This window comes from Cyprinus carpio, chromosome A6, assembly GCF_018340385.1.
Source record: "Cyprinus carpio isolate SPL01 chromosome A6, ASM1834038v1, whole genome shotgun sequence".
Lineage (NCBI taxonomy): Eukaryota > Metazoa > Chordata > Actinopteri > Cypriniformes > Cyprinidae > Cyprinus > Cyprinus carpio.
Genome location: NC_056577.1, coordinates 11,848,971 through 11,972,592, shown reverse-complemented (window position 1 = coordinate 11,972,592; position 123,622 = coordinate 11,848,971). Strand labels below are relative to the sequence as shown.

Genomic DNA, 123,622 nt, shown 5'->3' with positions numbered 1-123,622 from the left:
GGTAGAAAATGCATGTAACCACATGGCGATTATAGTATACTCTTTAAGTAGTCAAATGTGTTTGAACAGCAGTAAAGGAGTTCCTACTCACTTGTCAGTTAATCACAGCGCTAAAACAAGGGCTTAAACTTTGCTGGTTATGTAAATTTTTACCTGTTCAGTTGAAGTAACTTGAGAAGTGTGCAGCCTACATTTACACACATGAGTTAACAGACATATTGAATTAGTTGTGTGATCAACATGCATTGACAATTCATGTAAAGCACATCTAAAGTTGAATAGTTTGAAAACCAGTCTTGCCATTTGCAGTTGAAGATGTAAAGGAATGTAATTTAAGACTCATTATTGAACTAAAATATAAAAGCTTATACAAGTATTATGGTTTGTGACATCTAGAAGGAACTGGTACAAAGCCGAAGGGATACACTCAGAACAAGTTCGTAATGACACCAAGGAGTCAAGGGCCTGTCCCCGTCACTTGCGGTCTTTGCACTTGACCACTTTTGGCCCAGATGTTTAATTGGGAATGAAGACTGCAATTGTGTGGAAAACATTGGATTACCTCATGAAACACTTACAGCAGTGTTTTGTAAAGATTCAAACTTTTTACAGGACTTTTGATTCTCAATACTTTGCACTTTAATATAAACTTGTGATAAAACAGTTGCAAATGTTGTACAAAATGCACATACTCATCACTGCACCAATAAAATGCACAACACTGTTTTACTACCAAATGAAATGTAATATCTAATTAATTTAGTTTTCCTTGGAATCTTAAAATATCAGGAGATGTGAGTTTCTGAACATGCGCATCACAGCTAAGGGATGGGTTACGCTTAGCCTGGAATTCCACTCTTATGAGTTATGTATAATAATGTGGATTTAGTGTGTGTTAAGGTCACTGAGCTTTGGCATTATTCCTACCTTGGACAGTCTTGCATACTTAGCTGTGATGCGCATGCACTCTCAAGTGGCAAAGACCGCAAATGTACTGTATGTATTGGGTCAGGCCCAAGGTTTGTGTGGTTATCATGGGTTGCATCTGAAATAGCATAATTTCCTACCTTACAGTAGGTGAAAAACAGTAAGTGAAAATAGTATTTCCAAATTCACAGTATTTTTTAAACAGCAGGTGAAAAGTATTTATGGAAATTACTTCATTTTTCCAGTGAGATTCTTAAGTGCGCATTTTATGGACACTTTACTATCTCATGAGGTCCTGGCAGAGGATTTGTGAAAGGCAGTGAAGTGACCCAACTGACATTGGTAAGTCACATGACACACATGGCACAGCCAGATTATATTCATACCACACATTTATTCTATCTAAAGCACACTTTTCTTAACAGTCACAAAGTAATTACTTTAACTAGGTACCTACTCAGACCTCTTTAATCTATTAATATTGCTAAGCAGTGTTCTAATCAATATTTAGTAAATGTATACATCTATATCAGATTACACTTTTATATAGGGGGAGTTCAGGGCTAGTTGTTACACTGGAAAGTTTTTAAAAAGTACTAACTCTCAGTAATGGCCCAGTCGTGAAGGTTCACAGTTTACAGTGAACATCAGAAAAACACACCCTTCCTGTAAGAATCTGTGGCACAGCTACCAGTTGTGGCCAGAATTTAATTTAAGGTTTTGATGCTGGCTTTCAGGACTACCACTGGAATGGCTCCTTCCTTACTACTTCATATGTATATACGCTCACTTCCATCAGCCCAGGTCATTCAAAGAGCAATGCCTGGTTGATACTTCACAACGAGGAAGTCACTCTCCAAAATATTTACCTTCTCTTTTCCTCTGTGGTGAAATGAGCTGCCAATCTTCACCCGAACTGCTGAGACCATCACAACTTTCAAAAAGCAGCTGAAGACACATTTCTTCTGCAAGCACTTCTACAACTTAACCACCCCTCTTCCTCTTTTGTAAGTCACTTTGGATAGAGGCATCTGCTAAATGCACAAGTGTAAATTTCAATAACTATTGACAGTGGTTTGTGTTCAAAATGGTCTTCAAGTCAAGTAAAAAAAAGCCATGATTCTTGAAAGTCATGTATTCTGATGATTTTTATATCACAGATACTTCATTATAATATAGATGTAATATAACATGTTTTTCCTGTTACCGATTCTTCTTTAAAGCCTGAAACTGACATATTTCCCTGTCTGTCATTACAACTTAACATAGTCACTAATAAAGAGCTTGTTACTTTGTTTGAACATTGTTGTGGTTCATTGAAATGTAACAAGAAAAATAACAGAAATATGTTGCATGCAGATGTGTCAAATTTAATGCATTTGGAAGATTAACATTACATATCCAGTTACTCTCAGGATATTTCAAGTAAATAGCAATGGGAAAAATAACAACCCTTTATGTTGGTATAGAATCCTTTTTTACAGGTTCCATAAAGAACAATGCTTTGAAAATGCTATTTACCGGATGAACTCTGCTATTATTTGAAATTGAAATTAATTTCCAGAATTATTTTTTTTTTTTACATATTTCACATAATTTATAACACTTTGTTTTATGAGATTAGTTAGCAGATTTTAGAAAAAAATCTGAATGTTAAAATAGTGGTTTCATTTTGGGTTATATTTCATGAAATTCATTAACATTTTTGTTCATAGCTTCGTGAGATCCATACAATTTGCAAGTCATGTTAAAATGAAATATTTATGCATGACAAATTAAAAATAGCAATAAAAGTAAACGTATATCAATACAAGGTGTACTGGAACACAACGTATCTTTTTGTAACCCAACATCCCATTTTTGGATTTCTGGTGAAGCCAACTTGTAATTACTCCCAGGGTGGAGGTGTTTCTCTCTATAGCACAGCTTGCTGCACCTGGCAGTAGCAAAGATGCCGTTTAATGCCTGCTGATGTGTTGGCACCTACTGTATTCTGGCCATGGCCCATCCTGTTTGTGTTGGGCAGTGCCCAGCCTTTCTCTTTCATCGTCCCTCGCTCCTTTTGATCTTGCTCTTCATTCTCCTGGTGCTGTTAATCAGCACAACAGGAAGTGGCTTTCTGCCGACAATTGCCAGACTGGACACACAGACATTTTTTTTTTCATAATAGTTATGTAATTTGCAAGCAGGCTTCCAGCATATTTTTCTTACTCAGATACAGCTAAATATAGCACACAAACACACACTCAAATTCATATTGAATCAAAACAAGTAGTTAAATGTTTAAATGGGATGTACATTTTTATTTTCTCCAGATGACCATTTTACCCACATAATATTTTTGGGAAGTTGTATGTTAGATATTAGGTGGTAATTTGTTCAGCCATGAATTACAGATAAGGATATTTATTAAAAAAAAATGAAATTATCAGAAACACTGATCAAGAATATTTCCAGTTTCCTTTTTTTTTTTTTTTTTTTTGCTAAAAGAATGCATATCATGCTTGTCTGCTTTGCCAAAAAAACGAAACTTTTTTCTTTTGTATACCTGATTAAAATTTGTACATTCCCCCAAAATAAACCAATAACATGTTACTCTGTTTTTTTTTTTTTGTTTTTTTTTTAAATATATTTTAAACAACACCAACAATGTTTCAGTGATGGTGATGATGTCAGTTATGTTGCACTCCCCTATGACTTGCAGAAATATTTTTATACATTTTTGTTTAATTTAGAGATTACAGCATTCCAGAAAGATCAGAGGGGGAAAACATTTACAACTAGAGCAAAAAGCAATAATCTTCAAAAGAAAGGCATTAAACACGTGAAGCACAAGAAAAGACAATGTGAACTTCAGAAATCAACCTTGTCATATCTTGCCACAGTAGTCTTGTTCTTTAATTTTGGCACATTTTATTATTTTATTATATTTTATTATATATATATATATATATATATATATATATATATATATATATATATATATATATATATATAAATGGTAGATCAATAAAAAGTGATGCAAGACAGAAGAGAAAGTAAAAACTAAAAATAAATGAAACACTAAGCCTTCAGTAACATGGGCCTATCAAAGCTTGTTTTTTAAATTGAAATGTTAATGACTGGATGTTGGATGACAATGTTGTTTCACATGAGATTAACTGAATAGATGTTGTGTGGTAATGAAGATGGCTATGACCAACACGTAAATATCAAATTAGTTTTACACTATGATCAGAATACTGGCAGTCCAGTACATTTCTCTCAAAAGTTTCTTTCTACATCTACACTGTGTCAGGATGAAAATGTTGCATAAATCAGTTAATTTGTAAACAGCTGGGCATCGGTAATGGTAATGTTTGATGAATTTTAACAACCCATTATATATAGTGCAGAGTGGATGGTCTGGGATTTCAACATATGTACTGTTTGTGTGTGTATGTGAATCTATGCTTTGTGTTTTTCATGTCAAATAAAGATTGACCAGCACAGTGAACCAAGGTTGAAATGACCATTAAATAATTTTTTGTATGTTGTTTTACTGGGCTATGAGTTTCTTTAAGTGTATCATGTACTGTACAGTATGAAATATGAATAAGGAATTATGGATACAGAAATACACTACAATGTTTGGCAAAACCAAGACATTTTTATGTTTTTGAAAGAAATTCATCCTTCTGTTTACCAATTTAATAAATCAAAACAAAATGTTATTAAACCATGATATTGTAGATTATTATTATTACTATTATTATTTGGTTTGAAAAATGAACCACACATTACTGTCTTAGAAGAAAGTAAACTGGATCTATCTATCACATGGAGAGAAGTGGACAGCCGAGATGCACAACTCATCTCTGGTTTGAGAAACAAACACCTTACTGCTGCTCAGCTAGAAGCTTCAATTAATGGTATACATTAAAGTCCAGCTTCCACAGTGAGGAAAAGATGCTGTTGGCCTTTATGCAGAGTTTCAAAAATGAATCTGGCAGAAGAAAGTGCTCAAGAGAAAATAAAGAATAGATTGTAAATTATTAATGTGATTATTATTGTTATTATTAAAAAGGTATTACAGATGGATGAATTTAAGTTTCAAGTGTTGAGCTGAGGTTCATGGGAAGTGCTGCAGAAAGAAGAAGAATGCATCAATAAGCTGCTTGAATACATGCTGCACATGTAAGACTCTTTGATGAACAGAGTTTGAATAACGCAGCATTTATACAGCTGTATATAATACATCATTTATAACTGCAATGTACAGCATTGTAAATGGCTTTACATAACTTAATTTCTGATCAATTTAATGCATCCTAGGTGAATAAAAGTCTCAAGTTCTTTAAAACAAACAAACAAACAAAAAAATGCCTTAGCATTTCCTAAACTTTTAAGGGTTGTGTAGATGAATGATGGGATGCTGGGAGTTCATGGAGAAGCTGTATTTTAAGATTATGGAATAGAAACCCATTAGTCTCAAAGTCCAATGCAGTCTGTTCTTCCTGCTCCTCATACCCCCACTCTCCGTCTGATCTAGCATCCATCTCTAGCTTGTCTCCCAGTGGAGTATATCAAGAAAATAGAGTAGGAGGGGTTCAAGGCTGAGGTAGATGGGGAGCAGCAAAGCAGTCTTTATCTAAGGGTGAGGAGGGTTTAAGCACCATGGAGTACATCACATCTTATTTTCAGCTCTGAGTCCTTCTCATGTCACCTCCAAAATCCACCACTCAAGGGGCCGCAGACTAGGGGCCAGACCTACCCCCAACAGGGCTTTCCTCTTGAGATGATACTAACTGGTGTTGTCCGGTACATCTTGCAGGACTGTGTTATTTCTCACCACTTAGCAGAAATCATGCCATTACAAGATTGTTTAACACAAAGTGGAGGGAGATGTTGATAAAAACACATTTGTAACAAAGTAAAACCTTCGACCAATATTGATTTTGCACACAAATTTCCGATTTTGTTGGTGCACCATGGTGGATGCAGGTACAGTATTTAAGAAAACTTTAACATTTGTCTTATTTGTAATTGGTACTGTTGATATCATTATGAGAATTGGTTGTTGCATTTTGCATTTGTGAACATTTAAGTCACATCAGTCCATTGAATGTATGGTGAGTTTATGCTTAGAAACTGTGTGAATCATTGTGCTACACATCTTGCCTTGGAAACACAGAGGTCGTCATTTTCATGACTGTAAGTCTCAGTAGTCACCTTGATGTGTTCCGGTTAACTTTGTGCTGTACCACTGTGCTCTAATGTGGGAGATGGCAGATACGAACATGTTGGGCCTGAGTAAAATGCAGCATGCAGGGCTTTTTCTCAAGACAAATGATTAATGAAAACAACAAAACTAAACCTTGGTCTAATGACCACAAAAATCTGCAGAAAATGATTAATTATGAAATAAATGTAAAAGAATATCCAAAGAATATTCATGTGCTAATCACTACTGATAAATGCATCTCATTCTCTCTAAAAGGTTCAATGAAAAAGGAAATATCAAGAGAGGACGTGTCTGTAAAAAAGAATTGTAAGAAGAGATTTTCATGCCAAATTAGATGTCTGTGGGACAGTTGTGTATTTAACTGTTGTTAGCCTTTTCTGCTGCACAGTTGTAGAATGATTACTGGTACCTTCATGTGAACTGAGAGATAAATCCACTCCAGTTTGTAGAAGGAATATGATGTGGGTGAATAAATGCTTAATGGCTGTACCCTGTATCCATATAAATATAGAATTTACAAATTAACTATTTAATTCATCAATTAACTCTGATTGCTGACCACTTGTACAAAGAGGGGAATTCAAAATTTGTCAGAAAAAGATGGTCTTCAAAATTACATCTTGTGTTGTACAAAATGTTGTTTTTTTTTGTCTTTTTTTATTTAAATTTTTGGCTTGATGTTTTTCCTTTTCATCTGCGTGTCCAGAGTAGCACCCAATCTCTTGTACATATATGCATTGATTCATTATATTTTCTTAAAGCTAAAAATATGTTCCCCATTTTAGATAAAATATGAAAGTCTAAACATAATATCACTGTTGCAAGCATAATCATGACTATCATCATAATTGTCATCAAAGCATTATTAAATAACAGTAGTAATATGTGTAACTTGTTACTTTCCCAGAGTTGTTGGTTTATGTAAAGCTGATCTTTTCTTCTTTTTATTGGTTTTAAATTCTCATGGTTTTTAAATAGGAGTTGAATATGTTCTCTTCTTGAAGTGTATTCCAGTCTTTTTCTATATTACAAAGAGCTGAACAAGCAGCATCCTGACTGAGTTTAGAGACACAGGCCTGAGGAAAAGGAGAGAGGGATGGAGGAGAAGATAAAGGAGGGAGGATGCTGTCTCCTCACGGAAACTGCTGGACAGCGAATCGAGGGTCTTTAGCCCGGATCTCAATCTGAAATAGACAATAAAAAGAGAGGGGGGAAAAAACAGGAAAATTATACAAAGAACAGTACAGACCTTAAAGATCAGAATTGACTGATTTAAAGGGATAATTTACCAAAACGGAAAATTATGTCATCATGTACTTAACCTGATGTAATTCAAAGACTGTATGACTTTTCCGTGGAGCATAAGGAAAAGCTCTGAGAAATGTCTCAGTGTTTCAGTCCGCACAATGAAAGTCCATGCATGGTCACGAAACGGTTTGGTTACCAACATTCTTCAAAATATCTTCTTTTGAGTTTTATGAAAGAAAGTCATACAGGTTTGAAACGGTGTGAGAGTGAGTAAATGATGACATAATTGTCGTTTTTCTGTGATCTCGTTAATTACTTAAATAATATTTTTGGATTTTTCAAGTCAGACAAACCTACATATAAACGTTAAGAGAATTCATCAAATTAATTTTGGGTGAACTTATGTCATATCCCTTTAAGCTCCAGAAGAAAGAAAAAAAACAAAAACAAATCAAATGCTTGTTACTTACATGTATGCATAATTCAACAAACATTACTTTGGTAAAGATCACAACTCAACATAAAAATTCAAACCTTTGGAATTACTACAGCATAAAATTATTTACCTAATAAGCAGCAATCAGTCAGTACTACAGTAATCAATAGGCATTTTTGTTTTTCGTCATATTAATTTTTAGTTTTTCAGCTATTTGGGGACATTCAAGCAAAAGAGGAATCAGGGGAGAGAGGACAGGAGTAGTATATCATATCCTGGATCAGCACAGACTGACAAAGGAAGGGAAAGGTTTCATTCAGACAAATAACACATCCTCCTACCTCCTTACACACTTTGGTCCCTGTATGGCGTATGTATTTTGAAGAACGTGAAAACCATCAAACTATAACCAAAGAGAGACTCAATTGTTTTGAATAAACAATGCATCTATGGTTTATAGATATATAATGTCTGTGAATGTGGTAAAATTACAGTCTATGTTACTTAAGAGCTACTAAAGTATCCTATTTAGTTTCATGAGAAATATTTGACCATACACACACACACATATATATATATATATATATATATACTATATATAGATATAGTGACGGGACGAGCCAACGACAGACACAGTGGGCGTGGCGTCAGGCCTCGGAGAGGTTTTTATTTAACAGAAAAAAACAAAAAGAGAGGGAATAAAGTGTCCAAAAGGGGAACAGTGTCCAAAACAACAGGGAATCTGGTGTCCTCGTCGTGCTGCGGGGTTCGTGGGGGTCTGGCAGTGTTCATGGAGGAAGGGTCCAGGTAAGGGGGCGGAGTCCGGCGGCCGCACGCGCTCCCCTCTTCGGTCCGGGGCGCGAGGGGCGGCGGCTTCTTCTAGCGGCTTCATCCTCCTCGCTGGCCGCGGCGCTTGCAGGGGATGGACGGCCCGGCATCCTGGCCCGACGGCCGTGTAGACGGGTGCGGTTCTCAACCGGACCGCGGGTCCGGCAGCTCACGTCTCTGGTGGCGCGGGAGTCCCTCAACGCACCCTTCCTGGACCCACAAGGACACCAGTGTGCATGCACGGGGGGAAAGAGACCGGTCTCTCGAGGAGAGGCGCGTTGGGCTTTTAAACAGCGGCGGTGATGAGGCTCCATTTCCTTCAGGTGTGCCCCATCACACGCCGCCAGCCCTGACTCGTCCAGCGCCCCTCCTCTCTCCCACACCCACTCCTATCGGGAGCCTGGTGAAGGGCGGCGATTTAGGACGGGGTGCCGGTGATTATCAGGGAGGAGGCAGCTGACTCGCCACATTCCCCCCCCCCCAAGCGACATCCCCGTCCTCAGGGCGCAGCCCACACGGGAGTGCTACCTTACTCAACCAGGCCCCAAACGGTCGGAGTGGGCGGGGCGGGGATTCCTCTCCGGGCAGTCCTCCCTCTCGCAGCGCGCCGGAACAGGGACAGAGGAAACGGGATTTAGTCGACAGCCTCAACCAACCACAGGGTAAAATGACCGTAAAAGAGAAGTCACTTACCCCTTTGTGTGGTTGGGAGGCCGTCTCCTCCGTTTCTCCGTCCCAGTCCGGGTACGCGCACTTTTGCAAACGAGAGGGAGTGACGTCATCAGGTGTTTCCCAACTGCGCTGTCTAGGCTCCGCCTTGCCCGCATTCTCCACCACTGTGACGGGACGAGCCAACGACAGACACAGTGGGCGTGGCGTCAGGCCTCGGAGAGGTTTTTATTTAACAGAAAAAAACAAAAACAAGGGGAATAAAGTGTCCAAAAGGGGAACAGTGTCCAAAACAACAGGGAATCTGGTGTCCTCGTCGTGCTGCGGGGTTCGTGGGGGTCTGGCAGTGTTCATGGAGGAAGGGTCCAGGTAAGGGGCGGAGTCCGGCGGCCGCACGCGCTCCCCTCTTCGGTCCGGGGGCGCGAGGGGCGGCGGCTTCTTCTAGCGGCTTCATCCTCCTCGCTGGCCGCGGCGCTTGCAGGGGGATGGACGGCCCGGCATCCTGGCCCGACGGCCGTGTAGACGGGTGCGGTTCTCGACCGGACCGCGGGTCCGGCAGCTCACGTCTCTGGTGGCGCGGGAGTCCCTCAACGCACCCTTCCTGGACCCACGAGGACACCAGTGTGCATGCACGGGGAAAGAGACCGGTCTCCCGAGGAGAGGCGCGTTGGGCTTTTAAACAGCGGCGGTGATGAGGCTCCATTTCCTTCAGGTGTGCCCCATCACACGCCGCCAGCCCTGACTCGTCCAGCGCCCCTCCTCTCTCCCACACCCACTCCTATCGGGAGCCTGGTGAAGGGCGGCGATTTAGGACGGGGTGCCGGTGATTATCAGGGAGGAGGCAGCTGACTCGCCACAATATATATATATATATTTTTACTGCAGGTAGAAATCATTGCAGGTTCAAGCTGAACTGACCACTAGTGGCCACTAAAAGCTCTGTGACTTCCAATTCCATTATGACAAATGAAGATTAGAGAGAGATTTCGGTAAATAGCAGTTTATGGCATTCATCTCACAAATCTGTCACAAAGCCTAATAACCCCCTGGAAAATATAATGCACATATTATATGAAAATGAGCAGCCTAAGGAGAAAATATTTTGTTGTAGACTACATTTTAGAGCTATATTTTTGTTGTGCCTCTAATTGTGTAGCATGGCACTATCAATGACTCCCAGGGTACATGCAAAATAACAGAATGATAGAATAAACCTTATATAAAACAATATATCAAAATCTTTCAAATTCAACTAAAATCTTGGTTTGGTTAGAATGAGGGTAAACAAGCATGTGCATATAACGGACAGTGGCATTACTAGGATACCCTCCTGGGGTGAGAATTTGTATATGTGGGATAAGGAGATATTTTTGCTTGCGAGTGCAAGGAGTCTCTGCTTTGAATCCGGGATCATATCAAGATTTGTTTCTTTAATAAATCAAAATGGCTGCTGTATGCCAGTGCATGTATACTGTATGCATTACTGCTCTGTAATAGGATTTGCTGCTGAGTAATGGTATGTTTGAATGAGCAATCCACTAGCAGATGGATGGTCACAGTATTTAATGAAATGACATCATACAGATAAAGGCAAAAAGAACATCCAATAGAGGAGAGCTGGAGAGCACTCCAAACCTGGATCTTGTTGTCCCACAAAAAAAGAAAGGCCAAACCAAATGCTTGGGGAGGATGACAGAAGGAAAGGGATGCAGTAAGAATAGGAGAAATGGAAGCAAACAGAACATTGTACGCCTTGTCTGATGGTAGTTCAAACATTTGACTGCTTGGATGTATTCTAGGTTTTTGTAGTTGATTCACATCGGCAAAGAAACCTCTGATCATCATAATTCTTCCAAAGTCAACTTAACAGCCAACAGTTCATTATTTCCAATGTCATAGTTTCTCTATCCTATAAACAGATAGCAGGATTCACTTTGCTGTACTTGGGTACAGTGTTGAAAGAGGACTGCTTGCAATGAACTGGACATCAGTATCTGGGAAAGTGAATCAGTAAATTTTAAGGTCACCGAATGCCCTCTGAGCAGAGCTACTCCAGACAACTAAGGGGGTGGGGGCATCTGACTATAATTATGGACAAACCTTGTTAAGAACATGGCAAACCCAAGTATTGGTTGTTTTGTTGTTAATCAGGAGTTGAAAACCACTGTTAGATAAAGGTGAAGTCCTGCAACACATTTTTGACTAGTCCCTGGAAGACAACTGAGGCATTAGTCAAACTAAAGGGCATCACCAAGTACTCAATCTTGAATACCGACCAGGTAATATGTATTCCGACCATCCATCTTTGTAAAGATGATGGCTCCTTGCAGTCCCAGAGCAGAAGACATGAGCACATTGTAGTCAATACATGGTTACAGAGAGACATCCTTCTTGACAATGAAGAAGAAACCAGGCTCCACGGCCATAAAGAGGGACAGATTAGGCCTAGGCAACCACTCCAGGGAATGCTCTCCTTTGAAAACCCCTGGCCTAGGAGATTTAAGACAGGCACTGAGGGCACGGGCACTCAAAGGGGAGCTTAACTCAGTAACAGGTAGCCCATCCTTGTCTGCCAGTGCCATGCAAAGAAAGTTCTCATTAGCCCCATAGTTGATGCAAACCAACAGCTGGGGACTTTGGACACTTCATTTCAGTGTAGCTGGGAGAAGAATGCAGAGAATGTGGGAGTTAGAAAGCAGTGTTGCACACAGCAGCAAAACGTAGATACTGACAAGCATCTGCATTTACTGTACATAAAGCTGTATAATGACTCAGCTTGCCACAACATAAACAAACTTAATTACAGTGTTGGATCTCATCCTTTATTTCCAACAACAGTCCATGCAGACTCAATGGTATAGTCTGATATTCAGCTCCCCTGGTGAAGGTAAAGGAGTAAATGTGCTTCCCTGCCATAGAGTGAACAATAATACTTCTTCATCTCCCTGGGAAAATCAGCAAAAGGAGAGAGGGTTTCCCACACAGCCACTCCCCAGCAGTAAGCTGCATAATGATGTTAGTGTTCTTTGCCTTCCTGAATGTAACACTGGAACATAGACAGAGCTGGCAATGGGTACAGATACCCAGCAAGGCAGCAAGCCAAGCAAACAAAATTTAACTCACCAAAAACAAACAAACAAACAAACAAACCCCGTCAAAGAAAAGGTTAAGAATTCAGGGGCAGATGAAACATGAAAATAAAGCACTCAACAGGTAACTGAATGGGAATGCCAAGACAGGTGAAACAAGACAGGGATGGGCGATTCCATAGATGACAAATTGTCTGAAAGGCTGGGAGTCCATGTGGAAAAACAAATGCATATGACAATAATCCACCACCCACTCCTGACCATTATACTAAGACTCCTTAATGCAGTGGTTTTCAACTCTAGTCTTAGGGATTCACTGCTCTGCACATGTTGTATGTCTTCCTAATCTAACACACCTGATTCACATCAACGGCTCATTAGGAGAGAGCTCCATTAACTGAAATGAGTGTGTCAGATAAAAGACATAGAAAATGTACAGAGTGGTGGCACACAGGGTCCTCATTTATAAAATGTTGTGTAGAAACGGTCCTACATTTGATCTTACAATAATTTCTCAAATCTGCATAGATGTGATTCAGAGAACGAACGAACGCACAAAAAAACGTGTGTACGCCTCTCTTTCAGATGTGACATTTATAAATTACAAATGATCTTGAATGGCAGCTGAATGGTTTCAGATTTCTGCTTTGTAAATGCCACCTAATTAATGTCAAATTAACATATGATAGAGTACCAGTCAATGTCCAAATCCTTCACTTGAGAATGGTGAGCAACAAAAATTGCTTAAATTTCCAAATACAGGTGCTGGTCATATAATTAGAATATCATCAAAAAGTTGATTTATTTCACTAATTCCATTCAAAAAGTGGAACTTGTATATTATATTTATTCATTACACACAGACTGATATATTTCAAATGTTTATTTCTTTTAATTTTGATGTTTATAACTGACAACTAAGGAAAATCCCAAATTCAGTATCTCAGAAAATTAGAATATTGTGAAAAGGTTCGATATTGAAGACACCTGGTGCCACACTCTAATCAGTTAACTCAAAACACCTGCAAAACCTTTAAATGGTCTCTCAGTCTAGTTCTGTAGGTTACACAATCATGGGGAAGACTGCTGACTTGGCATTTGTCCAAAAGATGACCATTGACACCTTGCACAAGGAGGGCAAGACACAAAAGGTCATTGCAAAAGAGTCTGGCTGTTCACAGAGCTCTGTGTCCAAGCACATTAACAGAGAGGCGAAGGGAAGGAAAAGATGTGATAGAAAAAAATGTACAAGCAATAGGGATAACCGCACCCTGGAGAGGATTGTGAAACAGAACCCATTCAAAAATGTGGGGGAGATTCACAAAGAGTGGACTGCAGCTGGAGTCAGTGCTTCAAGAACCACTACACAAAGACATATGCAAGACATGGGTTTCAGCTGTCGCATTCCTTGTGTCAAGCCACTCTTGAACAACAGACAGCGTCAGAAGCGTCTTGCTTCAAAAAGGACTGGACTGCTACTGAGTAGTCCAAAGTTATGTGCTCTGATGAAAGTAAATTTTGCATTTCCTTTGGATATCAGGGTCCCAGAGTCTGGAGGAAGAGAGGGGAGGCACACAATCCACGTTTCTTGAGGTCCAGTGTAAAGTTTCCACAGTCAGTGATGGTTTGGTGTGCCATGTCATCTGCTGGTGTTGGTCCACTGTGTTTTCTGAGGTCCAAGGTCAACACAGTCGTATACCAGGAAGTTTTAGAGCACTTCATGCTTCCTGCTGCTGACCATGGAGATGCAGATTTCATTTTCCAACAGGGCTTGGCCCCAGCACACAGTGCCAAAGCTTCCAGTACCTGGTTTAAGGACCATGGTTTCCCTGTTCTTAATTGGCCAGCAAACTCGCCTGACCTTAACCCCATAGAAAATCTATGGGGTATTGGGAAGAGGAAGATGCGATATGCCAGACCCAACAATGCAGAAGAGCTGAAGGCCACTATCAGAGTAACCTGGGCTCTCATAACACCTGAGCAGTGCCACAGACTGATCGACTCCATGCCACGCCGCATTGCTGCAGTAATTCAGGCAAAAGGACCCCCAACTAAGTATTGAGTGCTGTACATGCTCATACTTTTCATTTTTATACTTTTTAGTTGGCCAAGATTTCTAAAAATCATTTCTTAGTATTGGTCTTAATTTATATTCTAATTTTCTGAGATACTGAATTTGGGATTTTCCTTGGTTGTCAGTTATAATCATAAAAATTAAAAGAAATAAACATTTGAAATATATCAGTCTGTGTGTAATGAATGAATATAATATACAAGTTTCACTTTTTGAATGAAATTAATGAAATAAATCAACTTTTTGATGATATTCTAATTATATGACCAGCAACTGTACATGCAGTACTCAGACATCAAAAAGTGTGTACGTCTGCTTAGACCTTGAAGTGATGCTAAGCACTTATCATGGGTTTCACACATTTACACCATGAAAATGTTCCAAAACCATGTTTCATGTGTGTTTCATACGTTTTTCACGTGTTTTAGATATTGCACATGTGAAGTTGTTTTTTTTGTTTCTCTCTAAGGTTTGGATTTTAGTGAACTCACATTCTAAGATCAAATCTGTGCTTACACACATACCCCAGAACTGGATTTGAATACCACTTCCCTGATGAATGCTACTTCCTTTTTTTTCTATTCTGAAAGAACTGTCAAGTTGTTGTTGTTTTTAGCGAATGACAAATATTTTATGACTACATCAAAGTATCCCACAAACATACACAGACATTTATTGGGCCGTGCCTCTATGGAAGTTCACTTTTTTCTTTGCTGTTTTAATAATAGCACTTTCTGATGACTCATGTTGAAGCATAAGCCAATTTTACACAAATGAGATTACACACGAGTCATAATAAATCATTGTGGGTTTGGGGAATGAATGCAATTTACAGTAATGTAAAGATGGATTACACAAACAATAATTTGCCATATACAAGGAACAATTTTTGATAAAACCACTAATAATCTGCATATGACACTTTTAACTCTGTGGCAATGTGTTAAACTTACACCACCTAATTATAACCCCCTTTCTTAAATGTAGCATAACTAGGATTACCAGAGATAAACTAAAAATGTTGTTCAGGATCAGTTTCTAATCAGTACTCTTACCTGAGAAGTCAGGCGTAGATACTAGACTCTTTCTTTAAGATGCCTTTATTATGAAAGTGGGCCACATCATCTCAACTTTGTAACAAAAGTTACAAAAACATTTAGAGATGGAATTCTTAATAAACATATATTCATATCTTATTATATGATATATTATACTGTTTCTAGGGGTGTAATGGTTTTTCTAGGCATGTCATAACATTGTCCATTTTAGAGATTATTAAATTGATTAATAGTTTGTCTTAGTCTGTTATATCATCCAAATGATCCCACTGTTTTCCATTCTCTAAGGCATACTTTCTAGAAGTTCTTAAGTATTTTATGATTTGGTGAACTGGTTGCAAATACGTATGAATGTATTGTCATTCATGTTTTTGTACAATCTGCTCCCTGATAGTTAGGTTTAAGGGGGAACACTCATGTTGACATTTTCCCTACAAAATCAAGCTCATACGAATTCATGTAAAATTGCACTCTTACAAAGCTTTAGATTAGTACAGTAGTCAAAACCATTTTTTTTTTTTCATCTCAAGAGTCTTAGCTAACGTGAAACCATTTCTTTCTTTTAAGGACTTTGAAAGGGTCATTCATGCTTTTATTTCAATGAGGCTCGATTACTGTAATTCCCGTTATATGGGTATTAATCAAGCATCTCTTCATCAACTTCAAATTGTACAAAATACTGCTACTAGGCTCCTTACTGGTGCGCGTAAATGAGAGCATATTACTCCAGTATTAATATCTTTGCATTGGCTCCCAATTCGTTATAGAATTGATTTTAAAATACTGCTGCTGGTTTTTAAACTCCTGTATATCTGTCTGATTTATTATCTGCTCACAAACCTGGTAGGTCTCTTAGGTCTTCCAACCAGAGACTATTAAATGTTCCTCAGGCTAAATTGATATCAAGAGGTGACTGAGCCTTTGCTGTTGCTGCTCTGAAACTCTGGAACAGCCTATTAGAACTGCCTCTACACTGAATGAGTTTACAGGCAAACTCAAAACCCATCTTTTTCTCACGAGTTGGGGCTGACTGTACAAAAAACAGAAACTGCACTTATTTAAATATCAAGCATGTCTCAATCTGTAAATGGCATGGTACAACTATGGTTAGACAAAACATAAATATTCAGTGGAATTTGTATGCACCGTACAGTGCTTGCTTTTTTCTTTTCTTTTTTCTTTTCTTTTCACAAAGAAAATTCTGTAAAAGTACCATTTTAATTTTAGTGTATAATTGTAAGCTGTGAATGTAAAACAATGTAAAAGGGCCTGATTGTTGTGGGCCCAACTCTGACTACTCCACCTGAACTGCAAATAGTTATGCCACTGCCAAGGAAATTGCACAAAATATGACACAATAAGGGAGTGTTAAACATCATTATTTCATCAGCATTATGGCTGAAAGTATCAGACAATATTCCAAGTGTAAAGCTCTGTGGTAATATTAGATTAAAGCTACATGCTATTATTGCATGCATAGTTTTTTTAGGGAGTGGACCAATTGATAAAAAAAAACAGTAAAGTTAAACTGTACTGAAGTTAAGCTTACTCCATCCACTCGAAGAGAAGACCCTACAGGTAGAGGTTGCTGTGGAGGAAAACGGCTGTTAATAAAATTTTGATAACACTGTAATTGTTCATACACATTTTAATGTATACATGAAATACCAACAATCAGATGTACCAAATATGCCAAATGTAGAGTTGTTAACACTGCACATAAAATATGTTTTCAATGCCTCTTTCTACTCATTTATTGTATAGAAACATCCAACATAGCTTTTGACACATGCACTTTTCATGCAGTATTTTACCTGCATTGAACAATAAATGTATTTTTATTCTTTGTGTTTTTAATGTCTACCCATGAATGACATTCATAAATAAGTATATTTCTGCAAAAATTGGGATTTTATAAAGTAAGCTAATTGCTAACCATGACAACGGAAAGTACATATAGTCAGGGAGATACTACAAGACTAATATTTGTACCACAACAACTTTACATGACCACACAAGCACAAAAGTCACAGCAGCAGAACGACTTACCCTGGATACTGCCAAATCTGTGAAGACAGAATAGAAGTGATTGTTTAGTAAGGTGTGTGTTGTGTATTTACCAGTTTTAATACTGGATCCCCCCCACCCCCAAAGCCTTTAAAAGAAGAATGCAAAGACAATGGAACTCTATAAGTATTCATTGATGTATCATTGCTTGTAGCTATTTTTGTCTAAGACTGGGTTCTGTGTTCTTGATTTTGCTGTCCTGCTTCTCATGCTAACTGTGCCAACAACCAACCTGTTTATTCATTAAATAATGTGCAGTCCAAGTATCTGTTATTGTCCTTTGTATTGACTGGATGTTTTATTGCTTAGTTTTATGCAAGTGCTGGTGGTTTTGTTCAGTGTTAGGATTTTGACCCAAAGATTATGGTATAGATTATTTAAAGGCCCATTCAAACTAAGGATATTAGCTATATACAGTTTTAATAACTATTCTAATTCTATGAGAATGACACAGAGGAATAATATCATTGGAATGATTTTCAGAAAGATTCTTTGCAGCTGATGAATGCTAAAATCAATGATAGCCAATCAGAGTCCTCCCAACTTTAAAGAGCTTGAGAATTTAAAGCAGCAGATGACACAACTAGTAGCACATGCCTGTTACAAACAGAATGTTATTGTCTGCATATATAGTTATTGTTGGAGTTATCTTTATGCTTATTGTTTCTGTTGTGAACAGTACTTACAACCAGACCTATAAAATGAGCAGAGAATATTATTAATTTGTGTACCCACACAAATAGAGCATACCCCACCCCAGAGGTTCTCAACTTTGGCCCTCGAGGTCCACTGCAGAGTTTAGCGCTAACCTTGATCAAACACACCTGCCTGTAACTTTCTAGTAAATTAGCTTGTGCAGGTGTGTTTGATTAGTTAAACGGCAGGAAAGTGGACAATGGCTATATTTACATGCACAATTTTTGGGTCAATCGGACTGAATTCATTCCGACTGATGAATCTGAATGTAGTGTTTACATGAACGCTAAATAAAGTGATCGGGTTGATGTGCATGGTTATATGGCACAAGCTTCAAATCGGAATCAATTTTTTTTTTTTTTTTTTTTTACATGCGCACACTGCACAAATATAGAGTTTTCTCACTGTTTGCACATAATAACCACTCTCCCACATGGTTTCTTTTTTTTGTTTTTAACAACAGAATTAGTATTTATCCATTTATAGATAAATAGTCTACATACGTCATTACGCTATTTCTGAGTCATTGCACATGAGCAGCCCTTTCAGTTTCGGGGTTCAATCCGATCGAGTGTTTACATGCACTCTCAGTTGTATTAGAAAAGGAATAAACCACCCCCTTCAATCTCATCGAAATTTAATTTTGGATCGATTAAGGTGTTTACATGAAGGCTTCTCAGTCCGATTGAGCCGTCAATCCGATTACAAATGGATTATTTGTTTGCATGTAAACATAGCCACTGAGGCCCAGAGTTTAGAACCCCTGCTCGAGTCTCGCCTTTAGTAAACCAGCAATCAAATCAGATCTACATTGATTAAATTGAGCAAAAACAATATAGGATTGAGTTCCACCACTTTTGATTCAAAGCCAAACAAATGGAAGTATTGCATTCTGGCTCCATATAGCAAGCATACTCACTCAAAATGCCTTATAGATCATTATAAGTATTATCCTCAAATGGTCAGTGGTGGACAACCATAGGCTACATATGTATTCAAGTAACACAGCTCTTAGTCCTCATCTCTATCATATATCTATGGTCTGGTCTCCATTGTGAAAACAAAATAAAAATAAATATGCCAATCCTGCATATACTGTAAATCCAATGACATACAGTTACTTGCTTTGAAAGCTGTAGGCTAACATTTGTAACATCCAATTGTACATACAGTGATAATCTCATTTACACAGGCTATACTGGGTAATGTTAAGACTCTGTGTCCTGCACCATGTTCATGCCTTACTCTTGTCATGATGTTAATGGTATGTTCATGGGTGGATCTCACTTTAATACACCGTATAGAAGTGTGAATAGTCTTAAAGCGCAGGGAGAGTTTTTCTACATTAGACCTACAGAATGCATATAGTGGAACATGTCAAAGAATTACTTTAATGAATGAGATTTAATGAAAGATTTAACCATTTTATTTTGGGGTTCAAATATGATGGTGGTGTACAGTAGTGTGGATTTCAGGCAGAGATAACACAAGGAAGGTGAGGGAGGTTTGGCAACCTACCAAAAGGTTTGTATCGATTTTTCAGAACCTATGCACAAGATTTCACAGATGCTGTGCACACAAACTTAAACATTTTTCTTCTTTCTGTCATCATCACTTATGTGCCTTATTTCCAAATTAATTAGCAGAGAGCAAGGGTGATAGAGAACATGTATGTGCCATGACAGATAAGGAGTATGAAGTTGCTGGGTAGAGAGCAGCAGATCCTGTTATCTTGCTGGAATCTGACATGTAATCATGACAACTTTCCCTGTTGATTCTTCATGCTATAAAGGAATTGGGGGTGTTTTTTCTTCAGATTTTCTCTTTTTTTCTGCCAGTTACTTATTGTTGTAAAAGCATTCACAGGATGAGGAAAATACAGAAGCTGTCAAAAAGTCTGATTTAAGATTTCAAATATTTATAAACATACTGTATACCTCTGCATGCAGTCATCAGAGTGGTATTTACACCTGGCCACTTCATGCATTTTTGATTGTTTGGAATGCTATCCAATTGAGCTTGTTCTATTAATGTTTGCCTACATAAATGTGTGTCCGCAAAACAAACATAAATTTGTTATACCCTTCCTGTGCTAATGTAGCTAAAAAGTAGTTCACTCCATTGTAATAATACCACTCTATTCTGTCCATATGGCAATTAATGTTTGAGTTTTGCGGTTGCTGCATGCGTCTCACCCTTCATTGCTTACTCATGTGTGGATTAGAGGGCTACCGATCTTCCATATGCTGACATACTCCCAGTTGGAAGGAGTAAAGCTTGCATATGTTGCATGAACAAGCAAATGCTTTTACATTTGAAAGATTTGCATCTGAAATAATCCTAAATCAACTCCTGAAGATTGTAATGCAATGCTTCTGGAATGTGCCTCGGAAGGCACTTACACTTGGTCTGGTCATGACATGGCACCTTGAAGCTGTCCCAAAAAATCCACAGCAAAACTGTGACTGTTTTGCCACATCAAACAATAACCAGTTTATTAGTTGATTAAAAATCTGTAGGCCACCTCTCACCTTTATTTTCAGCCTTGATTTCATCGTGTATAAAGTCCCTCTGGCGGTTTCCGAGGACAAATGCAAGAAAGGACAGGATGAGAGCATCTAGGATGCCGATGATGGCCAGTATGTAAGTCCAGCGCACTGAACAGTTGCCCAGTGTGTACTTTCCTGTCTCCTCTCCGCACATATCTCGGATGACCTCTGCATCCCAGCCATCTGGGAAAATCAAACAGCCCAGCACCAGGCACACAGCTGCCAAGAGAGAAAGGTTGAGAGACTGAGACAAAGGATTGTATCACAAAAATTTTAATAAAAGCGTAAATAAATTTAAAAAAGAAACAGTGGTCAGAGTAGAAGTGTAAAATATATGTACACTAGTTACACATACCCAGGTGAAAAAGAAGTACTCTTAAATGTATTAAAAATGTACTTAAATTCAAATTCAGATGGTACGCTTTAAAGAAATAAGCTAAAACACAAGCATACTTTTGTGACATTTTTGTGTATTTACTATTTACAGAAAACATACTTATTTTACACATACTTAAAGTATATTTTATGTTTACTTTTCATAATGTAGTAAAATGATACAGCTTTTAGTGGGTTTAAATTATGTATCTTATTTATAACTATATGTAGACATACTGTTATATATTTTAACTATTTATGTAATGAACATGTGGTTTAGCCTACTTTTCAAAAGGTAGATATCTTCAAAAACATTTCTAACATTTTAATATATTAATTCACTCACACATAAATACATTATGGGGCGGTTTCCCAGACAGAGATTAAGCCTAGTCCTAGACTAAAATGGCCCTTTAAAACAGATTAACAGAAATCTGCTTTTTCTGTCATGGCTTTAAATAGTCTTAGACTTAGTCTAGTCCAGAATTTAATAGGCTGATTTTCTGGAGGAAGACTAGAGCTACTTCAAACTAAACTGAGGCTTAAATTAAACCTACCAGGAAACATCAACATTAACTTTAATGTTGTGTTTCCGGTCTTTATATATCAAAATCATTGGCACCCTTGGCAGATATGAACAAAGAAGCATGTGAAACTAAATCTGTACTGTTAATAATTTTTATATTTTATAAAATAAATAAATAAATAAATAAATCACAAACCCTAACCTTTCATTGAAGTAAAATGGAAGTAAAATCTCATTGTGAAAGAAACGTTTTTCTCTAATACACATTGCAACCTCCTTTTGCCAATTTAACAGCTATAAGTCTCTCATATAATTCCTGATATAATGAGTTTGGAGAACACCTGACAAGAGATCAAAAACCATTACTTCATATAGAATCACTCCAGACCCTTCAGATTCCCATTTCCATTTTGATAATTTCTCCTCTTCAGTTATCTATAGGGTTCAGGTCAGGGAACTGGGATGCCCATGGCAGAACCTTCTTTTTGTGCACAGTGACCCATTTCTGTGTTTATTTTGATGGTGCTTTTGGATCATTGTTCTGTTGGACGATCCAACCACGGCCCATTATAATGCTTTCTGACCCCAAGACTCAACTATTTTCTGCAATTATCCAACTGTGATCCTTGGAGAGTCTTTGGCCTTCCTCATGTTGCATTAAGACTGTACAGACACAGACAATATACTGGCAGATTTGTAACATTTCCTGTTGACTGGAACTCCTTAATTATTGTCCTAATGGTGGAAATGGAAATGTTCAATATTTTAGTTCTTTTGCTACATTTTTTGACATTTTTCTATTTTTTTTTTTTGATTGCAGTCTATTTTCAGCTGCTATTGTTTTCTTTGGATTTGCTTCTTCTTTATATTAATCTAGTTCATTTTAGTTCAGGACTCCATAGTCGAGGAGTTAGTAATCTGACGTCTGAGGCTGAGACTGCGCACACAGAAACGTTCAGGAGTAGGCCAATATAAACTTGTTGTCAACGTAACTGATGAAAATATTGTGCAGCAAAGAGCAATACTAGTTTTAACTTGTCTATAACTTGGCAAATGACCATGAAATAAGCAGGAATAATCAACGGCTTGCCGTACATTAAATTTTTTTAGAAAAAACTCAACACCACCATCTAGCGGACTGTAAGTAAATGTTATTATTCTACCAAATTGTATAATAAAAGATTGATACTTTGTGTCCGTGTATCGATACAGTATTGGCGCAGAAAATATCGCTATACTATGCTGTATCGATTTGTAGATCCCTAGAGGCACAATTCATTCTCTGCTATAGGAGAGGAACAGTTGTATGAACTTGTCAAATAATCAGAACCTACAACAGGTATGTTAGACCCTATTTCATCTAAGCTACTAAAAGAGGTGCTTCCAGAGGTCATAGATCCTATGCTGAATATTATTAATTTGTCATTGTCATTAGGATATGTCCCAAAATCCTTAAAACTGGTTATTAAGCCTCTCATTAAAAAACACAACTTGATCCTAGAGAATTAGTTAATACAGACTGATCTCAAATATCCCTTTTCTGTCTAAAATACTAGACAAGGCAGTATCCTTTTAGCTATGTTCCTTCTTAGTAGGGGTGTGATCCAAATCCAATTTAGTGTGTAAACTATTCTGTGTTATTATTAAGCCCCACAAAAGCCACATGAACATTAGAAAGCACAATAACGTTTTCGTGCACTATATTTCAAGTGTTCTGAAGCTGTTTCATAGTTTAATGTGAGGTACAGATGAATATTCAAGTCAAGTTCACTTAAACTCTTCTCTCCACTGCGGCTGTCTGTCATCCTCCATTGAGCACTCAAACTGTATGTCGCGTTCGGTTACGACAGTCAAGACACTAAAACTGTCTCCAAGATGATTTTTTCCCCCGTCACTTTATTTAGATTTTCTCCATATGAATAGAATACGGCATACAATTCAAATACCACTTCTCTCCAAGATGATTAAATGATGTAAATAAAGATAAATGGTTTTGCATAAAAGGAATTTATCTTGCTGGAGTTTTGTGCGGTTTCTAAATCGTGTAAATTTCTACCGGATATCTGGTTAGATCACAAGACTGGAGTAGAGAGCACTATGAATTGTTTGTTACGAGAACAGTAACTGAAATGTAAAACTGTTAAAAGAAAAGGCTCAATAAACTAACACACAAATTTAATACACTATGCATCAATATCTCTTCACTTTGTGCTTTCAACTTCTCTATGCGGAGTGCTGCGCCCTGTGACATGTTGCTTCAAGCGCATCATTCTGCGCACGGGATGTGCATACGTGCTTTGTGCCGCTCTGTATTTGGAGCCTTTAGTATTATAATACTTTTGTGCAATTAAAGATTATTAATAGCCTTTCTTGTTCGTCTTATCTATCATATGTTGCTGCCTCATTTCTCTGCTATGCATTTAAAATAAATGTCTTTTAATTTATACAGTAGACAACATTTGAAGTTGATCAAAAAAGTTAATCAAAGTTGTCCTAGGACAAGAATGGGTATTGTTCTGGTTTTAGAACAACTTTGATTAAAGGTTTCGATCCACTTCAAATGTTGACTACTATAGTATATATTTATATATAAATATATTACTTGTGTTTCATTAATGTATTTTACAACAATACAAAGAGCAATGTGTAGGCCCACCAGATTTAGTCCTACACTTATTCACTTTTATTTGTAACCCACTAAAAAATGTAATCTTTTTTCTTTTTTACATTTACATTAGATTTACATTTATGCATTTAGCAGATGCTTTTATCCAAAGCAACTTACTGTGCATTGAGACTATATTATTATTATTTTTTTTTTTACCAGTATGTAGGGTATGTATTTTTCAATAACAGTTTAGAATTTTATAAAATTATTGTGCACTCATGAATTTTCTAGAGTAACCTTTGCTACTGAATTATCCATTAACCTAGTTTCTAATAGTATTTTTGTCAGATTACGATTATATATATTTTTTGTTTGTTATTTTCCTTTATAACAAAGCTGTCTATATTTAGTAGGTTGTATTTAACATACAAAAGAGTGATGATTGACCTATACATTGAGGTATAGAAGTTCCACACTTAGACTTACATTTAAAAAGAAACGTGCTGGTATCGGATGGATATCGGAATCGGCAGATACTCAATTTTTGGTATGGAATCGGTATCAGCTCTGAAAAAGTGGTATCAAGCCAGCCCAACTTCTTAGAGATAAATGGTTTCTGTGAAGATTTCCAGTCAGGATTTAGACCGTATCATAGTACTGAGACTGCTCTCATTAGAGTTACAAATGACCTGCTCTTATCATCCAATCATGGTTGTATCTCTCTATTAGTGCTACTGGATCTTAGCACTGAGTTTGACACTATCGACCACAACATTTTTTTGATTAGACAACAAAATCATGTTAGCATTAGTGGAATTGCATTGGCATGGGTCAAATCTTACTTATCTGACCGTCATCAATTTGTAGAAGTGAATGAGGAGGTATCAGAGATGGGAAGTAACGAAGTACAAATACTGATAGAGTTTTTTCTGGTATCAGTACTTTATTTCACTTTTTACTTTCACTCCTTACATTTTTACACAAATTCGTACTTTCTACTTATTATATTTTCAAAAAAGGCTAGTTACTTTAGTTTGAATCTGTATTTTCGCCATAATAAATCTCTAATAAATGATGAATTGGTTAACCAATGCTCTGATTCTCTCGCACACTCTAAGCCTCTGCCAAAAGGTTTTGATCAGAGTAATCACTGAGCAGAGAGGCAAAACTACCTGTGACCTGGGGTGCGTTTCCCAAAAGCATCGTTAGCCAACTATGGTCGCAAGTTCCGTCATTACCAACATAGTCCAATGATTCGGTGTTTCCTGAAACCATAGTTCAAACGAACATTCGCAAACAGCGTCGCAAACTTACGTGGTTGGAACTGATCACATTTGATTGCTGTTTGAAGCATAGTTTCTTGTTAGCAAGGGAAATGGGCTTAAATAAATATGGTCTTTGGTTTATTAAGCAAGCTAACATGCAGTACAATCTATATATTCCATTATATCTAAATATAAATGCATTTTAATCGATGTATTTTTGCTCGTCCTCTTAAAGCGCCGTTTTTGAAGAGTGCACATGTACATAAATCCCTAAAGGAAACCCCGGAGTATGACGTAAGAGGTAACCCACGATGAATTAAACATCAAATAAAGCAAAATGACATCTCCGTTGTTTGAACAACATTACTTTAACAACATAGGGCCATTGTTAATGACGTCACATACATGTGGTGGAGGAATAACTTCTGCTATTTAACCGATTAGACATCTCTAAGATGCTGCTGTATTGAACATGGCCCTTGATGACTATTTTTTGTTCTCTGTCATTTTGCTTTATTTAAAATTTGATTAATCATGGGTTCCCTCTAACGTCATACTCCGGGATTCCCTTAGGTATTTATGCACATGCGCACTCTTCAAAAACTGATTTAGTGTTTGTCGTGTGTTAACTGGACGCAACGCTCTGTGAGCGCGTTGAGAAGTGCTAAGGGGAAGAGACTCGTTTTCTTGTTGTGTTCTTTGTATTTTGCTTTGTGTATATCGTATTGTATTTTTATTTTGTTTATTTGGTTATTGACAGTGGTATAATGTAAAGTCTTTATGGTGCAATGGCACGGGGCAATGTGCAGTCGTTCCCTTTAATGTCTAGCACAGAAGTGTGCCGATTGCAGTGTATCACGCGAATGTGATTGATTGATTTGTGGTGTGATTTCCTGCTTGTGTATTGGAGTGTAGTGTGTATTGTGTTTTATATTCAAAGGGTTTACGACTTGCCTTGAACATGTACATTGGAGAGTTGTTATTTACTTGCTCTGCTACGAATTAAACATTTTAATATTGTAAAAGTAACAAAGAAAAAAGTTATATATTTTTGTACACCAGCACCTGCCTTTGTCCTTTAATTGGGATATATCTATTACCTGCCCACATATTGCTCTGTCTACTGGTAAATTAATAGGGCATTGGTCTGTTTCTGGGCGTGGTAAGGCACACATAGGCCACTAACAAGAAACTAACCACAGGTCGAGAGCTGTAGTTCCAACCACCTAACTTTGTGACGCACCCCTGTTCAGGACTTCAAGTGCAGGTCAGTTTCATTTGTAAATAGGCTACTATAGTTTTATATTTATTTACTTAGCTAAGCAGGGCCTGAATTTCGGAACAAGAGTGCACATAATTCTACACATTCCTGCAGGTTTCGCGTTTATAATGTGGGAAATTCAAGGAAAGATTTCTGCACTATAGCATGTACAGCAGATTGAATCCAAACAGATTATAAGAGCAGTTCAGTCATTTTAAAACTTTCTGTGAGACATAATTTCTCAAACAGTGTAAGTGGTTCAGCAATACAGTGCCCTTTCGACTGCAGGTGGCAGATCCTTTTCCTATTTAGCGCCCAAACTCTGGAACAATCTACCTAGTGTTGTTCGGGAAACAGACACAATCTGTCAGTTTAAATCTAAATTACAGAACCTTCTTTTTAACCTGGAATACACATAACACACTATCACATTTCTATAACTCAAGGATTTTTAGGCTGTATTATGTCAACCGGAACCAGGAACACTTACCATAAAACCCAATGTACTCATTACATCTTAAGAAGAATGGCAACTAGGCTAATATTAGTCTGTTTCATTCTTATTCTGAGGTCACCATAGCCACCCAGATCCAGTCTGTTTTCAGAACAGATGGTCACCGTAGCCACCCAGATTCAGTCCATATCCAGACCAGATGGTGAATCGGCACCTAGAGATGGCCTCTTCTGCCCTGAATGTCAGCGGAGACCATGTCAACTAGATGGGCCCTAGAGACACATGCCCTGCCAAGACCGCGTCAACTAGACGGCCATCAGGACAAGACCACAGGAACCAGACAAGTCCTCTGAACAATCTGACCTGTGTTGCAACCTGGAATTAAACCACATAATGCTGGTTTTGTCTGGCAAGAAAAGAACTGCCCAAACTTTGTTTCTCCCAAGGTTTTTTCTCTATTTCTGTCACTGATGGAGTTTTGATTCCTTTCCACTGTCACCTTTGGCTTGCTTAGTTGTTGGCACTTAATTTAAGGCAAGATTCTTGGCTTTATGGTCACTGCAGTCACCCAGATCCAATACGTATCTAGCCCACATGGTGGATCAGCACCTAGAGATGACCTTGACAGCCCTGAATGTCAGTGGAGACCAGGACAACTAGATGAACCCCAGAGACAGATCCCCAGTGAAGACCTTGTCTCCTAGATGGCCATCGGGACAAGACTACAGGAATCAGATAATTCCTCTGCACAATGTGACTTTGCTGCAGCCTGGAATTGGACTGCTGGTTTCGTTTGGCCAGAGGAGAACTGGACCCCTGAATGAGCTGGTTTCTCCCAAGGTTTTTTTCTCCATTCTGTCAAAGATGGAGTTTTGGTTCCTTGCTGCTGTCACCTCTGGTTTGCTTAGTTTGGGACACTTGATATCCAGCGATATCATCGACTTGATTGCACAGATACTATTTAAACTGAACTGAGCTGGATGATGACATCATTGAATTCAATGATGAACTGCCTTTAACTAAAAATTAAGTGTTTACTATGGTCATTTTGCATTATTGACACACTATTTTCCTATTTAATACTGTAAAGTGCTTTGACACAACCTGTATTGTCAAAAGCACTATATAAATAAAGGTGACTTGACTTGACTTTATTGCACAGACACTATTGCAAGAGAGTTGAACTGGATGATGACATCAATGAATCATCAATGAACTGAATTTAACTGAAAAATTGACTGTTATTGTCCTCTTACATTACTGAAAAACGGTTTTCCTGTTTTACACTGTAAAGCTGCTTTGACATAATCTGTATTGTATAAAGCGCTAACTAAATAAAGGTAATGCCCTAATCTGACAAGCACAACAATGTTTGAGTTTGGTCAGAGAAATGTCAAGTTCCCATCCTGCATAAGTGAATCAGGCAGTAGAATCCACACACTTATAGTGGTATGTTGATGGGGTTTTACAATGCAGTGATTATTTAGTGAAACCCTTTGGCATTTAATAAAATGGCAAACTCTACTACAAATGTAACCTACAGTCAGTAGTCACCAGAGGTGGTGTCCAAAAACTGTACTCAAGTAAAAGTACAAGTATTTATAGAAATATTTACTCAAGTAAGAGTAAAAGTAAAAATCCTAATAGTTTCTTGAGTAAGAGTAAAAAAGTATCCAATCAAAAAATTACTCTAGTTATTTACTAGTTACTCTGGACTACAGACATATCAGTGTCAGAAATTAACTTTTCTATTAAAGGGAAATATTTGCCCGATTTCCAGGGGCATTTTTAATTAAGGTCCATTTTAAAACTACCTTATTAAATGTATCTGTTTTTTTATGTCATATGTCACCAGTTACTTCAATCAATCATAATACCATAGACCAGTGGTTTTCAATCCTGTTCCTCGGGACCCACCACTCTGAACATTTTGCATGTCTCCCTTATCTGACACACTCATTTGAATTCATGGAGCTCTTTCCTAATGAGCTGATGATCTGAATCAGGTGTGTAAATTAGGGAGACATGCAAGTTACTCTGGGTGAAGGAACAAATTTGAAAACCACTGCCATAGACTGTTACCAATCTCTTTGTTTTCAACATCAACAAAAGGCATCTGCAAAGGTGTAACAGAAGCTGCATCTGGCATGGCATTTATGTTAGTTTACTCAGACTGTTTAATGCTGCTCATGTACATGTATTTACACATAAAATGCATAGTGATTATTGCTCTTGATATTGTAATAATGGTCATTAATGTCAATTGGGCCTAATAGAAAGGGGAAAAGCATGAACAGTTTATGCATTGCTTTTTACAGATTAGAAGATCAAGACTTCACATTGGTTGTTTCAGTAACATGGAAAACAAAATGGTTATTCAAACTGGGAATAGATTATGTAAAGAAAGCAAGCAAAGTGAGCGTCTGTCTGATGCACTTTTGCAAAAACTCCCGTTATAATCACTGAAGCTGTCTACACTGCACAGTCAATCTCTTTTCTGCAGTTTATGTTGATGAGAGAATTTACAAATGCAATCAGTCAATGCGTACATGCGTACAGCTCGGAAGTTCTGCACGGTGACAAAACAAAATGCCTCTGATTGGATATTGCAGTCATAAGCTCAACAGAAATGTGTGTGATTGGTTATAATACTGAACACTGTAAACCATGCTAAAAAAGAAATCTGATGCAACGTAATTAAGCAAATCTGCTATAAATGAAATGCCGTAATCAACACTTTTCATTCATTTCTCATTTCACTTTAATCATGACAGTTGTAAAAGATCTAGCTTACCACAACTACAAAGTATTACCTACATGAAATGAAATCAAATGTATACCTGTGGTATCGTTCACAGACTGCACAGGCAAACAGTAGAATTTGCACATTTGAAGCACGTTTCCACAGCAGAAACTTTCTCCAGGAACTAGGGGCTTTGGGGTGGTACTCTGTGTGTTTCCACAGCAGGAACCAGGATCTAAACAAAGTTCAGGGTAAAAATTTGCCCCTCAGAAAGTCCCTGCTCACAAGGTAGTACTTTTACAAAGGTCCAGAACTTTTGGGGGTGGGTCTTGAGTGGTGAACATGCTAATTGGTTGAGTAACTAAGTAAAAGTACAGTTGAGTAACTAAGTAAAAGTACAGTTTTTTGTTAGAAATGTACTGGAGTTAAAGTGAAAGTACACATCTTTAAATGTACTCTTAAAAGTAAAAATTTTCCAAACAATTGCTAAAGTCAATGAAACACAGTAAATGTACTTCATTACTACCCACCTCTGGTGGTCACACTCTTTGGCTGGGGCACGCTCTAAGGGGCAAAGAGCTGCCCAAAGAATTTCACTATTGGCGCTTTTCCACTGCGTGATACAACTCGGCTCGGCACGGCTCAGTATGGTGCGGCACGGCACGGCTCGGCACGGTTTGTGTTTCCACTGCAGTTTTGTATCGCTTTAGAGTGGGCGGGATTATTCAAATGTCATTCTAGTTGCGCCGCCTCTACTGCCATGACTGCCTACTGTCATGTCATTCCGCGTCACCCCATCAAGCTCTCGCTGTATCCGCTCCTCTGCTATCAACAAGAGGAACGTCTGTACTTCCACAACAGACAACGAAACCTTTTGGTTGAAAAGGTGCGCTCATTCGGTTGCGTTTGATCATTGGCCGGTTGTGCTGATTTAAATCTAGTGGTTCTTTTGTGTTTGTGTCACAAGTTCAGTGACACAGGTAGCGACGACTCTCTCCAGCCAATCCGTGATCAGCAGAGCTTACACATCACGTTTTGGTAATGGTACAGTTCACTTGGAACCTCAACCGAGATGGTACTAAAAAAAGTACCAGGTACCAAGTACTGTACCCAGTGGAAAACCCCCCCTCAAGAGTGAACCGTACCGAGCCATACCGTGCCGTACCATGCAGTGGAAAAGCATCAATATGACACCAGTAGTCACTCATTTACAACACCCAAAGAGCCCTAGTGGTAACTTACCACAGATATTCAACTAAATATGATGATTTTGGAGGCTATAATTCATATGTTGAAACAGAAGAGGAGAAGAGCTGAGAGCTTAGTGAGAGAAAGATGTTAGAATTACTGCATGTCTTCGACAGGCAATGCAAGATTCCCCCAACTAGATAGTTCATGTAACAATCGGAAAGAAGGTTCATGCTTTTGCATGAAACCCATGAACAAGGGTGCAAAATTGTTTGTGTGGGGCTGAGCAAGGTTGGAGCATGACAACAGGTCCACCACCACATTGTCCTTACCAGGTGCAAACTGCAATAGAAAATGATACTGCTGCAGCCTGTCTGCCCATTGCTAGAGGCATAGACGTCAATGGTCCATGCCTGTGGAACACATTAATGAGGTTGTCCATGCTGGAGTGAAAGTAGGGCCATATAGGAAAATATAGCATTATTTCTAAGCCCACGTGCATGCCAATGCTTTGCTCTCTGTAACTAAATTCTTTGCTGATGGAACTTTTTTTGTGACAAGTGCTCTGATGTGAATGCCACAGTCTTCTCCATGCCATTATGCAGTTTTGAGAGGAAAGCAACCACAGGTATGGCAGAGGCATCACACATTGTCCAGTTTCTTGGCATGTCTTTTTGAACTTCAATGGAGGATCTGTGGTGGCAAAATAATGAAAGCAGAATGTAATATGCCACCATGCCTTAAAAAGACGAAAGCCTTAATGCTGGTTGTCACCCGTCATAAAACAGAAGCCGAAACAATGCACGACTACTACTCTAGTGTGGTCTGATATGACACAGTATGCAGGACTTGCATACTGTCTGTCATAGCACAAAAGGGAGCAATACCACCACTCGCCACTCACTCACCTCCACCTCTGTTATCTTGAAATACCTCCAACCAGTTCACCCATCTCCACCCCGTTGCAGATTTGGCCACTGTACAAAGAGTAAGTTGCAATTATTTTGTTAACCTTGAAATGGGAAATGGGAAATTATGCCTTTCTATGTTTAATTATAATTACATTCCTCTGGGCTTTTAGTCAAAAAATGTGCTCTTTCAGATAAAAAGTTACAGATTATCGTTTATTTACTTATCGTTAAATATCTTTCTTTTTTCTTTTTATCTTTTTTCTTTTTTTACTCATAATAGAGCGTTAAACTCTCACATGTAATTTGTTTCATTTATCTCAAAGCATGATGACACCCTTACAGAGACTCACAGGAGTAATACAATTTAAAAGATTCCAGGAAATACCTAATATGGGTGAAAACATCCAGCTATAGCTGTAGTTGAACAAAATACAGACAGAAACATTTTGACTTTTTTTCTAGATACTTTTAACACACTACTCCAATCTATTGACCTGACAAAATACTACAATGGTAAATAAATAAACCAAGCAGGCAAAACTAGATAAAACGCATGATATTAATATTATAATACTATAGCATATTAATACTATATTAAGAAAAAATGGAAAGTCAAGAACTGAGAAATAATTTTAAAATCATGTCAGGTAAGAAATATTATCAAAGAACAGTAAACTGCTCTTTATCCTTAGTTTCTTTATCTTTAGTTCTTTATGATATCATACTGTTTCATTTTAAGATAGTATGCAGCAAATTAACTCAGAAGGGAAATGTAAATAAATAATTACAATTCATTATAATATAGCAGCTGCCAGTAGTAACTGTAGCAGAATTAATATTACCATCAACTAAACTGTTTATCCAGCGAACATTCAGTGTAATTTCATATCAAATCTAAGAAATTATATTTTTGTGGCCACAGAAAAACTTTCTTACAGTACTAGTGCATTAGAGCATGTAACAATATCAGGAATCAATAAAGGGACATTATCCACAAGCAGTGACAGAATCAGAAACTCATGTAATTTGTGCACAAAGGTTTTATTAACTAAACACTAACACAGAACTAGTCTAACAAACATACACTCACACTTATACATGCATGGAAAGGGGAGTTAAAGTGGATGAATGAAACCAGAGAATGCAGCTGTGGAAAATGAGTCAGTTAACCACCTGAGCAGAAACAATCAATACCATTTTACAACAGGGTCTATAGCTTATACAAAACCTCTGTTTCGTTTAGTTAAATGTACGATACTTGCATTGCCTTGGCAATTGAACGAGTGTCCAAATGCAGTCTCAGATGAAAGTCTTGATGGTTTGAAGGTTTGGTGGTGTTGGAATTGCGATCACGTTCTTCCGGGTTTGAAGAGTGATGAGCACGAGTTTTCATAAAATCACAACATATAATTTAAAATTAACCTTCTGTGAACGATTGTGTAAATGACGTCCCTTTCATGATGCATGCTGTATTGTAAATATTATGCAATTAACTAATCTCACAGTAAATGTTTGCAGTTGTTTGATCATCCCACTAAATGCGTTAATCAATTTCTCGATGAAAAATGTGAAACACTAGTGTGGCTTTTAAGTACATGTCAGCTATCATTCCAAATGCTCACTGACCTGTCGCATCAACTCTACTCGCATCTCAATCTCCAATTTATATTTTTGTCTGTACACACATGTAAGCTTTCATCTAAGACTCCCCAGGCCTCTTATCAAAAAAAACATGTCTCCTTCAGCATTCTGTCTTCATCTACATCAGCCAACACCATGATAAGTATTTTATGCACTTGTGGCAATTGTGGTTTGGTGTAGAATTTATTCTTTGCAAGTTTATTCACTAGTGATGGTGAAACGAAGCTTTGTGAAGCTGGTACAGTGCTGCACTGTGAGATGCTTTGTTTCTTTTTGATACAAGCTTCGAAGCTTCTGTGCCGAACGTCATATCACTACTAGGCTATTCACTCACAGTGTTTAAGACACAGTGCACGGTCATATTAAGTGAGCAATAGTGGTGTGATTCATGTATGAGGTTAATCTAGCGGAATAGCGCTGCATGATTAACCCAGATTGATCCTAGGTTGCACCTTGGCTCAGTGCGATTGTGAAATAACAAAGTTTTAATTACTTGATCAGCACATTATTGGTTAACTATATTACTTATTACTTATTAACTGAGAACAGAATGTATTGACTGGTTTGCATAATGCTGCAATATCTTAGCAAGCTCAGCTGTCACCTTTAACGTACATTTAATAGAAACATGACCCTAATATATTTTTCAAACTTTGATGTGAAGCATTTACTACTTTTCTTTCAAAAAATGATAATACTTAATGACATGTTTTTACTCAGAATCATTCAATAACATCCAGTGTTTGAAATAACTTCCTTTTGTTATCTGATGTGGTTTCATATAATGACACTTAATTATTATAGGCTATATAATAGTTTCCAATGATAAAGTCTATGTCGTTTGCATTATACTTTCTCGTTGAGCCATTGGTTGTCATAATAGTATGTTTTGTCTTTATGTTCCTTCGTTCATGTATCCTTTACTGCATGAGTGTCCTCGGGCTGTCACACTGCACTTTTTGTTCCACTGACTTCCATTCATATGCATGCTAATTCATCAGACCAGAAACGCCAGCTTGGTGAACTCTGACATGCGAATTTGTGTCATGTGCATGGGCATAGAATAAGCGGGGGACGTTTAAATTCAAAGAGAAAAGAGAATGACATGACATAGCATTTTGTTCGGATCCAAAATGAGAAGGTGTGTTTGTGAACATTGCTCAGCATTAAACACTGTCATGCTGTATTTCATTAATACTCTAATCCAGTGGCCACTCTCGTGCCGAAACCCCAAAACAAATTCATAGAAGTAATAACCTGTGATGTGCCAGGAAATCCCTAATATGGACAAAAGCATCCAGCTATTGCTGTATCTAAGCTGAATAAAATTTAGACTTCTGTGCCCTGTGGATTATTAATGTTCTGGTCAGTTGCATGCCTATTTGTGATGTACTGCTATACTGTTGTGCTAAATTTATTCTTGTGCAAGGGTTTTTATTAAACAATGCTTTTGCACGGTTCAATAGCTAGCTAATAATCAATTAGCTAGTAAGATGTTGTTGTCAAGTGCTCTTATCCTTCTACAAGGGCACCACAAGATTATTTATCAATCTTCAATTAGGTTAGTGAAATGGGTAGTATTTTAAAGTCTAACAGAAAACTCAGAAAAAGCGTAAATACCGGTATTAAAATAAGTATAAATATTTTTGGGCTTGAAATCTGCAACTGCTTGATAGAACTCCATCTAACTGTTGGAACCCGACGAGTTAACCCCCAAAAGAAAATAAACCAGAACGCATAACATATAAGTTAAATAAATACTAAGAATGCTCAGCAGGCACCTTTAAGTTAAAAACAAGGCATGTTTATCTCTGCAGATACTGGTGGTAGTTTCATTCTGTTTCACCATATCTATTGGCTTCAGTCTTATCAGATGGCCTTTCGTGACCTTCACCTTACAAGGCCTAACGTGGACCTCTTTTCATAGACTAAGTGGCCTTTCTCATACCATGGCCTATCGTAGTAATCTTCATGGCCTACACGGCCTTCCTCTCTCCCCGGCCTAATGTGGCAGCCTTTCAAGGCCTTTCTCATAACAATTTAGGCAAAACAACCTTATGATTCCCTCTGTTTAATGATTTTAACACCTATGTCAATGACTGTATTATTTTATTAAAGAAGTAGTTTCAATTTCAGAAGGAAAATTCTGTCATCATTTACTCCCCCTCCACTTGTTCCAAACCTGTATGAGTTTCTTTCTTCTGTTGAATACAAAAAATATTTAAAAAAAAAAAAATAGTATCCGAACAGTTAATGGGTACCATTAAAAACAGAGGTATGTCCATTGGTTGACTCTGAAAATAACATTTTAGAGAGGTAGTTAATTAAAGATTTAATGCCATGTAAAGCAATTCTCATGGAAAAAGCTGTTATATAAAGTTGATTTTAAAACAATGATGCTTATTAAAATAGTACATTAAAAATATTCAAGATGTTTTAATTGTACAAATGATAAAAATTCAAAAACTTTTCCTGTTTAGATCTTAGTCCTTTAACAAAGTCCATTAAAGGAGTCCCTTGTTAGTTTTGAATGTCCTTAACAACATTGGAATACACCACTTGATCAAATCTCATTTTGAAACGGAAGTAGGTATGTAGGAATTCAGACATTTTGTTCCCAAACTGCCTTCCGTTGCAGCAGTATCAACTTGTTTATTTACAAATAGACAAATATGATCCAAAATCATTGACATGTGCACAGCCTGAAGCCCCGCAGTCAGTAAAGAAAAATCCCAGTGTCCTGCTGACTGATTTGACCGCTTCTCCATTACTTTGATTTATTTATTTTGATTTATTATTACTTTATATTATTGCCTGCCTGATGGATACAAGTTATTCCTAAGTTTGGCTTTCAGTTGTGACCAGTGGATTGGAAAAATAAACATGATAGCTTGATAAAAATGAAATCGATAGTCTAATAAATCATGGATCCACTAATATCGTCTGCTCTGCAATGCTATTTACCTCATCTCTGGCGAAGGGATTCTGCACACACACAAAAAAGCCTTGCCTTGCATGAACACGCACTGTAATGAAACAAGTGGCTTTTCCTGTCCATAACAAGGCATCTTTGTCCATAACATGGTTTTGGAAATAGCTGTAAGCCAAAACTGGTGCTGAAAGTAATGCATTTTAGCTCTAGTTTAGCTTACTTTTAGTTTCACACTGTACAGTCCAAAAAGAGTCTTGTGTCTCAGTACACATTTTTTCTTTTATCTGACATAGACATTATGTACTGTTGGGAGGCGTAGCAACGCAGTAGTGGATCCAAGTGCAGACTTTTATTAGAATTGTGGTCAAAACAGGCAGGGTCAAACAACAGCAAACAGGTATAATTCAGGGTGAGACAAAAGAGTAATCCACAAAACAGGTGAAGGTCAGGGAAGTCAGCAAACATTAATAAATCAGAAACAGTCCAGGGTCAAAAACAAGGCAAGGCAACAAGGAACCAGGAAAACATAGGAAGTTGGGAATGCTACAGGCTAGACAATACTGAGCAATTAATGAATGGATAACTACGCTATAAATACGTTGAGACTGATGAAGGAAACAAGACACAGGTGAATGCAATAAGTGATGATGAGTCTGGCAAAGGATTATGGGAAATGTAGTCTGTGAGAGTAGCAAGAGTCAGGGGTGGAGTTCGTGGGCACTCCAGCTGGAGATCGTGACAGACATTTACCATAAGCTTAAAAAAAGCGAGAAAGCCCATTAACCCACTTTGGCAGAATCCCTGTTCAAAATCTAATAGTAACTAAAAACTTAATTTGTTCCTGTGAGGGTACTTAATTAGACATAACTTGGAAAAAAAAGAATTACTTCTGGCTACACAATCTCTGAATTAACAATGGCCTCCCAAGAGTTCATTTCCATCCTGGTGTCAACTGTTGCATGGTAGGAAAATTAAATGGGCTAGACCCATGCTGTTGAAACAACTTATAGTAAAGCTTTTCAATAATATTTCCTTTTTCTTACACCAATATATTCTAAAGTGGCAAATTCTACCCCATTTCCTGCTCTGATATCTAATCTTGACTTAACAGAGGAACAAAAGTGTATACAAACCTTTGGCTGTCACTTCAGTATTTTTTTTTTTCCCTGAAAAGAGAAATTGACAGATGGTGATCCAGTAAGGCAATTAAACAAGCTAGACCCAGAGTTTGGTAAGCAAATAAACATAGACAGCCAAGCATTGTAAATACAAGTGTAGTCCATGGTTAGCTAGTGAAACATTCTGTTTTCAACTGTAATTTAGGTGGGAAGAAGAAACAAAATTTAATGAGATCATTAAGATGGCAATTGCAACTTTTAATTAAATTCAGGACTCCACTTTAGTCACTAACTGAGTTACTGCCAAAGGCACAAAATAAAAAGGAATGTATTTTCTGGTAGGAGACAATGAAGAAGGTCTACATATGGGTGAAATTAAACTAATTTTAACCCATTACAATAATGCTGTCTAATTCTTATTTTCAGGAAGCAGTAGTTATTTGGAGATGATTAATATGGATATTCACTGTTCAACAGAGAATAGTCTCAAAATTCAGACTACATTTGTATTAAATAAGAGGACCTCGTTGATTTTTATCCATTAATAGTGTACAAGATCAATGGTCTTGCATTAATTTTCATGCATCCCTCTATCCTTAATTTGTAGAGACATGTCAGTATTAGGGGAGGAGATATGCAATGATGCACAAACACATATGTTGCAATCTGGTCTAACAAAGGACAAATTGCAGTCTTTCCTGAACAAACCTGCAATTCATCAAAAAAGGAAGATCTCCTGAATTTGCTGTTTAAAGTGAGATGTCACAGAATTTGTTAATAAGTCCTAAAGATGCTATGTGAAAGTTTGAAAAAGAAAATAGTGGTTTTCATCTTGCCACTTGCCACTATGAAGAGTGTGGTTCCAAAATGCAATAAATCCATTTAAATTAATTTGAGTAAAAATGTGTTTTCTTTACCAAGAAAGTGGCAAGATGAAAACCACTATTTTCTGTTTCAAACTTTCACATAGCATCTTTAGGTTATGATAACATTAAAAATTAAAATCCAGGTTTTGGTTTTCAAAGATTTATTATAAAATTGTATTATTTGTTTCCCAAAATGCAATAAATCCATGATACTTTTTTTCCCCTCAAAATACAATAAATCTATTGAATCAATATGAAAGTTATTTTTCATATTGAAACTGATGAAAACACACAACATAGTAAGTTGATCCACATATGACAGCCTCTGAACTTGGTCAACACTAATTATAAATTATAATCATAATCAATACTTACATGCAGGCATAAAAATACATCCATCAGTCATCGCTTCAGAAATGAATTCAACGGGTCATCTTGTTAATGCTATGAATTAATTACAGCAATAAAAGAAAATTTCATCATGAACGAGAACATGAACAACAATATCACATTAGAACACAGAAATTCCAAAATGACATTTCCCTTACATTCACCTTCCAAAAGTGCATTCATCTTTGCCATGTTACATTCATTTAGTTGATTAGTGGTATGTGCTGTATTAACAAAAACATAAATGGCATTAATAAAAACACTAACACTGACAAGCTACGCAATATCACATTCATAATCGAATGTGATTCATCTAATGAATGCGATACAAGGCAGCTTGTCAGTGATCTGTGGCTCTGTGTATTAAATGTCGCTCCATCTAAAAGCACGTGATGGAGATTTATCGGTACTATTAATCACAGAACCGGCTTTACTGGCAAGATGCGGATGACAATCACATGCGATTTATTGTGCAGCCCTTGTTTGTTGATCACAAAGTACAAAGTAGAGGAGTAAAACTAAGATGAATACATGACCTAATAACTCTGCGAATATTGCAAAGTTATTTTGAATATTTTGGCGTTTATCGCATTTTGGAACCAAACTCTTCATATATATGTAAAGCGCTTTATACAATTCAGATTGTGCCAACCCAGCTTTACATTGTAAAACAGGAAAATAGTGTTTCAATGCAAGTGACTAAATGGGACTACAGAGGTTTTTGGGGGCATTCGGTGAACAGGAATCCTAATATACTATTATCATATACTACTAAAATTAATTGTTGTGTTTATACTTTTGCCCTTGCAAATTATTCTATTCAACTATTCTGGAAAACTAACATTTTCCAACTCGTAGATTATAAATAAAGTTTAAAAGATTTGTCAGAAGCTTAGTGGTGGCGATGTTCTAGTTGTGCAACCGTGGTGTAGTTCATTTATAGCCTAATTTCAGCTTTTTACTTCTGATTGTATTTAGGCTTAAAAACTCACAAAAATTTGATTGCTTTGTGAAAAATCTCTTGATGAACAATATGTGTAACCATCACAAAATTTTGTTGGTCACAGAGCTTATTTTCTGCAAAAATCCACAAGCCAATGGAAAAATCCTATTAGCTTTTTGTCATGGAAACCAGGGTAATGCTTACTTCAGGGTTGGCCTACAAAATCCTTGTAGCACTCCTAGACTATGTGCTTTCCTTGCTCAAATTCATGAGTTGAGGGTCTATCCATATAAACCCTCCTCACCTATCTGATAAAGTGGAATGTACTTCCAAAATTGCTGCTTAAGGAAGTTTTCGAGTATATACTGTATGCATAAAGTGAAGTGAAACAGAGCCATGTAGTCTCTGGTAATGAGCTGATGAGTTGAATGAGGTGTGTTTTATTAGGGAGACATACAAATGTGCAGTGTTGGGGGTACTTAGTACTGGTAAACACTCATTTTGATGGCATTACTGTTTTTAAAGGGGTCATATGATGCGATTTAATTTTTGTTCTTTCTCTTTGGAGAGATATTCTTTATAAAAGTTAAGAGTCAACCATGCTTTCCTAAAACGGATTATTCTAACACGCCCCCACATGTCTATGTCACGATGTGGGAAGATTTGCATAATGCCGCCCAAATGTTCACGCAAAGAAGAAGGCAAACTTTTATTCTCGCTGTTGCCGCCTCTGCCATGTTGTGGAGTCGCTGTGTGTTTCGTTGTGAAAGCGAAACTACTTTGTTTGGCCTTCCAAAAGAGGACACAACTAGAAATCAGTGGTTAAGTTGTATTTACAACACTGTTCCGGAACAGTTCAAGACAAATATTCAAATGTGTGCTCCGCATTTTATGGAGGATGAGGACTGTTTCCTGAACCTGCAGACTAGCCTACAATGTGTCTGTGGCACAAAGGCTGTTTCTATAAAGTGGGGCACAGTTCCAACTTCGCAAGGACAGCCTAGCTCTTCTGACTCACAGCCTGTAAGTACGTTTTTTATATTTAAATAATTTGCCAATGACCATTCAAATGCAAATTTTGAGCAGTGTAGAGTAGCGCTTGTTGTTGGTTGTTTCTCAGATCACAAATGCAGACACGGTTTTACGTTTATGCAGCGCGATATTCAACACAACACGTAAAAAGACAGTACAGTAAAGGCAGTAAGTCATTATAATCAGTAATTATGTACCCACTGGATGCAACAAATGCCTCATTTGTAACGGGTTTTATTGGTTTTGTCTTGTCTAGTGATGTCTGGATCACGAATGAATCATTCTATTTAACCGGATCTTCTTAGTGAACCGATCGAACCAGTTAACCAAATTGAACTGAATCGTTTGAAACGGTTTGCGTCTCCAGTACACACTATTCCACAAATTAATTAAGTTATTCAGTTTATAAACGTGCTTGACCTCCCTCTGACGTGAAATAAACCAATTTCCCGAGTTATTCAGTTACTCCTAACAGTACATTGACTGAACTGCTAAAAGAGAACCGATGATGGAATGTGCATGAGCAGAGCAGCTGGACTGAGTCTGGTCCTGCTGGGAATCGGTATCACAGTATGATAAGGGGTGTAACATTTCTGTCACACAATGCACTGGATAGCTGGCCAATCAGAGCACACCTCGCTTTTTTAGAACATTGGGCTTTTTAAAAATGTATGCGTTCAGAAAGGCGGGGCATAGAGGAGAAACAATAATGTACATTATATGGAAAATAATGTGTTTTTTAACCTTAAACGGCATAAACACATTGCATTACACCAAATACACACAATAATGTTCTTTTTAGCAATGTATTATGACCCCTTTAAGGCATTTGAGTTAATTTAATTTGTTGTAATGTTCAGTGTTTATTATCAGTAATGTTATTATCTTAATTTAGCACAATCACAATAGTAAGCTTGTAATAATGTTTTCTAATTTGAGTGGTTCAGGTCGTTTATCTTTGCATCATGTCACGTTTGTATACATAAAGAAGGAGTCCAGGCTAGTAGGCTATATGAATGCTGCAGGTGACAAATCATTTGTAGACTCTTCTTTCAGCAGCTGGAATAATTTAAACGGTGCATGATGGTAATGAAATACATGTAAGTGACTGAAATTAGATTAAAGTATAGTTTTAAATGTGCATCTGATTAAAGATACATGGTATTACACTATACTTACAAAAGATGTTTATATCAAAGAGAATGAGCTCTAAGGAACACTAAATTGCTTTTCGAGATTAAAATAAAAAATTTTTTTATGACATTTGAATGGTATGACAATTAGAGATCACGCTGTACAGATAATGCTAATACACACTAAATACATGTAGTGTATCTCTCATTGTGTGAGGTTCCTCTCTAGCAATACAGTGTTTGGTTTTCATCAAACATAACCAGGCCAATGTCAAACAAATAGTGGCACTTTTCATTAATTTGTTCACATTGTTCCAGAATTCTTGAGGATCATTCTGTTGCTAATTAGCAAACATGCGAGACAAGCTTTTATTATTTTCTTTGTGAACAATGGTTTCCATCATGAATCCCATTTTAGCCCAGTGTATTTCTGATGATAGGGTCATGTATACTGATCTTTACCAAGGCAAGAAAGGTCTTTGAATGTTGCTCTAGGGTTCTAGAGAGTTCCTGGATAATTCTGCATCAAACGATTTTGTCAGTTTAAAAAGCTACACTACCACACACAAATAAATATGTGTACAAAATGAGGGACAAAGAAGTTTTCACAGCACTGCAGGCACAAGAAACAACAGCTCCCATGGCTTTTTAGGCTGTCTGACCCTGTCTGAATAACAGATTGTATAGAAGCCATACAAAAGGGGGTAGGGGAACATGTAGGAGTAGAAAAACAAACATCACAACTATTCTTTTCCAAAGTTTAAATATGTCAGCATCATTGATGTAAACAGACACTACAGTCAAAAAAACAACAACAACAAAAAAAACTTCAGTGTTTACAATCATCCAAAAACCTTTTTATAAACTTCATATACAGCACTGCTAATGTTAGTAACTGTAGTATGTTGTTATCATTAAGGCTTTCATTCACTAAAATCCAAATTTTAATTCTGCCTAAACCAAATAATAATCATTAATTAATTAATATGAATTAAAGATATCAAAATTTGGACTTGCAATATGTCTGTTAAACTTCTGCTGAACTGTGAGATTTCAAATTAATCAATATCACAGTAAAGAGCCTAATCAAAATCAGTAACACAGTAAATCATTTAAATAATTTGATAATTAATACTTGACTAGTATTAGACATTATGTAACTAAATAATATATATTTATAGACATATTTATGTATGTGCCTGCCAAAAGGATGGGCTCACCCTGTTTTTGCTTCCATTCAAGATTTTTTCTATCTAGACATCACGGTTCTTTCTTTCTTTCTTTCTTTCTTTCTTTCTTTCTTTCCTTGTTGTTGATTTCTTTACTTTTTAAAATAACATAACACCACATAACAATATCTGACAACCACAGAAAGTTAAATTACCCCATTACAGGAAAAAGTAAACAGTAAGATTAGCTTACTTGTTTTCTATAGGAAAACAGACCACTGTCATACTGTATGGAAATGTACAATATTAAATACTGCAAACATAAAAAGAGATTCATTAAGTCCACAGAAAACACAAAAATGCTTTATTGATTTAGACCCTTACCTGTTTTTTTCTGTATAAAAATGTGAGAAATAGCCTACTTTACACTGTGCAGTATTACCGAAAATGCATTTTTACAAATGTATTAAAAAAAAAATTCTGTGCGCTAACAAGGCAATGAAGGCATGATCACTGACAAACAGCTGAACATTACTGAGCCCACTGAAATCACACGCACACACAATGAGCTCCATTCAAATAAACAAGCATCAGGCATCAGTTCTTACACCAACGTGTATTTTGTTGAAAAGAGAGATACATCTAGACTAAACGTAAATTATGCCGTGTTCTAGATGTATCTTTTTCCCACAAAACCCTTAAAAAGAAAAAAGAAAATACTCACCGCAAAGCAGCTGCATCCAAGCGCAGGTTTTGTAGACGGTGGCGGTGTTGCAGAAGAAGAAGAGCGCCATACAGGCGATGCAGCTCAAAATGAGTACCATGGACAGCAGCACGAAGAAAGAGGCCGCCTTAAACGCGCCGGACGGGATGGAACTGAAGTCGGAAAATGTTCCCTGGCAAATCAGCTCCCGGTTCGAGTTACCGTCGCCCACGCAGTAATGGAACAACCCGAAGTAACCGGCATGTGGTGTACTCACGCTGTCCCCGATCCAGTAAGGCTGGATGAAGACTACCACGTTGATGGTGGCGAAGCAGATGGTGAAGATGGCCCACAGGACACCGATGGTTCGAGAGTTACGCATATAGTTGTCATGGTAAATCTTTGAGGCTTCTTGCGAAGGTAGCATTTTTCTCGCTTGCTCCCAGCCGTCTACTCTCCTGTGATTTGTTTCTGCTATTTCCGGCGTCTCTATCTCCCCCTATCTACCCCACCGGTACCCTCAGAAATGCGCTTCTGCCGCGAGTCCACTGACTGGAGATAAATTAAGATTTGATCTAATTTTAAGTAGTAAAGAGGTGTCCGTCCTTGATTTGATCTGCCAGATAGAATAAATCTTTTTGTCACACCAGAATTGCTCATGAATGAATCAAATAAATGATGTTTGTTATGATAATGCATTCGGTGAAAAAAAAATCCCGTTCTGTTCCTTTCACCTCCGTTCTAGAAAACAGGTGAGAGGACTGAGATTACATTGCAAAACAAATATCTATGGCAAAATCGACAATACGCATTATTGCTGCTCTTTGTGTCTGAGTATAAATAGTATATCCGGTGCACCTCTCATCGGCTGTAATGCTGTCAAGATCTCAATGATGGATCTTCCGCAAAGAAACGAGAGCAGATTTAACGAAATCTGGAACATCAGAGAGAGGCGTCGCACATTGTCGTAATAACCTGTATGTGTCCGTCGACAAAAACATCTGAATCTCATTCAGAATGGCACTCCGTTACGCAGTTTAGGTTTTTTTCTTTCTTTTTCCAAGCCACCGCGTCAACGCTGTCCTGTTAGGCTTTTTCTTCTTTGCGCGCACACGCTCATGGTGATGTTCAGAGCTGTCGGTGAATGCGCGTACACGATTTGGGATATTGCAGAAATTTCTGTAAGTACACACCTCTTTAACACGCGTCAATACAAAGTAGTAACTGTAATTGTTTTCATGCGCGTTATATGTTTACATAATTGTATAGCTCTTTTTATTTTAGTGTAACGTACACTAGCAGACTGGAACTAATGCTATCAATGATACGTAGCGAAAGCCAAAAATATGAGATAGGATACAAAAGTAATCTGTCACATTAAATGACTATTTTCATGTCACAGATTCAGTTCTCTTATTGTCTGCTGACACAATTTGATTTGGTATGCGGACTCTAGTTTATTCTTGATCAATTTATCAAAATTTTTAACCAACACACCAAAGAAAATGATCAAGTCAATAGACTGATAGTCTATTCAAGCTTTTCCAGATACTATTATTTTTTTTATACTTTAGGACATTTTGCCTTTAATTTGACATGACAGTGTGAGGAGAGCCAGGACTTATGACTTTCTTCTTTAAAGGGATACCCCAAAATGAAAATTTTGTTATTTTGTTATTGTTATTGTTTTTTGTCATTAATCACTAACCCACATGTCGTTCCAAAACCGTAAAAGCTTCGTTTTGTCTTCGGAACACAATTTAAGATATTTTGGATGAATACCGGGAGGCCTGTGACTGTCCCATAGACTGCCAAGTAAGTCACCCTGTCAAGGTCCAGAAAAGTATGAAAGACATCGTCAGAATAGTCCATCTGCCACCAGTGGTTCAACCGTAATGCTATGAAGAGACGAGAATACTTTTTGTAAGCTAAGAAAACAAATATCACAACTTTATTCAACAATTCATTTGTCAACAGTCAGAGACACAGAGGAGACTGTTGATAAAGGAATTGTTGAATAAAGTTGTTATTTTTGTTTAAGTCGAATCCAGTCAGAGTTATATTAAAAATTGTCTTGGCTATTCCAAGCTCTGTCATTGCAGTCAGCGGGTGTTGCAGTTGAGGTTGCTCATTCGTATTGAAACATCCCGCAGACAGCTCTGGGGGTTGAATATAGGCCCCCTGTAGCAAATCCATGAGTTTTTGTAAGAAAAATATCCAAAAATTCAAACGTAAACACTTTTCTCTCACTTCAGCTGACTGTCATACACTGAAGTAGTTCCGGCGGATGACATAAGACGCACGGCATTGTATGGTTAGTAACGAATGTGGAGCGAGAACTAAACAAGATGCCCGTCACAAATTAGAAGTACAAAGGATTTGTAAAGAAAAATGTAGGAGGATTTCGATATGAACCAAGAGGAGACTGGTTTCCCTTTGCTTCCTTTGCTCCTATAATTAAACTTGCGAGACTAGCATATCTCAGAGGCGCACACACTGCACATACACTGCTGCGTCTTCCGCCTGGAACAGCTTCAGTGTACGACAGTCAGCGGAAGTGATAGAAAAGTGTTTATTAGGTTTAAAATATGGCCTGTATCCGCCAGGAGCCATCTGTAGCAAGCTTTATTATGGAAACGCAAGCTTTATTTGACGACTTGTGGACTGTTCAACTGCAACACCCGCTGACTGCAATGATAGAGCTTGGAATAGCCAGGACCATTTTTAATATAACTCTGACTGGATTCGTCTGAAAGAAAAAAGTCATATACACCTAGGATGCTTCGAGGGTAAGTAAAACGCAGTCTAATTTTCATTTTTTGGTTAGATGGTAATTTAATGGTTTTTGGTTGTTTGAATTATTTAATTGTTATTTTTTTTCAATTTCTATTGTAAACCTAAACTTCATTCAATTCTCTGTTTGCGATCAGATCTTTTTAAACTGATAAACTCCAGGAAAGTTTTCAGTCCAATGATCCAGTAAGGAGTAAGCAAATACATTCAAGCTATTAGTCCAAAACAGCGCTGGCTGATTACGTCAGAGATGGCAGAGAGAATAGACTCATGTTGCGTTTTCAGTTATTAAAACAAAGTAAGAGTTAATCATTCCACATTTATATGCTTGCTTATTTTTATTTATTTTGTTTGTATGTTAGGTTTTTCCCCACTTTCCTAATTCTGTAACAATTTAATACTTGTATTTTCCCTTGAGATGCTTATGTGCTTTTTTTCAATAATGAGAAGAAGAAGAAGAAGAAGAAGAAGAAGAAGAATTCCAGAGTTTTTTGCTTTAAAACATGAGCTCTGTCATTTCTGTATTCAATAAATGTAATTGCACAAACTATGTAGGCTAATTTTATTTTTTTATTGAGACATAACTCAAACATATATGTTTTTTTCTGTCCTCTGATAGGCATTGTTCAGGGCTGCCATTCCCAAAAGCTTTAATGCTTTCTTATGATACTTTTGGGAAATGCAGCCCTGTTTGAATGCACTGTCAGAAGTGATTGAACACTGTGATGAATTGGTTCTGTCTTGCAACAGTTGTGTGTGTTCAGATGAGCAGGAAAATAGTTCCATCCCACACAGTTATTTAGTAACATAGGTTATTCGTCCAATTCAATGCATTATTTTTTAAAATAAACAAAATCACTGGTAAATAAAACACACCTTAGTATCGATATTTTTTGTTTGAGTATCAATACTTTCGATACTCGCATCAGTACTGATATATCGATACTTCGGATCGATACGCCCATCTCTAATAACCAGTGTCTCGCTACCAAAGTTTTAATAGATGAGGATTGCAAGCAAGGCGAAGACGACAACATTTATCTTGAAATAAGCTTGCAGAAAATACAGTTCCCTTTCGAAAGGGAACTCCACGCTGCGTCCTCTAGAGGGCGCTATGGGAACGCTGTCAGCGTTGCCAGTGCCTGAAGCATGAATGAAAAAACGACAATGAACTTGACATTGGCAGGCGGAAGCCTATGACGTAAGCTAATGAGCGACTGCGGATATAAAAGGGCACTTGTAGAACGCATCACCCTCTTTTTTGTCTTCAAGCCTTGTGTACTAAGCATGTGCGTTTGACTCACGAGGGAGTAGGATGCGCTCACTGTTGAATTCGCGGAACAACTAGAGCAGAGGTCTGTACTCGAGTTTTTGCCAGCGTTTGCACGAGCGCGTTCGCCTCTCGGTGGAGTTGAACAAGCTTAATGCGATGCATTCGCGGCGGTTTCTGTTCTCGCCTGATTCTTGAGGGAATTAATGTGTTTGATCAGAATGTACGGCTCTCAGGTGAGATAGCCATGCTGCGAGAGGTGATTGCATTGAGAATGCCTGATTCTTTTGAAAATTTAGCGCCTCTCCCCCGCGTTTCGGGTCTCGCGGCTGCCGAGGCAGTTAATCAGGCCGATCACGGGTATTGTAGGCGGGGCATAGAAGGAATCTGACGTGGAATGCTTTTTTTCTTCCAGAATTCCTTTTGTATAGATTTTTAGAATAGGAACGGTGTATAATGTGGGTTATCTACATTTTTGGTGAAGGAGGTTCCTGACTTAAAAAAAAAAAAAAAAAAAAAAGGCTAGTTTTTTTTTTGAGTGGTTAGGCTCTTGTTTGAGCCTCCTCTGAGCCTCCTCATCTTCTCCGCCCAGGTGTGAGGCTCTCTGTGAGCCTCCCTGATCAGCGGTTCTTGAGGGGGCTAGGCTGAGATCACAGTTCCTGGTTCTATCAACGGAGCTCTGTGGAGCCGCTTAGACAGAACTGGTATGTAGGCTCTATGTGAGCCTCACTAACTGCGTCTAGCATTGAGTAGTCAGGTCCTCTGTCATTTAGAGAAACGTTACGTTGAGACCTCCACTCTTAAGAGCTCCTCAACTAGGTGGGTGTTGGTAGGCTTCCTCTCGTTTAAGAGTGTTATCCTGCTGAAGCCTCCGCTCTCCATAGCTCCGCTTAGAAAGCACTATTGGTTTGTAGGCTCCTTTTTTGTGAGCCTCACTAACTATCTTTAGCTCTGAGTGTTGTCAGGCCTCCTCTTGCTCCTGAGGGTCGTCATGCTGAGGCCTCCACTCTTAAGAGCTTCTCTAAGAGGGTTGAGTGCTTGGCTTCCTCTCGTTTTAGAGTGTCATCCTGCTGAAGCTTTCACTCTTAAGAGCTCCGTCATGGGCAGTGATTGAGTTTGTAGGCTCTTTCTTTGAACCTCGCTTACTGCCTCCGGCGCTGAGTGTAGCCAGGTCTCCTCTCGCTTTAGAGAGTCATTATGCTGAGACCTCTACTCTTAAGAGCTCCCCTGCCAGGGTTGAGCGTTGTTAGATTTCCTCTCATTTAGAGAGTCATTCTGCTGAATCCTCCGCTCCCCAGAGCTCCGCGTAGGCAGTATAGGGGTGTAGGCTCTTCTACTGAGCCTTACTAACTGCCTTTGATGCTGAGGTGGCTAGGTCTCCTCTCATTTTAGAGAGTCGTTACGCTGAGGCCTCCACTCTTAAGAGCTCAAACTAGGATTGAGTGTGTAGGTTTCCTCTCATTTAAGAGAGTCATTCTGCTGAAGCCTCCACTCTCCATAGCTCCGCTTGGACAGTACAGTTTTTGTAGGTAGGCTCCTCTTCTTTGGGGAGCCTTGCTAACTGTCTCTAGCGCTGAGTGTAGTCAGGTCTCCTCTCGTTCTAGAGAGTCGTCATGCTGAGGCCTCCACTCTTAAGAGCTTCTCTAGGAGGGTTGAGTGTTAGGCTTCCTCTCGTTTAAGAGAGTCATCCTGCTGAAGCCTTCACTCTTTAGAGCTCCGTTAGGGGCAGTGATATGAGTTTGTAGGCTCTTCTACTGAGCCTCACTAACTGCCTTTGACGCTGAGTGTGGCTAGGTCTCCTTTCGTTTTAGAGAGTCGTTATGCTGAGGCCTCCACTCTTAAGAGCTCAAACCAGGATTGAGAGTGTAGGTTTCGTCTCATTTAAGAGACTCATTCTGCTGAAGCCTCCACTCTCCATAGCTCCGCTTGGACAGTACTTTTTTTGTAGGTAGGCTCCTCTTCTTTGGGGAGCCTCACTAACTGTCTTTAGCGCTGAGTGTAGTCAGGTCGCCTCTCGTTCTAGAGAGTCGTCATGCTGAGGCCTCCACTCTTAAGAGCTTCTCTAGGAGGGGTGAGTGCTAGGCTTTCTCTCGTTTAAGAGAGTCGTCCTGCTGAAGCCTTCGATCTTTAGAGCTCCGTCAGGGGCAGTGATATGAGTTTGTAGGCTCTTTTTTGAGCCTCGCTTACTGCCTCTGGCGCTGAGTGTAGCCAGGTCTCCTCTCACTTTAGAGAGTCGTTATGCTGAGGCCTCTACTCTTAAGAGCTCCCCTGCCAGGGTTGAGCGTTGTAGGTTTCCTCTTGTTTTAGAGAGTCATTCTGCGGAAGCCTCCGCTCCCCAGAGCTCCGCCTAGGCAGTATAGGGGTGTAGGCTCTTCTACTGAGCCTCACTAACTGCCTTTGACGCTGAATGTGGCTAGGTCTCCTCTCGTTTTAGAGAGTCGCTATGCTGAGGCCTCCACTCTTAAGAGCTCAAACTAGGATTGAGTGTGTAGGTTTCCTCTCATTTAAGAGAGTCATTCTGCTGAAGCCTCCACTCTCCATAGCTCCGCTTGGACAGTAATATTGGTTGGTAGGCTCCTCTTCTTTGGGGAGCCTCGCTAACTGTCTCTAGCGCTGAGTGTAGTCAGGTCTCCTCTCGTTTTAGAGAGTTGTCATGCTGAGGCCTCCACTCTTAAGAGCTTCTCTAAGAGGGTTGAGTGTTAGGCTTCTTCTCGTTTAAGAGAGTCATCCTGCTGAAGCCTTCGCTCTTTAGAGCTCCATCAGGGGCAGTGATATGAGTTTGTAGGCTCTTTTTGAGCCTCGCTTACTGCCTCTGGCGCTGAGTGTAGCCAGGTCTCCTCTCGCTTTAGAGAGTCGTTATGCTGAGGCCTCCACTCTTAAGAGCTCCCCTGCCAGGGTTGAGCGTTGTAGGTTTCCTCTCGTTTTAGAGAGTCATTTTGCTGAAGCCTCTGCTCCCCAGAGCTCCGCCTAGGCAGTATAGCGGTGTAGGCTCTTCTACTGAGCCTCACTAACTGCCTTGACGCTGAGTGTGGCTAGGTCTCCTCTCGTTTAGAGAGTCGTTATGCTGAGGCCTTCACTATTAAGAGCTCAAACTAGGATTGAGTTTGTAGGTTTCCTCTCATTTAAGAGAGTCATTCTGCTGAAGCCTCCACTCTCCATAGCGCCGCTTGGACAGTAATATTGGTTGGTAGGCTCCTCTTCTTTGGGGAGCCTCGCTAACTGTCTCTAGTGCTGAGTGTAGTCAGGTCTCCTCTCGTTTTAGAGAGTCGTCATGCTGAGGCCTCCACTCTTAAGAGCTTCTCTAAGATGGTTGAGTGTTAGGCTTCCTCTCTTTTAAGAGAGTCATCCTGCTGAAGCCTTCGCTCTTTGGAGCTCCGTCAGGGGCAGTGATATGAGTTTGTAGGCTCTTTTTTGAGCCTCGCTTACTGCCTCTGGCGCTGAGTGTAGCCAGGTCTCCTCTCGCTTTAGAGAGTTGTTATGTTGAGGCCTCCACTCTTAAGGGCTCCCCTGCCAGGGTTGAGCGTTATGGGTTTCCTCTCGTTTTAGAGAGTCATTCTGCTGAATCCTCCGCTCCCCAGAGCTCAGCCTAGACAGTAGAGGGGTGTAGGCTCTTCTACTGAGCCTCACTAACTGCCTTGACGCTGAGTGTGGCTAGGTCTCCTCTAGCTTTAGAGAGTCATCATGCTGAGGCCTCCACTCTTAAGAGCTTCTCTGAGAGGGTTGAGCGTTAGGCTTCCTCTCGTTTAAGAGAGTCATCCTGCTGAAGCCTTCGCTCTTCAGAGCTCCGCCTAGGCAGTAGAGACCTCACTACTGCCTTTGATGTTGAGTGTGGCTAGGCTGAGGCTTCCACTCTTAAGAGCTCCCCTACCAGGATTGAGCATGCTAGGTTTCCTCTCATGTAGAGAGTCATTCTGCTGGAGTCTACGCTCTCCTTAGCTCCGCTCGGACTGTAATATTGGTAGGTAGGCTCTTCTTTTGTGAGCCTCGCCAACTGTCTTTAGCGTTGAGTGTTGTCAGGCCGCCTCTCACTCTAGAGAGTTGTCATGCTCAGGCCTCTACTCTTAAGAGCTTCTCTAAGAGGGTTGAGCATGGTAGGCTTCCTCTCATTTTGAGAGTCATTCTGCTGGAGCCGCCGCTCCCCAGAGCTCTGCTATAAAACAGTACTATTGGTATGTAGGCTCCTTTTTCTGTGTGCCTCGCTGACTGTCTTTAGCACTGAGTGTTGTCAGGCTGTTATGCTGAGGCCTCCACTCTTAAGAGCTCCCCTGCAGGGTTGAGCGTCGTAGCTTTCCTCTCGTTTTAGAGAGGGAGAGAGAGGCCTCATCTTGCTGAAGCCTCCGCTCCCCAGAGCTCCGCCTAGGCAGTAGTCACAACCTGCCGCTGGCGTGGAGTGTAGCTGGGTCTCCTCTCGCTTTAGAGATTCGTAAATACTGAGACCTCCACTCTTAGAGCTCCAGACTTGGATGGTGAGTTAGTCTATGATGATTGAGCGTGAGCCTGCACGTAAAGCCTAGCGTTTCGCTAGTAGGGATGCTGTTCCTAAAGTCCTGACTTGGGGAAATGGTTACCTAGGCACTTTTCCCTCAGCATGGCGGTGTTGGTATACCGTTCCCATAGCGCCCTCTAGGGGATGCAGCGTGGAGTTCCCTTTCGAAAGGGAACGTCTCAGGTTACGCATGTAACCATGGTTCCCTGAGAAGAGGGAACGAGACGCTGCGTCTCTGTGCCATGCTTCGGAATCATGCCGTGTCTCCTCAGACAAAAAAGAGGGTGATGCGTTCTACAAGTGCCCTTTTATATCCGCAGTCGCTCATTAGCTTACGTCATAGGCTTCCGCCTGCCAATGTCAAGTTCATTGTTGGTTTTTTCATTCATGCTTCAGGCACTGGCAACGCTGACAGCGTTCCCATAGCGCCCTCTAGAGGACGCAGCGTCTCGTTCCCTATTCTCAGGGAACCATGGTTACATGCGTAACCTGAGACGTTTTGTGAGAATCACCCTTCAGCCTTTTGGTTTACTTCACTGGATATAGCAAATCATGACAAATTGAACATGTTTAACAAGATAAATGGTATATACTTAATTTCATGGGTGTGGTTAATCAAATTAAACATTTGAATCTATTGACAGTAATTTAAGTAAAATACAAAAAAAAAAGAAAAAGTGAAAAAAAAAATCATGCATTTTCTCTAACAATTTTAGGCTTTTAGCAGATACCTTTTTCTGGCGCTATAAGCGTAACATAGTAAACTATTTTGCTAGATTTTTACAAACAATCATTTGAAAAAGTGTAGAGAAAATGAACATTGTCATTATAGTAGCCTAAGATAAATAGTATAGGAGAAAAATAACTGCTTTCCCTTCCTTAATTTAACATATTCTCCTTCATGCACACTACAATCCTTTCAAAACAGTTGCAGTGCAGTTATCACAACAAATTTCTCAAAAAACACAGTCTTCACTGTATGAATTATAATTTTGTTTCATTTACAAGGTGCCATAGATTGTAAAAATCACTTTTATAAGGTGTTTGAACACAGTTGTGTGGTCGCAGTGTGTGAAAACAAGCAGCTTATAATAGTAAAAATTCACCCACTCATTGTTTTATAATCCAAATAAATCATAAACAGCCTCTCCACACTAGCAGTTCCAGATTTCCCACTACTATGACGTCATATATGTGGGTAAAGTCCCACCCATCCCTGCCCTATTAGCATTTATGCAGCCCTGAGCGAGAAGCAGCAGTCCGCCATTACTGTTTTCTTGCTATAGCTGCTGGAGGTACAATGTCAGTGCCAAAGAGCCATTAAAAGTGTTGTGTGTTGGGATGCAACAAAGAACATGAGTCTCCATAGATCGCTAAGGACAAGGTGGTTAAAATTCATTTTCAAAGGAAATGTCCCGGAAAAACAGAAAAGTCCTATACATTTGTGCTAACATTTTATGCTGGACTGCCTCACAAACGAGGGTCAGTTCAGAGCTGGAGCTGTGCAATAGATTGCTTCTGAAAGAGAGATTGATACCAACACTTTGTGCACAAATGTCCAGCTCTCTGTATGGCTAATGTTGCTAAAACTACCATTGTCTTTGCCTGTTTTCACTAATGCTGCCTTCATGTGCTACCAGAATGATCATAAATAGGAATGTTTTAGTTAAAAATTTTATTTGGAAGCAATGTGAGGTCAGTAACACGGTCACCACCAGTTAAACCGTAACACTGGTATGCCCACGAGCATGAGCTCTTGAAGCTTGCACTCTTCTGAAAAGGGAGGCGGGAGCACCAGCTCATTTTCATTTAATGGGGACAAACACAAAAAACAGTGCATTTTGGCTCATGCCCTAAAAGTGGCAATTTCAACAAGCTATACAAAATTATCTGTGGGGTATTTTGAGATAAAACTTCACATACACACTCTGGGGACATCAGAGAACAATTTAAAATATTGTATCAATGCATTCTATGGCACCTTTAAAGCTAAAAAAGTTATTCAGTATTCAGTCAACAGCAGTGAGTAATTTTCTCTTTACTGACAAATAAAACATTTCTGTTACTTTAAAGGGATTAAAGATTACCCAAAAATAAAAATTCTCTTATCATTTTACCCTCTTGTTGTTCCAAAGCCATGAAACATTTGTTAATCTTCGAAACCTAAATTAATACTATCTGTAATCATTTTTATCCATCTATTGAAAGTCCAATCAACCAAATTTCTAAATTCAAACACATAGCAAAAGTAGTCTATGAATTGAGTGGTATAACCCAAGTATTCTTAAAGGGGTCATATGATGTTACTAAAAAAGAACATTATTTTGTGTATTTGGTGTAATGAAATTTGTTTATGCGGTTTAAGGTAAAAAAAAAAAAACATTATTTTCCACATACTGTACATTATTGTTTCTCTTCTATGCCCCGACTTTCTGAAACGCATCATTTTTTACAAAGCTCATAGGTCTGAAAAGCGAGGTGTGCTCTGATTGACCAGCTATCCAGTGCGTTGTGATTGGCCGAATGCCTCAAGCATGTGATGGAAATGTTATACCCCTTGCCATACTGTGATGCGTGTCCCTGTCAGAACACCAGTGTGACAAGACAATAACAATAAAACCCATTACAAGCGAGGCATTTGTTGCATCCAGTGGGGACATAATTACGGATTATAATGACTAAATACTGTTTTTTTACGTATTGCATCGCACTGCATAAACATAAAACCATGTCTGCATTTTTGATCGGAGAAACAACAAACAACAAGCACTACTCTACACCAGAGGTTCTCAATTCCAGTCCTAGCGTCCCCCAGCTCTGCATATTTTGCATGTCTCTCTTTGTTAACACACCTAATTCAGATAATCAGCTTGTTAGAAGTGAGCTCGTTGTGTGTTTTGTGTTCCCATTGACATGGTCCCTACACAGTGTTCATTGCTCCCTACTCCCTGAGCAGGGGAAATCTGTTGAAGTTTACCTCACTTAGGGAACATTCATTCACGGATTTGCGCTATGTAACCTCTTCAAACACAGACAAGTGTGACATCATATACCTCTGTAACTAAATACAATTTCACAAGTTCACACTTACATATAATTAACTGAAGTTTATATAATGTATATTTGGCGTGCTGTCCGGAGGGAGGGCTCCGAGTTCGGCCCGAACCCAGAGTACTCCCCCCTATATAGGGGTGTAAAATGAACTCTAAGTGGAGGAGATGGGGTGGAGGGGGAATGCTGATAAACCATCTAACTGTAATCATGGCGGAATATATTCTGTGATGTCCACTTCGCAGGGCACTTACATTCGAATAGAACAAACGTCTGAAGCCATAAGAGAAACATATAAAATGTGCAGAGCAGGGGGGTGTGAGGACTGGAATTAAGAAATGCTACTCTACACTAATCAAAACTCGCGTTTGAATCATCAGTGGCAAATCCTTAACATATGTAAAGGTACTTACAGACTGTAATTTAGAAGAGCTGGCATTGTAGTCTTCTCTCCCAGGATCAGGAAACAGTCCTCCATAAAATGCTGCACACATCTGAATATTTGGGTTAAAATGTTCTGGAACAGTGTTGTAAATACAACTTAACCACATATTTCTAGTTATGTCCTCTTTTGGAAGGACAAACAAAGTATTTTCACTTTCACAGTGAAACAGTGTCTCCACGACATGGGGCCGGCAGCAACAGCGAGAATTTAAGGTTACGCCTTCTTTCTTTGTGTGAACATTTGGGCGGCGTTAGGCAAATCTTCCCACATCGTGGGGGCGTGTTTAAACGAAATGAATTAAGAGGGCGTGGACGAGTCTTAACTTTTATAAAGAATATCTATTTGGGTTTGAGACCTTAGTCTTTGCAACTTTACAGATATTCTTTATGCACCAAGAGCTTGTAACACTCCAAAGAGAAAGGAAAACTTGAAATCGCATCATATGACCCCTTTAAGAGTTGTGATCAGTTTATCTGAACAGCTTTAATTTAGGCTTTTATTCACACTATGTTAAGACTATTTTCTAATACAAATTATATTCACAAGTAATCTAAATATATATCTTACATTTAATTAAAATGCTGCCCATCTGATGTCATGAGCGACAACCTGGGTCTGCCAGGGGATCTCTAACAAGATGACCTTGAACCTCCTGTACCATCTGCTGGAGATCAGCTTCCTGGGAACAACTCCACAGTGAAGAAACGGGCAGGTAACATCATCAAAGACCCCTCTCACCCCGGACACAACCTGTTTGCACTTCTCCCCTCAGGCAGAAGTTACAGATCTCTGTGAACTAGAACATCTAGGCATAAAAACAGTTCCCCCCCATGCCATTTCTTTAGCTTAAACAGCAAACATTTGAATCATTACCTGTGTTCTGTAATTCATTTCCGTAATTCATTTTACATCTTTAATTATTGCCTTTCTCAAGTATTATTTAAATACATATGCATATCTCTTTATTTATACAGTTCTATATAGAGTAAAAATGCACAAATCTGTACAAAAATCAATCTACTGTTCCAGATACATACACATTATTTATTAAGTCTTACTATTTAAATGTTTTTTTTCTGTTCTCATGTCAGATGTGTATGTATGTATGTATGCATGTATGTATGTACCAGGAGCACCTTAAAAAAACCACAGCAAATTCCTTGTTTGCGCACACCTGGTGAATAAAGCTAATTCTGATTCTGATAATGTTTTCAATATATATATATATATATATATATATATATATATATATATATATATATATATATATATATATATATATATATATATATATATAATATATATAAATTCTGGTAGCTTATGATGCTCATTCATGTAGTGTATGATGAACAGTTTTGCTGTGAGTTTAGTGTAGGATGCCATGTAGTGTATTCCAGCCTTAGGGTATACACATTTACTGGTGTTTTGCTTGTGTACAAAATTGATTCGGTGTAATCACATCTCAATAAATATAGGTTAAACCAGTTCTTTCCCACTGAAGTTTCTTTAAATCACTTTCCCGAAACTGCCTAATGCTCAAATGTGTGATCAAAATGGGCAGTTAACAAGTGACTTTCAGCCAAATTATGAGCTTGAAGTCTCTCACAAAAACAGCTGACATAATCCAACACAGACATCGGGCTTGGATTTACAGAAAGCAGATGTTCCTGCAGCAGTTTATGAGGACCCCTCACAGTATCTAGTTCTACTGGACTAAACCCTACTGACTACTGTTTTGTTTCTCTGATGGCAAGCGTCAACAAGGGTAAACCTTCAACCCATTCTTTTCCAGACTAAAAACAATATGCACGCAACATCAATTTAAGAGTCCGGTGAAAGCGTTCCACAGCACCTCGACTCTCTGGGTGATATGTGCTAGACAGCACCTGACTGACTTCTAACTCTTTAAATACCTCCCCAAACAACTTTGAAGTTAGTCCCTTGGTCAGTCTGGATGACGTTTGGTAACCCGAAAGTAGAAAGGAACTTGATCAGTTCTTTGACTATAGTTTTAGCTTTTAGAGAGCGCAAATGAATAGTTATAATTCTGCACCCCAACTGGCAGCTTAATATCCACATCAGCAGCTTCAATGCAGTGCTTAAGGGTTGGGTCTGACTGTTGCATAGCAACAAGTTGCTCCCTACCAGTCTTCAGGGATGGCGGCTCCGTGGCAGGCATGTCAGCAGTACTAGGAGTATCTAGCTTAGTTTCAATCTTAAGCTTACATTCTGCAGGTTCAGTTGATGGTGCAATGAAGGATTCAGAGAGGTCAATAACATCAGGAAATTTCCTGGCGTGTTGATTTTTACAAAGCTCATCGAGGTGTGCTCTGATTGGCCAGCTATCCAGTGCATTGTGATCGGCCGAATACCTCAAGCATGTGACGGAAATGGTATGCTCCTTAACATACTGTGATGCTTGGTGCCGGTGTTCTAACAAATAATGCTACCTGTCACATTCTGCTACCAACACTGTATTTATCTTACTGTCAGGGTAGGTTTAAGGTTGGGTTAGGTGTACATGTTAATAAAGGATTTTGCTTCCGAAATTATGCTACCATGTTTTTTAATAGGAGGTACCAAAATCTGATGGTATCACAAATCGTTAGAACACCAGTGCGACGAGACAAAACCAATAAAACCCATGATAAAAGAGGCATTTGTTGCATCCAGTGGGGACATAATTATGGATTATAATGCCTTATACTGTCTTTTTACGTGTTGCATTGCATCGTGCAGCGTAACCATAAAACCATGTCTGCATTTGTTATCAGATAAATGACAAACAACAAGCACTACTCTCTACACTGCTCTAAACTTGCTTTTGAATCATCAGTGGCAAATCCTTTAAATTTGAAAACATACTTACAGTCTGTTAGTCAGAACAGCCAGCATTGTAGTCTATTCTCCCAGGATCAGGAAACAGTTCTGTTCTGTTCTGTTCTGTTCTGTTCTGTTCTGAAACAGTGTTGTAAATACAATTTAACCACTGATTTCTAGTCATGTCCTCTTTTGGAAGACCAAACAAAGTATTTTCACTTTCGCAACAAAACACACAGCCTCTTGACAACATGGCGGCAGCAGTGGCAGCAACAATAAAGTTACGCCTTCTTTCTTTGCATGAACATGACGTAGAGGTTGCGGGGTGTGTTTAAACGAAGCACTTTAGGAGGACGTGGACGAATGGTATCTTTTATAAAGAATCTCTCTTTGGGTTTGAGACTTTAGTCTTTGCAACTTTAGGGATCTTATCTATTCACGAACAGCTTGAAACACTCCAAAGATAAAGCAAAACTTGAAATCGCATCATATGATCCCTTTAACAGGTCTTGAAACTATCTCAGAGGTAAGACAGATAGCATGTAGTGGTACCTTTACACAACCTAGTTCGACACCTCAAACTAAAGCCACTTTTCCACTATCGGGCCAAATGGTTCTATTTGCTTAACTGTTCCATTCCGTGCCGATCCGGGCCAGTCAGCATGGATACAGTTTCATTTTCAAATGTGGTGCTGATAACGGAGCTCTTTGGAATATAATACAAATTCGTCGGTCATTGCCTTGGTAACGCAAGTGTAATATAAACAGCGATAAGGATGATGATCAGATATTTCTGTTTTTGGGACTCCTTTTTTATCTGATATTTACTTTGTTCAATAAAAGAAAAAACTCTTGATGTGAAAAATAAAATAACAGAAGGCGACGACGGGTATATAATCATGGTATTTCAAATCATAGCAGTCATGGTAGTGACATAAATTATGTGTTTTGCAAAGTTTGCTGCCTCAGTATTTGTAGATTATTTTCCCACATTTCTATGGTATACTGAAAAACAATTATAAGAACACAAGTTTTAAAGGCTTTTATTGGTAAAAATTTAATGAATCAATATTTAGTGTTGACACTTTTTCTTCATAACCTCTGCAATGCACTCTGGCATGCTGGATATTAGCTTCTGGGCCAAATCCTGACTGATGGCGATCCATTCTTGCCTTATTAGTTCTAGGAGTTGATCACAATTTGTGGACTTCGGCTTGTCCACTCGCCTTTTGAGGAATGACCACAGGTTCTCTATGGGATTGAGATCCAGGGAGTTCCCGGAGCACGGATCCAAAATTTCAGTGTAATGATCTTCAAGCCTCTTCTTTATCACTCTTGTTTTGTGCCATGGTGCTCCATCATGCTGGAAAATGCACAGATCATCACCAAATTGCTCATGGATCATTGGAAGAAGTCGCTCTTGCAGGACGTTTTGATACCATTCTGTATTCATGGCAGTGTTTTTGGGCAGAATTACGAGAGAGCCCCCTCCCTTGGTTGAAAAGCAACCCCACACATGGATGGTCTCAGGATGCTTCACTGCACAACACAGGACTCATGGTAGCGTTCACCTTTTGGTCTCCAAACAATCGATTTTCCAGATGTCCCAATCAGTCAGAAGTGAGCTTCAGAGAAAATAACTTTGCACCAGTCTAACTTTGTCCAATCCTTGTACTTGCTGCAGAATTTCATTCTGTCCTTGACTTTTTTCTTGGAGAGAAGTTGCTTCTTTGCTGCCTTTCTTGACACCAGGCATTGTCCAAAAGTCTTGGCCTCACTGTGCGTGCAGATGCTCTCACACCAACCTTCTGCCATTCCTGAGCAAGCTCTGCACTGGTGGTGACATGATTCCATAGCTAACTCCTCAGGATTTTTCTTTTTTTTTTTTTTTGTGAAAAGTTCATTTTTTGTTCATCTACACAATAATCTAGAAACAATTTCAATGAACACCACAACAGCTTAAGCAGCAAACTTTGTCACTTTTTGTGCAAAACAAAATTTATGTCACTGCCAAAACTTTTGGCCACAGACCAAACTGTCTGAACTGTCTCATGTCCTGTCTCATTTTTTCTTTTTTATATTGCATGCAGCGTAGCTGTTTACTTGGCTGTTTGATCAAATAGCATGCTTTCGCTTAGCCAGCTATGGAGAAACTGGTAGCCAGGCAACAGAGTGGCGACATCACGCACTATAACAGCATGGCTCAGCATGGTTGTCTAACCATGCTGAGAATTCTGGGCCAAGAACGGTTTGTAATCGTGCCGTGCCATACCAGGCTCAAGTGGAAATACATTCTTAGAACCGTTCGGCCTGATAGTGGAAGAGCGGCTTAAGACGCTCATTCCTGTGTAAGACTCAGGTGAAAAAGGCAGTACAGTACGCTATCCAGTATCAGGGACTGACAATCCCTAGTGTCACATATAATCAAGACCGGGTAAGCGTGGGAATCGGGGCGAGTGAAATGGTTCCACTTAACATAAAAGGTTCATAACCAGAGACGTTTGATAGCGTAGAATTCTCAACACCAGCAGCGGACTGAATGAAAGTGACACTTTTAGCCTTTGTGCCAATTTTCTGCTTCCACACCCTAAACTCAGCTATCCTGTGGCCAGGGTCGAGACAATGAAAACATACACGTTTGTCCCCAGTGTGATTCGAGACTGTTTTATGACTTTTTTCCAGTTTATTTCCTTGAAATTTTTCCTTGAAATTTTTTGCACCACTCTCAGTTATGGGAGGCTGACTCTGAATCATACAGCTCACCGGAAAAACATTTTTGTGGGTGAGCACAAATTTGTCAGCAATTACAGCTGCTTCGGAGAGTGTTATGACCTTCTGGTCATTCAAATGAACAACTACACTCTCTGTCAAACATTTTCTTACAATATTCCAATAAAAATTCGTTCCTGAAGCTGTTCAAGACTTGAAATTTTACTGGCGCAGCACCACTTTTCAAAGAGATTTTTCTTTTCTTGAGCAAATTCAGTGTTAGTTTGATTAACTAATTTTGTTAATTTTCTATAACACTTTCGATAAGCTTCGGGCACTAGCTCATGAGCTTTGAGAACAGCCGCCTTGACCACATCAGTCCAAACACTGCTCAACTGACAGGGCAGGGCACATTTTCTGTGACTTGCCAGTTAAGTTATACTGGAGTTACAACCCCCACATATCTCTCTATTTTTCTATGTATGTGGGGATACATAGAGGTGTATCCCCACATTGTTACAGACACGCCAGGTTCCACCTCCATTCAATCACAGCGCACGCCCTCACCTGAGTACTGAGCACTTCTACCTGACCCTCATCAACATTCAATCACCTCTGCACTACAAATACCACACACATGCACTCAGTCAGCGTCCGGTCTTGTTCGCAACAAGGTCTTACCTTTATGCTAACTCTAAGGACTAACTCTATCTCTACTTACCTCTCTCCAGCGATCTCCAGAGGTTCGCAGCCATCTCCGTGTGTATGTGGTACACCTACCTCCTTTGACGTCTCTACCCCTCTACTACGGATCCATTCATCACTGCCAGTCTCCACATCACTTTTCCCAGCACTACCCGCTCCTCTGCTTGTGCCTGAATAAAACTGTCTTTCTGTTATCCTCAGCCTCCTGGGTATTCCGTAACACGCATACACCTCTATTTTTTTTTTAAACGGTGGCACAAGCTTTATGTGCTTTGTCACATCAAAAGTAGTAAGTGGTTCATACACTAGCAGGGGAAGAAGGAAGCCTAGCACGCAGTGCCGGGACAAGTTTTGCCATAAAGACTCAGCCTCTATATCCAGGGAACGCACCTTAATATCTCTGTCAGCCTGCACCTCTACCTTGCGAAGATATACTAGCCAAAGCTCTTATTCCTGCTTCTTCAAGGCAAGATCTAATTCTTTAAATTTGAGTGCGAGTACAGGGTCAAAACTCAGAGTGGCAGGATCAATACTGGGAGGCAAAACAGCTACAGAGCCTTCATCTGCAATCCCAATATTTCCCTCCAATATGTCTACCGAATCGGCTGGCAGAATTCCAGCAGTAACTAGCTCTGTGTAAAGCTTGTCTTTAATTACCCGTTTAGTGGCTTCTCTTGAAACATTGATGCTAAAAAAGTCTGCTATTAATAGCAAAACAAACAAACACACACACACACACACACACACAAGAGTTTATTTGCAAAGTGGTCTTTGTACACCAGTTAAGAATAAGGTAAACAGTAATGATAACTAAAGAAGAAAAGATAAGAAGCTTCTAGCTTCAGGAGGGTGTTAATGCCATAACAAACAAAAGGGTGTAGGCTACCTTGGATTAAGGGAGTCTGACTAACCTATCAAACAAGAAGTCAAATAAACAACATTTCATTCCTGAATACCCTACTATCCCAACAAAACAGGAGGAAATCAAGTACAAGTACAAGTGTATGGGGCAATCATACACTGTCACTACAGCAGGTACAACAGGCTTTACCAAGGAAGCATTAAGGCTCAGAGCACACAATTGAATTAACAAAAGTTATTTTGGTATCTGTTATTTTTTATCAAAGTAATTATTATGCCCATTAACTATAACTAAACCACTGTTGACAGAGGGGCTGTGTTTTATGTTTACAAAGGTGCTTAGCGTCATAGATCTTTGAGTAGAGAAAAGTCAGTTGTTAGCATAGTCAGACTGCTTTGCGCAACAGGGGTGGGCAAGCTGCAGGTAGGGATGGCACTGGCAATGAGGGAACAACTTCTTGAACTTACCTTCTAGTCCTGTCCAGTGGATCCGGTCAGGGTGCACCATTTCATGGTGTTCTTTGCTCCCAAGGAGGCCCAACATGAAACGAAAATGCGTCAGTGTGATATTTGCCTGCATCTTTGTTTGTGGTAACACCAACAGCAGTTTATACCCCAGGCCAGTCTCATCTCAGCAGAAGTGCCACTGGAAGAACTTAAAGCTACCTTACCTTCATTGTCCAGTTACAAGGTTCTGTAAGGGCTTTGGCAAAGAACATACCTGATATTTCTGTAAACGCAGGTCACAGGGATCAAGGCTTTCCCAAGTCTCTTTAGAATTAGAAGTGATGGCTGGGAGAGAATGATGACACTACTGAAGTCTAACATGTTGGGCAAAGTGGAACGATGGATACTCTGCTAGATAGATATGGATATTGGTCAGGTTGTCTGCTATAGCCTTTCAAAGTGTACACCATTTGACCATGTACACAAACACAGGTGGTCAATGCATGAGCAACTATAGCTATGCTTATTTAAAGCCCATGTTGCAGGTTAACCACCACTGTCGATTAATGGGTACATAAATCACTCAAGATATGTATATCATTTTTAAAATGTCTCAAAAATGGCCTTAAAGGCCAGTTTTTTAAGTTTTTGGTATTTACGTTTTTTTTTTACGCAATTCGGTGATGACGTCACATTGGGGAGAAGTGGAGAAAAGGTAGCCTCAGCCTAGTATGATGCGCGTTCCAGTCAATCCTTAACCCGTGTTTTTCCAACCTTAAACCCGTGAAAGTGCACTGGAACGGCAGTCAAACCTGTGACTTCCCACCCGTGAACTTGTACTAGATCGATGTACTCCGAGTTCCGACGTCACACAGGACGCGAAACAACAATGACAGCCCCTACGGATACTGCCTACGGACGCAGTGTTTCTGCAAGTGGTACATGTTGAAAAACCGATTTTAGGACAATGTAACGTTACGATAAACACTGGGATGAGGAAGAGGTGGCAAGAGCCAACATGTATGATGGACCGCAGCCGTATAATTTTGAACCAGCCAGACGAGAGAGAGCAAATGAGGAATTGCCAAGAACTGATGGCCGTCAAAGCCAATTAAATGCATGGTCCGAGGAGAATGGGTGGAGAGTTGGTGAAGTGTCCTGGTGAGTTGCTATCATTTAGCAATGCAGCAATGAGCACTGGAGCTAGTCTACGAGCAGCAGTGCACAATAACGACACACACACATATATATATATATATATATATATATATATATTTTACTGTCATTGGATAGCACCGAGTGAAAAATAAACGTTTTCTTTATATCTAGTGGCAGTGATCATGACGTTAGTTCATATAAGTACCAGTAACCTTTGTCATAGTGTCGTACCGGTAAACTTTGTCTTTGTCATCTAGAAATAGAAGGCATCATGCTAGCTATATGGGCGTTTCTAAGCGTTTATCTCTTCCTCCGGTGAAAATGTTGTTGCAAACGTAGCCGCGTGTCTGTCGCTATGTTTGGCTGGTGCTTGTGTGTTGATACTGCGTTGGAAAGCTGGTGCTGTAGGGAAGTGAGTGCGTTTGGTTTGCTATTGGTCGATATCTATCTATCGATCTATCTGTCTGTCTATCTATCTATATCTATGTATTTATCTATAATCTGCGCTATCTGAATACTCTCGTCTACTACTCGTCTCTCTAGTCGCTCTCAATGATCTCAAGGCGGGCTTTGGTAAATTCTCTCCCCAATGTGACGTAATGCAATGCATTGTGGGGGTGGGGAGAATCATTGCAAACCGCTGTAAGATAGTACCTACTTTTTCGTACTTTTTCAATTTTGTGATACCCAACAACATAAAATACAATGGATAACAGTTTAAATGTTCATTACCAACAAGCAAATTGCACAAATTCGTTGAAAAATTAACCATGCAACACGGCCTTTAATTTCCAGGCTCAATGGTTCCAGACGCATCTGGGCTCTATGCATACAGAGCATGCAGGGTTAGAAAAGCTGAACTGTGCATGCACTAGTGTATGCAAAGTTTAGTTCTTGACACTGCCTTCTAGTCCTGTCCAGTGGATCCTGTCAGGGTGCACCATTTCATGGTGTTCTTTTCTCCCAAGGAGGCCCAACATGGAATGAGAAAGCCACAGGATGATAATTGCCTGCATCTTTGTTTGTGGTAACACCAACAGCAGCTTATACCTCAGGCCAGTCTTATCTCAGCAGAAGTTCCACTGAAAGAACTTGAAGCTACCTTATCTTCATTGTCAAGTTACAAGGTTCGGCAGAGAAGGGCTTTGGCAAAGAACATACCTGATATTTCTGTGAACGCAGGTCACAGGGATCAAGGCTTCCCAAGTCTCTTTAGAATTAGAAGTGATGGCTGGGAGAGAATGATGACACTACTGAAGTCTAACACGTCAGACAAAGTGGAATGATGGATACTTTGATAGCCAGACATGGATATTGGTCAGGTTGTATGCTATAGCCTTTCAAAGTGTACACCATTTGACCATGTACACAAACACAGGTGGTCAATGCATGAGCAACTATAACTATGCTTATTTAATTTTCAGGCTCAGTGGTTCCAGTCGCATCTGGGCTCTATGCATACAGAGCATGCAAGGTTAGAAAAGCTGAACTGTGCATACACTAGTGTATGCAAAGTTTAGTTGGGCTTTACCCTTTCACTCAACTATATCTGCCTGCATTCTCCACCAAATATGGCAAGAGAAATGAGGCATTAAGAGTGAATGAGGTTGTGGGAAGTGGGGATCACAATGTTTAAATCTAAGAATTGGCTTGGAGAGATCAGACTGGCAATTTAGTTTTCAGAGGTCATTTATTTCTTTATGTGAACATTACAGACAGTGCAGAGTTCATGGAGACAATGCTCATTCATTTCTTGGTCAATCCAGTGCTTCAAAATTCAATTTACTGGTCATGCTTTATCTCTCCATCATTCTACCACTCACACTATCAGCTCATCACTACATTGATCACCATTTATCCATCAATGACTCTATCAGTCACACTAGGAGAAAATATGATGTACCTTTTATCATAAGATTTATTATCCCTCTCCCCACTCCTACTGCACACTCTGGTTATGTCCATGTTGTTCCAAATAAGTCCACCATGTGGATTATTATGGATTACAGTTTTAGTATTTGACATTTTTCAGCATCCATTCAGCAATAATCAAACATAACGGGTAAGTCTAAACATTTGATCTAGATGTTTCCTTAATTTTGTTATATTTGCTCCAGTCTATTCTTATGGCTTACCCTGAAGCTGAAGTGTATAATATCTGTGGCACCAGTGGCACCAAAGAAAACTCCACAAATAAAGCAACAACCTTAAAAAAACATTTGATTACAACACTTATAGCCCTCTCACACCCCTCTCATCACTCCCCAAACTCAAACTATGCCCTAGTAAAAAAGTAACATTTAAAATATATTTATTTCATATTAAGTATAGATAAAATCTATTAACATTTATATATGACATATAGCTTGAGACTTACTGATATTAAAATTTGTAACATTTTATAATAACTTTCGTTTATAAATCATTAACAAACATTATATAATGCTTAAAGGGATACTCCACCCCAAAGTGAAAACTTTGTCATTAACCTCTTACCCCCATGTCATTCCAAACATGTAAAAGCTTTGTTTGTCTTCAGAACACAATTTAAGATATTTTGGATGAAAACCGGGAGGGTTGTGACTGTCCCATTAACTGCCAAGTAAATTACACTGTCAAGGTCCAGAAAAGTGTGAAAGACATTGTCAGAATAGTCCATCTGCCATCAGTGGTTCAACCATAACATTATGAAGCGACGAGAATACTTTTTGTACTTGAAGAAAACAATGTCTTTATTCAACAATTTGTCTCCTCTGTATCTCTCCGCATCACCATAGCACCATTTTGGAGAATATCCACTGAGCGCAAGCAGCTTACGCTCTTCTGTGTCAACATTCTGTTTTCATTCAAATCAAAGCGCAAATACACATAGAAAACTTATCTTTGTGTCACGGCTGACACAGAATAGCGTAAATGGTAATGCAGAGAGATACAGAGGAGACTAATTGTTGAATAAAGTCATTATTTTTGTTTTCTTCACGTTCAAAAAGTATTCTCGTCGCTTCATAACGTTACAGTTGAACCACTGATGGCAGATGGACTACTCTGACGATGTCTTTCTTACTTTTCTGGACCTTGACAGTGTAATTTACTTGGCAGTTAATGAGACAGTCACAAGCCTCCTGATTTTCATCCAAAATATCTTAAATTGTGTTCCGAAGAGGAACAAAGCTTTTACGGGTTTGGAATGAAATTTTCATTTTGGGGTGGAGTATCCCTTTAACAGATCATTAGTTAATATATATTCACATAGCTAGAAATATGAGAATGTTCTTGTTAATGTTTACTAATGAACTTACCAAATATTACCTAATGATTAACATATGAATGTTTTATGTAAATTTAAATGCTTACAAATGTCAGTAAACCTTCAGTTCATATGATCTTTATTTGTTGGTCTTTGTTTGTTGTGTAGACCTCTATTTACACATCTTAAAGGATAAGTGATTTCTGGTAGCCAATGTTGATATTTCAAATTACCAAAACAAACATGCCCCACCCCAAAAGGGTATTGCCCCTATTTTGATAGCTCCGCCCCACACATACGTAAGCAACCCAGGCAACAATTATGGTGGAATCTGCTGTATTAAACATTATCTTACTGTCACGGTTCATGGGTTCACTGACTCATTCTCACTCTGTGTGTATGTGTGTGTGAGTGGGTGTGTCGGTGACTGCTGCTGATTGGTTGATCAGCGCCAGCTGTAGCTCATCAGCTCAGCTATTTAATTCCTGTGCTATCCGTCATGTGTTGTCATATTGTTTTCTGTTTTCCCGCTGTGTTCAAGTTCTCTGTTCCTGTTATTTGTCTCACTGGATTTCGATTCCAGTTTCTCCTATGGATTGTATGTTTCCAGGATATCCAAGGCTGCCCATTTGCGTCCCCGCGCTACCAAGAGTGACTAATATCCTGGACATGCTTTATTTGACTCTTGCCTTTTGTCTTGTTGGGACTATTCCTAATAAATTGTTATATTTCACATTCGCTACTGAATCCTCTTTTGTATACATAACAGAAAGATCTGACCAACCTATGGATTCAGCAAATGCATCGTATCTATGGGACTTTTTGTCAAACAACAATGCATGCATGGATCATCAGGAGGAACAGATGTTAGCAACGGGTCAAGCTGTGCAAGCCTTGGTAATGCAGGTGTCTGAGCTCACAACCCAATTTCATTGCGCCACCAACAGTTCTCCCCACTTCTAGAAGCACTGGAGATCAACACAAGCCACTTCTACCCACACCAGAAGCATATACTGGTGAGCCCAATCAATGTTCTTTTCTCCGCAACCCTCTGATTTTTCTGCCGAACAGTCTAAAGTTGCTTTATTGTTGACATTGCAGTTGGGACCAGCAGTTCTTTGGGGAACGGCGGTGTGGGAGAACAAACATCCTTGCTGCTCTTCATTCCACAAACTCTCGGAGGAGATGAAACGGGTGTCTGATAGCGCGGTAGAAGGTCGCGAGGTGGTACGCATGTTAGCCGATCTACAGCAGGAGAACAGACCCATCTCGGATTATTCCATCGAGTTCCAGACATTGGCAGCTGAGTGCAAGTGGAACGAGGAGGCGCAGTGAGGACATGTTCCTGCATGGGTTGGCTGACCAGATTCAGAGGGAGATTTTCACGATGGAATTACCCACTGATCTTGATGGACTCATCGAATTAGCTCTTCAGATAGAAGCACGTCTACAGCAACACTGTAGTACTGCGGCGCTGCAGGCAGAGAAATGTGTGTTCCATGCACAGTCAGTTCCATTTTTGGGATACATCATATCGTCCGAGGGAATGCACATGGATCCCAATAAGGTTAAGGCTGTGGTGGATTGGCCAACCCCAGATTCCTGTAAGGCCCTGCAGAGGTTCTGGTGTTCGCCAATTTCTACCGGCATTTTATTCACAATTTCAGCCAACTAGCCACTCCTCTGACTGCCTTGACCTCCAGTAGAATGACGTTCAGATGGTCTAGTGCAGCTGAAACTGCATTTGCCAACCTCAAGAGCCCCTTTGTTTCAGCTCTTATTCTCATAGCCCCTGATCCTACACATCAGTTTGTGGTGGAGGTCGATGAGTCAGAGGCGGGGGTAGACGCGTTTTTTTTTCCAGTGCTCTTCCTCGGATGCACCCTTGTGCATTTTTTTCTCATCGTTTGTCGTCCAATGAACATAATTATAACATTGGTAACAGAGTTGCTGGTAGTCAAGTTAGTTTGGAGGAATCGGGGGTACCCTGGGCCAATCATAAGAACCTCGAATATATTAGATCCGCTAAACGTCTTAATTCCAGGCAGGCTCAGTGGGCACTTTTCAGTCAAGTCAAGTCACCTTCATTTATATAGCTGTTTTAACAATACAGATTGTCAAAGCAACTGTACAGCATTAATTAGGAAAATAGTATGTCAATAATGCAAAATGACAATAGTAAAGACAAATTTTTCAGTTAAAGGCAGTTCATCATTGAATTCAGTGATGTCATCATCCAGCTCAGTTCAGTTTAAATAGTATCTGTGCAATCAAGTCAACGATATCGCTGGATATTAAGTGTCCCCAACTAAGCAAGCCAGAGGCGACAGCGGCAAGAACCCAAGACTCCATCGGTGACAGAATGGAGAAAAAAACCTTGGGAGAAACCAGGCTCAGTCGGGGGGCCAGTTCTCCTCTTGCCAGACAAAACCAGCAGTTTACTTCCAGGCTGCAGCAAAGTCACAGCTCAACTCAACTGGTTACTGTGGTCTTGTCCCGGTGGCTGTCTGAGACAAGGTCTTTACTGGGTATCTGGGGCTCATCTAGTTGTCCTGGTCTCCGCTGACTTTCAGGGCTGTAGAGGTCCTCTCTAGGTGCTGATCCACCATCTGGTCTGGATACTTACTGGATCTGGTGGTTACGGTGACCTTGGAATAAGAGAGAAACAGACTGATATTAGCATAGATGCCATTCTTCTAATGTTGTAGCAAGTACATTGGGTGTTATAGGAAGTGTTCCCGGTTCTGGATGACCTAGTTAATGCAGCCTAAAAATCTTTAATCTAGATTTTAAACTGACAGAGGGTGTCTGCCTCCCGAACTATGTTAGGTAGGTTATTCCAGAGTTTGGGCGCTAAATAGGTAAAGGATCTGCTGTTCGCGGTTGATTTTGATGATTTTGAGTTTTGAGAACGCGGCAGACATGGAGGACTATAATGTAATAGGAGCTCGTTCAAATACTTAGGTGGTAAACCATTTAGGGCTTTATAAGTAATTAACAAGATTTTAAAATCTATATGACGTTTAATAGGTAGCCAGTGCAGTGTTGACAGAACCGGGCTAATATGGTCATACATCCTGGTTCTAGGAAGAACTAGTTCTAGCTGCTGCATTTTGGACAGCTGGAGTTTGTTTATTAAGCGTATAGAACAGCCACCCAATAAAGCATTACAATAATTTAACATTGATGTCATAAACACATGGATTAACATTTTTGCATTTGACATTGAGAGCATAGGACGTAATTTAGATATATTTTTGAGATGGAAAAATGCAGTTTTACAAATGCTAGAAACATGGCTTTCTAAGGAAAGATTGGTATCAAATAGCACACATAGGTTCCTAACTGATGTTGAAGAGTTGATAGAGCAGCCATCAAGTCTTAGACAGTGTTCTAGGTTATTGCATGCAGAGTTTTTAGGTCCTATAATTAACACCTGTTTTTTTCAGAATTTAGCAGTAAGAAATTACTCGTCATCCAGTTTTTTATATCGACTATGGATTCCCTTAGTTTTTAAAGTTGCCATGTTTCACCGGGTTGCAAAGAAATATATAGAGCTGAGTATCATCAGCATAACAGTGAAAGCTAACACAGTGTTTCTTGATGATATCTCCCAAGGGTAACATGTAAAGTGTGAAGAGTAATGGCCCTAGTACTGAGCCTTGAGGTACTCCATACTGCACTTGTGATCGATATGATACCTCTTCATTCACTGCTATGAATTGATAAGTACGATTTGAATCATGCTAATGCACTTCCATTAATCCCAACAAAGTTTTCTAGTCTATTCAAAAGAATGTTGTAGTTAATAATTTTGAACGCAGCACTAAGATCCTATAGCACTAATAGAGAGATACAACCACAATCAGATGATAAGAGCAGGTCATTTATAACTCTAATTAGAGCAGTCTCAGTGCTATGATACGGTCTAAATCCTGACAGTAAATTCTAACAAATACCATTTTTCTCAAAGAAGGAATATAATTGTGAGGATACTATCTTTTCAAGTATCTTGGACAGAAAAGGGAGATTCAAGATCGGTCTGTAATTTACTAGTTCTTTGTGGTCAAAGAACCATGATGATTTAACAAGTTTATACAATTCTTCCACTCCTATAGTAGAGAATGAGTGGAATTGTTCCTCAGGCGATCTATAGCACACTATCTGATGCGATACTGTAGCTGGCGGCTGCCTGGTTTAAATTTTATCTCTAATAGTATCGTTCTTGGAAGTAAAGTAGCTCATAAAGTCATTACTGCTGTTGGGAAATGTCAACACCTGTCGATGCTTTATTTTTCGTTAATTTAGCCACTGTATTAAATAAATACCTGGGGTTATGTTTGTTTACTTCTAAAAGAGATGAAAAGTAATCAGATCTAGCAGTTTTTAATGCTTTTCTGTAGGATAGGTTACTTTCCCGCCAAGCAATACGAAATACCTCTAGTTTTATTTTCCTCCAGCTGTGCTCCATTTTCCGGGCTGCTCTCTTTAGGTTGCAAGTGTTCTCATTATTCCACTGTGTCAAACTGTTTTCCTTAATTTTCCGTAAGCGTACTAAGCAACTTTATCTAAAATGCTAGAAAAGAGAGAGTCCATAGTTTCTGTTACATCATCAAGTTGTTCTGAGGTTACTTACAAAGCAGTCTGTAACGATAAAAACTTCATAATCACAGGAAGAAGGAGGCGGGAACCGGCGGACACTCAAATAAAACTTTAATAACCAAATAAAGATAAAACAGAGCGACAGCCCCTCACGGACGACTGCCGCACACAAACAAAAACCAAACACAAAATAAAACCCAGGCCTGGTCCTCTCTCATCCTTCACTGTCGTCACTCCCCTTTTGTATCCTCCCAATCTCCTCCATGGGACTCGAGACCGGTGAGTGGAGCAGGTGTCGCTCATTTACCAATCACTCCACCAGCCTCGTTCCGTTCCCACAGCTCTCGGCCCTGCCCCACTCGTCCCACAGTCTTTTGTGGTAGAAGTGATGGTTCTACCATACTTGTACCAAGGAGTAGAATTTACAGTTTTAGCTATATGAAGTTTGCACAAGACTAAATAATGATCTGAGATATCATCGCTTGGCTGCATAACATCTCTACCCCTGGACTGCATTAATTAAGGGATTAATATTGATTTGGTGCTTACGCTTCCAACTGTTCATGTGACTGTTTTTAAGCACGGACTCCACAGCTGACATTTGCTGTGCACTATGGTTTTTGGCACCTCATGGTACCAAACACTTGTCTGCCCGGCTAATAATTATTATTCTTTCAGCTTTACTGCTGTTTTGAGCTGGAACAAATAGTGGACTTTGTGCTATGAGTCAACACTCACTTCACATGGCTGCTACATTATGTGACTACAGCATACATTATTGTGGACTAGAGATGTTGGGTGCTTCATGCTACCAAGCAGTGGTTTGTATGACTAATTCCTCTGTTCTTTTCAGCTCCGCTGTTGCATTAAGCTTGAACTGTGTATGAATGAGGGCAACCTACAAGTGTGTTTGCCTCTCTATCAGCTGTTCTGCTGATTTTGACTGTTCTCCACACTTTAGCTTTGGAGATTGAGAGGATAGCCCTAAAGCCATTGGTGCAGGATCTATGTTGACATCTAAGTCCCCACTCTGTGGTTGGTGCTGGCATGCCTGATTTTAGTATCCGTTCCTGTTTCAGAGGTTTTTCACGCAACTCAGGTGTTTCGGGGCCTCATGTGGAAGGATCAGGCTGTCGTATGGTTACACCATCCAGCTTCTATGGGTTGATTGGATTTGCGTCACCTAACCTGGTGCTTGGAGTAAGAAATTTCAAGATGCTGACGCAGAAGTTCATCTGTCTATATCTGAACCGGAAATTGATTTGTGACCATTGATCTAAGGATGCGTACTTCTGCATCCAGATCATCAAGAGACACAGGAAGTTCCTCAGGTTTGCTTTTGGAATAAAGCTTGCCAATATTGTTTTCTTCCATTGAACTGGCCTTGAACGCATGGCAAATGGATGCGTCTCTGGCCCTGCTGTTGCAGAATGTCTGAATTTTTAGTTAACTTGACGACTGGCTGATATTAGCTCAATCACACAAACTGATTGGAGCGGCTTTCTTGCACTCAAATGGTTCTTACCCAATTGAGTGGTTGTCATATTAGGTCTAGGACTGACAACACGGCTGTGGTCTCATACATGGATTGTCTGTCAGATAACTTTGAAACCTTAAGCAGTTTTTTGGTAATCTTATCCTCTCTTAGAGGACTAAGGATCTGCAGGCTCTGTCAGCCCCTTTTGTATGGACTTTGCCCCGAGGCTGGTTAAAGTCTTATTGCTTCCTAGGCCTAGTTAATCCTAAGGCTGCTTCGACTCAGCAAGTGGTTGAAGGCTTTCTCCACTGCTATGCGGGGTCAGATAGTGACTATTTCTCTAGCCTATGATGCGCGTGATGTGACTTCACCTCTAAAGTTGCGTGCTCTTTCTGCAAGAGCAATGGCTTCTTCTTAAGCTCTCTTTAATGGGCCTTTGATGGGAGATGTCTGTGCTGTGGCAGGTTAGTCCTCTCCTAGCACTTTCATCAAGTTCTACTTGTCTGGATGTGAGGATGGCTCTTGGCTCCCCGGTCCCTTCTGCTTGAGCAGAATCTTTCCTCGGTCTTCCAGCTATCTAAGGTACGTCAGGCGTGATGGTATAATGTTCCCATAGCGATGACGTCATAGCAGCATTGAAGTGAACCTATGAGAGGGAAGATCTCAGTTAGGTATGTAACCTTAGTTTCCTGAATAAGAAATGAGATGCTGCGATGCTGGCCATTCCGTACCTTCGATAGCGCTTCCTTCGTCATAGTGTAAAATCTGATGAAATAGCGCACAGCACACATATATGAGCATAAGTGACTTAGGCTCGGGGCAGTGCTAAGCACTATTGGCCAATAAATTGGCGTGATGATATAAGGGTTTCAGACATTCGTCATACCGGCGGTGTTCTCATAGCGATGACGTCATCACAGCATCTCATTCCCTATTCAGGTAACCACGGTTACATACGTAACTGAGTTGATTTACTACACCAATATAACAACAAACAGTGGAGACGCATCATATACAACATAAAATCGTCACTTCCCTACAGGTACTGTTTACTAACAAGGTGACAGCACCAACTACTGGCCTGGCATGCGTAATACTGTGTTTTTGGTTGTTTTTGCAGATATGTGTAAATGCAAATCGTTTTGAAAACGTTGTGTATACGTGAAACTTTTTAAAAATGCAAGGGAAAAACTTTTCAGTTTTTAGCCTAATATATTTACTTAAAGTACCCCTGAGATTTTAAAATAAATATTTAATAATTATCACATTTGCATGTTCATGGTTCTCTGATGTTGCTTAATGTTATTTTAAAATTATTTATTCTATTTTTTATTTTAATTTATGTTGTTAATTTCAATGAATGGAATATATTTTCTTCATTTTTGTATTTTTATATCAGTATGGTACAAGATTATCCTATTTAAATCAATGTGATAAGTAAGGTCAAAAGTAATCTATCTGATTATATTACCTGAAATGTATAATGTAATGGATTATGTTACAAACTAAAATTTTTGTCATGTAATTTGGAATCAGTAACAGATTACAATTGTCAAGTAATTTACCCTGCTCTGGAGGTAAATCCGGCCCTCCTCTACCTTTGCTCTGGCGTTTCATGTCTTTTGCAGTGTCTCGAGCATGACACAGCATTCTAATTTTTTTTTTAAAAGTGTTAAAAAGAGACCTTAAGTTGTTTTTCCCCAAAATTCCTCTGCCGCTTCTTGCATTTTTCAAAGCAAAAACACATTCTGTGTGATTTGTGAATGCCTTTTAGAATGTCCTGTGATGGGGCCCCCATGGCACCACAGGGGTGCCCAGTACGCCACTGATTATCACCGTTTCAGCTGAGGAAGCTCTTGCTTTTCACCATGTGAGAAAATTAAGGTGTGGCGTGAGTCATGCTGAATGCGTGAGAGTTGGCAGTCCTGCCATTGTGTAACATTTACTACTGAAGTTAACCGAGTGAAAGTGAAACAGGTAGTCCAAGCTGGTGCGATTAAGTGTAGGTGGGGACTAATTTGTATACTTTTTTTGTATACTATTTTTTAAATACGTCATTTTGATTATCAGTGATGAAATTTAAACTAAATTAGTGACTGCAAGGGGAACTTATTCTTTTTAACACACAAACAACAATTGCATACCATAACAGCCAAGGGTTTAAAAATAAAAATTATAATAACAAAATTATAAAAAACTAAATACTGTCATGTTCATACAGTCAAAAAAAAAAAAAAAAAAAAAAAAAAAATTATTAAATAAATATATAAACCTGCAAAACGATTCGTTAATTAAGAAAGAGGATAGCCAGCTGACAAAATGCTTGTTCCTTGAACTTCTTTCTAATTTAATAAAGTGAAAGAATGCCTGAGCAACAATATAAACATCTCTTTCAAAATAAAACATATGGTACCTTGAATTAATTTCACAGAGCTACTTCCATCATTAAGAGTTTTCATGGCATCTATAAATAAATAAATAAATATAAATAAATACATTTGTATATATATATGTGTGTGTGTGTGTGTGTGTGTGTGTGTGTGTGTAAGAATAGGCAATAAGATTAAAAAAAAAAAAGATATAATATAATTAAATACATACCTGTTTCTAATGAACCTAATACTAATTTAAACCTTTGGGCAAATACAAGAGCTAACGCTCTGGGCTGAGATGGCAAAAAACCCAGAGACAGCTTGACTGCGTTCCACTCCACTTGTTTAATTTATCCCCACCTCAAACAATTCTATAATTTATACCTTTTTTTTTTTTACATAAATGTCTATATATATAATTTCTATAGAATGCTGGACCAAACATATTCGTAAGGGGGCGGTATGCAATAATTTCAAGTTGCAAATGCCAGATAAAAGGAGAAGAAGAAAAAATTCGTAAGGGTTAAAAATTGTCTTGTTCAAATACATACACTTGCGGTCTTGGCCACTTGAGAGTACGTGCGCAAGACTGTCCAGATCTTAAAAACGCCAAAGCGCAGTGCCCTTAACGCAAACTAAATCCTGACTATCTCGAATACTACGGTATTCAAGGCTTAAGTGAGTCCCATCATTTATCATGTTGTGGAAATAAATCGCGAGCCTTTTTGGCAAGATCGCAAGAGGTCACGGAAACCTTTCCAATGTAATTTAAATATTATTAATAATAAGATATTACATATAATTTGGTAGTAAAACAAAGTGCTACACGTTTTATTGGTGCAAAGGTGAGTAGCCTATATTTATTTTGTACATCATTTGCAACTGTTTTTTTTATCACTTCATTAGAAGCACCAAAAATTAAAGTGTGTCCCATCAGGTAATGAAAAGTTGTACACACGTTTGTGATCTTCATAATCGCTTGAACACTTGGGCCAAATACAGGAAATACGTCATATAAGTAGTCAAGTAATCAAGTGCAAAGACCGCAAATGTGGGTATTTGGAAAGGGCAAATGTAACATAACCATAACCAACTCCATAGCGGTTCAAGGTTCCGCAAGTAGCGTGTACTCATGCAACGTAATCAATGACGTACATCCGACTAAACGAGACGAAGGGAAGTTAGCGAGTGAAGGGCATAAAAAAAGGAATGGAACGCAACCCCTGACGTCTCCTTTCAGGAAATATGTAGATCACATGATCACATCAGTTTCCTGTTTACTACTGGCCCTGGTTAAAGTTCCTTAGCTATATCCAACACGGATAGAGTTCATTTCAGCATTACAAACTGCTCGTCTTTATACCTTTACACACCCGACAGTTTTGTCTCTGTAGGTTTTGTCTCCAGATCGAACTCAAGTTGATTATAAAACTCAAGGATAAAAAGCGTGTGAAGACTTAAAATTGTGTGGATTTCCTGTGATTGGTGACCGGGTGTTGTGATTATTTTGTGGCATGCGGTGTTTTGACGTGAGTGCTGGAAAAGAAACGTCACGCCGAAACGGGGGTTTCATTACAAATGAATTGCAAAACTCTTTCTTTTTGTTGATTGGAGAGTACCGTCGGTAACGGGTTATTTTGATTACCAGTACTGTGGAGGGGAGTCATCCCGCCAGGACCCTAAACTCGGGACGCGTCACCGGCCCCGGCGAATTAAAGCGGGCGGTAAGGAAAAAGCTTGCCCTGAAGGGATGGCCTGGAGGATCCTCTCGGACCCAGGGAACTGCGCTATTTAAGGAAGGCCGGGTTCGAATCGAGCAGAAGGCGGATGACGGCTCGAAAATGGCTAGCCGGACCGAGGAGATAACCGATCTGATCTATGTGTTCTCAAAGAGTCAGTACAGAGCAAAGGAGGTCACCCCGTCGGTAAGAGTGAAAACATCAGTTAGTTCCTTCCTGTAATGCAAAGCACCTGTAAAATAGGCAAACGGGATTTAAAAGTGTCCAAGATAAAGGTTTTGAGGCACAGCAACTGGAATCAGCTCATATGACTTTAAGAGACTTCCAAAGGGAAATCGATTCCATGAGTCATGAGTCTTTTCTTTCCAAAGTCACAGATTAAGCAGAAAAAAAATAAATGTTAGACGTGTTCTGCCTTTATTTGACCTTTTTAAATTAACTTTGTATGCTAATTTTGTTGAGAAAACAGAATGAGAGACAGTGCTGGTGTTCTAACACACCATAACAGTGGTTAAAACTAACCCACAACCCTGAAGACTGATTTATACTTCTCTGTAACCTAAAGTACACCGCTTCAAAAATATAACTATATGTCCTGTCCATATAGACCACAGTAATTGTAATTTGTCAACAGTTGTAATCGGTCATGCTAACCAAGAGACCATGCATTGAGTATGCATAGCATCCTCAATGGGAATGCATGTGAACACCCTTCTGAAAGGGATGTGCACATGGGGCCTGCAGGTGCACTTGCAGAATGGCACAAACGCACCAATGCAGAAGTATAAATGCAAACAGTCATATAGAATTTATTGTTTAGATCAGACGTAGCGAAATAACAGGCTGAATTTTGGGTTTGTATTGTCTACACTATGGCTCAGTGTTGTGGTTAACATTGGTGTTGTCTCAGATCTGCGTGTGTTCAGAGATGATGAAAGTACAAGGAAATAATGCAGGTTCTGTTAAAATGACATTCACAGGCAGTAGTTGTTAAACTGGTTGCATAGTTAAACTTTTTTTTAACAATAAATTATTATCTTTTACTGCAAATGTCAACAAACTGTCTTTTAGCACTAATGTTTGCTAAATAAAGGTTGCTAAACCATATTGAACAACTTCTTCATCCTACTATTTAACAGTTAAAAGTTCCATTAGAATATAGTCAAAGAAAGTATTTTCATAGCGTTAGCATTTAATTTCATAATTGACACCAAAGTTACCCTGTTTGACCATGAGCATTATGAGCATTATTTTTTTAACATCCAAAAAAGTTAATAATTTTATTTAGGATTCATATCTGTTTCTGATTGTTGCTGAAGTTAGAGGGTTGAACTTGTTTTTGTTCTTTTGATAACCTGATATTTTTTTTGCTGAATGAAAGTTTGTTTAAAAAGCTTTTAAAATTGTTTCTATGTATTTTCTATGTATTTTCAGGTAGAGAGAATAGAGGAGCACTGTTTGGAGCTGTTTGACCGGGACTACAAGTACAGTATCATCCACAACACCAATGGGGAGGTGTGTGGTCACTACCCACGGAAGATTGTGTTTCTGGAATATGAATCTTCAGACAGCAATAAAGAGAGGTAAGAACATTGCTGTCTCTTTTAGTAGACAGATCAGTAGTTAGTTATGTTTTCAAAATAGTCAATATTGGGAAGAAGCACTTTATAGTTATGTTTTGCCTTATTTCTCTGAAAATAGATTCTTGAAATATACTACAAAATATACTACAAAGCTTCCGGCTTTGCTACCGTTCGGACGTTCTAGCTTACTGCTCTGCGCTTTGCTTCTTATTTCTTATTTCTGTACTTTTCTCAGATTTTTCTAAGATTTTTACTTCAGCAGATCAGCACAGTGCTCAAACAACAGATTTTTGGCACAAACACTAAAACTAAAAACTCTTTGGGACTGGAATTATAATACAAAAAGAAGACTTTGCCTCCCACTGCCAGCAGCTTACATTCCGGAGACGGGAAAACAACTGCCTACATTCAAACAGAGAGAGAGAGAAAATGCCTCCTGTTGAATATACTTGTTGCATAAACTGCTGCAAACTTCTACAAAGGATTGTGGTTCTTGAAACAAAGTTACTTGCTGGACTTCCAAAACAGGCGGAACACTCAGCAGACCGTCGTCATGGACCCTCTCAGCATACAGCCGGTGAGTCCCATGAATCTTCTGAATCTCAACAGTTTATACCAAGTGTAGAGGAACAAGCCGAAACTGATCGCCACACTAATCGATGGCACAAACAGGGAGCGAGACCCAAAGGAACACAAGACATCAGATTGTCACGAGTTTCTCGTATTGCTGCTGTAGCATCCTCTACCCCAGATTCGACTATTACAAGGCTTGTGAATACTGGTATTCTGCCACCCCCTATACATCTTGAGAACAGATTTGAAGCATTAATGAATGCGGGTGAGGAATCCCCAAATGTGATTAAACATGTATCGGATCAGCCAGCAGCTAACACTGCTACTAACAGGCGCTCAAGGTCGAGCAGACAGCGGCATTCAGCTCAGAGCGCAGCCGAGCTCAGGACTCTGATAGTGGGTGACTCTATTATCAGAAACATCAGTAGCAGGACTACAACAACATGCTGCCTTCCTCAAGCAACGGTTTTCTGATGTGAACAAGGAACTTCAGAACATTCTGATGAAGCACAAGACTGCAAATCGAATCATCATCCATGTGGGGAAGAATGATATTCGGAAAGAGCAGTCAGAACTCCTTAAGAAGGACTTCAGTGAACTCTTTGAAACACTTCGAAGACTCAAAGTTCAGTCGTTCATCAGTGGACCACTTCCAGCAAGGGGAACAAATATGTTTTCACGGTTGCTTGGGCTGAACACATGGCTACAAAGATCTTGCAATATAAAAGGAGTAAATTTCATCGACAACTTCAATCTTTTCTGGGGCCATAGACAACTGTTTTAAAAACCGGATGGCCTCCACCCTAACAAACTTGGAGCTAGAGTGCTTAAGGACAATTTCTACTTCTGCTTACGCCATCCTTCAGCAGAGTATGTCAATTCATTCAGCACACACACACCAGGTCCGAGTCATCATGTGGTTGACATATCCCACAAGGACACTGATAACACCATCCAGCCACAACAAGCACTTCTGATGGACACTATACCGGCTGAGCCCTGCCCACAGAGCTCCTCACAGACAGACTGTGATGTATCAAAACAGATACAAGACTCAGCACCCAAGGACGACTTTCTGGAAAACAGCCAGGGAAGCCAGGACAACATATCACAGTCACTGGAAACACCAGAGACACAGCCCCTCTCACCGGACACATTATCCCTCTCTCCAGCATCTCCACTTCTGTGCTTCTCACAGAAAATGGAGGAATTGGTGTATGCTGGGACTAAACTCTCTCACTCATTCGCTGCAAGCCCGCAAATATCACCAAAAAAACGGCGGGCCCCCCAACCACCAAAGCCTGTGGGCCCTGCTCCTGTGAGAGCTCTCCGACCGCTGCCACAACGCCAGGGCCCAAACCCTCCATCTGCTGTAGGTGAACCAAAAACAACTGATAGCAGCTCTCAGTGATATGTGTCGGGTCCCCGCTATAATAGCAGCAACATTCACAAATGTTTACAGAACAAGCGGGAACCCCAGCGTGCCTGTAGCTTTCTATATTTCAGTTTTATCACGTGATAGAAAGTCTAAGGTCTTTTCAAGCTCAAGGGCAAACTCATCGAATCTGCGACCTATAATGCATCAAACTAAGATTGATATAAAGACACAAAGTACTGCCATCAAGTTGGCATTTTTAAACATTCGCTCACTAAAAAATAAATCATTTCTAATCAATGACTTTATAACCACAAACAATCTGGATTTTATGTTTCTAAATGAAACTTGGCTAGAAGACAGCTGCAGTGCAACAGTCCTCAATGAAGCAGCCCCTCCTAACTTTACTTTCATGAGTGTCTGCAGGACTGTTAGGAGAGGTGGAGGTGTAGCTGCTCTATTTAAAGATGTCTATCAATGCAAGCAAATGTCATTTGGTCAGTACTTGTCTTTTGAATATCTAGGGATTGTGCTGAAAGGTGCTCCACGCATTCTGTTTATCATTATTTACAGGCCTCCAAAATACTCTCCAGCCTTTGTTGAAGAGGTCACAGAAATGCTATCAATGATTTCCTCAGAGTTTGACTGTTTTGCTATTGCAGGGGATTTTAATATTCATATAGATAATGCAGAAAACAAAATTACAAAAGAAATGATAACCGTTCTAAAACACTTTTGACCTGATTCAGCATGTGCATGGACCCACACACAAAGTTGGACACACTCTAGATTTAATCATCAGTAGGGGTCTAAACATTTCATCCATTGTTATTAAGGACGTAGCACTATCTGATCACTTCTGTATTTTCTTTGATATATTGATCTCTGCTACCAATGAATCTAGATCTGTCTCTGTCAGAAGGAGATGCATTAACGATAACACTAGTGTGCGGTTTATGGAGGCTATATCTCTAACACCAAGCATTTCTGCAGACTCTGTTGATATTCTCCTTGATTCCTTTAACTCAAAAGTTAAGAATGTTATTGATGATATTGCTCCAATAATAGTCAGTAAGAAAACAAACAGACAGAAATCAGTTTGGAGAAGATCAACAGCAGTTCAGACTATGAAAAGACAATGCAGAAAAGCCGAGCGGATGTGGCGGAAGACGAAACTTGAAATTCACTATAGCATTTATAAAGACAGCCTTCATGCTTTTAATGTGAAACTAGCCACAGCTAGACAGAATTTCTTCTCAAACCTTATAAACAGTAACTTAAACAACACTCGTACTCTTTTTGCCACTGTTGAGAGACTGACAAACCCCCCAAGTCAGATTCCCAGTGAAATGCTCTCAGTTACCAAATGCAATGAGTTTGCTTCCTTCTTTTCTGAGAAGATCATTAATATCAGGAAGGCAATTAGCACATCCTCAAGTAATGCAGAGGTCAGACAGATCTGGACGCAATATCAAAAAGATACTATGTCTATTTTTGAAGCAATTGATAGCAAAATTTTGGAAGAAATAGTGCAGCACCTAAAATCGTCAACCTGCGATCTTGACACACTTCCCACATCTTTTTTCAAAAGTGTGCTTAACTGTTTAGAAGCAGATCTCTTAGAAGTGGTGAACGCCTCACTTCTTTCTGGGACATTTCCAAACTCCCTGAAAACTGCAGTTGTAAAGCCCCTCCTGAAAAAGAGCAATCTTGATAACACCATTCTGAGCAATTATAGACCAATATCTAATCTTCCTTTTATAGGCAAAATTATAGAAAAGGTAGTTTTTAATCAGCTGAACAAATACTTAAACTCAAATGGATACCTGGACAATTTTCAATCTGGTTTTCGACTGCATCACAGCACAGAGACAGCGCTCATTAAGATAATAAATGATATTTGCTTAAATTCTGACTCTGGCAAAATATCAGTGCTGGTATTGCTAGATCTCAGTGCTGCGTTTGACACTGTCGATCATAACATACTACTAGAGAGACTGGAAAAACTGGGGTCGGGCTTTCTGGGATGGTACTCAAATGGTTCAGGTCATACTTAGAAGGGAGAGGTTATTATGTGAGTCTAGGAGAGCATAAGTCTAAGTGGACGTCCATGACATGCGGAGTCCCACAAGGCTCAATTCTGGCACCGCTCTTGTTTAGCCTGTATATGCTCCCACTAAGTCAGATAATGAGAAAGAACCAAATTGCCTATCACAGCTATGCTGATGATACCCAGATTTACCTAGCCTTATCGCCAAATGACTACAGCCCCATTGACTCCCTCTGCCAATGTATTGATGAAATTAATAGTTGGATGTGCCAGAACTTTCTTCAGTTAAACAAGGAAAAAACTGAAGTTATTGCATTTGGAAACAAAGATGAAGTTTTCAAGGTGAATGCATACCTTGACTCAAGGGGACAAACAACTAAAAATCAAGTCAGGAATCTTGGTGTGATTCTGGAGACAGACCTTAGTTTCAGTAGTCATGTCAAAGCAGAAACTAAATCAGTATACTATCATCTAAAAAACATTTCAGGAATTAGATGTTTTGTTTCCAGTCAAGACTTGGAGAAACTTGTTCATGCCTTTATCACCAGCAGGGTGGACTATTGTAATGGTCTCCTCACCGGCCTTCCCAAAAAGACCATTAGCACAGCTGCAGCTCATCCAGAACGCTGCTGCCAGGATTCTGACTAGAACCAGAAATCTGAGCATATCACACCAGTCCTCAGGTCCTTACACTGGCTTCCAGTTACATTTAGGATTGATTTTAAAGTACTTTTACTCGTTTATAAATCACTCAATGACCTAGGACCAAAATATATTGCAGATATGTTCACTGAATATAAACCTAACAGACCACTCAGATCATTAGGATCAAGTCAGTTAGAAATACCAAGGGTTCACACAAAACAAGGGGAGTCCGCTTTTAGTTACTATGCCGCCCGCAGTTGGAATCAGCTTCCAGAAGAGATCAGATGTGCTAAAACATTAGTCACATTTAAATCTAGACTCAAAACTCATCTGTTTAGCTGTGCATTTGTTGAATGAGCAATGTGCGATGTCCGAATTGATTGCACTGTATTTTACATATTCACTATATTCTATGTAAAATCATTTTCTATTTTTTAACTGTTTTAAATTCATTTTAAATACGTCAATTTTTAAATCATTTCCAATGTTTTAAAATTGCCTGTTTATGGTTTTTAAAATTGCTTGTTTTATTTTTGTTATTATTTTTCTTCATGATTATTTTACCTTCTTTTATGTAAAGCACTTTGAATTACCATTGTGTACGAAATGTGCTATATAAATAAACTTGCCTTGCCTTGCCTTGCCTTACACTAGTGTTGGTCGATATGCTTTATAGTCATATCATCCAACAACTAATGAACAAAAGAAGAAGAAAGAAATAGCTTGGCGCGCTTTTTCTTAGCGTCCGTTTCCATAGTGACTCGTCGATTCATCGCTCTGTTGAGAATGTCTTGAGTCTTAACCAGGAACATACTCTGAGTTGAATGAACTTACTCCCGGATGCGTTTTTGGAACCACATACCTCAAATAAGTAAGGTTTGGGGTTAATCAACCGAGAGTTCAGGGTTTTGTTCACGGTAAGTTAACCCTGCTTTCTGGAATACACCCCTGGTCTCGAAGAACCAAAACAAGGGGCAGTCATGGCCTAATGGTTAGAAAGTCAGACTTGTAACCCAAAGGTTGCTGGTTTGAGTCTCAGGTCCGGTTTGGAGGAGTGAATAACCAGCGCTCTCTTCCACTCTCATGGTGTGTTGTTTGTTAACTACTACTGTGTGTGGTGCACTTGGATGGGTGTAGGTGAATTTGGGGCTTTCTTGAGAGATAAGCTATCTAAAGTTAGGTTTGCATTAAATCAGGATCTTGCATCTGAGATTATACAGTTCCATTATATGAGTCTGCATTTATTGCTGTTAACTCAAATTTTAAAACAAAGACATGGAACTTTAATGTAACTACTTTTAATGTAACTACATTGCTTATCTCCTTGAAAGTAATGCCACATGTGTAGTTAAGAACATTGTGGGAAGACTGCATGGTTTTCAAACTGCAGGCTAATATCTGTGAATGAAATCTGAAGACATACCTTTTTGTTATAATGTTGACATTATATACCTGTTATTCTTGTGACTGTATCTGATAATTGGCCATGTGGGAAAAGTTCTTGGCTGATCATGTATTGAATGGTTAAATATCAGTTTATATATGGTTCTATAACCAGTGTTGTTGATTTTTTTTTCTCTTCATCTATGTTCAGCTTTGAGAGTACTGTGCAGATCAGTAAATTGCAGGATCTGGTGAACCGTAGTAAGATGGCTCGCTGTAGAGGGAGATTTGTCTGTCCAGTCATCCTCTACAATGGAAAGGTAACTATCTTGTCACAAGCAAGTGGGAAAATTTTCAGTGTACAATTCGCCACATAGTATATTTTTTTGGATTGCCAGATGCTTTCTGTTGGCATTTAATTTTTTGTAATAGATTGCTATGTTATAGTTGTAGGACATGCCCCTGTTAGACATTTGGATATATTGATAGTACACAAATCATAGTGTCAATAACAGATTAAATTGTTTTTTCTTGTGAAATCTGGCTGTTGGGATCTTTAGTACTGAAGGGTAGAATTCAGGACTATCAGCCTTTGACTTTGAAGGTTGGTATAACTTACTAGGAACTTCTAACAAGCCAGACTCCTCTGTAGTTAGCTTTACCAGGGACATGTGTGTTTCTGTTTTAGTTCTAGTAACCTTAAACTAATTTCTTTTTTTTTCTCCTTTATTGTAGCATGTGTGTCGATCATCCACACTAGCAGGTTGGGGTGAACTTTATGGACGCACTGGATACAACTACATTTTTTCAGGTACACACACATTGTTAGCTACTACGAGCTATCAACATCGAAATGATGTGTCAAAAGTTGACAAATATTAACTTGACCTATGCTGCAAGATGCTGAAAGTACCGTGAGATGTGGTGCACCTACCAAAAACATTGATCAAACAGTGAAAAAAAGTAGAACAGACAGAATGTGTTCTGTTTGATTGATTCCTTAGAAGTTTTATAGTTATATGCCAACAAATAAATAGGGACAATTGCCTATAATGGAGTATAATCTCCCCCCTCAATCACCATTTACACCCATTTAAGTTTGTTATTCAGAATCCAGTGGGCTATTTGTGATCTGGTCCTGGTGTACTTTATTTTAATTTAGAATCAGAAACTGAACTTGCCCCTGCTGGACAGGAACTCATTTGGACAGTCAGTAAAAACTATTGATCCACCACTGGTGAACAGGACAGAGTCATAGGTTTGTGGACTTATGTAAGCCTTGAGGCCCAAAAGACATCCATGGTCAAATGGGAAAAATCATTTTTTCTCAAATAAATGTACACAAGACTGTTCATATTGTTCCATTCCTCTCCTTTTATTATCATGATTTGCCTAGATGATTGGCTTTAGCAGTCACACTTAAGGTTTATGAGACGATAATATCAAACATGCTTGACATAGGCTCAGATCGAGTCACTGAACCACCTCAAACACCTACTTGGCTATGGTCCGGATTTTTTGGCATAGACCTCAATTATCTGTCTCTGACAGCAAAACCCAGATAAAAATCATGCAGTAAAGGCACAGCTTCCGTCACTTAAACTTAACTGTTAAAAAAATTATAGAGATAAAGACTCATATGTACATGCATTAAAGCAGGGGTGTCCCAATCTTGCTGTGTGACATGCCAATGTCCTGCAAAGTTTAGCTCCTACTTCCCCCCGCACCCTGTTAAAATGACATTCACAGGCAGTAGTTGTTAAACTGGTTGCATAGTTAAACTTTTTTTTAACAATAAATTATTATCTTTTTACTGCAAATGTCAACAAACTGTCTTTTAGCACTAATGTTTGGCTAAATAAAGGTTGCTAAACCATATTCAACAACTTCTTCATCCTACTATTTAACAGTTAAAAGTTCCATTAGAATATAGTCAAAGAAAGTATTTTCATAGCGTTAGCATTTAATTTCATAATTGACACCAAAGTTACCCTGTTTGACCATGACATTATGAGCATTATTTTTTTAACATCCAAAAAAGTTAATAATTTTATTTAGGATTCATATCTGTTTCTGATTGTTGCTGAAGTTAGGAGGGTTGAACTTGTTTTTGTTCTTTTGATAACCTGATATTTTTTTTTGCTGAATGAAAGTTTGTTTAAAAAGCTTTTAAAATTGTTTCTATGTATTTTCTATGTATTTTCAGGTAGAGAGAATAGAGGAGCACTGTTTGGAGCTGTTTGACCGGGACTACAAGTACAGTATCATCCACAACACCAATGGGGAGGTGTGTGGTCACTACCCACGGAAGATTGTGTTTTCTGGAATATGAATCTTCAGACAGCAATAAAGAGAGGTAAGAACATTGCTGTCTCTTTTAGTAGACAGATCAGTAGTTAGTTATGTTTTCAAAATAGTCAATATTGGGAAGAAGCACTTTATAGTTATGTTTTGCCTTATTTCTCTGAAAATAGATTCTTGAAATATACTACACTAGTGTTGGTCGATATGCTTTATAGTCATATCATCCAACAACTAATGAACAAAAGAAGAAGAAAGAAATAGTTTGGCGCACTTTTTTCTTAGTGTCCGTTTCCATAGTGACTCGTCAATTCGTCGCTCTGCTGAGAATGTCTTGAGTCTTAACCAGGAACATACTCTGAGTTGAATGAACTTACTCCCGGATGCGTTTTTGGAACCACATACCTCAAATAAGCAAGGTTTGGGGTTAATCAACCGAGAGTTCAGGGTTTTGTTCACGGTAAGTTAACTCTGCTTTCTGGAATACACCCCTGGTCTCGAAGAACCAAAACAAGGGGCAGTCATGGCCTAATGGTTAGAAAGTCAGACTTGTAACCCAAAGGTTGCTGGTTTGAGTCTCAGGTCCGGTTTGGAGTGAATAACCAGCGCTCTCTTCCACTCTCATGGTGTGTTGTTTGTTAACTACTGTGTGTGTGCACTTGGATGGGTGTAGGTGAATTTGGGGCTTTCTTGAGAGATAAGCTATCTAAAGTTAGGTTTGCATTAAATCAGGATCTTGCATCTGAGATTATACAGTTCCATTATATGAGTCTGCATTTATTGCTGTTAACTCAAATTTTAAAACAAAGACATGGAACTTTAATGTAACTACTTTTAATGTAACTACATTGCTTTATCTCCTTGAAAGTAATGCCACATGTGTAGTTTAAGAACATTGTGGGAAGACTGCATGGGTTTTCAAACTGCAGGCTTAATATCTGTGAATGAAATCTGAAGACATACCTTTTTGTTATAATGTTGACATTATATACCTGTTATTCTTGTGACTGTATCTGATAATTGGCCATGTGGGAAAAGTTCTTGGCTGATCATGTATTGAATGGTTAAATATCAGTTTATATATGGTTCTATAACCAGTGTTGTTGATTTTTTTTTTCTCTTCATCTATGTTCAGCTTTGAGAGTACTGTGCAGATCAGTAAATTGCAGGATCTGGTGACCCGTAGTAAGATGGCTCGCTGTAGAGGGAGATTTGTCTGTCCAGTCATCCTCTACAATGGAAAGGTAACTATCTTGTCACAAGCAAGTGGGAAAATTTTCAGTGTACAATTCGCCACATAGTATATTTTTTTGGATTGCCAGATGCTTTCTGTTGGCATTTAATTTTTTGTAATAGATTGCTATGTTATAGTTGTAGGACATGCCCCTGTTAGACATTTGGATATATTGATAGTACACAAATCATAGTGTCAATAACAGATTAAATTGTTTTTCTTGTGAAATCTGGCTGTTGGGATCTTTAGTACTGAAGGGTAGAATTCAGGACTATCAGCCTTTGACTTTGAAGGTTGGTATAACTTACTAGGAACTTCTAACAAGCCAGACTCCTCTGTAGTTAGCTTTACCAGGGACATGTGTTTCTGTTTTAGTTCTAGTAACCTTAAACTAATTTCTTTTTTTTTCTCCTTTATTGTAGCATGTGTGTCGATCATCCACACTAGCAGGTTGGGGTGAACTTTATGGACGCACTGGATACAACTACATTTTTTCAGGTACACACACATTGTTAGCTACTACGAGCTATCAACATCGAAATGATGTGTCAAAAGTTGACAAATATTAACTTGACCTATGCTGCAAGATGCTGAAAGTACCGTGAGATGTGGTGCACCTACCAAAAACATTGATCAAACAGTGAAAAAAAGTAGAACAGACAGAATGTGTTCTGTTTGATTGATTCCTTAGAAGTTTATAGTTATATGCCAACAAATAAATAGGGACAATTGCCTATAATGGAGTATAATCTCCCCCCTCAATCACCATTTACACCCATTTAAGTTTGTTATTCAGAATCCAGTGGTCTATTTGTGATCTGGTCCTGGTGTACTTTATTTTAATTTAGAATCAGAAACTGAACTTGCCCCTGCTGGACAGGAACTCATTTGGACAGTCAGTAAAAACTATTGATCCACCACTGGTGAACAGGACAGAGTCATAGGTTTGTGGACTTATGTAAGCCTTGAGGCCAAAAGACATCCATGGTCAACGGGAAAAATCATTTTTCTCAAATAAATGTACACAAGACTGTTCATATTGTTCCATTCCTCTCCTTTATTATCATGATTGCCTAGATGATTGGCTTTAGCAGTCACACTTAAGGTTTATGAGACGATAATATCAAACATGCTTGACATAGGCTCAGATCGAGTCACTGAACCACCTCAAACACCTACTTGGCTATGGTCCGGATTTTTTGGCATAGACCTCAATTATCTGTCTCTGACAGCAAAACCCAGATAAAAATCATGCAGTAAAGGCACAGCTTCCGTCACTTAAACTTAACTGTTAAAAAAATTATAGAGATAAAGACTCATATGTACATGCATTAAAGCAGGGGTGTCCAATCTTGCTTGTGACATGCCAATGTCCTGCAAAGTTTAGCTCCTACTTCCCCCAGCACACCTGCCTGAAAGTTTCTAGTAAGCCTGAAGACTTTAAATAGCTGGTTCAGGTGTGCTTAGTTAGGGTTGGAGCTAAACTCTGCAGGACGGTGACCCTCCAGGAGCAGGATTGGACACCCCTGCATTACAAGATAGAATTTAAGATTGTATCGTTAATTGGTTAAACTACATCCATTGATTATACCTTGAAGAGATTTTTGTAACATTTCTATCACATGGTCTGAACTTCTCAAGCTACTAACATTTACTAAGAGAGCTAAAACTGTGGGGCAGTTTAGATGTAGCTCTGGACATTACTTGTTGGATTGCATTAGGTTTAATCTCAAACTATTGCAGGGGGTTCAGATGACACCTTTGGTGATGCTGAAGAGGTTCTGGAGGATGACTGTGCAGTTGGGTAAGATAAACTGGCAAGGAGCACAATTTTACAAGGAGCCAAATGTTTCAATTATATAGACAGTTGTAAACATAGATCAGTATTTTAACAGTGGTTCTGGCATGCTCCTGGAAATTGTGACAGAACTGATTTTGTGTGTTTTGTAAGAAAATATTTGTCTTCTAATCATCTTTTCACCTCTTATTCTGGTCTTTCTTTGTCACTTTACAGGAATAATGATTCACAGTTGTTTGATAAGGTTAGGGGCTCTGACATTAAGCTGTTGAAGTACTTGTCTGTACGCTACATCTGTGACCTCATGGTAGAGAAAAAGAAGGTCAAGTTTGGCCTCAAGTGAGTGAACTTTCTGTTGCGTTCATGTTAGAATGCTTTTTTTAACTATGACATAATGTTTAGTAAATTATGTGTCATAAATAATAATATTAAGCTCTGGCTTTGACACCCCAAACCAGAGCAAATTTTCAGGATCCAAAATAAAGACCAGACAGTCTTTATTTTTAATTCTAAATTTGTTATACATTGATGTGCACCTTTCTCTTTTTGGCTTTGATTGTTGATGTACATATATGTGCGCTTACTCAGGGAAGTCTCTAAAGATTAACAACAATAGCTGGCTCTCAGATTTTGGACAGATTTGTTATTCTGTGGTCTTTACGATTTTCAAATGTGTCTTCATACTAACATGTTTTAAACTACATTGAAGAAGTTAATTTCAGACCCTGGCACAGTGTTTATTATGACGTGACTTTGTTGACTTACATTTTGTTCATATGTCTATGAGACACCTTTCTCAATGATCTCTTTCTGTCTTTACAATTTTGTGCTTCAGTGTGACTTCCTCAGAAAAGGTGGATAAGGCCCACCGTTATGCTGACTTTACCCTACTCTCTGTGCCTTATCCAGGTGTAGATCTTCTTTATGCTGATTTAATTTCAAGAAACACTTTCTGTTCTGTTCTATTTATTCTATGGTATAAGTAATTGTAACACTGTGGTTGTAGTTTAAGTTGTTTCATGTGCTTTTTTCAGGATGTGAATTCTTCAGGGAATATAAAGACAGAGATTACACAGCAGAAGGGCTTGTCTTCAACTGGAATCAGGTCCATACCAAGCACAAACAGAAGAAAGATATTGCTTTATTAAAGTCACTTTCATATCTCTGCATGTTAGGCTGAGTTGTTGTTTGGCCAGAGAGGTTTAACAGAAACAGTTTCATTAAGATGCATTTGATTTTTCACTTACCATCACTTTTGGTTGTGTGTGTTTAGGACTATGTGGATGCTCCTTTGACAATCCCTGATTTCTTTACTAGAAACCTCAACATCAACTGGAGTGAATATCGGGTAAGCAGAGCCTCTTTTACATTTTCTTTTAGATAGACAGGGGTTGACTGGGTTTAAGCAAATGGCACAAGCTGGATCTAAAAACTCATGTTGGCGTCGCATTAAAAATATGTTGAAGCAGACTACACTACCTGCAATATGTCTCCATCTTTTTAGATAATTTGAGATTAAATTGGTAGCCTTTTTGTCAAACGTAATTAATAATTGATGTCAAGGCACAGACCTTGCTGTTCTAAAGATATGATGTATAAGGATATATAAAAATGTATTCCTGGTGTGAGACTACTACACTGACCAGTAGCTTTTGGGTGTCTTCACAAAATTAAATGAAAAAATATTTATCACTGTTCATTAGTAGACACAATAAACAGTGTAGTTTGATGGTTAATACACTAACAAAAGTTAATAAAGAATGCTGGATGTTGATCCACAGACTCAGATTATGTTTGTATACTTATGTTCTTGAATTTGTTAATTGCTGTCGTCTTCTTTTTCAGTCATGGGACCTGGTGCAGCAGACTCAGAACTACCTGAAACTGCTTTTACACATCATCAACTCTGATGGTAAATTACTGCACTTTCACAAACATTTTCGCCGAACTATAGAACAGGTTTTACTTGTCTGTATAATTTTGGATAACTATTTTGTGGCCTGCAGATGAGAACGGTTTACTGGTGCACTGTATATCAGGCTGGGACAGGACACCTCTCTTTGTATCCCTGCTCAGACTTTCTTTGTGGGCGGTAAATATTCATTCCTCTGTCTCTCATTACATATGTCCTCATTTTATGTCTTTATTCACTCCACCTTGCTAAATATCTTCATTTCTTCTCCCTCCCCCTTTCCTTTCTTTACCTTTCTTTGTGTTGAATTCATTTTGCATTTTTATAGGACCGTGCAGTTCATGCCAGTCTAGAGCCGTCTGAGATCCTTTACCTGACTATCGCATATGACTGGTTTCTTTTTGGGTTAGTCTTATTCCTGTTTCACCTTAACATCTATGTCTAGGAATGTACCAATATTAAAAGTTTGGCACATAACAATAAGCTGATAATTATTTTCATGTTATGGCAGATATTAAAAATGGTTATTTTCTCTAAAAATAAAAATGTTTATAAAATAAATCACACATAGTAACATTTCAAGGTAACATTACTAAATTACTGAACTTACCTCATTGTATGCATGAACACATTGACTCTGCTATAATCAAATGCACACAACTAACACTGCTTGGAGCACAGATGTACCTAAAGAGAGCTATACATTAACATATTAACATTCTCATTCATCCCTTGGCACTTATTTGCCTGGCACATGCAGCTCAAGTAGTATGTCACCAGCAGTATGCCATGTGACTTAATAAACTACAATAGCTTTTGTAGGAAACCCAGAAAGCTACCGGGCACCATGTGCCCCCCCTTTTTTGGTCATGCTCATCAAGGCTGCATTTATTTTTTTTAGGGTCAGTACATTTGTGTTCTTTCCTTTTTTGAAAGAAACTAAAACTTTTATTCAGCAAAGATGCGTTAAATTGTTAAGAAGTAATAGCAAAGATTGATATTGTTAGAAAATATTTATATTTTGAATAAATTGTTCTTTTTAACTTTAAAAAATTGGCAGCACAACTGTTGCCAACATTGATAATTCTAATAATAAATCAGCATATTAGAATGATTTCTTAAAGATCATGTGACACTTTATACTGGAGTAATGGCTGATGGAAATTCAGCTTTGCATCACAGAAATAAATTATATTTTAAAGGATATTAAAATAGAAACCATTATTTTATATTATAATACCATTTTGCAAGATTACTGTTTTTTTCTTTTCTGTATTTTTGATCAAATAAATGCAGCCTTGATGAGCATAAGAAACTTCTTTAAAAAAAATTACAAGTCTTACTGATCCCAAACTTTGACCGGTAGTGTGTGTGTGTGTGTGTGTGTGTATACAGTATATATGTATGTATGTATGTTTGTATGTATGTTGTTAACTTTACTCAAAGAGACTTTCACATTTTGTTCTACAACATAAATATACAAATGTTTGCTAGGTAGTCTGAAGGGTGAAAAAAGAAAAATATGTATGCAGGAAGTGATGTTTGATCTGCCATCATTAGGCAACAACAAAAGAATATTCTTATTCTCTAAATTTTTCATTTTTGTCCTTTTCCATAGTCACATGTTGCCTGATCGGCTCTCTAAGGGGGAGGAGGTGAGACCACATATTTAATATCTATGACAAGAACATTTGTTACTTTTGAATGGAATACAATTTAAGTGATTTAAATAGTAATTATTATTTAATGCACCCCCCAACCAGATTGTTCATGTGTCAGTGCCTGCCTCAGCCTTGTATAGCGGATGATTTGTATGTTTATTGCACATAAAATGTTTTATATAAAATCAGTTTGATTTTTGATATTTTCTCTCCTAGATTTTCTTTTTCTGCTTCAATTTTCTGAAGCATATTGTTTGTGACACATTTTCAGTCATAAAAAAACAAAGGTAAGCTAGCTGACCTAAATACAAGAATCATCTTTGTGTCTCATGAGTATGTGTAAAATAAAATAATTTGATAGTCTTTAAATAGTCTTTGAACCCAATTAGTATCAAGAAGATTTTTTTTTTTCTGTTATTTTAAACATGCAAAAATTGTCCTGTGTTCCTATTTTGGCCATATTAAGCTGCAGCAATTTTACATTTTTCATTAAATTCTGTTACAGGGCCATTGGTTTACTTATTTGATTCTTGTAGGTCTCTGGAAAATGTGGGGGGTGGGGTGATCATCCACTGGAAATTTTTTACATCCGATCAAATGGTTTTATATACTGCAGAGGATCTTTTGCCTCAAGAACCAGTGGTGCTGGAAGATTATTATAGTCCATAGATCGATAATTATCAAATACATGTTGAACTTTAAATTCGCCATGACTTCTAAATGACTATCAGTCATTATAAGCATCGCCTAATGACCCCAAACTTCTATAACATATGAACAAAATACCCTGTCTGTATCTCTGAATCAAATGGCTGTATGGATTTCTTTTTCTGTGATAGGTTTTCACCATTTTAGGTTAGATGAATTAAATTAAAAATCGAATTCCTCACAGATTATTTATTTGATTGGTATGAATTTTTGTATGTATTGTCTAAAGACAAACACAGCAAAGGTTTCATTTAGCAGTAACCAGTTCCAATTAAATTTCAGTAAATTTTTTTACTCAAAACAATCACCAAATTCCACTAATAGGGCAGGCTGTAAGCTCAACATCTTCATAGGTTCTGAGAGAGTTTCATTGAGGAAAGTTTGAAATACTAAATTTTGGTGACAAATGTATTTTGTTCTGCTAAATTTCTTAGGTAACACTTCATTTCGATAGTCCACTTTAGACATTCTACTAACAATAAGTAACTTTGCAACTATATGTCAACTAGCAGTTAGTAGAGTATTAGTAGACTGTCTGCTTAATATCTTCTAACACTTTTTTTTGTCAACTATACTAACCCTAAACCTACCCCTAACACTAACCCTAAACCTACCCTAACAGTCTACTCTGAGAGTTAGTAGACATGTAGTTGCAAATTGATGAGAATTAGTTGACATGTAGTTGACATGTAGTTACAAAGTTACTTATAGTTTTTTCGGGTTTTTAGTTGGTATATTGTTATAAAGTGTAACCATTTCTTAGTGCCCTTGGACCCAGATATTTGCAGCTTTTGACTGTATTAATGTCTGTTTTTTCTGTTTTGTTTGTATTATTATTACTGTAACAGAAGAAAAAATTCTCAGTTCAAAGATGCTGACTTCACAGTCGATGACATCTTCCAGTTAAGTAAGTTCTGTTTTTATTTTTCTCTCTCTCTAAATCTGTGCCATTTTTTAGAATGAACTTTTATTATAATTTGCAATTCGGTCAATATTCTGACTACAGTAGTCAAGCAGCAGATCTCAAACCTTTGTGCTAATGATTATAAGATCTTACAAGTTATACAAAACCAATTGGATGTGATCCATCTGGATCTCATGGTTGCCCCTGTAGGGGCTTTTAAATAGACTTAAAGATTTTACACAACATGACTTGCTGTTTAATGGTATCTTTCTTTCTTTCTTTCTTACTTTTTTATTATTTCTTTCCGTCTCTGTCTCTCTCAGAGTCCAGAGATCGGGGTAGTGTGACAAGTTTGAGCAGTGATTTCTCTCTCATCACAGAAGATACATCTGCTCCCTCCGGTCTACATGCAGAAGCCACAGACCTGACTACCAGTGGACCACAGATTTCTAATGTGTAAGGCTTACAAAATAAGAAGTAAAAGAGCACCTTTGATTACACCTTATTACTATGAATGCACTTGCACCTGTGTAAGACCAGTACATGTTACTGGCAGGATCAGTCAGTTAGCCAGACGGAGACTGTGGTTACACATGAGTCTCATGCCCACTGGCCAATCATAAGATAAACGCGAGCTGTCCTCTGTAGGTCTGCTTCGCTCGGCTGAGGAAGAACAGCACTCAGATACTATCAACATGTATATCTCTAACCACAGAAAGTGGAGAAAATATATTAGCGCACCATGTTATTATTTCAGTTCCTTTTTCACGTGTTAATATGTGAATACAATTTTTTCACTTGACAATTGCTGCTTTAAATGTTGTTGACTTATTTAGTGTTTATCACAGGAGGAAAGGCATGCCATTGTCTTCTCATTCTGTGCATTGGAAACGACAGATTCCTTCAGAGGAGCGAATGCCTAATGTAAAGTCCTCAAGCTCCTCCTCATCCAACCACTCAGATCAAAATGTTACATGGACAGGAAGTACCCCATTAGCTGTACCAGGAAGAAGGTGAGCACTTGCAGAGTTTATTTTGTAGTGCTTTTGTCTGTTTAGTGATCATGATAAGAGATACTTAGGTTGACATTTTTCGACAAGTACACACTTCACTAATAGTTTTCAGTACAGAAGAACCCAAGCTTGCTATTATATCTGAGCCTAAATTTTGTTATTGGACCAACCATGACATGTCTTCTCTAACATTTTTTTCTTGCTCTGATACTTTGAATCTCAGGCCAATAGTGGAATATGCTCGGCCAGGCTCCTCGATGTCCACAGATTATGGCAGTTGGCAAATTGTCTCAGGATGTGGGAGCATCCATGATCTTCCCCCAGTGCCCTCAGAGTCTCCTCTGCCATTCAGCTTCCAGGATGAGGGTCCCAGCGGACGAATGTGAGTCTCATACACAATCCAACTTCACCTAAACTTATTCACTGTACTCTTGTAATTTGACAATAAAGTCGTAAAATTGAGACTGAATGAGTAATATTGTTTTTATAATAGTCATGATTATCACAATAAGAATAGGCTGCATTCAAAGGAATAGGCAGCAGCTTCATCACTGCAACATGTGAAGAATTTTGTTAAATCCAAAACAATTCTTGTTTTTCATCAGCACCATGCTATTATTAGTATTCACACTGATACATGACATAAACACGACGTTTACATAGTTAACTCCTTTTATTCTCGTCTCCAGCAGCATGAACACGCATCCGCCATCATCGTCCCTCACACACACACAGAACACCTGCGCACACACATGTGCATCACTACATGCTGAGGAGATTAACATGTTAACAATCTCCCATATATTTTTCCTTTAAACAAAAAAATAAGAAAACATATAACAAGAGCCTAAGTAACCATAACATAATCTCCCATTATTTTTCCTTTAAACAAAAAAAATAAGAAAATATATAACAAGGGCCTAAGTAACCATAACAGAACTTAGCAATCACAACAAAACAGTTGTTACATGTGCAATTGAAAGTGTACAGACCTTACTAATATACCCTCCTCATTTATATATATCTTTATTAGCCTTTGAGTGCTTTCAATTGCACCATAGTCCTTCACTGAGTATTTTCAATAACATGAGAGCAGATGCTCCTTTTTTTGTAAGACAGTCAGCTAGTTGATATTTTGTGTCCGACCAGAGTACCTTCTTTATTTTTTTACTCTGTATAAGCTCCTTTATACTGCTCATTTCCAGTTTAAGTCATTTCTCAGAGACCTGTTTTTGTAGACTTGAGAGCATCAAACAGAGAGTGATTGTCCGTCACACAGACCAATGGGGAAGCATTCAGCTAAGCATTTCCAGTTGTAAGCTCAGAAAAGAGGGTAGCCAAAAAGATAGCATTAATTATTCCATCTGACAGGGCTCACCACACTTCTAAGTTTCTTAGATTGCCAATAGAGAGGAGAAAATTTCCCTCCTTCTCCAATGAGACCAATCAATATTCCTCCTTGAGTGCCCCCATTAGCGAGATTTCCAAGGGAAGCATTACTGAAAACCAAAAAATTCAGATTTAACCTTTCTTATGACCTTATTTGTCTCATGAATAGATTGGACTATAGTGTATTTTATATTTGATGCTAATCTGCTTACACTAAACATAATTTCTGGTCTGGCTTGTTTCGCAGCCCACAGTATCTGTCATATTTTTGACCTAAGCTGCTCTTTTTCAATCTCATTAAGGGAGGCATCTATTTGCACTGCATGTGTTGCTAGCAGGCAGATTGGCTGTAAGTTTTCAATGTAACCATTCTGATGTACATGAACTACACCATTAGTAGTAGCAAAGTTCATTCCCACATAGCAGAAATTTTCATGTTCCTCACGTCCAACATAGAACGCAGACTTCAGTATAGGAATCACATCTGTTGAGATGTTTGGTGAGCCTACCCAAAGAAAATCATCAATGTGACAAGCAAGTACTCCAGTAACCTTACACTGTTCATCCAACCAATAAGATACTGCTGGGTCTACTTGGTATATTTTACCACCTGTACTCAGCATGATTTCTTTCAATTTGTTGTACCAATACAGTGATGCATCAGCAAGGCCGTAAACACACTTCTTTAATTTCCATAGAATGTTTTCCTTCCCTGCTTCAGCAGGAGGTCGAACATAGATTTCTCTGGAGAACTGCATGCCCTGTAAGAAAGCAGATTCAATGTCCATTGAATGAAATTGCCACTTGTTTTGACAAATTACTGTTAATAATAGCCTAAGAGACTCAGAAGCACAGGTTGGAGAATCTTTCTGCAGTTTGTGAATGTTTAGCTTTTCAAAACTTCTGGCTACGAGCCGTGCTTTAGGCTCAATGCCACTGGGAGTTTCTTTGAGACTACAGACCCATCTGGTAGAGACCCATACATCATCAACATCCTCAGAAACACTGTACCACTTCATGATTTCATCCTGCTTAGATGCATCGAATGAAATGTATTTTGTTATCAACACATCTGTCTCCCTATCAGTTGGTTCAATGTTAAGATTATCAACACATGACATATCCACTGGCCCCTTTTGCCCATCTCTCATGTTGCAGATTAAACCAGTTTTTGTATTTTCCAGAAATTTTGCCTGCTCTACCTAAAACCTTGGCTCTCTGTAGACCACTACCATCCTGTTTCATAAATGTTACAGTCTGTCCTTTTTTTATCTTTACACCAGCAGAAGAGACAGGGTCACCACAAACATTATGATCTGTTTCCGTATGTGTCATAATAGGATGAACCACTTCTCCTGTATTTACCTTCCTGACACTGATGTTTTCCTGTTCACTGTCTGTGTGTTCTTCACGATCTGAGCTTTTTTAAGCTGCCCTTTTCACTAGCTGTCTGGCTGTTGTTTGCTCATCCTGAGGCTCCTGATCCTGTGTGTTTATTTTACAGAGCCTGGATTGATGTACTCTATAACAAGAGTCCCCCCATCTCTTACAAACACAACAGCTCCATCCTGACCAATAACTACCCCTGGTCCCTTCCACTCAGGACACTGTACTCCTTTGTAATATACCTTGTCTCCCGTCACATACATGTCATCTGTGGGCCTGAGCTGCTTACATATTGCCCTTCTTATCCGCTCAGAAGACTCTGCTTCTGTGAATGTTTTCCTAGAAGCATGTAAAGCAGAAATGTGTTCTACCATTCTAGCACTCATAGTAGTACCTTCCAAGGCAGGTTGATTATCAACTAACACAGAAGAAAGGTTAGGATTCTGTCCAAACACCAATTGATATGGACTGTTACCATGGACACTCAACATACTGTTCTTAGCCGTGAAGGCCCAATCAAGGGCAGTGCGCCAGTCACATCCATTTTCTCGTCTGAGCTTCTGGATGATCTCAGTAAGCATTTGGTTATGTCTCTCAAGTAGTCTGTTGCTCCAAGGACTATATCCTGCTGTGTTTGTCTCGATGATAAAGTTTTCAGCCATGTCTCTGATCTCTGTTGTTGTTGAATTTGCCTCCATTGTCACCGTAAATCCTCTGGGGGGGCGCCATGGACACTAATCCAAGTGTGAATGAATGAAGGAGTTCTTCATTTTCAGTGTTTCCAGCACTGAACCGTGTAAAGTGATCGATAATGTGAAGATACCACACACCTGGTTCTAACTCATGCAGATCCATCCATATACTCCGAAGCTAAGGGTAACCTGTTTGACCTCCAGGATTATGTCTTTTTGCATATTTCATTCATTTACGATTTGTAAAATATTAGGCATTCTTTGTCCTTATTTCCTGAACTGTGAATGAGTTTTTGTAGCCAGTCTGTCGACGTGTGACCAAACTGCTTATGGAGCTTCAGAATGATTCTGCGTTTCTCATCTGTAGACATATTTTCTGTCATTGTTAGGACCTCCTCTTCATTTTGACTTATTTTAGCTTCTTTGTCTCTGATATCTACACAGTAATGTCCTGAACTGGTAAATTCAAGGGGAATGGATTGTTTGAACATTACTGCACTGTCCTTTCATAAGCTCAAAATGGTCCCTGCTCTCTTCAGGGACATTTTACTCAGCAGTTACTCAGCAGAAGTGGAATGTCAACCTTGACAACTTCAGTTTCAATTTGGCATTTTGTCAGTCCTATTTTAGCTGGTAGTTTCAAATTTCTTGTGGAATATACCAAATTCCCATCTCCAAACCGAAATAGTCTGCAATTTGGAGTTTCTGTTTTCATTAGCTGATTCATTTGATCTTCGGTGAGGCCAATATAATTTTCCAGCCATTTCTCCCCACACACAGTATGGGTACAAGCTGTGTCAATAATCACTGATCCCAATGATTCAGTCATGAATATCTCAGCGTCTGACATAGAGGTCTTTGTAAACGATGTAATGTTGCATCTTCAGTTATTCGTACTTGTTCAGTTTTCTTATGAGGACCGTCTTTAGCCCAATGAAATGTACACTGGCAAAAAGCACATCTGGATCTCTTACCAAACTTATCCAGTGGATTAGTCCATGGTAATGGTTGCTTTGGCTGCCCACTTTGTGACATTGCATTCCGTTTCCCTCTTCCTTGAGGTCTTTGTTCTGTGAAAAATGCCGCATCCTGATTCACTTGTATTCCATTTGATGAGCCTTTCGTTTTCCCTCCGAAAATCCTTTTGAGAGCCGACCACATGGAGGACAACTTTTAACTCAGTGCAGGCCATCAATGCTAGCTGTCAGTTTTTTCATCAAGGTAAGCCGTCTAAAAGCTTAAAAGCAAACACCCTATTAGGAAGTGTCATATTATACCTTTTCATCCTGTTGTATCGCTGTTCGAAGTCAATTATGTAGTCCGCCATGGAAACTAAAATGTTTTTCGTTATGCCATCAAAAAAAAAGAAAAAAAAAAAGAATAGGCTTCATACGTGCAACCCTTTTCCTCCTTTAGGAACACACCGTCATTAACGTTGTCATACCGTTATCACTGTCCAAATCCTCCGCAGGTATTTCCATCACTGTTTCACGAGATCTCCCCTCAAGCCCCAAAGCAACCGCAAGAGCTTGTTTCCTTTTGTCGAGGTCTGTAACCCTTGTCCAGATATTAATTTCATTTTTCCAGCACTCGTATGATCTGGCTTCATCAAACTTTGGAGAAACTTTATAACTAGTTATCATTCTTCACACCCATCCTCCGCTACCATGATACACGAAATAAACACAACGTTTACATAGTTAACTCCTTTTATTCTTGACTTCAGCAGCATTAACACAAATCCGCCATCATCCTCCCTGCCTCCCACACACACACACACACACACACACACACACACACACACACAGAGAACATGCCCGGGCACACACGTGCTTTTCTCCCTCTCACCCAGAAGCACTATGTGCAGAAGGAGATTAACATGTTAACACACACACATCAGTAGGAAACTGAATTTATTCCAGAGAAAGAACCAGAAAGACTTTCCAGAAATTGCCCCTTTTGTGCAATCTTAAACTGTTCCAGTGGTCACCATTTAATTTAAAATTTTCTCATATTATGATCAGATTTTTTAAATATTACTTTTTTAAAACCAGAAATACATCTGTTATGATCATTTATGATACTGTAAGGTCTAAAGGAAGGCACAAAAAATTTGGTGATTAAGTGAAGCGAGAAAATATGACAATACTTTTTTTTTGTCTTTTCTTTTTTATTTCTAGGTGCACATTTGTACCTGACAGGCAAGTGAGGTTGGAGGCAGTGAGGGAGTTGTTCCTTGCAGCCTATAGCTCTACAGTAGGACTCAAGTCATCATCTCCAAGCCCCTCTGGTGCCATCTCAGGCCTGCTGGAGCAGTTTGCCCGTGGTGTTGGCCTTCGTGGCACTAATGCCATTATCTGAGACTTCCATTGTTGTACCCATAATTTTCACTCGATTTTTACACACCCACAGGACTTTTCATGTCATCTTTTTTTTCTCCTCTGCATCTTAATGTTGCACCATATCTACCACATCAGGAGTACCTGATTTATTGGTGAAGCTGTACAGTGTATTTCATCCCCTTTTCCATCTCTCACCCCCTAGCAGCTCCTCTCTTCTCTTCTCACGCTTATTGTCTGCTCCCACTTATTCCAGTGTAATCATCTTCCTGCAAAAAAAGAGTGCCAAATCTAAATACAGGGCTACATTAAACTGACTGTTTTTTCTTTTGCTTTATGTTCTCTACAGAGCAAATAATACAGTACATCCATTTGTTTTCTGATTTAGATTTAATTTTTGCTGTCTTTCGTCTTTCTCTTACTTGTTTGTACTGTAATTGGGAAGAATAGAGAGAGGAAGGAAAGGGAAAATTATCAAAAAAATTAAAAATGCTTAAAATTATACTTCTTGGAACATAAAGGTGATTGTAATTGAGGAAAATGATTTATTCACCCATTTTAATGGCTTGTTTTATTTTAGTTGCTGACTGTGTTATACACTTAAAAGACATTTCTCTTGAAATGGTTTTAGTGATTAACTGCTTTTTAGACCTTAAGGATTTGAAATAAGCCTAAAGACAGTCAGTTGTTTTGTGGTAGTTTTAGAAATGACAAGAGTTTGGACAGTGGTAATGTAAGACAATTTCATTGTTCTTTTAATTGACACTTTTTAAAATTATTTAATGTGAGTGAGTGTTATGAATTCAATTCACTTTTGTTGTCTCTAGATTCTTTTTAAACTGCATCACTCAAGTATATAAAACTGTAAAGTTTAATTTAATCAGAGCTAATCTATACAGAACAGCATATAGTCCATGTCCTGCACTCATTTTTACTTGTCGTTTTGTCATTTTATATATACCATTTTTTTTTTTTTTTTTTTTTTTTTTTTTTACTTTTTACTTCTGAATGATTTAGGGTAAATGCTTCAGAATAACTGATTTGCCTTGGCAGTATATACTGATGAATGGTTATAAGGTTACACTTGAATTCAAGGCTTGAAAACGTGGAATTTGTAGTATTTTGGACATAACGCCATTGTGGCCTTGTTACCTTAGGGCCTTTTATTGTGCCTTTTGTTCTTAAGGAGAAACAATTCTGTTTTCATGCACAGCTGTAATATCTTGCTTTTAGATTTAAAACCATACCTTGCTATATACATGTTTCTCTTTTTGTTAGCTTATGACAGAACCAGTGTGTACTGTAGCAGCTTCCAGTGTTGGGCAAAATTCAGACTTAAATTCAGACTATACAAACTCCTTGTCAATTCATGTTTGATTTTTGGAATCAAGCACAAAAGTTGCAGATCTGTTAATAAGTACATTTAATTGGCTAACATACCAATGATAATTTTATGTTTTAGTGTTTCAATACAATACAAATGCCTGTAACTCGTTTATACATTATGTGGCACTGTTAAGTTGATAATTTCAGGGTTATGGTTGCTTGCAAATTTTCATGCCATTGTCCCAAAGCAATGCTTTACATGCTTTTTTGACATCTTGCCATCATTTTTTTTTTTTTTTTTTTTTTTGACGTGTTATGTGAGAACAGTTTATTCAAAAACCTGAATGGTCATGTGAATGGTTTGATGTATCAACAAGCTTTTATAATTTTTGGTCAGCATGGACTAAAGATGGTCTGAGTCAAATTTAATGAAGATCTGATAAACACCTTAGGAGGAGTACCCAAACACGCTCTATTAAACTAAGCAAAAAGAAACCCAGGGGTTCTACCCCCAGAGATCATCATGCCTCTACACTGTTAGTGTACCACCATCACCAAAATAATGTACATTTACAGAAAGAAAAACCTCACCTAAAAATGGTTCTACTAAAAACTACTTTTATTTTATTTTGATAAGTATGGGTTGGTCAAGTAATGCACCCTGGTTCCCTCAACAAAAGCCAGTAGGAATTTTGCCTTTTGGATTATTGTAGATAATAAGCTCTGCAACCAACAAAAGCTTGATTCTTATATCTTTTGCAATCACAATATTCCTCACAAATTAAGACAATTTTTATGATTTATACATTTTAAAACCTGAATGCAACTGCCAGAAGTAAAGACCAAAAGTTTGGCTATAAATAAAGCCAATTTTTACATGACTTAAATGTCATCACCACTAAGCTTCTGACAAATATTCCAGTCTTTATTAAAAATGTAAAAGTTGAAAAGTTGAGCATAAACACAAAAAGGCTGTAAAAGCGAGTACATTTGTTTTCCTGTTTGCCATGATTGTGTTTGATGTCCCCAACAACTTCTTTAGTTCTATTTAGCCACTGCTTTTTTTTTTTTTAAAGAGACTAAAGCTTAAAAAAAAAACTCATGATTGTGGTATTGATGTATTTTATGTTGTAGAATACAACATTAAAATATCTGTTAACCACATACCTTAATTAATTTCTGGGATTTAAGACTCATTCCTGCTGCACTCCATAGGTGATGAGTAGTGGAATCAAATTTATGATAATTTTGATGATATTTTCTGGTATCTGTTTGATGGTCAATTTTGTCAGAAACACATTTGTCCTTCACATGCTGCTGTATTTTAACTTCTGGTCCTTGAACACTTCAAAACTGAAGTCTTAAAATTACCCTTTCTAAACTGTAATTTATCCATTATGATGGAAATAACAATGAAAAAAAAACTTTGTTGAGGAATTTAAAAACATTTGTAGTACAATTATGATAAATATAAAAATAAAAAAAATTGAGTAATTTTTAATAGGCCATGTGGTGCGACAATCCTAAACTGCATTCTTATTTGCATCATCCCTTCTTGTTGAAGTTCACTGCACTTGACTAAAGGCATTTATTTGAACACACTGTTGCTTCATCAACCACAGACAAAATTTTAGTTATACATGCTACTGGAGTTGGGGGCATGATGTATGTCAGGGGTACTTGTTTTTATTAAACATTAATGTAATCTGTCATATCCAAAAGGCCTAAATTGAGTGATAATTGCCTGTTGTGATTTTAATATGAAAATAACATGATTTGGTTATACTGAATGTGTATTCTTACGTGACCTATAATCATAATAGTTGTATTATAACTGTTGCATCACATCTACTTAGCCATGAATGAAGCACACCAGGAACTAATTAAACTCAATAAAAACACTGGAGTCTCACTAACTTTTCTCTGTTTATTTTAACCTATTAGCAGGTCTGGATTGATGTGCAATCACTGGTGGGTAAATTATTGTCGCTACTTCTTGTAATGCACTGATGAAGCCTTGGTCCCTATATTTTACAGACACTCACAACACATTACCTCACTGTTATGCACATTAACTTGAGGGAACCCACCTTTATTGTGTATCATGGAGCTACTGCATGACCTCCTTACTTTGGGGAGAGGTGTATTTGCTGTATTGGAATAATCCAAAACATAATTTTATTAATTGATATGAAGGAAAAGCACACAGAATGAGCGTAAGAGTTCACATAATTAACATCGGCAGCTTTCTTATACCTGCAAAGGCTGCTTGTGTAAACAAAGACCAGTTTCCATTACCTAAATGTGTCCACCTTAATCACCTCAAGTCTTTTCAGCATAGAGGCGGTGTCTGGCCTGGTCACCTTTGTCAACACACTTTAAGATTCCTAGAAAGAAGCGCAACAACATCTGAGGTATGGACACTGTTTCAAGTTAACTCAAAAACCATTTCAGCTATTAAATGCAAACTATCATAATTCCCTTGGTTTTCTCTATTATGCTAAAGATTAGTTGTGGGAATGGGTTTTAGAGCTCCTCAGTGTAACAGTCAACCAGAAGAATGGTGAGGAGTAGGATTTCGGCACCAGCAATACTCGCCATGCAGGGCAGAGGCAGTCTCATAGACACATTTATTCCAAGGCTTGTGTTTCACTGCATAGTCGCAATGTAAATTAAACATCTAAAATCACCGCTATACTTTATATAGTGCACAATTTGAGGTAACAGCCATTTGCAGTAGTTTCCAAGACCATAGTGAATATTATCAAGTATGCTCATTCAATCCCATAATGCACCTCTATAATGAGAATTTTTACTAATTAGGAGATTCCATCATTACCTTGCAAATCCCAGATTATGACATAGAGGGAACCCACAATGGAATCAAACATCTGGACATGAACCCATTTAACCCCAAAATTTTTCTAAACATGAAAACATCCAAAAGCTGTCATTGTTAACCCTTTGAAATTATTTAAAAATAAATAAAAATATTGTGAAAAGTATGTGAAAAATTGTGTTTTATGGTTGGTCACAATTGTGAACAGTGGGATAGAAGTTATTACTCCAACTGTGTGCCATCAACAGAACTTCTATGTTTGATAAGTTATTAAAAGGTGTGACTAGTTAGTCAATCTCGCCAAAGATTTCTTGTACTGGTGGTTAAGCAGCAAGTTGCATAAAATGAAAATGCATTGCCCTGATTGACTATTTCAACTGTGATGTGAGAAACCCGACTAAATTTTGAAAGTTAAAAACAAACACAACACATTAACACATTCTTTAAATGTTTATTTTTTCCACATACAAAAAATCCATATACAGAAGTCCCTAAAATTATCATGAAGGTTGTCGAAATTATAAAAATGAAAAAACCTGGTACCCTGAACTACACAGGAAAATGAGGTCGCCAGATTTTAAAGGACCATTGGACTTCAGTAGTGCTGATTCAATGTAGTAAGGGTCAGGACATTTCTGGTAGTATTTGTATCATGGTGCTATTTAATAATCGCTAAGGGGTTACTGAATAGGAAGCAGGGAGGATGATGCAAAAGACATTACAACTGCATTGGAACAATTATTTTTTTTTTTTTGGTAGCCGGTGTATTCTCAGTCTAAACTGCTCTACAGAGGTATTGTTTGTGACCCTGCTTTTAAGTAAAGATTAAGCTCATATGACTCCACAGGGAAAAATTGTTGATGAAGAATGGACTGATCCTTGGTAACAATGCAAATATTAGACTTAGCTCTCACAAATGGTCTGTATGAAGCTCAGATTCATACTAAAATGGTGCATTTTTCTTACAAACACTTTTATATACCATTTAAAGATTTATGTTCACAGTGGCATAAAATGCATGTAGGGCATTGTTACAGGTAACCAAACTCATTTCTGAATCAAAACAAAACACTTCCAACAAATGAAAAAAGGCTGAATCTCACAAATAGAATTCTAACAAAGTATTAAAGATCTCATGTTTACTTTATACTGAAGGTTTAGAAAGAATACAGTTCTTGTAGTCACTTGATTGTGTATAAAACCACCAGCGGGAACAGTGGCTCTTTTTAGGGTGCCGTTTACATCCTCTTATATATATACACACACCCACACTGTTCACATATTCCACTAGGAACAGGAAAGAAGGAGCACAGCACTCAGTTGTTAATATGTGCAGTCTCAATGACAGTCTCTGTATAAACAATTTAAATGGACTACTGATACACATTTTAATTCTGCTGGTTACTCAAAACAAGTAAAATTAGTAAATATTTGTCAGAGGGAGAGCAAAAAATAAAATAAAATAAAAATAAGAGCAACTGTGAACTGCTAATTTGAGATAGTAGATTTCAAACAGGTTAGTACCTGTCAGATTAAACATTAAATGTCACTCAACAAAGCTGAAAGTAACAGAGATGGGACTTTTTTTTTTCCAGTAAAACCTTTTACAGTAATTTCAGCCTCAAATGGTATTAACATTTAATTGCCAATACTGAATATGTAATTTTTTAAGAATGTTTGCTGACATTGGTTTTGAACAGAAGTGATCTGCTTAAATATCTGACTGCATTTGGAAATAATTCATCAGGAGAGGACCCGTTACTGAACTGCTCCATTATAATTCATGGCATGGTGATGTGTCTCTTAACTTCAGCATGTGAGATTACTGCATGCCTTACATCACAGCACACTTCTTCTCCTCTGATGGGGCGTTTCCATCAACTTTTTCCATTTCCAGAATAATCCTCTTGAAAACCTCTACAGCTGTCTGTAAAATGAATGTTCTTTTACAAATGAAGAACATATACACAAATGTCCATACTATACAAAAAAGGAAAATGTGTATTGCAGAAAGGTATATAACATGTTTTGTAAACAACTGTAAAGTAAGCAAAAGTTCCTCAATTATAAAAAAAAAAAAAAAAAAAAAAAAAAAAAAAAAAAGAAAAACAAAGTTACCTGATTTTCCTTAGCAGATGACTCCATAAAAGCGGCACCCCAAGAATCAGCTAGCTTCTTGCCCTCTTCCGGTTTAATCACTCTAAATAGAGAGAGAGAGAGAGAGAGAGAGAGAGAGAGAGAGAGAGAGAGAGGAAATGCTGTGCGTTCCAACTTTTTGTACAATTTTATGGTCTGAAATGTATTGAGGATATAACTCATATTGTTGCTGTATTGTATTATGTATTATATATATATATATATATATATATATATATATATATATATATATATATATATATATATATATATATATATATATACATATATATATATACACACACACACACATATATTACAGACAAAAGCACCGAAAGGCATTAAATCACATTGATGAATGTTAATAAGTTAGACTGTAAAGGCCAAATTAAATTTCCTAAATTAATTGCCACTTTTAGTATATGCAAGCATGTTTACCACAGAAAACACATTGGTCTAATAAATATTGAAATTTGTTTTAAAACTGTCAAGAACATCTGATGTTGAATGTTGTCCAAATTAGACAAACACCCTTTGAACTATAATACGTTGTAAGAACCTTTAAAAAGTAATTCAAAATGACTGAAGCGCAATTCGGCCTGGGTAAAATTGGTGTCCATATAATAAGTCCCATGTCAAAAAATGTAAAAGGCTTTATTATAGTGCCACCTGTCAGACTGCTGCATATATGTATGCCTAAATAGTAGGAGGATTTGGGACAATTCAACCATGTTTATGTGATGTACTGATTCTAAGAAATGTTCCCTAAATAAGTATAAAGTAATATTAAAAATAAAAATAAAACAACATCATCGCCTGGTCTCTAAAAATATGCAAAAGGGGAATAGTATATGCTTACCTTTCCATGTGAAGGTCTTTTTTGTTTCCAACTAGAACAGTAGGTACCCTGGGTAAATATGCAATATTTATGGCTACATGTTTTATGACCTTATGTAATATTTTATACCATATATTCTAAAGAGTAAACCACACTTACTGTATCTTTCCAACCATATCAAGAAGCTTGTCGTGTAGAACCTGCACAACTTCAAAACTGAAAACAGAGTGGATTGTTTACATTTTATTAGTCTCTGAAAAGCATTCAGATCAGTCTTTAAGCTTACTCAGAAGAAAAATAACCCATATCAGAATATGAGGTTAAAAAAGGTCCTTCTCAGCCAATATTGAGAGTGTCACTAGTGTTATAGTATATCCAATAGTTTTGACAAATATCAAATATTAGAAAAGATAAATTCAGTGTTTCATACACAGTGTTTTACTGGGGAAACTGAAGCCTGTCTAGAACATGCCCTGTGTTCCCACACACTTATGTACTAGAAAAGGTGATATATGTGTTGTTTAAGTGACTACATAACCAGTTCAAAAACAAATATGATGCATCACATTGTTTGTGTAAGCAGCACTTCTGCTTTATGCTGTTCACAGATACCGGGAGTCATTCCTGTGTACCACCAGGTCTGCCGGTAAACTGTCGGTACTCTCTTCTGTACTTGCTTAAGAGAAACTGAAACTGAACATGCAGACTCAACCTCTCTCACGCAATTTAACATATTAGGACCTCCAGAGTAATGGAATGGAATGTTATTACACTTCTCAGTAAGACAACCATAAGGCCAGGGTGGAATCGATTTTTCCAGCCCAGAACACTGGTCAGTAATCTGCACTAGAACCATTATGGCAGGAAAGGGGCTTGTCAGTGCTCATGGTTTCAGCATGATGTATTTATATCCATAGTAAAGCTATAGTGTAGTAGTATTTATAGCAAGCCAAATCATGTGGCAGCTGTAGTTGCAACAAAAAACAGGAAATGTTTAGTAATTAGATTATATAAATTTTGAATTAGCTGCCTTGTTGTTGTGCACATGGGCTGACATACCTCTATATTGGTAAACTGGAGTGCATTAAATCACTCACAGAGTGGCTCACACTCCACTTACACTCGAGTAAGTGCGATTAAAAGTACTATAAGCTATGTTTATGAATTAGTATTGGAAAAATGATCCTACTCTCTATAAGACTCATTGAAATAACTGTAGTTTATATACAAGAAGCTGGAAGCTGAAATTATGACTGATCTGGAATGGTTTTTTATAAATTTGGAGGGTGCAAAATAGTTAAGACATTATGTCTATCAACAATGGCACTGAAAATGATTTGCTCCAGTATGGCTGTCAATTTAAGAAATTACCAAAGATGATGATGAGAAAAAAAAAATCTGATCAAAAAATACCAACATTTTAAAGTTCGAAAGAGTACAAAGATAACCAAGTAAAGTATTACAAATCAGTTGTAGACTAGTAGTACGCATGCATACAAGCTCGTGGTCAATGGAGTATACTCAAAAATGATAGAACTGCGTGTGTGATGTAAGAGCAGGCAGAAAAACAAATCATAACCCAGGTAAAAGTCAGAATACTGAAGAAAACAAAAGATGCACAAAAAACAGCAAGGTGTATATAGACGAGTCCAAGAATTAAAAACAACATTAACAAAAGAGAGATTACACAAGCATGCAAGTTTGTTTATTTACATTAACCTAAGAAAATCAAAACAGACCAAACATTTAAACAGTCCAGTTGTATGACCAAAGGAAGAAAACAACAACAACAACAAAATGATAATAAGAAGCAAGTAAGAAAAAAAAAAAAAAAAACCTGACCTTTTCATTGAAGTGACAGAATACACCAGAACGTAACCATGAATATCCATAGAATGAGACTGGGGGAAAATGGAATACTCATCCTAAACAGAAAGGGGGAGGGGGACAACCGGTATGAAAAATGATGGAGTAAAAAAAAAAGGATTTTTACAGAAAGGTGGGGTGGGGTGTTCTTACCTGTCCAGCAGTGTCGACTAACTGGAGATTGAAATCCTGGCCATTCACAGACACCATTTTATTAAAAGCTTAAAGGCAAACAGAAATTGAATTGAGGATTTCAGAACCTTCAAAAGGTATTTTTGGAGCAACAATGTTTTAATACAATTTCTACTATGGCTGTAGAGATCAAACAGCACACAACCAGGAATTGAAAACTGAATTAAGAATTCAGAACAACAGAATTCAGAAATATATACATGATATGAAATTTTGTTTTCAAGTTTCCCATTTAGTTTACATGACAAGTGTCACTATATAGTTGTCATTACTGATCACTTGATGAAAATAAAAATATGTTGGCAACACTGATAACACAATTTGAATAACTTCTGAATTCAAATTTCATTAACATTCGTACGATTCTAACAGTACATGACTAATTTCTATTTGAACAACTAATGATCTGTTAAACATTACGTTAAAATGTTTGTTAATGAATGATTAACATTATTACATAAGCTATATACTAGAGATAAATGTATAGTATTCACATGTACACTCAATTTTATTTACCGAAACATTAAAATAAATTGTATATTTAACATTAAATTTAACATTTATGCTAAACTGGAAGATAAATACAAGAAAATAATAAAAAGTGGAAATGAATAATAAACGAAACTGGTTAAACTATGTTGTTATACAGATTACAAGACACACAAGGCTCAGTTCACAAGCAAAAAGGCACAGGTTTCCCCACAGGAGTGCCAATGAGTCAATGTTCAGAAACAGCCCTGTCCACTCTCATACTTTGTACAACGCAGTTTGATGCTTCTACATTTTAAAATGGTCTTAAAACTTAGTAGCATATACTAATTGCTAGCCACTACATGTATTGTCCCATTATGGCATTTAAGAATCATGCAGGCTAAGAATGCAAGTAAAACAGCTTATCAATAAAGTATTCCAGTACTCACTGTTTTCAATAGTAGGGTCATAGGAATCTACAAATTGTCCTTCTACAAACTGTATCGTGAGGGAGGATTTTCCTGTAGTAAAATAATTCAAAATGATTATTAAAGCAGTGTTCAAGGATAATTAGTAACAAAAATGTGCCATCTATTATAAGGGTGTTGAATGTACAATGATAATCAAACTATTATTTTATTATAATGGGAATAAAAATGATAACTGAAGTAGCAGAAAGGTGTTGAGAAAGCTGCTGACTGATCAAGCCACACATGTAAATGCAGGTAAAGAACATGCCACTAACAAAACGCATGTAAATGTGTAATACACTGTGTTAAACCTTTTCCTCTTTTTTTTTTTATTACTTTTGCAACTTCTGCCCAGTTTGTAAAGGTTTCTCCGTCACTTTCATGGGTACGTTAAACATGACACTAAGGTCTGATACACAGCATAATGCACTGTAAAATTACACAGTTTGAAACTTATTACAATTTTTATGATTCGATTAAGCTGACATACAGATAATAGAGATTAGAGAATAAGCTGCCATTTCCTTGTTCTAGAGAAACTGGGCAGAAGGATTTTTATTTTTATTTTATTTTTAAATAAACCCATTAATTTTAATGGATATAACTAACTGTTTACTGTTTCTCATATTACCAAAATGTGTACATCTACAATCTAGTTGAATGATAGCTGGTAACAGTAGAAATATAGCTTGATATATAGCTTGCAATCTGTAAATTTGCAGACCTAAAGGCACCAGTCAGCAAACAATACCACAAGATCTGCCACTTCAGAAGGCAACACATCAAATATGCAAGGATTTCAAAGGCCCGCCAGGTGTGCAAGATAAAGTTATACACAGGTTTATGTTCATCCACAAATATACACCTCCCTAATTAAATAAAATAAAAACATTTTAACTGAACTAGGGCAACTTATATATATATAGTGCTTCCATCAATATAGATTTACACTGTATTGTTGCAACTTAAAATGTATTTTTGAGATACTGATTTCTAAAAAAGGTATAGTAAGAATCCTTCAAATTTTCTATTTTTTTTTTTTTAATTTAATATCAGCCATCATATTACGCTCACCTTTGACGATGACAAAAAAAACTTTTACTACACACCAGCAGATAATGAAACTAAACTTACATATATATTGAAATAGACTGGTATAGTAACATGTTAAAACTCATATATATTCTTTGTTTTCGTGCATGTCAATTTCACGAAAGCGGCACAGTAAAAAAAGTCCAATTCGAGCTCGAATCATTCTCTATCGTTTCAAAATCATTATGGGGTCTTAAAGTGTTCATTAAACTACAATCACATTTAACGTACCCTTGAAAATGACCGAGAATGAGCAATGTAAAGCCCTTAATGGACTCATTTAAAGTGGAACAGAAAGTGGCAGTAACTGGCTAATAACTAGCTTAAAAGGAACTGCAATGCGTTAGAAATCACTTTTGAGACATAGCAAGATGTTACTAGGATAGCCCAATTGATAATATTCGATTTTTGACTGACAAAAGATTGAAAATGATCGCGTGTGATCCTCGTGTGATGAGATCTGCACGTTGCTAATTCCTGCCAGCACCATGTGCTTCTCCATTATTTTTCCAAATGCTGGTGCCCTGTTTGAAGTGTATTGTCAGTGTCGAAATAAATTAGTAAATTAACTTAACAAAGTGGCTGGAAAACAGAGAACAGCTGACATTAAATGTACCAACGTTATACAGCTGTAAGAACTCTGCTAACTTAGCGACTACCTAACATCAAATACTTCCTACTGAAAAAAAAAATATAACGTTATATCAAAGACTCACCAACTGAACGATACCCCAATACAGCAATCTTTCTGTATTTCGGTTGAGGCATTCTTTGAGAATAACCTTTGAACGTCGAAACCAAAGAACTGGAGGCTAAGAAAGAAATAGTTTATCAAACATTAGAGGTCTATCACGTGATAACAACAAACTTTTCCACGCCCTTCAGAAAGAACTTCATCATAAAATCTGTCGCATAAAATTAAACTTTACAGTTTGTGTACGTCGTACAGCCAAAAATATTTTTTCTTTGGAAGTAAAACTTTAAGTGTGCAGTGACGTCTTAAAACTACGACGAATGAACGAAAATGCTTATTCACTGCAGTAACGTGTCTTCTACTTCTAGCTTATATTGCGGTTGGCAATCAACTGTTGGTGCATTTTCGCCACCTACTGGGATGGAGTGTTAAGCGTTACTGTAGAAGGAAAAAAAGCTATATTCTGCAATGCAAAGTTCTTTTAAATATATATAAATTAATAATTTCTACCGGGTCCACATGTCATGAAAAATATCATTACAGGATTGCAAATAAGCATATAAGTTTGAACAGAACAAAAATAATAATAAACAGTTTCTGGCACTTTTGGATCATTTATTTAAGAGACAACATGACGTGTAGAGGCCAAGTATGGTAACCCATACCTGGAATTTTTCTCTGCATTTAACCCCCATCCAAGTGCGTACACACACAGCAGTGAGTAGTGAGCACACACACACACACACACACACACACACACACACATTCGGCACCTCAGCTGTGGGTATTGAGGGTGGGAGAGGGTATGTGAGGGTGTTCATTCTCTCCACCCACAAATATTTCCTGCTAACACTGGGAATGGGAGGAACAAGTCTGACTCTCCAACAATTAGGCCACAACTGCCCACCTCCAGTTTGTCATGAATGACTGTGCAGAGTGTGGTGTCAAGCTGAGTGCTGATTACCTTGATGCCGCCAGATCAGAGTGGCATTATCCGAAAAAATTGCAGATGGTTGAGGCAGACCGGAAGCTGAGGCATAACCTAAGGTAGAAGAACCTTGCAAACAAGAGCGCTTGGGGGAAGTGAATGAACACTGCTCTCTTCCACACTCAATACCCACAACTCAGCTTGATGCCACTCTCTGCACAGTCATTCATGAAGAAATGGTGGTGGCAGTGGGTAAATAAGCAAAGAAAAGAAGTTAAATAAATAAAATTAATTAAAATTAAAACAAAAAATTATAAAATTAACAAGGCACCGAACCCCCAGTTGCTCATGGGTGTGCAGAAAAAATGGCTGTCCACTCTGTGTGTCCACGCTGTGTGTGTTCACTACTCATTGCCATGTGTGTGCACTTGGATAGCTGAAATGCAGAGAGGGTTACCTTGGTTACAAGTCATGTCACTTTCACTGTTGTACAGTATGAAATTACATTGATCTTTGACAATTTTTGATGTTTACTGTCAAAGTATGTTGTAATAAGTCATATACGTCTAACTGTACTATAGGTTTAGTAATGTTGCTAGAGCACAATAATGTTTTTTTTTTTTTTTGAGCTATGAGCTATGATTCATTCTTGTGATTTTCTCATCACCACCTGTTTTTAGTGGATGTCCGTGAATTGTTTTGGGGGGTTATCGGTGTTATTACTTTGTTAGGTTAGTGTTTTTAGTTTTTATGTGTTTTTGTATATTACAGTTTTTTACTGTGAATTTAAGTTAAGTCTGTAAAACCTAAAATGTTGTTACCATATTCTTTATGATACAGTTCTGGCAACCACAACTGCCAGTATTTTTTTTTTATTATTATTATTTTTACAGTGTAGGTTAAATTAATATAGTCCTAAAATGTAGTATATTATTACTATTGCTGAATCAGCTGAAGCAACTTCATTCATTCTAAATGACAGAAAATAAGTCATTGTTTGTCTGTGTGTATGGGTATTTTATGCAATCCATTTTAACAAGCACTTATATCAGCTTCTTACCAGCACTATAAAAACATACTTATAAAAACATACTAACTTGTACATTAATGTCTGTATTGTTCAGTTATACTATGTCTAGTATACTGGTAAATGATTTACACTAGGTTGAACAGTGAAACTGATGGACCATTAAAGTTGATCATCAATAAACGTGTAACATTTAGAACAAGACCTGCAGACCTCCTTTCAGACATTGATATTCATAATACTAAAAGCCCTCCTGCATTCTGCTGTCTGACAGGAAAGGTCTGCATAGAGTTCCTGAGGGATTTCAGATCTTGGCACTCAGTATGAGGAGATTCAATTAAGTCTCGCATTCCCCTAATGGCCTGGGCAGAGCATAAATTGAAACATGTACTGAGACTACAAATCTCAGCTTCACTATATAGGCTACTAAGCTCCGATGAACACCTGCTTCTGTAAAGAAAACTTAAATTTTTGAGAGTTTCCTCCTCAAAAGGAAGGTGCTCCTGTAAACTTAAAATTAGGTTTGAAAAAAACAAAACAAAAAACAGTTCTTCAGTGTTGATGGAATCTTAGTGTTTAACAGTTGTTTTAACAATGAAAGTGTCTAGTCACTGCACCGTCTTCCCTCAATCGATGATGGTGGTGACTGTGGTTGTCAGGGGTAGGGAATGGTAGAATTCTTTTAACAATGTACCAATTACAACAAAGAATCTAGGATACAGTTAAAGGAGAAGCTAACATGATAACAGTAGATTATTGACTTCTGAAGCAGCAAAACAAGTGTATGAGGTATAGGAAAAGGGAAAAAGTAAGCATGACCCCTAATACACCTCTAATGATGTCATATTTCAGTGAGGTAAGTAAGTGCATAAGCATACATAGCTATTTAAACATTTGAGTTTGGATTGATCATGCACCCACTGAAAGGAAATATAAATGTGTGATTGTCTGTCTGACTGTGATGATGGTAATGCAAAATATTAATCTGTAAATCAGTTTAAAAACAGTATAGTCTCAATCAGCCTGATTAATTAATGGGCGAGAATGCTGGATTTTTCAATCTAACAATCATTTGACACATTGTTTTTGCATCTGACCGGGTTGACCCATAGTGAATGATATTTTCTAAGAAATGTTTGTTTATACTTGATAGACATTTCTTAGAAAATGAAAGAAGCAAGATTGCACCCAGACAGGTGAATACCTCTGAACAAGTTGAACAGATTAATAAAATAAATAAATTATTAATAATAATAATCCACAACATAAACTTTTTTTTTCTTCCCTTAAACTTGACTGAAAAAGATTCACAGGAAATTCAAATATGTTCATTCAAGAATTGACGTTCCTATGAACTGCAGCGTTTGACTGCTAGGGTGTGTACTTTCCGCGCCTGACTGGACAAATGCGCATCATTTCACATCGAAGCAGCAGGAGCGGAGGGAAAACGAGCTAATGTCGACCAAGGAGCAGTTTGCAGCGAAGCGAAAAGATAAACCGATATCAGAGAAATACACTATTTACAAAATCAGTGAACTTAGATTACTATAGATCAATGGATTGATACTTAGTGACATTTTCACTGGCGCCGTAAACAAACCTGAAAAGAAAACAAGTGGAGAAGAAACAGTGACATCTGTGTGGTAGGTTTTCTTTTTAATTATAGAACTATATGCTGATATAGCCTATAAGGGAGAACATATTAAAAGCAGAGATAGCTACAATATTTGCTTTACATGTCTTGTTGATTAAAACGCAACAAGAGCCTAATAGATAATTTTTTTTAAGGAAGTATATTTAAAATAAGGTTAAATAGAAGCGCATAAAGTATAATGAGAAAGGTACAAAATGTGTTGATTAAATGGAACCTGAACGATTTTTTGTGTGTAAAAGCATAGCGATATGCATTTAAGAAAGAACAGCAGTGAGTGGCCATTGGTACGCTTTCAGTTTGATACAGTTCTTGCAAATGTCTAGGCCAAATCGGGTGGGTATTTTTTTTTTTTTACTTTTGAATGTAGCCTAGGCTGTGTGTGTGTGTGTGTGTGTGTGTGTGTGTGTGTGTGTGTGTGTGTGTGTGAGAGAGTGAGAGAGAGGAGAGAGAGAGAGAGAGACCTGTTAAGTCTTGTATTTGGATGGTAATTGATTTACCTGCAGCATTTGCATGATTTTTGAGGGTCTCTGAGTTAAATAAGAAAGCAGTTCTTTGGAAATATTTCTTATTTATCTGCATTGATTTGTCATTTGACTAATGCCAAGTTGCACTGTAATATATTTTAAATACACACACTGAAAGCTTTGATCACCAATTCACATTAATAAATTTACGTCGCCGCTCCTTCACTACAAAACTATTAAAAGACTATTAAAATAATGGGAGCAACCGCAGTAAATTTTACTACAGGCTACCCTTTTATATGCACAATTTATAGTTTATTTATTGTATATACACCTACTATCATCATATTGGCCATCAGAATCAACATGGAAATGTCACTTTGTAATAAAAAAATTAAATAAAAAAATTCCTGATCAAAGGATTCTATTTTTTACTGGTAGGCTATACCTGCTGAGTCCTGTTTTAATAGCCATGGTGTGTGTGGTGAATTAAAACACTAAAATGCCTGGTTAATACTGCAGTAGTTGTGAATACAGTAGACTATATTTGGTTTCTGTAGACTAGTACATTTTATATATATATATCTGCAGTTTATCACAGTTAGATTTAATGTATATGCAGGCCAATGTGTTTGACATTCAGTTTACATCAAATCAAGTGTCATGGTTTAGATGTCAAATTGATGTCATATGGACATCACATTGGCATCAATGATTTGTGTGATTGATTGATATGAGTTCTTTTTCAGCCTGATTACGTTTAAGTAGCATTTTTTCTTAACTCGGACCTAAACCTGTCCCAGTTGGCAAATGATGTTCAAAAGACCTGACATTGACATTAAACACTGATGTTAAAAAACAGCTCAAATATCCAAAATCAAACTGACGTCAGAAACTTAATGTCCATTTCACATCTCCACACTCACGTCCTTTCTAATGCCCATTCAATGATAAAGCGTTCTCTGCTGTTTATCACCACACCTGTACATAGCACTATACTAATAGTGGTGGTCTACTTCAAAAGCATTGGAAATCCTAAAACGAACCGTGACCTTGTCTCCAGCTTGTGTTGTGTCACTCTCAGGTGGGTACATGTCATGTAATGTAAAACTAGTTATCTTGGGTAACTTTTAACACTTAGGCTTATGACTATTTTTTTTAGTTTTTGTGTATGCATGGCTGTACTGCGTGGTAGGAAATGCTTTGATTACACAACCGCTTGTTTGTGTGTGAGGTTTATCCATGGCACACCACTATTTCACTTGGTAGCTGTATACTGTATCTAGAGCCCTAAGATTTCTGTGATTCAGACAACATGGAAGGAACTGTGGAGTAAAAACCACAATTCACTGTATAATGCGGAATGTCATGGAATTTGGCCCATTTTTAATAAAACAATCAGGAAGTAACGCTGCACAGCTAATCAAATTCAGATTTTGAAATGAACTAACGTCTGTAATTATTCATCTGTTGTTCTGCGATCTTTGTTCACAATCAATTCTTTTTTAATTTACATTTGTATTATTGATTTCAAGTTTGTTGAATAAAATTTTTCTTTTCTTTCATTGCATTGCTTTTGTGTCATTATTTTGATGGTCGAAAGAACATGTCAAATGTACATGTTTTTTGTTGTCTTTTCAACAGCAAGGTGCCCACTGGGATGTGATGTCAGTTTAAACAGATGAGCATATTTGGAAAAACCTAGACTCGGTTCACAAATCACACTAATTCATTCTGTCAGTTGAACTGATCAGATTGCAGCTGTTCTGACCGAATCCACAACTTAGTAATTGACAATAGATTGAGTGTGTCAGTGGTTACTACACATTTATTGTGTCAGTGTGAAGGGCAGATGTAGGTCAGTCGATATTCGAAAATACGAACAGCAATGCATGATTGGTTAGCTTTAAGATAGCAACTTAATGACAGCTCATAGGCAATAATAATAATACAAATAATAATCATATTATATATATAATATATAAGATCATATAAGCCTGCACACGCACGTGCACACACACACACAAACTTGCACATGAGGTTTGCAGGGACTCTCAATATAGGTGTAATGGTTTTTATACTGAGCTAATGAATTTTTCTATCCTTTAACCCGATCCAACCCCTAAACATAAATCACACAGAAAACTTTTGCCAGTTTTTAAGTTTTTTTGTTTTTGTTTACTTTTGTGAGTTAACAGCTTATTTCTTTATTAACTGACAGTCTGTTCGCCAATCTTCAATGTGTTTGCCATTAAATATTTATTTTGTCTTGAGCTATATTTGTACTTGAAGGACAGGACATATCAATTTACATTTAAGCATTTGGCAGACACTGTTATCCACAGCAACTTACATTGCATTCAAGGAACGCATCAGTTCTTTATCAGTTTGTGCTTTCCCTGGCAATCAAACCCATGACCTTGGCACTACACCACACTCTACTGATTGATTTACAACACTAACCGTTTATTTTTATGGTATCCGTAAATAGTTATTGATAGTCCTAAAACCAAGAAAGTGATTTTATGATATAATGTGATTGGTGATCAAAGATGGTGATTACACTTTCTCCAACTGTAGAGCAGCAGAGGTTGGCATCTTCTTATATATAGACATCACTTACTTGCCCTGAGCGTCATGATGTTTTTTTTTTTTTTTTAAGTAAAACAGCTCACTAGTTTCCAATTATACAGTATATGTTTATAATATGCTATTGTTGCCCATAGAAATCTATATGTAGATACTGCATTAGCAGCTGTTCCTTTGGGCCGCTGTGCATAGCTGTCTGTAATATTGGAATGCTGACTTGAGAGTAACATGTATGAATATCTATATCTAGTATTAAGCTGTTTTTCACAGGATTTAGTTTATCATTAATGTTAAGTAATTCTGCATATGGTAAATAGTATGGCAAAGAATACTGGTTTAAACTCTTATAAAACAGTTGATTATCAGAGAACCTGGTTTTAACAACCATTGTGTGCACAATGTTATGGCATTTACTGTTGTTAGTATGATTGATGAGCAGCCTTAGAATGTTGACTGTTCCAAGATGGTGGACACGCTGAAATGTCAGGTACAGTCAAATGAGGTATCTATGTGTAGATCTATGTTGCTGCCTAGTTCCCGAAACGTCAGTCCATCTAAAATGTGTGTTTAGAAGAAGATTTGTTTTCATAGAGAGGCAAGGTAGATACCCATTCTAGGTGGTAAAGTCCAACAGTAAAGTCAGACACCACTTTTTCCCATTTCTCCACCCGTCACTCATACTCATAGCCAAAAGTGACAGAACAAGGTAAGATGAGAAACACAAGGCCTGAGCTCCCCTTTCTCCATGTCCCTCACTTCCTTTGCTTGTGTGGCCCCTCAGGCATCACAGAGGTTAGATATCAGGAAGGTTGGGGATTGATCTTTTTAAAGAACCCAACCCAGGAACAAAGCATCTAAAAGTTCATGACGCGTGCACAATAAACATCACTCATGCCCATATGAGAAACTTATAAATTTCTCACATGGAGGGAAACAACTATTAATTCCATCTTGAAAAAGATGTGAGTGCAGAGATGAGAGTCTCTTTTAAATTGTCCAAATCAATCACAATATATCTAATACACAGCAACAGCGCACCTCAGTGCAAATGATACACTTGTCGCCACACAGCTGGGGAAGGACAATAATCTGAAATAAGTCGCTGAAATAAGTGCAGAAGTAGAAATCAGGTAGAGTAGAGACTAGATGTAATCCTGAGCCTGAAGACTGTAAATTTGGACAAAATGACACTAGTGTAAACACATTTGTGATTGAATGTGTTCAGTTCTTCTTGTCACATTTTGGAGAGATGTCATTGTAATCATTATGGCCCCTCTTTTTTCTTAGGCCATTATCAGTAAAGATTAAATGCTCAGTCAGCAATTGTGGAAAGTTTTTAAAATAAATCTTAAAATTTCATGTTAAAGTTTGATTTGCACCAGCACTATTTGTTCCAGACTCAGTTTAAATATTGTGCTGAGAGTAAATAAATCAGTTGGATACAGAAGTTACTTGATCAAATGGCTATCATATGGATACCCTTACCAAAAAGTAGTATGCTAGTTTATTTTATTAAGTGTACTTAAGTAAAGTTCAAGTATATTTTAAAGTATACTTTATGTAGCAAGTATACAAATATCAGTGTTCTAGTAGTATACTTGTAAGTGTACTGTTTAAATACTCATTGGGATTAAATTGGCCCACTTTCTAGTTTATAAAAGTATACTTTTAAGTATACTTTAAGTATAACAGTAGCAAACTTTGAGTACACAACTAGTTTACCTCTATGTTTGTAGTTTGTACTGCAGTTATTCTAAAAGTGAACTTATAGGTATACTGATAGTT

At 38.1% G+C, this 123,622-nt stretch overlaps 4 protein-coding genes across 14 annotated transcripts in view; 2 read left to right on the top strand and 2 right to left on the bottom strand.

Moving 5' to 3' along the window:
- Nucleotides 1–4,659: 4,659 nt before the first annotated feature.
- On the bottom strand, nucleotides 4,660–45,592 carry LOC109073547 (LHFPL tetraspan subfamily member 4 protein-like). Of its 3 annotated transcripts, XM_042758077.1 has the most exons (5): nucleotides 44,145–45,592; nucleotides 20,848–21,084; nucleotides 17,603–17,619; nucleotides 17,103–17,141; nucleotides 4,660–7,335 (listed from the first exon to the last, which is right to left on the bottom strand). In XM_042758077.1, the coding sequence occupies exons 1-5, from the start codon at nucleotides 44,548–44,550 to the stop codon at nucleotides 7,285–7,287; spliced, it is 750 nt and encodes a 249-aa protein (XP_042614011.1). In that variant the 5' UTR covers nucleotides 44,551–45,592; the 3' UTR covers nucleotides 4,660–7,284. The 3 variants fall into 3 exon arrangements, with proteins under 3 accessions (XP_042614011.1, XP_042614012.1, XP_042614013.1); XM_042758078.1 differs by lacking the exon at nucleotides 17,103–17,141 and having other exon boundaries at nucleotides 44,145–45,576; XM_042758079.1 differs by lacking the exons at nucleotides 17,103–17,141; nucleotides 17,603–17,619 and having other exon boundaries at nucleotides 7,208–7,335; nucleotides 44,145–45,588.
- Nucleotides 45,593–74,563: 28,971 nt separating this feature from the next.
- On the top strand, nucleotides 74,564–106,493 carry LOC109092399 (myotubularin-related protein 14-like). 9 transcript variants are annotated; one of them, XM_042758061.1, is made up of 20 exons: nucleotides 74,564–74,776; nucleotides 78,215–78,491; nucleotides 79,740–79,888; nucleotides 86,126–86,234; nucleotides 89,872–89,947; nucleotides 91,193–91,253; nucleotides 91,464–91,586; nucleotides 92,083–92,156; nucleotides 92,282–92,352; nucleotides 92,521–92,595; nucleotides 93,093–93,159; nucleotides 93,254–93,339; nucleotides 93,488–93,564; nucleotides 94,778–94,814; nucleotides 95,037–95,107; nucleotides 96,377–96,435; nucleotides 96,756–96,888; nucleotides 97,269–97,445; nucleotides 97,669–97,827; nucleotides 100,339–103,056. In XM_042758061.1, the coding sequence occupies exons 2-20, from the start codon at nucleotides 78,408–78,410 to the stop codon at nucleotides 100,571–100,573; spliced, it is 1,923 nt and encodes a 640-aa protein (XP_042613995.1). In that variant the 5' UTR covers nucleotides 74,564–74,776; nucleotides 78,215–78,407; the 3' UTR covers nucleotides 100,574–103,056. The 9 variants fall into 9 exon arrangements, with proteins under 9 accessions (XP_042613995.1, XP_042613996.1, XP_018961731.1 ...); XM_042758062.1 differs by lacking the exon at nucleotides 74,564–74,776 and adding an exon at nucleotides 77,393–77,411; XM_042758060.1 differs by lacking the exon at nucleotides 74,564–74,776 and adding an exon at nucleotides 77,794–78,095.
- A 1,360-nt stretch (nucleotides 106,494–107,853) lies between these two features.
- LOC109092063 (GTP-binding protein Rheb-like) lies at nucleotides 107,854–115,542 on the bottom strand. The gene is made up of 8 exons (XM_042758065.1): nucleotides 115,198–115,542; nucleotides 113,369–113,440; nucleotides 112,410–112,477; nucleotides 112,233–112,315; nucleotides 110,550–110,606; nucleotides 110,412–110,459; nucleotides 109,535–109,616; nucleotides 107,854–109,343 (listed from the first exon to the last, which is right to left on the bottom strand). The coding sequence occupies exons 1-8, from the start codon at nucleotides 115,247–115,249 to the stop codon at nucleotides 109,251–109,253; spliced, it is 555 nt and encodes a 184-aa protein (XP_042613999.1). The 5' UTR covers nucleotides 115,250–115,542; the 3' UTR covers nucleotides 107,854–109,250.
- Nucleotides 115,543–118,511: 2,969 nt separating this feature from the next.
- Nucleotides 118,512–123,622, top strand: part of LOC109092061 (potassium voltage-gated channel subfamily S member 2-like) — a 10,705-nt gene continuing 5,594 nt past the window's right edge. The window contains exon 1 of the mRNA XM_042758059.1: nucleotides 118,512–118,773. The gene's annotated coding sequence lies outside the window, so the exon portion shown is untranslated. The remainder of the gene's footprint in view (nucleotides 118,774–123,622) is intronic.

What these genes read in the sequence shown, in the direction of transcription:
- LOC109073547 (XM_042758077.1), bottom strand. Translation starts at nt 44,550, where the DNA reads ATGCTACCTTCGCAAGAAGCCTCAAAGATTTACCATGACAACTATATG. An exon ending in TTGGATGCAGCTGCTTTGCG is followed by an intron (nt 21,085 to 44,144) that starts GTGAGTATTTTC and finishes CTCTCTTGGCAG; the next exon opens with CTGTGTGCCTGGTGCTGGGC. An exon ending in CTTCTCTTCGAGTGGATGGA is followed by an intron (nt 7,336 to 17,102) that starts GTAAGCTTAACT and finishes TGTCTATTTCAG; the next exon opens with ATTGAGATCCGGGCTAAAGA.
- LOC109092399 (XM_042758061.1), top strand. Translation starts at nt 78,408, where the DNA reads ATGGCTAGCCGGACCGAGGAGATAACCGATCTGATCTATGTGTTCTCA. An exon ending in ACACATCATCAACTCTGATG is followed by an intron (nt 93,160 to 93,253) that starts GTAAATTACTGC and finishes TGTGGCCTGCAG; the next exon opens with ATGAGAACGGTTTACTGGTG. An exon ending in TATGACTGGTTTCTTTTTGG is followed by an intron (nt 93,565 to 94,777) that starts GTTAGTCTTATT and finishes CCTTTTCCATAG; the next exon opens with TCACATGTTGCCTGATCGGC.
- LOC109092063 (XM_042758065.1), bottom strand. Translation starts at nt 115,249, where the DNA reads ATGCCTCAACCGAAATACAGAAAGATTGCTGTATTGGGGTATCGTTCA. An exon ending in TCTGTCACTTCAATGAAAAG is followed by an intron (nt 110,607 to 112,232) that starts GTCAGGTTTTTT and finishes CTCTGTTTTCAG; the next exon opens with TTTTGAAGTTGTGCAGGTTC. An exon ending in GATATGGTTGGAAAGATACA is followed by an intron (nt 110,460 to 110,549) that starts GTAAGTGTGGTT and finishes ATATTTACCCAG; the next exon opens with GGTACCTACTGTTCTAGTTG.